General features: G+C 43.7%; 3 protein-coding genes and 2 long non-coding RNA genes across 10 annotated transcripts; 2 read left to right on the top strand and 3 right to left on the bottom strand.

Annotated features, from left to right (window-relative positions):
* Positions 1-2696: 2696 nt before the first annotated feature.
* Ddx24 (DEAD-box helicase 24) lies at positions 2697-23288 on the bottom strand. Of its 2 annotated transcripts, XM_013144389.3 has the most exons (10): positions 23149-23288; positions 21035-21754; positions 12390-12512; positions 12033-12293; positions 10725-10878; positions 9936-10451; positions 8584-8659; positions 5779-5967; positions 4578-4707; positions 2697-3175 (listed from the first exon to the last, which is right to left on the bottom strand). In XM_013144389.3, exons 2-10 carry the CDS (start codon positions 21747-21749, stop codon positions 2910-2912), a joined length of 2430 nt encoding a protein of 809 aa, XP_012999843.1. In that variant the 5' UTR covers positions 21750-21754; positions 23149-23288; the 3' UTR covers positions 2697-2909. The 2 variants fall into 2 exon arrangements, with proteins under 2 accessions (XP_012999843.1, XP_003462678.1); XM_003462630.5 differs by having other exon boundaries at positions 12033-12512.
* A 5646-nt stretch (positions 23289-28934) lies between these two features.
* LOC134474242 (uncharacterized) lies at positions 28935-68389 on the bottom strand. The gene is made up of 4 exons (XR_010044967.1): positions 68058-68389; positions 32982-33190; positions 30026-30324; positions 28935-29222 (listed from the first exon to the last, which is right to left on the bottom strand). It is a non-coding gene; the product is annotated as an uncharacterized LOC134474242 (long non-coding RNA).
* A 1-nt stretch (position 68390) lies between these two features.
* On the top strand, positions 68391-74580 carry LOC100716037 (interferon alpha-inducible protein 27, mitochondrial-like). The gene is made up of 5 exons (XM_003462643.5): positions 68391-68543; positions 69341-69553; positions 72857-72886; positions 73733-73894; positions 74329-74580. Exons 1-5 carry the CDS (start codon positions 68420-68422, stop codon positions 74418-74420), a joined length of 621 nt encoding a protein of 206 aa, XP_003462691.1. The 5' UTR covers positions 68391-68419; the 3' UTR covers positions 74421-74580.
* A 16633-nt stretch (positions 74581-91213) lies between these two features.
* Positions 91214-95027, bottom strand: LOC134474228 (uncharacterized). Its single transcript, XR_010044942.1, has 2 exons — positions 94886-95027; positions 91214-91360 (listed from the first exon to the last, which is right to left on the bottom strand). It is a non-coding gene; the product is annotated as an uncharacterized LOC134474228 (long non-coding RNA).
* Positions 94905-108431, top strand: LOC100734680 (interferon alpha-inducible protein 27-like protein 2B). 5 transcript variants are annotated; one of them, XR_010044941.1, is made up of 7 exons: positions 94905-95045; positions 95791-95942; positions 99408-99539; positions 100025-100054; positions 100845-101006; positions 102142-107939; positions 108184-108431. XR_010044941.1 is itself a non-coding variant. In XM_063241297.1 (7 exons), exons 1-6 carry the CDS (start codon positions 94915-94917, stop codon positions 102297-102299), a joined length of 765 nt encoding a protein of 254 aa, XP_063097367.1. In that variant the 5' UTR covers positions 94905-94914; the 3' UTR covers positions 102300-102317; positions 107627-108431. The 5 variants fall into 5 exon arrangements, 4 of the variants coding, with proteins under 4 accessions (XP_063097367.1, XP_063097368.1, XP_063097366.1 ...); XM_063241297.1 differs by having other exon boundaries at positions 102142-102317; positions 107627-108431; XM_063241298.1 differs by having other exon boundaries at positions 102142-102317.
* Positions 108432-109624: the final 1193 nt, after the last annotated feature.

A 109624-nucleotide genomic window follows, 5' to 3' on the forward strand; every position in this document is an offset into this window, starting at 1 on the left:
AGAGGCCCATGCCGCTGTGACTCCGCTGAGCAGAGTGGATCTTGTGCAAGGTTCTCTCGCCTCTTTCCTCCTTTTCCCTCTGATCTTTACAGCCTGGCGAGGGGAGAGTTGGCAAAGAGCAGGGACAAGCCATGCACAGTGGCAGTGTGTCACTGCCTGGCCAGCAGCTTCCTTGTTCATCCCTCTGCAGATTCCCTTCAGGTGTTCTCACCTACCCCGCCTGCCTACTTTCAGGCGAGCTGGCCCTGGTGGGGAACCAGACACTGCCCAGGCTGCAGCTCTGCTAGCTGCCTGCCACCCCTGCAGGAGCACATGGAGAAAGCGAGGTGCCCTCGGGTGCCTCCCTAACCAAGGCTGACTTCTCAGCAGGCTCATTCTGCACACTTGTTAGACTCAGTTGGTGCTACAACTAACTCCAGGTCTTCAAGACATAAATCTAACCTGGGTGAAAGCCAGTAGCGGGCAGGGTGATTTACTTCCAGGCAGGGACCCTGGTTCCCACACTGCCCTCAGTTGCATTCAGATCCAAGGGCTCGAGGTTTTCTACAGGAATGTAAACCTGACCCTCACCTCAGAATGTGTTCCACGTCCCGTCCTGCCCCGGGCAGCAATGTCAGGGCCTGGACGTGTCTCCAGGGATCTACTTCCAATGCGATGTGTGTGAACCCCAGGCCCTCTTGACGGGTACCAAGGTGTGCCCTGGGCCCACCCTTGGGCTCTGAAGCACCACAGAAGCCAGACTAGCTGCCCCTCTGAGCGTCCGTGGCCCTGTGGGGTTCCCTGGGAGTTGCTGGAGGCGCTGTCTCTGGCACCCAAACAGGCCTACCTTCTGGCAGTGTTCAATCATCTGAGCACCCGTACCTGGGTAGGGGTGTGTCATGCTGGTTTCGTCCTCCGCCTGCTGCTTTTCTCCTTTTTTCACAAAACCAAACCCAAGCCCTGCCTTTACCCCCAGTGTGCCTTCAGACCACATCCCTAAGGCAGGCTCTGTGGAGGGGACAAGTCGGGCTGCTGAAATCCAGGCACTGAGTCACCTGTGTCCAGCAGCCAGTCATGCCAGAGCTGCCACTTCCTGGGCAGCTGCCTCACACGAGAGACTCGACTCTTTTTCAGGCCAAAGGCTGTGAGGGCTCATCTTTACACCAGCTGGTGTTACTTTCTTTCCAAAGGAAACAAGCACTGGAAAACAGCAACACAGCAGTGTTCTCACTCTGGTCTGGGTTCCTATCTTAAGCACAAAGAAAAAGGGCTTAGAGCCAAATACCCGTGTTCAGATCTCAGCTTTGACATCAGCTGTGTGACCCTGGCTAAGTTACTCTGCTTATCTGAGCTCTAATCTCCACTGTGTGGAACGGACACACAATAGGCTAATGGCTTCAAAAGGAGCGAGACCGTGAAGGCAGCTGTAATACTGGCTATATGGTCAGTGCTCTGCACAGCCTGGGCCCCATCAGCCACTCCTGGCAGGTTGCACTGCCGTCTCGGTACCGTGAGCCTGCTTCCCTGGGCAGCAGCTGAGGCTTCCTGGCATTAAAATGTTTCCAAGTACAACTTGTCCTGCTTCCTAATGTTGGGTATCAGGCATGCATCCAAGAGCACCACCCATCCTGGGGTCCTCGTATGTGCGATTACGTGGGGAGGGACAGTCGTCACCTAGTGGCAGATCGGGACTCAGGAAGGGCCCTGCTGCAGCCTCCATTTGGTGTGCAGTCCAATGGGTGGCCGGAGACCAGGGCTCGGCCACTGCTCAGGGCCGTATGTCCACTTTTACTGTCTCCACTGCACCATTTGGGAAATGCCAGCCCGCTGCTGTCCTGGCCTCCAGATGGAAGGTGTGCTCTTGTTTTCTCTTGGCAGGACTCTAGCAGACACTGGAGGGTGGTGGGGTAGGGGTGGCTGGGGACATTCCCCAGCTACAAGGCTGCCTCCCAAGACCAAAGTACTTGTCTGAAGTTGCCATGGGCCTCGGAGGATGCACTGAGTTCTCATTCTGCTTGCCTGCTGTGTGACTGAGCCAGCTTTAACCAGTCAGTATTTTCTCAACTACAAAAATGGGTATAAAGGGAAGCCAGGTGCTTGGATCTTGGGGTACCTTGGTCCACGTGTGTACCCTCTTCACACCCTTAGGACCTCCTGAACCATGCCAGCCGTCCCATGTTCCAAATGAATGCCTCAAAAGCCCAGCCTGACCTGGCAGAAATCCGGGAGCCCAAGGAAAGCTGGGCAGCAGTGAGCCATGCACCGCCCACCCCCCTCAGCACAGCCCCACACAAGGCTCCAGGCCCAGGCCTCAGGGTCTGCACCCCACAGAGCTCAGCCAAGAGAACAGCATGGCCAATGTGACAAGGAAGGGAAGCGTGGGCACTGGAAGAACAGCATTGTCACCCTTACCCCACAGTGTTCCTCCAAGGTGGGGACAGCAAGGGCATCCCGGGCACACGGCAAAGCCTGTGCTGCAAACCATGCTGAATCCTTGGGGCTGCATGAGCACAGGCAACCCATCCTGCCACAGGCAGAGGTAGAGCTGGGCCAGGCCAGACCCAGCTGCTGCGGAGCACACACCGGGGACCCGGCAGCAGTGCATTACATGACCTGCAGCCAGCGCCTGTGACCCTCTTCCTGCCCCATCGTTAATGAGGAAACAAACTGCTCTTGCATTCCCATGTTTGGGCTGCACATACTAGGATGACACTGGCTCTGACCAGGGTTTTTAATTCAAGAAAACAAGCTGAATACACGAGGAGCCTGTGAGCACTGGAATGCAGGAGGTGGCACTGCTGCACACAACGCTCCTTCACAACGCAGGTCTGCACAGGCCTCTCCTGCTCCAGAGTGGAAGAGCAGATTTCCATACCGAGGGGTGGTGGGCTGACAGCACTGTGCAGGCCACTGCAGCCTGACGGCAGTGGTCACAGTGCGCTTGTGCTTAGCCGCGGCAGCCCCTGCTGCTGCTGCTGCCTGGGAGGCTTCTTCCTCTGTCTGGAGAGGCAGCTCAGCGCAGACTCGCCCTGCCCCGGGGCAGCCGCCAGCAGTGGCGGCCTGCCAGCTTGGGTGGGGTACTTGGTTTTCAGGTCCCCCTTGAACAACGGCTGGGAAAGCAGATGGCGCAGCTCCTTCTTCAGGACCTTCATCTGCTTCTGTCGTTGACGCTCTTCTTGCTGGTCTGCTTTTCCTCCTAGAGCCATAATAAAAACAAGATCGAACTGTGTATGCAGAAACATTCTGCTTCATTTAATGGCTACAACAAAGAAAAGCGTTTGGGAACTACTACTGGGAGGCAAGGTGCAGAAGCTGTCTGCAGAAGCTAGTGTCGGCTCGAGGGGAACTGTAAACTCAGGAGGTGTAGGCAGGACCGCTCTGTCCTTTACTCTACATGGAATACAAAGGCAGGAATTGTCATCATTTTACAGACAGGCAGCTTGGGCTTGGAGGAGGCACCTGATAAGGTCCCAGAGCCAGTTGTCAGACACAGCAGCATCCAAGCTTCCTGACTGGTAAGGTTTCCTCCTCCACCCACTTGCTGCCTGTTCCCCAAGGCTTCCTCAAACTGACAGCTAAGACTCCTGGAGGAGACAGTGAAAGCTGTGTAAGCTCAGCTCTCCTGCACCTCACCAGCATGCTGTGACTGCACGTGCACAGAAGGCCTAGTCAAGGGGTTCCCCCACTCCTGTCCCCAGCACCCCACCTTCACCCAATTCCCAGGCCTGAGCTGCTCGCTGACATCAAGCCATGTTTTGGCTCTGGGCTCCCACTTTGAGCAGACAATATGCATCAACCCTGCCTCGGACTCTGCGGACGGGCCCTGACATGCGGTGAGTGCCAGGGCATGCGTGATGGGGTAGAAGGAGCACTGGCCATACCTCTGGTATCACAGTGGTAGAAGTTGTTATCCCTGTCCTATGCAGGGACCATGCACACACATCCCTGAAATGCTGTCCCTGCAGAGTAAGGCTTAGGCAGTGCCTGGTGGGGCCCTGCTTCTCTGCACAAACCCCCTCTCTGTGAGCTCACACACAAAGCACAGTAGCTCCCGCTCTGTATGTGTCAGGGCACTGGAGATCCCGTGAGATGACGACATGGAAGTGCTCCGTCGGCTGAGAAGGTGGACACAGCAGGAATGGGGACACATGGCTTTCTGCCAGGCACTGCTGCACACCCTTGATATTCTTCAGTCATCTTCACAACCCCAGGAGGGAGGGAAGTAGTTTGGTATGGAAACTGAGGTACAGCCGAGTGGTTACATGATCTGATGTCGTCACACAGGAGTTAAGGAAATGAGCTACCAATAAATGCAGTCTGACCAGGGCACCTGCTCTCTGCATTGGACTCTGCGGCCCATGCTTGGGAAACAGAAGCAGCCAAGGGCTCCAGACAGGACAGGTGAGATAGAGGGAATAAAGGTGGAAGGCATTAGGCTCACCAGGGATTAGGGACCATTAGCAGCAAATGAAAGGGCAGTTAGCTGGTTCTGAAAGGTCCCATAGTGTGGAAAGTTCCAATGTAAAACACAAAAGTTAAAGGGAAAAAGAAAACACGTCCAATGTCCCTCCTCACTCTGATCCAGCCCAGAGGCTTACCTTTATACATCTCTTCATCCAGGTCAACCTCCAGGGCAGCCGCTGCCTGCTCAATCCAAGAGTTATGCAGACAAGCCTGGAAGTTCCGGTACTCAGCTTTCTCAATCTGTCGAGCTAGGCGGATTCGCTCCTGGGGGAAAGGAACACAAAGTAGTCACCATGTAGAGGATTCAGGCCTCTGCGAAGTGAAGCTGTACTGTAAAACGGCTCCTGAGATCAGTGGTCAGGATGCACTTAGCTCCCACTGACACGTTTGATTAAGGCCCAGACGACAACCATCACATGGATGTGCACACACAAGCACAAGACCGCTTTCCCAATGGACTGCTCCCGCAGCCCCGCTAAGAGCTGTCCTACAAGCGAACAGCATGGCACGGCTAGCTGCAGTAACTTTCCTCACTGGCTTTAGGTCAGAGAGCAGTGACAACGTCTCCCCCAGAAGGGGGGCTGCAACCATGGAAAGCCATGGGGCTCCCGTCCTCCTTCCTAACAGGAATTCCATTCCATCTTCCCACTCCAGTCATCTCCCACCATCTTTTTTTCATTTTTCTTTTTTTTTTTTTTTTGGTACTAGAAATCAAACTCAGGACCTTGCACTTGCCAGGCCGGCACTGCTGTGCCACCAGGCTATGTCCCCGGCCCTCCTGCCATCTTTCCGCTAATATGCGCTTTGAACAAAACAGCCACAAGTGCTTCACTGCGCCATGCTTTTGCTGTCTGTTTCTGGAACTCTGTTCCTCTTCACCTCTCCACTCACTGCTGCAGAAATAAATGCTTTCTCCTCCCAACGTAACTGTATAGTCCCTAACCCACATTTTCAACCTGGACCCCATGTGGTTGGCCTGCTCAAAAACTGCTGCGCCCCTGGGGAAAAGTGTCCTGCTCTGCTCCCTGACACCTGACACCCATATGGGGAACACCCGCTAGGCTACAGTGAACTCACCAGGCAGGATTTATCGGTTTCTGCTTCAAGAATGCAGCCAAACCTTTAGGATCTGTCTTTCTTCACAGCCCTCAGACAGAAAGCCCATGTGGCCACACTCACTGCCCTGTACACTGAGGAGGGCAGAGACTCGGGGCTGGACAGCAAACACATGGCTGAAGGAGAAAACACCTCCATTTCTGAGCCTGTTTTCAGTTTCCAAGCACGAGGCTGCCAGAATCACAGGGCATGGGAGTTTGCACAAAACTTCCTTTTTACCTTGACTACATCCATGTACTTTGTCTGCACAGGAAAGAGTGGGATGTCCTCAGCTTTCTTGAGAGTCTTGTAGATCTTCTTAAAGTTGACTATGTCCTCAGGCCCAATCAGCATCAGGCTGAGGCCTTCACTGGTGGCACGAGCAGTTCGACCACTTCGGTGGACGTAAATCTCTGAGGTACGAGGGACCTGCCAAAACAAGAACCAGGGTCAGACAGGAACCAGGGTCAGATGCAGCTGCTCCCTACTAGCCAGGCAGGCAGGCACCTCTGCAGCACTGAGGACCAATCTGACATGGACCCCCTCCCCCATTCAAACTGTCCCAGGTTCCACCTGGTCACTGTGTGCGCCTCTGCCCTCCCATGCCTCACTCGGAAGCATTCAAGTGGACCATGGTGGTCAACTTTTATTTGGTGTCTACTCCTCCCACTCCTGTCCACCATGCCCTAGACCCATGCTGCTACTGTCACCTTCCTGAGTCCAGGTCTGACCATAATCGCCCATTCTATCTGAAGAAATGCGCAGAGCAATGGCACTGTACCCACTACGCATACATTATACCATTTAACCCTCCGTATGAAAGAGTCACTTCCTGGTTATCCACATTTCATTGACCAGGAAACTAACACACCAAGAGGTCAAACTTCCCCCCAGGTTACCCAGCTAAAGAGATGAGCCAGGACTCAAGCTGAAGCAGTCCAGTTCCAGATATCATGCCAACCCTGAGCTACACCGCCTCTCTCTGACACACTGGACACAGTACCACAGACCACGTGGCCCAGGCCCTGACAGCCCTTTCTCCTCCTCCCATTGCACATCCCACTGATCAGGCACACAAGTCTTTTCCACTGAGCCCAGAAAACATCTCGGTATCTTTTTCATCAATCCAGTGTTCCAGGCAGCTACTGGGAACTGGTCATAATGGTTCTAGAAATGAGATCTACTCACCGTTCTTTTTTTTTTTTTCTTTTTCCTTTTTATCCGTACCAGGGATCAAACTCACTACTGCCTGCTTACAAGGCAGGCGCTTATGCTGCTGAGCTAAACCCCCAGCCCATTTTTAAAGGTATTCTTTTTTTTTTTTGTCTTTTTTTCCTTTTTATCAGTACCAGGGATCGAACTCATGACTGCCCGCTTGCAAGGCAGGTGCTTATGTAGCTGAGCTAAATCCCCAGCCTACTCACGGTTCTTCAATTCCAGGATAAAGGCTCATCACTCTAACACTCAGGGATTTCACTGGCCTGACCCCAAGTCACCTGCCAGTTTCAGCAGTTACCTACCCCTCCCCCAATACAGCCCTCTTCCCACTCTGGGCCACGTCTCCCCAACACTGCCCAGTCCCATATGTTCCCCACTTTTCCCTTTCCTCCTCCTGCATATCCACATCCTCTCAAGTACAATACTTTCCTATTTCCTGAATACGTTCTGTAGCTTTCTAGTATCTTCTGCGTGCTCACCCCTCCCTGCCCCAAGCTGGATATGGCACTGCTTAGGGGTGTCACAGAAATTCTCAGGGCCTGCACCTTGCTCTCTCCCCCAAGGACTGACCCAACCCCTCCCCAAATGGAAGTAGGGACTGCTCCTCTGAAATTCCATACCCCAAGAGACTTCTAAACTGCAAGGAAGGATTACAGAGAAAGACAATAAAAATGTCCTAACTAGCATTTAGGGAGTACTCACACCGAGCTGGGCGCTTCACCATGAGCTTACTACAGCTCTCATGACAACCCTATGGGGTAGGCAGCACCATTACAATGACACTGAATAGGAGGTACCCAATAACTCATTCAGCCAGCCATGAAGCATCGGATGAGCGTCATAGCCTGGCACTCTAGCTACCGAGCCCATATTCCTAGCAACTACTCTTATAAGCTGTGCGCACTAATGATACTGTACTATCATCATGCACTAACATAGCAAGTGCTTACAGTGAGCCAGGTAACTTCTTAAGCTTTTTGTAAATAGTAAATTATTTTACTTCTTCGTTAGAACCTAAGAAGTAGGTGGTATAACTGCTAGTTAACCTGTAAGAAAACAAAGGTGTAGGGAGATCAAATAACTTGACCAAGGTTACACTACTGGGATCTAAGCTAAGAGAAGTTTTTGCTACCATATTCTTCTACCTCTTGATGCCAAATAACCATTCGCATGCTGCTCTAGTCTGCCTAAGATCTGTCCCTTCTATGACTCATGCTGAGGCTCCTCAGCGCAGCAGTGTTGGGACATGGGGCCCTAATGTGAAGTATCAGATCATGGGGCAGAGTGCCCTGAATAGGTTAATGGCACCTCAAGGGAAGATTTTCTTGCTATGACAGGGCTGGGTTAGTTACTGTGTGAATATGTTGTTACAAATCAAGGTTATTTCTGTTTGTCTTTCTACCTTGCAGCTCTAACCAGAAGCTGAGCCAGTGCTGGGGCCATGCTCTTAGACTTCCCAACCTCCAGAAGCATGAGCCAAAACAAATCTCGCTCTCTGTAAATTATCCTCTAGTCTTAGACATTCTAGTATAGCAACAGAAAAGTAAGACACGTGCGTAACTGATGATCCACTTCATGGGAGAAACTAAGACTCCACCCTGACAATCCCAAGTCTGTAGGGAAGGCTACTTGCCATTAGAGTACAAACTATACCAAGGACTTCCCGAGACTGACTCTCACGGTGTTCCAAAAGCGGCAGCAGTAAGCACTAGATGCTGGGGGTGGACCTACTGCCCTGGCCTCAGACCAGTGGCTCCTCTTCTCCCTTCAACCTTTGACTTAAAAATCCCTCATTCAGTGCGAGATGACAAACCCCCAGAGCCCTACCTGGTAATGGATGACATGCTGGACTTTAGGAATATCCAGGCCTCGAGCTGCCACATCTGTTGCCAAGAGAACACAACTATGGAGACAGAAAGCATACGCATAATTATAACTAGGTATAACTAAGAGCAATCACTGAACTCCTACCACGTGCTGAGCACTTCAAACACACACACAGTATTTACAATCATCTTACAAGATGCTACCTAAAGAGGCAGGCGCCAGGTGTGGTGGTGCACACCTGTAATCCCAGCACTCAGGAGGCTGAGGTAGGACAATTGTAAGTTCAAGGCCAGCCTCGGCTACATAAGTGAGTTCAAAGCCAGCCAAAACCACACAGCAAGACCCAGTCTCCAAAAAAACCAAGAAAAAAAGAGAAGGGGTCCCAGAGGTTTGTTTCCAAGATGTATGTAGGTAGCATCAGGATCCAAACCTGTCTCATGACCCAATCGACAGGTCACACTGACCAAGGCGCCTTCCAGGGAATTAAACGAGGCCCTGCATACTCTGGATCAGTGACTTCGCCTAGCACCATCACAAACTTCCTCACTCTTCCCCAGGTTATTTGTACTCTGCTCCTTGAAAACAGTGGTCTGATGCAAAGACAGAAGGACAAACAGCTCAGTGAGAGGGATCACAGGCTCTGGGGTCTGACAGATTTGGCTGAGGCCCAGCTCTGCCAGTTCTAGGATGAGAAACCTTGGGTGAGTTGATCTCAGACCTTATTTTTTTTCATTTCTGAAATGAGAATAGTGGGAGTCAAGCCACTAGTCATTAAAGCTAACATTTAGCATACATACTGTGTGCCAAAGACTATTCCAAGCACTTGACATACACAAATTCTCAATTACTTTAGCTTTCTAACAATACCATGCAGTAGCTTCTATAACTGTCCCAATTATGAGAAAATGCAACACAGAGACGTAAAATAACTGGATTGGCTAGCAAGTAAAGGAGCCAGGATTTGATTGACAGTACTTTTTCAGTCTGCGCTCTCAACCAGAATGAATATATTTTGCTGCTTCTCCAGAATATTAGAAGTGACTGAAGGTGATAATGCACCTAAAGGGTCAGCACAGGTCTTTATCTGTTGTCTAAATGCTCAGTAATAGTAAGGATGGTCACTGTTATGTCACTATTATAGGAATTTCTAGAGGGCTTTAATAATAGCAAGCAAATACACTAAATGAGGGTGACTTGGCCAGATAATAAACAAACTTACAAATGAAACAATGGCTCCCTTCTGCTGTTAAGGACCCTGTGACAGAAGGTGACTTCCTGTCATTTCCCTACCATCGTGAGTTCTCCATGGCCCAGTGGCTACAGGCTCAGTATCTGCAGAAGGCCTGACTTACTCTTTCAGCCGGGCAAACTGCTCCAGGTTTCTGAGCCTCTGCTTCTGGTGCATGCAGGCATGGAGGGTCAGTGGCATGATATCCAGGACTTTGAGGAGTCCCGACAGACGTTTGATGCAGGAGATGCTGTTGGCAAACACTAGGCTGCGGCCTGGGTACTGCATCAGGAAGTAGTACAGGTAGAAGTCCTTCTCCTCCGTCTCACAATGGATTTTGGTCTCTGTCAGGGTCTCCACTGTACCCTCATTCCTTGTGAGATCAATGACTTTAGGCTTGCCCCTCATGCCAATCTTCTGCATGAGGAGGTCAAGTTTGGCAGTTTTGTCTATTTTTTTAACATGCTTCTTATGAAGAAGTCGAGCAGGAACTTGATGTACCAGGGTCAGTGTAGCAGAAAAAACAAGTGTCTGTCTCTTTGGGTTGTACTGGGAGTCATTGAGCATCTCTAGCAGCTGTGATAGCTCAGCAAAATGGCCTTTCTCAACCATCCGGTCTGCCTCATCCACTACCAGGCACCTGCGGATCCAGACAGAGTGCCATCACTGGTGAGTGGCAGGTAAGAGGGATCATCTGCATACTCTACTCCCTTCTCAGCCACACACTTTCACATGCAGGTACCCTCCCATCACCAGGAGGGCCTCCACTTAACTCCCTCATGCACACCTAGCTTTCTAAGGACAGGGCCAGGATGGCCACACAATGGCACTCTAGGACAAGGAGAAGGCACAGCACACACCATCATGTCGCTTAAAGCTTTACAGTGGGTAAGGGAGAGGTACCATCTCTCACCTGAGCTGCCGAAGGTTGCTTAAATGAGAGTGCTTTTCTTTAACAAGCTCCCACAGCCGTCCTGGTGTGGCGATCACAATCTCAGGATGGCGATTCAACATCCTCTGCTGCTTCTGTGTGGACATCCCACCAACCAAAATAGCAGTTTTAATTCCTATGGGACAGAAAACATTAAGGACACTCACTCAGCTTGGTTACTATTTTCTCACATGTCTAAATAGCACCCCAGATTAGCAAATGGTCAGCAGCCCAACCTCCTGCTCCAGGGTGGTGTTAATTAAGCTGGCCTGGCCTGGCCAACTTCTAGAGCACTTGAGTATTCTGTCATGTGGGTACTGTCTACCTCTTCATTTCTTTCTACATCCTCCCTTCCAACTACAACAGATGGCAATCAGTCATGCTTACCCCCAAAGCTGGGAAGCACGAACATTAGTTCACTAAGATGCTGGGAAGGATATGTAGCTCAGTGGCATAAGCACCTGCCTGGCAAGTGCAAGGTCATGAGTTCGATCCCCGGTACCAAAAAAAAAAAACAACAACAAAAAAAAAAAACAAAAAACAGTGTTGGGCTGGGGATTTAGCTCAGCGGCATAAGCACCTGCCTTGCAAGCAGGCGGTCCGGAGTTCGATCTCCGGTACCAATAAAAAAAAGAAGCCCTTCCCACTGCCCTCAAGGCTCCCTTGATGCTTGTTATTTTTCTCTCTAGTGAAGGACTTTGCCCAGTACCAGCATAGGAATGAACAGAGGATCATGAGGATAAAATGTTTAGCAAAATGTTGGCACACTGTAAGAACCTGGCAATTAAAATGTTGCTTTTATTGTAATACTAAAATTCCCATTGTACAACCCTTCCACAAAAGAATTCCTCTATAGAAATTCTTACCCTAGGCAGGGTCAGTAAACTTTTTCTCAAAAGATCACTAGCAAACATTACTAGGCCTCATGGACCACACAGTCTCTCACAATTAACTTTATGCCACTTTGCCACTGTGGTAGAGAAGTAGCCACAGACAGTATATACCACAGGTGCAACTATGTTCCAATAAAGCTTTATGTACAAGAACAGGCAGGTTGCATGCCCCTGTCCGAAGCATCTATAGCCAATAAATTAACTAATTTCCTTTGTCTAGAATGGACTCAGCTATGCGGCATCATTGGGAAAATTGGGAAAATGCTACTTAGTCAGTTTTCTCCAGCAGATGATCAAAGGTTTTTCCTAGAGCGCAAAGGTCACAGTTCACTTACCTTTACCACTGAACAGTTAGGATTTACTGAGGAAACACTTACTAAGCAGAATTAAACCTCACCTGTAAACTTGGCCACAGCATCAATATGCTGTTTGACCTGGACGGCCAGCTCTCGTGTGGGAGTCAGAACCAGTCCAAGCAGAGGGCGCTTTGGATGCGTTCCACAGGTAGCAGTTTTGCCATCCAACTCCTTTTTTAACTCGCCAGTCTGTTCTCCATCAAGCATTTTTTCTTCATCCTCAGTCTGTTCAGGGACAGACTTCTCTTTGATCAGAGAAGAAGGCCCTTCCCCCGCATCGTCATCGCAGAGCAGGGCCTGGTCTGAGACGGGGGCGCTGATGTTGGCTCTGGCTGGGAGCACTACAGCCTCAGCTCCGGCCTCATCAGGCAACACCCCAGACTCAGGTCCAGCCTCACCTGATGGCCCAGTCTCTCCAGGGGACACTCCAGTATGGCCTGCGGTGGGTGAAGTCTTCCTCTTCTGCCATTGCAACACTGCATGGATCATCGGGATGGCAAAGGCAAGAGTTTTCCCACTTCCTTAGGAAATAAAACAAAATGGTCTGAATCCACAGGTGCATATAGATTTTCTTTTTCTTTTACACAGAATAAAACACCTTAAAATAGCTAAGAGCTACCCCAACCAACACAAAAAGCTCGTCCTCTCCGCACAGGTTCCTTCAGAACAAGACAGCAGAGGAATCTGTAATTTGGAGCCAAGGAAAAGTTTGACAGACAGATACTGAGAACTGAGCTTGCCAGTGATGAACTACAAACATACAAGCAATGAAACTATAAAGAAAAAAACAAGTTTGTTGTTTTAATGGAACAAGATACTTGTAGAAGGGGAAGACAAGCTTATAGGATACTTTCCTAGGATCTTTCTTTGGTGGGAAGAAAGGAAATTTTCTAAGCTTTTCAGTGAATTTAAATATAACACTTTTGTCCTTACTTGAAGATTTTTCAAACTGACCTGTTAATATACAGTACATGGAACCTAATTCACATCATCTGGGCAGGCAAAGCAACACCTCAAGCTGAGAATTACAGCAGTCTCTCCTTAACTGACGGTTTACTTTCCATGCGTTCAGTTACTTGTGGTCAACCATGTACAAAAATATTAAGTGAAAAAATTCCAGAAATAAACAATTTATAAATTCTAAATCAGACAGTATCCCAAGTGCCATGATGAATTCCTTCCCTTTGTCTTGAGTATTCACACTGTGTACGCGCTCCTGCTTAGTCACTCTCTAGCCACTTCAGTTCACAGAGCTAATGTCACTGCCTGGGTTTATGGAATCACATTTTGCTCAATAATGGCCCCAGAGGACAAGAGCAGCGAGGCTGAAAGTTCTCAAGGAAGGAAAAAAAAATCATATGTGACTGCTAAGAACTAGGAATGAATCTTCTTTCCTTGAAATAGTGAAGGAAAAAAGAGATTCAAGCTAGTTTTGCTGCTGTACCTCAAACTGCAAGGCCACTGGTTGTTAAGTGCTTACTTAAGATGTAAAAGGCTTGTGTGTGTATGGTGGTGGTGGGGGGGGGAGTGTTTCAGGACTATCTGCAGCTCCATTATCCACTGGGGAAGCCTGGAAGGCACTCTCCTCAGATTGGAGTTACTCTTGTAGTTTCAAAGTAAAAATGCCCTGGGTAGAAGCAAATGAATGATCTCTGGAGGAAAAAGATCGTGATAAGCATCAAAGAAGTTTCACAAACAATTCTGAAAATGTGCAGCTTTAACAGTAGTCACACCAGAAAACCAGGTATTATAAGAGGAAGAGGAGGAAGAGGAAAATGACCATAACAGTGGTAAAACAGACCCAGGAAACTTCAGTTAAGAAAAATAAATTTTCCATCAGAAACAAAAAAAGCAGGAGGGAGGAAATATAAAACATTTTTATTTGAAAACTTGAAAAAAAAATCTGAGAATTTTAAGAAAAAACTCTAAAAATCAATGTGAAATAAAAGATTTTTAGTTTACTAGCAAATAACTGGACTAAAAGAAATGCTAAAGTCTTTCACACAGAAGAAAAGATGGTATCAGATCAAAATCTTGATCTACACAAGGAAATCAAGAGTATCAGAAATGGAAACTATACAGATATAAAAAAATTTCTTTTGGGACTTCACCCACATAGAGAAGCATACAACAAAAAGCGCAAAGGAGTGGAGAAATGGAAATGTACTCTTGTAAGGTTCTTATATTTCATGTGAAGAAGTTTATCACTTGGAGGTAAACAATGAATATATGTAAATTGCAGAATACAAGGTTAATATATATTTACATAGAAATTTCAAACACACATACACTTTATACATAAATGTATTTTCATGTGTTTGTAAATATCTGTATTTTATGTTTATGTATTTATAAATCTGTATTTCTATCAGCAACGGTCAAATAGAAAGTTTTTTATCACTTGGAACAGAAATAAACATGCAAAATGTACACACTAAAAACCATTAAAACACTGCTGAGAAAATTTAAAGACCCAAAAAAAATGAATACAACACATTCACAGGTTGAAGGATTTAGTATTTTTAAGACGATATTTGTCCTCAATTTGTTCTATAATCAATGCAATCTCACTCAAATATTAGGTTGCTTTTGGAGAAAAAGTTGATTCTAAATTTTACATGGGAGTGTGAAGGCCTAAAATAACCAAAATGATTTTTATAAAGCTATTATCTCTAGGGTGGCAAGGTAGTAATGTATAGATAGGTAAATAGATCAAAACAGTTGAACAAAAACGCAAAGCTAATTCAGTGGAAAGTATACTTTCTCAATGAATGTGGTGAAATAATTAGCTATTCATATGCAAAAACATTTTGAATTATTCAGTAACACAAATGAAGATTAACTCAGCATCATACACTGAAATGTAAGACTTAAGGTAAAAATCTTGGGAGTTCAGGAAGATGGAGGGTCAGTAAGCAGCAAAATAGGGAGCCTCTCTGAGAGAAACAGCTCAGATGCCAGAATAAAACATCCTGGAGAAGACCAGATGGAGGGAGATGCCTCCTCTTGACCCAGGAAGAAACTAAAGGGGAAAAAAAAAGAAAAGAAAATCATGGACAGAAAGGGGGGAGGGGGGGATCATGGAAGAAGGCTATAGCCAGACGCGCTCTCACCGGAGAGTCAGTTCCACTGTGTACCAAATGCCACTGCAATCTGAAGCTGCAGTGAAGTTGGTGAACCTGAGGGCCTGGGCAGAATGAAGTGGCCACGGAGGGGAGCAGCAGAGCAGGAGAGTAACACTCAGCTCGGAGTTAGGGCTCAGAGATCTATACGGGATCACAGTGAGTGTGCAGAAATCAGTCCTCCCGCAGGAGTGGGCGAGGGCCAGGTGTCATTTTGGAGTCACGCAGCATTTTGGAGCTGGGCAGGATAAGTCTGGAACCAGAACTGCAGCGGTTTCAGTCAGCTACTCCTAGCGCAGAGCAGATTGGTGAGAATTGCTCAGACTGAGTCCCACCTCTATGTGTGATCCGATAGCAAAGGACAAGGTCTCCCTGAAACTATACCTAATTGGCCCAGTCCAAGGCACACATTACATGGTGAAGACTCCCAGAGCTTGACCAGCTCAGAAGAGAGGGCTAGCCTGCTGCCCCTGCTTGTACTTCAGTGGTCATCAGCAGACTGGGGAGGACAGCAATCCCTAGCCAGCATGCTTCAGAGTAATCATAGCCAATATAGGAAGTGGCAGGGATCCCCACTATCCACTTGTCTAGAGGAAACCAGAATCACAAGAGGAAGAAACAAAAGGAAATCTCCAGCCCCCAACACAAACACTACTGGCCCCAAGCAGGTAAACGCAGAGGAGATCAAGAGTTGCACACCTGTGGTGTATGAAAAAGCAGCATCTGAAATAAACAATTACCTTCGAGACATTATGAAAGAACTAAAAACACAAATTCTAATACAAGTAAAGGATGGTATAATATAAATAATAAGAGAAATGCTAAAGTACCTCTCAAGAAGACACAGATGGAAGAATGGAGGGACATAGAAAAAAGGAGAGAAATCGTAGATGAAGAATATAAAAAAAATCTAGAATACATGAAACAGATTCAAAAAGATTACCAGGAAATTAAAAAACTCCATTGAAAGCTGGCAAAATAGCTTGAGAGAAGCTAAAGATAGACTATCAAACCTTGAAGACAGGTTTGCAACATATGATTGTGAATGGAAAAATCTGTTAAAAATAATAAGGAATCAAGAAGTAACAATACAAAGGCTAGAAGATGACAAGAGAAGCTATAGCTTAAGAATTAAAATTTTGAGTGAAGAAGCAGAGGTAAACACAAAAGAAATACAAAGGCTATTTACAGAAATAATTAAAGGAAACTTCCCAAGCATAGGAAAAGGAAATGTTATCCAGATATATGAGGCATACAGAACTCCAGCCAGCTATAGCCAAAGTAGATCTACACCCAGACATATAATAATCAAGATCCCAGAAATTCAACACAAGAATAGAATACTAAAAGCTGTCAGAGAAAAGAAACAGATCATCTATAAAGGAAAACCCACAGAATCACGACAGACTTCTCAACACAAACCATCAAATCAAGAAGAAGAGCTTGGAGCAAAGTATTCGAAGCCCTGAAAAAAATTACCTCCAATCCAGATTGATGTACCCTGCAAAACTATCTCTCAAAATTAATGAGAAACAAGATGCCTCCATAACAAAGGGAACTGGGGGAGTTCATGATCACCAATCTAACCCTATAAAAAATATTGAAGGACATTCTAGGGACAGAGAAAAAAAGACCATGGTTTCAAGAACAGTGACAGAGGAGGCTCACTGAAGGGGGCAGACAGTGAAATGAAGGAGAAAAGTAGACAACCAACAGCAGAAAAATAGCAAGGCAGAGATGAGACAGAGAAGATTGGCCATAATCACTCACATGGATGACCTCGATACACTAATAAGAAATACAGGCAGAGTGGGTCAGGAGATAGGGTCCATCAAGATGCTCTATATAAGAAATATATTTAACCTGGAAGGAGGTTTATGGACTGAAAGTCAAAGATGAGAAAATAATGCTCTATGTGACAGGGAACCAGAAACAAGTGGGGGTAGCTCACCCATCAGCCGCAGATTGGTTGGAAAGACATAACACTTTTATACAATGGAGAACTACTCAGCTATAAGGAAAGAAAACCTTGAGGCTCTGGTAGGTAAATGGATACAACTTGAGACCAAGCTCAAGGATAAAAAAGGTTCAGAACCACTTAAATAAATATCAGGATGCCTCGCCAATCTAAAAACTAAAGGAGTTAGTGGGACACAAAATGTACAATGCACCCTAGGAAAGTGAAAGGGGAGGAACTGTCTAAATAGGCAGAGGACACTGGTAATCTTGTATCATGATTTGAAACCCATATGCTGTTTAGTTTGGTTATATTCCTTCCAGTTTGTCTACTTGTACTAGATTTGAGGGCATAGACAGCTATTCCAAAGACAGCAGGATATACTATGGTAACCATTTTTAATTTCCTATTAACTTAATCTGAAGCCCTGTATTGCTTTCACTGCCTAGTTTTGACTGATTCTATCTGAATCTGTCTTGTTCGATCCTCGTCTTGTCTTGACTGATTTTATTCAAATCTGGTATGTTTGATAGTATCAAGTCTGAGAGTAAAGGCAACTACTCTGAAGACAATAAGATTCACTATCATATCCATTCTGGTTTGACTATTACCTTCTTTTGAAGTTCTATAATGTCTCCAATGTTTTGTTTTAATTGATTTTGTTCTGTACTGCTATGTTCAATTTTATTGTACCTGATGATATGGTCAATTCTATTGAAGGTAACAAGACACATCGTGGTAACCATTGTAGATCACCTTGTATTGTGTATTTAAATTATGTATTAGGTATAAATTATGTATTTATGTACATCCTTTTGTTTTGAATGACCCCATGTTTTTGTTTTGTTTTGTTTTCTCATTTGGTTTTTTTTCTTTTCAAAATAAAAATTAAAAAAAAAAATCTTTGTGACCTTGAGTTATGCGGAACTCTTAAAAAGCCATCCATCAAAGAAAAAGTTGATAATTTAAATATCAAAATAAAGAAGTTATTTCCTTCCTTCTTCCCACCTCCCTCCATCCTCCTCTTCTGTGCTGGGCATGGAATCCAGGGCCCTTAGCAAGAACTACCACCGATTCCCAGCCTTCGCGACTCTATCAGTGAGCACCACCTCCAGCTCTTAGAACATCTGCTCTTTGTAGGACACTGTTGAAAGAATGAAAAGAGAAGCCAAACACTGGAAGAAAAATTTGCAAGTTACGTATTTGACAAAGGATGCATCTAGAATATATAAAAAGCTCTCAGCCCAGTAGGGTGGTGCACACCTGTAGTCTCAGCATTCGGGAGGCTGAGACAAGAGGATCACCATGAGTTTGAGGCCAGCATGGGCTCTGTAATAGATTTAAGGCCAACCTGAACTGCATAGCAAGCCGCTGTCTCAAACAAACAAACTCAACAACAAAAAAAGCTCTCAAACTCAATAATCAACAATAAGAGAACTCAATTAAAAATGGGCAAAAGAACTGAACAAATGCTAACAAAGTAAATAACCAGGATGATTCACAAGTAAACATGAAAAGATGCCTGACACCTTGGTCACTAGGGAAATGCGAAGTAAAACTACAGGAAATAATACTAAAACTTAAAAAGATTAATAAAATTAAAGATTGACCATACCAAGTTAAGAAAAACAGGGACCAACCTGAACTTGTAACACCTAGTAGTTACGTAATACAGTAAAATCACTTTGGAAAATTCCTAAAAAGTTACATTTCCTAGAAAAATCTAGCCATTCCACACTCAGCTATCTATATCTATATCTATCTATCTATTTATATATATATATATATATATATACACGCATATATATACATATATTGTACGACTATTTTAATTTTTTTTAACTCAGGCATCAGTTCTGTGTATGGAATATGAACCTGTAGGTCTCATATTGCCATCACATAAAACCTTCCCTCCACCCCTCAATAGTGACATCACGCTTTTTAATGTCAATATATAAGGTTTGGTGTATTTTAATTTTGCTCTCATCTAGCCATACAGTATATTGCAATTAAGTTTCTTGACTTTTGCATTTTCTTAATAACTGCTTTACTTTTGGTTTGCTTCATTTGTTAGGGATCCCTTCTTCTCACACCCAGATATTTATCCAACAAAAATTAAAGAATATACTCATACAAAGACTGATTTATCTATGTAATTTCTAAAATACCCCATCAACAGATGGATGAGCCAGGTGTGGTGGTACATACCTATAATCCCAGGTACGTACGGGACTTGGGAGGCTGAGACAGGAGTTTCGCTGAGCATTCAAGGCCAGTCTGGGACACAAAGTGAATTTAATGCCAGCCTGAACTGCATAGCGGAAACCCGGCCTCAAACAGACAGACAGAAAGACAGACAGACACATACACAAAACCAGATGGATGACTAAATTGTACTCTATGTCAGAACCTCACTCATTAACAAAAAGGAGTAACTACTGGTATTTTCAAATAACATGGCTTAAACTCAAATTATGCTAAATAAAAAATAACCCGATACCCTCCTTCCAAAGATACATATTGTATGACTCTATTATATAAAATTCTAGAAAATGGAAGCTCATTAATGGTGATTTATTAATAGCTTATCAGTGTTTGCCTACCCAGGAATATAGAGAGGGGGAGGAGAAAGGGGAGAGATTACAAAGAAACCTGAGGCATCTTTTTCAGAGCAATTTTTATGTTCACTGTTGCATGGGCAGCCATTTATCTACAGTCCCCAGTGTCCCATGCCTTTTCCAGTGCTGAACCTGCGGGTACACACCATTCTGCAGAGGAACAGAGCAGTTTAGGTTAGGCCTCCAGTCAGGCTCTAGTCACAGTGGGTCACAAAGACACTGACTTTGCATTCCAAAGATCTGCTTCCAGGCCTCTGCACATGCCAAAGCAGTCTAGTACAATGCTTAAGGATACGCAGACCTACTCTAGAGAATGAGACTACCTTTTCAGTTTGAGAAAATCTAGTCTCTGTGAGGCAGTTTCTTTATAAAATGGGGATAACGAACTGCTGTGGTGAATACCTGCAGGGCTGAGGCAGGAGGATTTCAAGCTCAACCCCAGCCTGAACAACTTATAAAATAAATAAATACAAAAGGGCTGGGGATGTAGTCAGTGGTCCTGGGTTTAACCCGCAGTATGGCAAATAAAGGTAAATGAAAGAATTACCACAAGGAAGTTTTGAACACTGAGTTCACCAATACGCAGCACGTAACACAGTTCACTGCACATTTAGAAGTCCAGTATGTGCTGTGAGTAACTGTCATCTCCATCTCCCCTTCCTGATTTTTCCTCGCTCACCCATCTACAAGATTTTTACACAGGACCTTATCTCAAGCTGGCTGTTTGCAGAAGTGTCTGGGTTTATATAACACACAGAGACTAAAACTCTGGCTACTGAACACTTCAAACGTAATTACTCTAAACTGACATGTACTGTAAATTCAAACATACCAGATTTTGAAAATTAGTGCAAAAGTATAAACACGAAATATTTCACTGATAATCTTATATGAATTACATTTTGAAATATTTTGATATAACTGGTTAAATGTTTGTTAAAATTAATTTCTGCTTTTAAACTTACATTTGAGCAACTCTTGAGAATTACAATTCTCCCCTAAACCCAGGAAGCCACATCTACTTCTCTAACAGGCTGATCCTGGCCCTACCTTATTCCTTTGAGCCACTTAGAAAGGCTTAAAAAGAAAATTATCATTTGCAGATCACTTACAATGTACTGTGTAAACTTTACTGTAGCTTTTATCTGTATTTTACAACAGGACTCAGAGACATACAGCTAGGGTACCAAACTCAGGAAGGGTTGGGTTTCGACCCAGAGCTGGCTGACATCTCAACACCTTCATTCAACACTGTCTTTGAGGTTATGGTCTCAATCATTCTCTCCCAGTTCTCCAGCCTACTAACAGCTACAGATTCAATCCTGGCCTATCAAGGCTATCCTTACCTGTCTCAGCAGCCCCGAGGATGTCCAGCCTATCACGAATGGCAGGCACCAAGGTCAGGGCTTGAATTGGGGTGGGTGCAGAGAAGCCTAGAAAGCTGAGTGCTCGAAGAACTGGCTTGGGCACAAACAAGTCCTTCCAGGCTGACACATCTGCTTTCTGGTCATGCACTTCAGGCATCCATGTCTTAGCTTTTTTGGGCACCACTGGGGCAGTGCTTTGGGAAGGCTCTAACTTTTTTTTCCCCTTGTTTTTCTTCTTTTTTGGAACAGTCTGTACCAGGGTTTCTGATGCTATCTTTCCTTCCTCTGGACCAGGGCAGATGGCGCTGTCTCCCTGGGGGTCTGGCTCAGCATCTTCAACCTCAAGCTCTTTCTGGGTAAAGGTGTCTTCACACATCAGCACCACACTTTTATTCTTCTTCAATTTGATCTGCTTCTTTGGGGAGCTAGACTCTCCTTCTTCCTCTTCTTCTGAAACTGTTTGTGCCTTTCTCTTCCTGGAGTCCTCTGAGAAGAGACTGGAGGGATTCTTGGCAGAGACCAACCGGTAATCTGTCAGTTCCTCAAAGCACACTAAGTCGTCCATCTGTCCATCTGCGAACACATTTGGGTCAATCTGCACCTGCTTCCATTTTCCCACAACTTTAATGCCTTTTGTTGGAAATCTGCCACGACGTGGTAGCTTTTGCTTCAATTTTGTCTCCTTCAACTTCATGGTTGCTGATAAGGAGAGAAATGTTTCTTTAGGTTGGTGACTGAGAAGTACAGGGTTCTAAGGCAACAAATATTTTCTAAGCAACCTATCAATTACTGTGCCTTGCAAAGAACTGATCACACAAAGATTGCTGTAACACAGCTGCACCAGCTGGGCATCCTAGTACATGCTTGTAATCTCAGCACTCAGGAGGTTGGGGCAGGAGGATCCCTGCAAATTCCAGCCTGCCTGACCTACATAATGAGTTCAAGGCCAGCCTGGACTACATAGTGAAGTCTTCTCAAAAACACAAAAACAAAAGCAACGAAAACAGGAATAAAAAAACCCTGCTCCTATCTGGAAGAGATGCTGCCAACTGAAAAAGACATACACCCAAGAATAGGAAGGTTGGCACAGAACAGAGAGAACATAGGAGATAGTGTAAAGACATGAGATAAACCTGCCTTGGATTCCAGATTTAACACTTTATGAGTGTGTGACCTTTTAACAAAGAAGTTTACTTCTCTCTGAACCTCAGTGTTTTTACCTATAAAGAGGGGAGGAGCCATAGTATGTAAGGAAAAGGTGGCTGGGTTCGCTATTGCAAGAATGCGAAGTAGTATTGTTTGAGAGTGCAAATACCTGAACCATCATTCTGAACTTTGCCACTTGGGTTAAAACCCACCCAGTTTTTTTTTTCATTGCATTTTAAATAGTTTAAAGAACACTTAGGCACAACTCTTTGAGTGGAACTCGAATCACATTCTGTTTAGAAAAGCGAAGACAACGAATTACGCGGAGAACACAAAACCTCGCTAAATGAAAAGCATAAGGTTCTGAGGCTCAAACACTTTAGAAGTTAAAACTCGCTTCGAACTCGGAACCACCACTTGCCAGTTCTTGCTAGCCTGCAGCGGTGAGATCAGTTTCTGTGCAGTTTCCAATTGGGGAAACACCTGAATCGTTACACACAAAAAAAAGGTGGCGCACGGCAAAAATACGCTGGGCTTGGCTTCAGGTGAGGGCGGCAGACAGACACGCAACTTAGGTTCATCACCTGCCCAAGCCAAGTCACGCCACAACCACAAACCAATACGATGAGGGAGGGGAGATGTCACTAGAATGGGGACGACGACGCGGAGAGCGCGGCCCTGCAGAGTAAGCTAGGCAAGGCCCTTCTTCGACGCCGGCCCAGCATCTTAACACTAACCCGCGCACGCAGCCGCGAAGCCGAAGCCGCCGGGTCTGGAGACCCAAGGGCCCCGAGCCTGGGGACCCGCGTGCAGCCTGGTACGCCCACCCAGGACGGCGGCCTCCTTCTCTCGACCCAAGAACCCCAAATCCGGCAAAGCCCCCCAGAAGTGTCGCCCCGCGTCCCAACGCGGTGCTGGCCTCAGCCCACTACGGCTCTAGTATTCACCTCGTGGAGACGTCGCACTGGCTCTCTCGGACACCCACCAGCCGCCTCGGAGTCTTCCGACACTGCCTCTCACCTGCAGCCTCCACTGCAGTTCCGGGGCGGGACTTGTACGCACGCGTGCGCGCTTCAGAAGGAAGTCCCGCCCTCACACCAAAATTTGCTGCCTGATTGGCTGCTCTACGTGATTTCTACGGGCAAGTGCAGAGAGCAGGTTCCGCGTGTGTCCTACGCTCGTTTGTAGTCTCCCTCATCAAGTGAGTGTAAACTGGGCTGATAGCGCAAGTCCTCCGTCCGAACGGTTGTGCACAAGTCTTGTAGTCGCTGTCCACGGACTGTGTGGCTACTGTGTTTCTTTGTTTAACTTACAGCCCAACCAGTCAGTATAGGACGTGCTGTGTTCTCCAGATTTGGTTTGGTTTTAAACGTCTCGCCTGTTGTATATGGATGGTTAAGGTAAAATGCATGCTTTAACGACCAAGCTAAACAGGCTCCTTTGTAATAGAACAAGAGAAATCAGCTTCACAGCATATACTGACCTTTTAAAGTGGCTGTCACCGGGTCACCTGGAAAACCTTTCTCCTACGTCGTATCTGATGATGTGGGGAGATGACAGGAAATTGTTTTCCTCAGGGCCAGTCACACATCTTGGAGCGAGGTGAGGTTTGCTTCCTAACAGAGTTGTTTTCTGGGAAAATGGAACTCAGCAGAGAGAGGCTGGGAGTAGCCCCCTGAGGTGGGAATTGGAGGCATCATGCAATCTCAGAATGGTACATGCTGGAGAGGCACAGTGAGGACTTCTGAAAAAGATGGTCATCTGTGTTATCAGAGTTCTTAAGAGAAACTGAACTAACAATACATATCAGTGTGTAAATTGGAAATAAATTGTTTTCAATTTTTTTAGATGGGAGAGGGGATGGTTCTGGCCAAGAGCAAAAGGAAGACATTACAGTAGTGGGAACACAGTAATTTCCCCCTCAATAATCTATTAATAAAAAGTTACTTTCTAAAGAAATACAATATATAGCTATTTTAATAGAGTCGTTGCTTCCTCCCACCCAACCTGGAGAAATTTTACTAAAGATCAAGACACCTAGTAAGGAATGGAACTAGTTGCCAGGGGATCCATGCAGCAGCATTCAGGTGTACTTACAAATGTGAAGGCCTATTTCCAAAAAATATAGAAGAAGGGCTGGGATGGAACTCAGAGGTAGAGTGCAAGTAGCATGTGCAAAATCCTGGCTTTTTAGGGAAACTTCCCTCAAAACGTACAGAAGAGAAAAAAAAATACGTAAGAGTGGATATGGGCCCAAAATTGTTGGAGCAACTGGCACATTTGTGCTCATAAAACTACCCCATAGAAATGTAACAAAGCTAGCCAGGGAGGCCTCCCAGGGCAAGTTGTGAGTCTGAAATCAGAGTACCTGGACCGAAATGTGAGTTCAGTAATATTCATTGCATGATTTTGGAAAATTATACACTCTTCCTGCATCTGTTTCTTGATCTATAAAGTCAGAACAATGGTAATCCTTAAAGAGTTATTAAATGCAGTAATGTAAGGAGATGACTATGGTTCCAGGTGAGCCCAGGGTGATCTTAAAGTTCCTTATCACACTATAGCTACCAAACATACCTGTGCTTTTGATGTACATATCAAAAACCAAATAGTTGGGGAAAACACATTTCATCCAAATGCCTCCACAAGTTTCGCAAGCCTTTACTGTTCCCAGTGACACCACAGAAATCATTCATGTGCAGATATTTTTGTGCAGTCTCTCGATTCCTTCATTACAATGGTTGTTAAGAAACAAAATTTCTGTGTCAAATGGGCTTCTGATGTGTACTGACAAATGACTGACCAGAAAAGTACATACCAGAGCATAACCTACCAAGTACGGAATGAAGAAGAGTCCCTTTTCTACTTTTATGCAGACACTAGATCCTTTCAGATATTTGACTTTTAAAATAATAAGATAAAGTAATGAATGGATAATAAAGATATAGTCGGCATCATTCCATCCCCTGCCATGAACAGCCATCATAAAAACCTAAAGACCACATATTCTGCAAGTGACCTGAATGTGCTCACCTGAGTGTTTTGTGCAAGAATGGGAGGGTGGAAGGCATGTGGGGAATGTGCTTGTGCTGCCACACATATCAGGAAGGTCCTGGTTTCCTGCAGCAGAAGCAGAACTGTAAGATCCAGTTCTTACTTTACTAGGCAAGATGCAGCTATCAAGGCATCCATTTACAAACACAGATGGACAATACCTTAGGTAGCTTGGCCCCAGAGTCAACAGATGGGGCAGTACTTTTCCCACGTCCCAGCTTCTTGACTGTGGCATCCTCAAGTGATCCAGTTCTACAGTGTTATCCTAGAGGCAGAGGACATTTCTATAATCTCAGCTGAGACCCTCCTTCCCCGGAGCTGGAACACTCTCCTAGTCAGTTGATTCCCTCTGTTAAAACCCATTCTGCTTAATTTAGTTGAGTGATTGCTGTTATCTTCACTATCACCGCCATTCTTTTTTACTACTTGAGACATCGAATGTCTTTTTGAACATTTATTAGTATGTATATTTCTTTCTCAGAGAACTGTCTCTCCTGGGAGTTTTTGTTTGTTTTTTTATGTTTCGTACCAGGGATTGAACTAATGACTGCATGCTTACAAGGCAGGCGCTTATGCCACTGACCTAAATCCCCGACCCGTGGGAGTTCATTTTTTAACACAACTCTTTAAAAATCATTTCATAAGAATTCTCTTTACTTTGAGGATACTAATAGTACAAAAATACTTGTTTTCTTTTTCCCACTTGTTTCTTAACTTTGTTCATAATACTTTTAACGACACATGCAGCTTGATGCTGAGACAGTGAGGGGCCACCCTGGTGGAACAGTGAGGGGACAGAAGGCTAAGATGACAATATAAACCCCTGAACGTGATGAACTATTACCCCTTGTAGTATGGAAAGTTTCAGAAGACTAATCCTAAAACCTTGATAAAACTACCAAAGCAGAATGTTTGCATGAGATGAGACATCATTGACAACCTAAATAAATCTCTAATATCTGCTATCAATTGGCTTATAATCACTACTTTTGGCCATCACACTGCTGGATAATGTACAATTGGTTCCCATGGGCTTTGCTGTAGGATAATACCTCTGTTTTGTGTGTAACACTAACAGTTGCCTGGGTTCCTTTCCAGGAACCCGAGGGCCACTTCTGGTGAAAACACTGAGATTATAGTGTTTTCTCACTGAAAACTGTTATTATACTGTTTTTTTCACTGAAAACAATGAAATTATAGAAATGTGATAGATGTGTAAAATGGAATAAAATCTGTCTTCTTATTGTCTGTTCTTATTGCTGGGTGGACACTTGGGTCAAATTCTACTCAGCTCTGCATGGAGGCTGATCATTTTCTAATGTTTGGTCCAAGATTATATAGGATTAACTCTGTATTGCCCATTGAAGCAGCTATGTGTCTTTTCTTTCTCTTGTCTCATTTCCTGCCCCCACTGTTTGTGTCCTTCAGAAGCCATAAAAACCCAGACACCCAAAGTCCTTCAGTCCTATCATAGGACTCAGACCTATAAGTCTCCGAGGTTTTAGGCGGATGATGGTGCCAGCTGCTCCAAAATTCCAAGGCCTCTAGATGAATTGACTATGACTACCTGCTGGCGCAAGTCCATCACAAAAATAAACATCTCTGAACCCTGAAATTTCCCTGAATAATGAGAATTACCAGAATTTAGTCCATGTCAACAAATCAGTAAAGCCCTGCTTGCTCCCCTTATTCTGGGAGGAGCTGTTTGGGCATTCACTTGAATGCCCAAGCCTTCAACTGAAGCTTCAGTTTGACCAAAACCCCTTCCCCAAAATTTTGTCTGTGCAGAAGTGTGTGTGCTTGCAATGTCCCAATCTTGTTTATTTCTCCCAGTCTCCTTTCTATCATCTCTGGATCAAAAGATCCCATCATCAGTGTCATCATGAAACAGAGAGTTGTCCTTTTGTCTTGAGTCACTGATCAAGAGCTCTGTAAACATGTTTTAAATGAAAAAATAGAAAGAAGAACAATGAAAGAGGGTCTCATTGTTCAGTTGGGAAACAGGAAGGCAGGAAATGAAAGAAATGGCCAAATTAGGGTGGAAGAGGCCTTCTGCTTAAGATAGCTTCAGATATCGAGTTTGGCCCTTGTTCAAGACAAAGAAATGAGGTCAACAGTTTTAGTGCCTGATCCTCCGCCCAACAATCTTTATCTTTAAATATCCTAAAGTTTTCAACAAGTATTGCTTAAATTTTCAGGCATCCTGTGATTTTTCACAGCCGGGTTGCAGAGTTACCCTTGACCCCCAGGAGGCAGCATTGATTCCAGTGTCATGGCCTTAAAGACATCCCTCGCTTGGAGACAGATACACGGGTTTCTTGAAATTTCCTATTGCTAGGGTAGCTAGGGAAACAATCTGTGTATGGAAAGAACGGTAGCATTTATCCCAAACAATAAGATCTTTTGAGCCAAAGGTGATACAAATATTGCAAGCACACACACTCTGGTACAGTAAAGGTTTGGGGTAAGGCCCTTTAGCTAAGAGCTCCAACCGAAGGGAGTCAGCAGTTGGTCAAGAATGACCAAACTGCTTCCCGAATAAAGAGAGCAACTGGTTTTTAATGATTTGCTTATATGGACTAAAGCCATTGGTCCGGGGCATAGTTTCAGAGGTGTTTATTTTTGTGATGGATTTGGACCACCAATCACCACCTCACAGTCACGGTATCAGTCACAGTCAACTCATCCTAGAGGCTGTGCATAGAATTTAAAAGTAGTTGGTGCCACTATCCCATGCAAAACATCACAGCCTTGGTCCTATGATAGGGCTGAGGGACCTCAGGTGCTTGAGTTTCTATGGCTTCTAAAGAAGTGCAAGGGTAGGGGCAAGAGTGGAGGGGGTCATATAGCAGCTCCAATGGCAACATGCCCAGTTAACCGTGTACAGCAGCTTTGGACAAAACATTTGAAAATGACCAATGTGTGTATATGCACAACTGAGGAGAATCTGACCAGAGGTTCAGACAGCAAAGGGATATACACAGTATGAAGACAGAGATGTCAAGGGTATTTTTTGTTGTTGTTGTTGTTTGGGTTTTTTTGTTTTGGTCTTTTTGAGACAGGGTCTCACTATGCAGTTCAGCCTAGTCTCAAGCTCACTTTGTAGCCTAGGCTGGTCTGGCACCCGCAATGATCCCCCTACCTCAGCCTCCCGAGTTGCTGGGATGACAGGCATAAGCCACCATGCCCAGCATGATGTTAAGATTTTTAACCCATTTCAGTCACCTACCAGATTTCTGTAAGTTCAGATGAAAGCTCAGTGTTCTCAGCAAAAGTGGCAATCAGGTCTCTGGAAAGCAACCCAAGCAACTGTTGTCATACCCAGAGGACTGTGTTTCCATACAGCAAAGCTAGCAGGAAATAAATAGCATATTTCCCAACAGTGTGACCTCCAAAATGAATGATTTTAGGCTGAGAGCCAAAAAACTAGAGGGCTTATTTCAGTTCCCCCTTATTAATGATTTCTCATCTTGTTTAAACATTTTGCTTTTATGGTTTTGTCAGCATCTCATGACTGATCTGCTGAAGCCTGCCATCCTTTGATGGGTAGCAGTTTATAATGCCCACAGGTTTATTTTATTATTCCTGTTATACCACGATGGCCCCTACCTGTCTCATTCCCTCCTGATGTTGCAGAAAAACTAGTATCAAACCAGATTGAAGACTCTGCACCAAGAAATCTAGAAGGCAACTTTATTGAGCTTAACGCCAGTGGGCTGGGGACTATAACAGAGTCCACATCACCAGCAACGAGTCAGCTTTGAGTTCAGTTTACAGACAGTTTGCGAGCAGAATGTACAAAGCAGATGGCAGGTTATTACATGATTGGTTACATGAAGTAAGTCACATCCTGGAGGCAAGGAGATCGAGCTGAGTTGTGGAGAGGCCACACTGACTCCACATTGTGCCAGACACATCCTGTTGACAGTATTTTGGTAGAAAGTGCTGGCCTTGAAACATTTCCCCTCTGTAAGGTAAAAACATGAGGTCCTATAAGGACAAGAAGCAAAAAAGTTATATAATCTAAATATGCACAATGAGTTTCTTTGCTCTTAATCTCAATAAAAGCTGCTTGGTTATGCTGGTCAGACAGCAGCCATTTTGCTGACCCTTAGTGTGTATGTCCCTTTGTTTTCCCTTTGCTTGCAAAACCCCTACGCTGAGCAAGTAAAGATAAAGTGCCCTTGAATGGGCCACTCCCAACCAAGGAGTTACATATTCTTTTAACTAAGAGAAACAAGCTGGGAATAGTCAAATTTTCCCAGCACATTATCAGAAGAAAAGCAGCTGGACTCAGACAGTCAGGGTTAGTTGAATTTAGCAGGATGCTTATGTGACAGGCAGCAGGAGGATAGGCCAAGCCCACTGCTTGATTTTTAACTTGCTATAATATGTGTATAAATACACTACTCTATAACTGTGTCTTTACTAAGGTTACAACTGTACCCTTGTACTGAGAATCTTTATCCTCCTTATTCATAAAGAGTCAGGGCTGAAAACCTTTTCCTCCGTAACATCTTTTACTAGACAGAACTAAAAAGTATAAACAAAGTGAGAAGACAAAATGTATCTGTCAGCCTGTATAAAAGGGAATAAAAGCATTTTAAGATTTAGGACTGGGACCTGTACAAAACAGGCCCTGTTTGTAAATGGCATAGGTTGATCTTTAATACCCCATCAGAGATTGAGGATTTATTATAGTAGCCTGAAAACTCAATAAGAACTCTGTATATATGGCCTCTATGTCCACAAATAAAGAGAATGTCTTACCTTGAGAATTTTAATGTGACTTGGACTCTGAGACGGACACCCACAAAGCAGGTTGTTGTTGGCCCTTAGCCCCTCTTAGTCTTCAGCAGCAATTTTTGTTGGCGATGAATCTGGCAGTGTCTTGTGAGGGCTAGAAGTTAGGATGGGCCACCCACTCTCTGGTGGCTAGGACAGCCCAGCAGCCCTGGAGTAAGGTCTCAAAGAACGCCAGGATGAGGCACTTTTTTGCCTGATGTCTTCTGCTGCATTGGAGGGGGGGGGCAGGTAGCTCTACCTTGTGTAGGTTGTCTGTCTCAGAACTGCAAGTGTTATAAGTGTTAAAATATGAAAAACCATATTAAGATCTCTGTGGAGCTTGAAGGTCAAGTTTTGCCTTGTTGGTTGAGATCTGGACTACAGTAAAAGGTATCTGTAGAATTAAGTAAGTATGTAGGAGTATAATATCAGACAGCAGGCTTTATCTGGATGGCATATCGCTTTTTTTTTTATAAGGTGCCACGTGGAATTAACAAAAAGGTTTTAGTCTGTCTAAAAAGGCTTTAATGGAAACATTTTGCAGTAAAGGTTTACCAATCTTATGAATAAATGTATTAACTTAGTATATACTCTCAAGTTACCAGCTTTTTAAGCTTTTAAAAATTATATCTTTTTGAGCCTCATATAACTTTTTATATACCCACAAGTCTTAACCAAGACAAATATATCTTCAAGTTATTATAACTTAGTATATACTCTCAAGTTATTATAACCTTAGTTGTTGGAGATTGGCAACAACACAGTATAGTAGAAGCAATAAATTTAACAGAGAACATTACTGGTGGTGGACAACATTAGAATTTTTAACAAAACCCTTGTCTTGGAACAGAACTAGTGGTTTCCAGCAAAAAAGGAATTTATAACCTTAGTTGTTAAACAGGAGATTGGTGACAACACAGTATAGTAGAAGCAATAAATTTAACAGAGAACATTACTGGTGGTCCACAGCCAAAAGGAATTGATAAATATCTCTTAATTTTAGTGGTTAAAACAGATTAGTGTAGGCTTTAACTGATAAACAAGGCTGGTAAAATTATCAGGTGGCCACTAACCTTGAATAAATGGTTCGAAAATTGTAATAAAAATAGCCTCTCTTGAGTGGCTGAATTGTAAAAAAGAAACTGTTTGAGCGGAGCCGCGAGATGTTGTATGCGTCTGTGTTGAAAGAAGCACTTGTATTTGGGAGGAGCCTGTCTAGGAAACGCGCAGTGTCTAAGGCAGTTTGGAACTCTGAGACAGACAGAGCGCGCCTGTAGAGAGAGCATAGTTGCGCTTGGGGCAGGGCGGAGATTATCTGGCATGTAGCACGTAGGTAGAACATGAAGAGTGAGCGGGGTGAGTGTCATGACACAGTGTGCAGGGGCGGGCTGAGATGGAACATGCAGAGTGGGCAGGGTGAGTGCTGGGACACAGCATGTAGGGGCGGGCTGAGATCGCACCCGGAAACAGCAAAGATGGCACTGGGATGGCGCAGGGAAATAACGCATCTTAGCTGCGACAGCGGGAGGGGGGGTTGGTGGCAGCCACAATGGCAGGCGGGCTCATGGTGGCGGGGGGGGCGGTGGCAGCAGGGTGGCGGCAGTGGTGGCGGCGGAGGCAGGGTTGGCAGTAGTGGCCATGGCAGCAGTCGTGGCAGCAGCGTCGGTGGTGGGGCTGGGAGACGCGTCACAGCTTGTAGCCAAGTGTCAATCTGCTCCCAGAGGCGCGTGGCCAGCAGCTGGCGAACAGTCACCCTCAGGAGCCGCCTGCAGGGCGTGTGGCCCAGGGCGCGGCGCCAAAAGCTGAACCCGTGGTGCGGACCAGGGCACGGGACCTGGCCTCGTGAGATCCGAAACACGCTGTGTGGAGCTGGGGACTGCGGCATGCAAGAGCCAAAAGCTGTTTGAAAAAAAACAGTCCTGCGAGTATCTCTCAACGGCGGAATGGGGTGGCAACAATGGTGGAATGGGGTGGCACCAATGGGCCGGCGCAGTGGGGAATAGGTTGGATGTGGAGCTGAGTTGTCACATGGAGCTAAAACTGTTTGTGGGGTGCACAGAAACGCCAACCCCACGTGGACCTGAAGCGCTGTATGAGAGTCGAGATACTGTACAGAATTGGAGCACGGTGTGAGAGCCAAAAAGCTGTTTAAAATCTTATATGTATCTCAACCTTGTTTGGTCTCATTTTTAATCTCAGCAGTGGGGGATGGGTTGGCGCACATGGGAAACAAAGGGACGCTGTGAGGCAGGAGGGGAGCCCAGAGGAAAGGAGGCACTGAGAAAACTCCGAAAGGCTGTTATCTCTTTAAGTGCGGGGAAGGGGAGGGATCCTGGAGGATGCTGGCAGGAAAGGGGCACATTCCCAAAACAAAGATAGAGAGTTTTGTAAGCTTGTCGGCAGTGTGATAAGCCATAGATAGGTATGGTTTCTGTGGCGGGGGACAGGAAGTGGTCCCCGAGATAAAATCTAGTGTGGGGTCTAGCCCATGGGGCTACAATGAGGTGAGACAACGGACCGTGGTCTGTCAGGATTAGAGTCGTCACACTGCACCCCAGACCGATGGGTTGGCTATATGGCTCCAAACTCCTAATTGTCCGTCACCAATATTATGAGTGGACTTTGTGTGGGCCGAGTAACCACTCTGCCGTGAGAACTTAAAAAGCTTTAAATGTGAGGGTCTCTCAGTGTGGGCGGTCCAAGAATGGACACAGGCTTGCCCAGAAAGCCCCTAGTTTGGGCTGTCTGCCCATGAGAACTTAAAAAGCTCTGGAAAAACATGAGGGCCTCTCAGTGTGGGCAGTCCAGAGTGGACACTGGCTTGCCCAAAAAGTCCTTGGTTTGGGCTGTCTAAAAGACATGAAAGTGTCACGAACCCACACAAAGTGGGAGAAAATCCACCTGAGCCTGGCCCAGTGGCTGTCTCCGAGTAGTTGCTCACCTGTGGTAAATTGGTGGATGTTGTTTGCAAACCAGCAGCCAAACTTACAGTTCCTGAGTGTAGAAGTGGGGAATTAATGCAGGATGCAGTCCAGTCGGTCCTGAACAGCAGGGGACTCAAAACTGGGAACCAGCCCCAGGAGTCTCTCTCCTGCTGTTCCTGGTCAGGGAACCATCTGATAGAATTGTGGGAGGAGGACTGGCGGGCGGCTGAAAAGAAGTATAAAATATAAATAACCTTTATTTTGGGAATGCGGGGAGAGACAACCCCGACCCCCTGGGGCATGGCATCTCCACCCCAGGGCCGGCCATCTCTCCATGGAACACGAGGAGTGAGGCACATAAGTAGCCTCGGCTTGGGGTGGAACTCAAAGGGGCATTAGGGATGCACAGGTAGCCCATTGGTCTTAGTTTGGCGCCAGAGGCAATTCCTAAGGGTGGGGGAGATAGGAGCTTCCTGGCTTTACCGGCTACAGTATCCAGCCTGGGCCAAAACCCTTTCAGGCTGGGGATTTAGCTCAGTGGGAAAGCGCCTGCCTGGCGAGCACAAGGTCATGAGTTTCTCGGTACCAAAATATGTGCACCTATGTTTATAGCAGCACAATTTGTAATCGCCAGATCTTGGAAACAACCCAAGTGCCCATCAACTGAGGAATGGATAAAAAAGTTGTAGTATTTCTATACAATGGAGTATTATTCAGCTATAAAGAAGGATCACATTGAGATATTTATCAATAAATGGGCGCAGCTTGAGACCATACTCATTAGTGAAATAAATCAATCTCGCATGTGTGAATACCGAATAGTTTCCCTAATGTAAATAATGATTCAAATATATAAAAATATGTGGTAATCATGATTCCCCATTAGGTGGCCTTGAAGCCTTATAAAGTTTTCACTCATTAATTAGAAAGGCTTTATTCTGGGCTTCTTGATATGAAAATATTTGAAGCTAGAGTATATGAAGTTTTATCCAAATATTTCAAGGAAAAAGACACTATGGTAACTACTATTAAGTCAGGTTATAAGGTGGTGAAGTACTAGGTTGTTGAAACAGTCATGCTGTGACCTCTATTGTTATATTGTTATGTCCTGTTTTATCTCAATCTCCCCCTTATTGTTTCAAAAAAAAATTATTTAGTCATTTCTTATGTTTGTCTTAATTAAAGAAAAAATTCAAAAAAATTAGGATATATAAATAGTAACTCTTTTCGATTTCCTATTAACTTGTTTTGAAGTCCTGTAGTACTCCCACGATCTTGTTTTGACTGATTAGACTCTGTTCCATTCTATATGATAGTATCAAGTTTGAAGAAATAGGCAACTACTTTGAAGACAATAAGATTCACTAAGATACCCATTCTGGTTTGACTATTGTCTTCTTTGGAAGTCCTGTAATGTTTACAATGCCTAAGTTTTATTGGTCTTGTTCTCTACTGTTTTGTCCAACTTTATAATATCTAATAAGATAGACAATTCTTTTTAAGGAAACAAGGGACAACGTTGATAACCATGGTTGATAAACTTGTACTCTGTTCTACACCATGTGCTATGTCTATCCTTGGTATTGACTGACAGCTTTGTTTTGCCATATTTGACTGTATTCTTCCCCCCCCAAAGAAAGTAATAAGCACTAAGGAGTAATAAAATCCAAGATGTGTAAATTTTGTTGTAAAAAAGAGAGGGAAAAAAAAAAAAGAAAAAGAGCTCTAACGGATATAACAGCAAGTGTGTTTGGGGGTGTTAAATAGCTGACTTTATCAATGTTTTTGGAACATTGAACACAGCTGTTTGCAGTCTCCCTGTTTGAATGTCCACCTTGTGTTCTTTGATACTGTGATTTGAGGAATTATTTTCAAGAAGATAGCGTGTAATCTACTAGCAGGTGATTTCTTACTGTTATGTTTTTTTGTTTTGTTTTGTTTTGTTTTGTAGTTCTGTATTGCGTGTACCCTTACGCCGCTTTGGTTTGTTTTGTGTTTTTCTCTTTTTCCTCTTAAAAAAAAAATAAATAAAAATTAAAAAAAAAAAGCAAAAACAACAGCAAATAGATGATTTTAAAACTTCAATTGCTTAAGACTCAATTTTTCTTTTTTATCAGTACCTGGGATCGAACTCACAACTGCCTGCTTGCAAGGCAGGTGCTTATGCCGCTGAGCTAAATCCCCAGCCCCAAGTCTCAATTTTTCTAAGTAATCAAAGTCTAATGGAGATAGCAGGAAACATAAAAATGATCTCGATAAAACATGAAATCTTTGCTAGTTCTTGCAAATTTTACCAAGGGCAGATCAATGTTTTAAGAAAACCTTGTTTTAGACAGAGAAATAGAACTGGATTTCATATCAATACATTCACATTTGATTTTATCAAGGAATAACATTAAAAGTTAAATTGCTGTACCTGAAACAGGCATCAACTAAATTTATATAGCTTTATGTGAAATTTCAATAATAAGAATAATCTAAGCACACTTACTGATTTCTAAATAAGAGAATTGAATCTAAGTTATGACAAAATGAAACAAGTTAAGGCCGTTTGTCTACACAGCCAAACTCTAAGGTTCTTTTCTGCTGTTAGTCTTATGTAAACTCTATTGCAGAATAAATTTTAAAATCTCCCTTCCATCCTGTTTTCTTTGGTCTAAGAATTAACATGTTTTCGTTCTAATTAGGATTGGTTGAAGAACACATTTGCAAGTAACCTTGAGAAAGCAGCAGAAGAGAACAAAAACATTGACAGCAAAACGCAAAACAAACAAACAAAACTATATTGGTTGGTCCTGTAATTGCAGTTTGAGTGCTGTTTTAAAACTGTTCACAGGAAATTGGGGGGGGGCTCGCTAATGATCTACCCCGTGGTGGGTGACTGTAGGCTTCCCAGACTGATACTCATTTGGATTCCTGCAGCCACCTGGCCACTTGGACCCATTATTTTTATTCCATCACAGAACCATTTCCCAGTGGAGCCTTTTTTGGGTGGGTGTCAGGTTAGTCATCCCAGATGGGGATGTCGATGTCAAGGGCATTCCTGTGTGACTCTCCATGTGACAGAAGGCACATTAATTGGATCCCAGGGGTTGTGTCTGGCAGCTCCTAAACTTTCTATACTGTCATCTAAAGGAAGCTGGGTGAAGACAGCCAAAAAAAACTGGGTTCTTCTAGTTTTCTCATATCTAAGACCTCTGTGTATTTGATGTCCCACAATGAATGGTACTCAGGAGGAGTATAAAACCCAAGAGCAAGCATCCAGATGAATATTATAATGTACTCCTCCCATATACTCGATCAAGGACCTGACACAACAGGGTAAGGGCAGCCTGTGATGGGCCCCACCCAGGGAATCCATTCAAATTTTCTAACCTGGAAGAAATCTCACAAGTTGCTAGAATGCATCAGTTGGGGTCAGAAGAACGACAAACAAGGAGTTTCAAAAGGAGGAAGAGGAGACGATAGATAAGAGAGACTAAAATTACAGAGTGTATGTTCTATACTGTGTGGAGGACGATGCCAAGAGCAGAGTGTGGCCAGATTCCAAGGAAATGCATCACATCCTTGGACAAGGAAGTCAAAACTCTCTTCCCCAGGGGAAACAGCAATAGGCAGAGAAAATGAGGTCAGGCTTGTCAACAGGAATTGTGAACCAAAGAGAAGGAGGAAGACCTTTTGCAATATGCCAGGAAACAGTATAAATCACAATGGAAACATGGTACAGAAAACCAAAACAGAAATTTTAAACTTTTGTTGCAGCCAGTTGAGGGGAAGGGTGTGCCTGAACACTTTTCCACCTGGATCCTCTTAAGAGATTCATTCTCCTTCAAAACTGGATGTTTTCCTGGAAGGCCTGCCCTGTTTGGGACTTTTACTAGAGTGGAAGGGAAGAAAGACCTCTGACTTCTGCACAGTTAATGTCTGAAAACCACCAGCTCTCAAGGGCAGCATCGGTCACTGACCAAGGGCCACTTGATTCTGCATTACTAGGGGAATTCCCCAGTGACTCACAAAAGAGAAGATGAAATGCAGGGCATCTAGAGTTTGTGCCCTTTTGTCTTTGAAAACAAAAAGAGGTAGAGGGAAAGAGAGAAAGGAAAAGCAGGAATTGGAGGAGCATTGCCTGTGAGATGGGAAAATAAAACAGGTCAAAGGAAGTTGGAATTCACCTGCTGCACTGAATTTCCGGGGAAAAGAAATCTCGGGCGGCTGCATAGTTGCTTACATGGGGTCAGTGTCCAGGAGTCCTGTTCCTCCAGGATCACCAAAGATACGATACCAGACAGTGGGCTCTCTTGACGTAGCAAACAGTAGAAATGAGACTGGGCCAAATATTGCAAGCACATGCACTCTGGCACAGGCAAAGAGTTACTAAGGGGAGGAGGACTTCTGTCAAATTGGGGCTTCAGCTAAAAGAGTCAACAGTTTAATTGGGCAAGAGAGTGACTGAGCAGCTGCTCCCAGGACAAAGAGAGCAGCTGGTTTTTATTGTTTTGTTGACATGGGCTAAATTCCAATAATTACCATTGGGTAGGGAATGTTTTCAAAGATGTTTATTTTGGGGTCGTCATGATCAATTTTCCAAGAGGGTGTGGGATTTTGGAGTAGCTGGTGCTGTCATCCTGTGCAAAACATCCCAGCCTAGTGGGTCTGGATCCTATGATAGGGCCAAAGGATTTTGGGTGCTGAAGTTTTGGTGGCTTCTGAAGAAGCAAAAGGATTAAGGTTAAAAAAGAGAGGAGACAGAAAGAAAAAGCAAAAATACCAGTTCCAGTGGGCCAAGTTAGTCCTTTATAACAGTTTTGGACCAAACATTTGAAAATGATCAACATGTGTATGCAGAGCTGAGGAGAATGTGACCCAAAGCTTCAGATAGCAAATGGGACAGACATAATATGCAAATAGAGATGACAAGATTTTATCCCATTTTAGACACCTACCAGATTTCTGTAAGTTCAAAGATTAGTGTTTTCAGCAAAAAAAGGCCTTTATATCCCTGGAAAGTAATCCAGGCATTGTTATCACAATCCATATCTCAGAGATATAATTTAGAGCAAAGCTAGTGGGAAATCAGTTGTATATCACCCAATGGTGTGACTGCCAAAGTTAGTGATTTTAGGTTGACTAAATTGACTAAGAGCCAGTGAAGCTAAAAAGCTTATTTAGCATCCTCCTTAAAAATAATTTCTCATGTCATGCAAACATTTTGATGTTATGCTTTTATCAGCATCTCATGACTGACCTACTGAAAACTGTCATTCTACAAAGGGTAATAGTTTACTGAGCCCAGTCATTTATTTTCTTATCCTGGCCTTCTTTCCCTTCCCTGTCCCACTCTGGTTCCAACTGTGTCATCAAGATTTATTCCAGTAAGAGAAAGGGGGCAGAAACAGTTAAATGTAACATTGGCATATTTATTAAGTCTGTATGTGTCACTAAACTAAGGTACATCAAGGCTAAATTTATCTAAGGTCACATTTACAGTGATACTAACCCAGGCCACTGGTAGAGCTTAACAAAGTGCAGTGAGTTTGCCACTTGGTATATGCAAAATTGGTAAGCACAACCAATAGGAGATGAAAGATTGAACAAAGGTTTGTTACTTCCAGCAAGTAAGGAGTACACTAGAATTAATCCTTAAAGCAGTTCCTCCCCCAAAGAAAGCAAGGGACTTTTATTGGAGAAACTCATACGAACTCATATAGGAAAGACTCTCATCACTGCAGGCACCTCCCTGAGCATACTGCTTGAGGTCACACTGTGAATGTTCAAAAATGGTGGGTGGGAACACCTTGTGGGTAGAAAATTCAGTAAAGGTTGAGCACCTCGCCCATCACTGCCTCCAAGCCTAGGTGATTATCCCTAAAATTAGCTGCCTTGTGACTGACAAGATCATGGTTACTACACCAAAGCTTCATGTGGTCATGGAGGATGGACTTTTCAGGGGTGACTAAATCTAGGCTTTGTGAATGGTTCAATGGTTCATGGTCTGATGATGGGATTAAGGGTGTGAGTGATATACCACTTAAGGCAGGTAGCCTGTATAAAATAGAAAGGACAGAAACAGTTTCTCTCTCTCTCTCTCTCTCTCTCTCTCTCTCTCTCTCTCTCTCTCTGTCTCTCTGTCTCTCTCTCTCTCGTTGCTTTTGCTATTTTTGCTATCTTTTGCTGCCATAGACAGTTGCCCTTCTGCTATGTGTCATCCTGCCTTGGAGCCAGCCAATTATGGACTAAAACCGCTACAAACTGAGCTAAATAAACTCTTCCTTCCTTAACTTTGGATGTCTAGTACTTCAACAAAATATCCAGCACTCAAAATTAAGGAAGGAAAGGTTTGTTTAGCTCACAGTTTATGGAGGTTTCAATTCAAAATCAGCTGATGCGAAGGCAGAGTGGCATGGTAATCACAAAATCTCCATGCCCTGAGCTGGGCGTGGTGGCTCACACCTGTAATCCCAGCACTCAGGAGTCTGAGGTGGGAGGATCGATGCGGAGGTGACACCAGCCTGGGCTACAAAGTGAGCTGAAGGCCAGCTTGAACTGCATAGTGAGACCCTGTCTCAAAAAAGACAAAAAAAAAAAAATGTCTATGCCCTTAGTAAGAATCCTGGCTCCCTGCTGAATAGCTTAAACTTCTAAACTTCTCAAGTTGATACAATATATCAACCATAACAGTAACTAGGACAGGATTTAATACTGAGAGTGATGTTGTTGCTTTGAATATACCTGACCATGTGGTTCTAGAACTTTTGGGTCTGACTTGTAGAAAGAATGTAAAACTGATTCAGAGATACTGACTGAAAAAGTACAAGTGAAATACTTTAGGCTGCACTGTACAGAAGATTGTTCAGAATTCAGAAGACCCGAAGACTGATAGAAATCTTGGTGATAAAGAGCAGGCCCAGGAGGTTTCAGCTGGGAAGGAATGCGTTGGCTGTTGGGCAACAGATGATATGTATTATGTCTTTGCAGAAAATTTGTCTGCATTTTGCTTATGTCCAGAGACTTTGCCTGAGACTATGGTTAAGGGCTCCATCACAAGAAGCAGCAGGACTGCACCTTTTAGGGCCTCAAAATTGCAAAAGTAAAAGCCTTTGCTTCCAAAAAAATTTTTTTAAAAAGGGGGTCCCAATGTATCATGTTCTAGAAAGGCAGCAGCACAGAGAATTTTTTCCTTAGAATTGGATTCAGAGTGCTCAGTGGTTCAGGCACTCAGCCCCACCAACCAAGAGAGAAGGAAGCCTGGCTACTGCTGCAGCTGGCAGTAGACTCTGGCATTATCCACATCGTGCTGGGTTTAGGTTCATGCAAATTGAAAGAGTGTGGGGTCAGAAAGACTTCCAATCAGATTTGAGAAGGCCTGGGAGCCTCTGCGCTGCTGAGAGGGCAGTATGTGAAACTGTGAATGTGAAGCCAAAGGTACAGTGGAGCCCCCAAAGGTTTGGGAAAGCCAGAAACATGGATCATTTGAGAAAAGTTGCAAGGTGAAAGTAGAGTGAGCTAAAAATAAAAAATTTTTTTTAAAAAGCCACGGAAGCTCCGACCACTGGAAATGCCATAGGAGCAGAGCCACTCAAATCCTGTGACGTTCACATCTTGCCACAGATTGTCCTGTATGTTGCACATGGAGCTACAGGACTTAATGTTTGCTATACTAGATATTGGACTTGCTCTGGTCACGTTGCTTTATATCCCTGTTTGTAACCTTTGAAATGAAAATGTTTGTTTTATGCCATTGAGTGTTAGAAATGTTTGCCTTGTCATTTGTACAGAGGCACAGACTTAGGAGTGTGCCTTAAATCTCAGAGGAGACTTGGGACTTAAGACTTCTCAGCAATGCTGAGAAGTTAGGACTTTGGCAACTCTTAGAGATGAACTAAATGCTGTTTGTGTAAAGTAATGTACATGAGCCTTTGGAAGGTGTTGGGGCCTGTGCCTCGATCCTCAGTCCCCTAAATGTGTGCACAGTGAAGCCCAAAGGAATGAGGCAAGCAGCGTCTTTAGGGCTCCAGGAGGATTAAAATCCTCTGCAGAGTTCATAACTCTTATAGCTAGCCAACTGATTATCCCTGGGTGGTCCATATTTATTCAAAACAAGGAAAGAATTACATGGAAAAAGCAGGAAACCTGAGCAGGATCTTGGGAGGGGTTCAAGGACCCCCTCAGAGCAACAGATGATGCTAATTAAGGAAAACTATCCAGAAAGTCTCCAGGTGACCTGAGCTGTGGCCTATCTTGCCCCGGGCCATGCCACAGCCCTGCACATGTATTCAGCTTCCATGACTCCAGGGTGGGGGGAGGGTATGTGTGTACAAGGGCAAAAATGTTATGCTTTGTGTCTGGACGTTCCTCCAAATTTTCACGTGGTCTTGGGGGGCAGACTTTTTGGAGGTGACTGAATTTAGAGTTTGTGATTGATTCATGGTCCAATAATGGGATTAGGGGTATGAGTGCTGCACCCACCCTTTTGTCGGTAGCCTACGAAGAATGTGAGACAGAAAGAGCTCTCTGTCTCTATCTCTGTCTCTCTGTCTCTGTCTGTCTGTCTGTCTGTCTGTCTCTCTCTCTCTCTGGCTGGTTACTGACACTGTTTTCTACCACGATGAACAGTTGCCCCTCTACCATGTGCTACTGTGCTGATTCTGGACTAAAATCTCCACAAACTGTGAGCTAAATAAACCCTTCTTCCTTTTATTTTGGAGAAAATTTTGTCTGATACTTTGTCTCAGTAACAAAAAAATAACTAAGTCAAAACAGAGTTGTAGGAATTTAATTGAAAGATCTTAATTGGCTTTATTTGCAATTTTAGAATCAAACAACACTTTATTCCATAAAATAGAGTAAGTGTTCTAGTGAGCTGAGCTTTGGTTTTCTAATCAGAAAAGGGCTAAAGAAAGAAGCAGAAACAGAGAACAAAAAGTGTATTGTTCATTTAAAAGTTACTTTCCTAGGGCTGAGGATTTAGCTCGGCAGGCATAAGTGCCTGCCTTACAAGTGCATGGTTGTGAGTTTAGTCCCCAGTACTGGAAAAAAAAATCTGAAAAAAAAAAAAGTTACTTTCCTTGTAAGGTGAAACCAAGGAAACAAAGCAATAGAGAAGTAAATAGTTAATTTCAGGTTACTTTTTTGAGGTAAATATTAAAGGACAGAGAACTTTATCATCATGTTGACCAGAACTGGCTTAATTGAGAAACTGAATGTCAAATCTATTGGTTTCTCGGAAGGTCAGATAAAAACTGTTTCATTTTGGTAACCTGGAACTTACTTGTGAATCACTCCACTTTAAATTTAGTTTGAAAAAAATTTATTAGTTTGGTCTACTGAGGTCCAGTGTAGGAGCTTTCTCTAGAACAAGGACTTCAAATACTTTTTTTTTGTACTAGGAATTGTGCTTGCCAGGCAAACACTTATGTTATTGAGCTATCTCCCCGTCCCCTATACTTTTTATTTAATGCAGATATAGGATTTAATGCAGATATAGGATTAGGGCTCTGTGCCATTTGTCAGCAAATATAGAACGCTTTATTATAGAATACTATACATAAAGTACTATAAATTTGGGTCAGAGGAAAGAATGATCTCCATACAAAATGGAATTCATAAGAAATACTCTTCAGGTTTTGTGAATTAGAGGACTATGAGTTCCTTACATGTTCACGAAGTATTTTTTGTTTATTTGTTTTTGCTTTTGTGTGCTGGGAATCAAACCCAGAGCCTCACTCAAACTACGCAAGGGCTCTGCTGAAGCAGAAATCCTGACCCAACTGCAGCCATGTTGTGGCACAAGGTGGCGGTCGTGCTGTTCTCTGCCACTGAACTCAGTTAAATCATGACTTGTCATCCAACTGAAACTTCTGTGACTGTGCTAACCACCCCTTTACTATGTACAGCTATGCTCACTACAGGATACCTATTACCATAACCTTCAGCTGAAAGCTTATCTCTTTGTAACTTCTGTTTACCACCCTATAAATAAGACAAGCTCTTTGTGATCTGTACTTCAGACTTTGGAGATTACTCCTCTGGAGTCCACTAGCATATGTAAAATTTTCTTTCATCTCTTGAGCTCCTGGCTACTTGGATTCAATTTTTCTTGCAACCATATTACTGAACCAGGGCCCCAGTCCCAAAAAGTGGGTTTTAAAAGGACAAGCAATGGTCTTGACCTTGGGATATGTTGGAATGGAGTCTCTGTGTCACCTACAATCAGAAACAGGGTATGAGATGGGAGATACAAGGCTGCCACTCTGGTCTTGGGGCCTTGGTTTGTTCATTTCTAAATGCAGAGGCCACGCTAGTGCCTAGTGTCTCCCAGCATCAGGACCTAGCTCATTGGGTGGCACAACATCCTTCACACCGGCTTCACAGAGGTCTGCTGGCTTCTGGCTTTCAGTGGCACAGGCTGGGACTTGCTTTGTTCCAGTCAGGGTCCACTATTGGCCCAACCTGTAGGACCAGCCCCATGGCCTGGTCAGTTTCACTTCTCCAAGTGCCCCTTCTATTGTCCAGGGCGTAGTCCGTAATAGCAATCAATATCCTCCTCTTCCCCCGCACAACTGTGTAGACACACTTCCCACCTCCGAAGTGGGACCAGCAGAGAGAACACAGCAGAGGGTATGATCCTCTACTTTTTAAAAATAATGTAACCATAAAAAACCTTACCGTATTAGCAGTTACAAAATGTACAGTTCATGGGTGCTAAGTCCACACACTATGTTATGCAACCATCACATCATTCTTTCCAGAGCTTGTTTTGTCTTGCAAATCCAGAACTCTTCACCCATTACACAACAGCGGCTGGCTCCATCTTTTTCCAGCTTTGGCAGCCACCATTCTGCATCCCACCTCTATGAACTTGCCTACTCTAAGTGCCTCATGGAAGAGGAATCACACAGTATCTATCTGTTTGTGACTGCTTTACTTAACTTCATATGAAATCCTCAAAGTCCATCTATGTGATAGCATGGGTCAGAACTGCCTCCCTTGACTCATCCAGTGAAGCTCTTGAAATCACCAGGGTGAGGACAGTGGAGGATGAAGAAATGAAGACAAGAGTCAGACTGTAGAAAGCTCTTCAGACAGGCCCCACTTGCCAACACAAGTCAGAGGGGCAGAGCTAAAGATGGTGGATCAGTAAGCAGCAAAATAGAGCGTCCCTGAGAGAAACAACTCAGATGCCAGAATAAAACATCCTGGAAAGGACCAGACAGAGGGAGATGGAGAGGTCGACTCAGGAAGAAACTAAAGGGAAAAGAGCTGGTCAAACGAGCAGTGCCGGGCTACCTAACACAAGTCAGCTGGAATGCCCTCAAGATCCAGTCCCTTTCCACAGGTCTCACTTATGGCCCCTGGAGGCTTGAGTACAAACCCTAACAGTCAAGTGGCTTCCACCTCGTGCACATGCGTGCATAAACTTCTCTTCAAGATGCTTTCAGTGCTGCTGATGGTTTTGCATATATGCCCAGAAGTAGAATTTCTGGATCATGTAGTAATTCTACTTTTAATTTTTTGAGGAACTGCCATATCGTTTCCCATAGCAGCTGCGTCATATTTCCACCAACAGTGCATCAGCTTCCAATTTCTCCATGCTTGTCATTTTCAGTGTCTTGGATAGCAACCATACTAACAGGTTTGCGGTGGTTTTGATTTGCATTTCCCTAATGATTAATGATGGTAGGCACCCTTTCAAATGCCTTTTGGCTATTTGTAAATCTTTGAGAAATACTTATTCTATTTGAGTACAGTGCTTTTTTTTTTTTCATTATGAAAGTCAGTATGGAACATTGCTCATTTTAAAAATCCTTTTGTTTTCATTGTTCTTCAGTTGCAGGAGTTCTTCACACATATGATGTATAAATATATTTTTCCATATTGTAATTCGCATTTTCACTCTGATGACCACATCTTTTGATGCACAGAGGCGCATTTTTGACCCGGACATCTTTTTCCGAAATTCTTGGTGCCTTTATTTAAATATGTTGGGCTCTGAGGGAGGCAAAATGAGGGAAACTTGTTCCTTGACTTAGACAGGTTAAAATCTGGTAAAGAAGGCCCAAAGTGACACTGCTTTCTGGGAAATTCTGTGGCAGATGGCACACAGGAGATTCAAACTTGAATGAATGGAAGGACAGGCAGTTGGTAGAGATGAGGAAGGTGCTCAGGGCAGGACCTGAAAATTTGCCTGGTTTTAGCATACAAATGGTCAGAGGCCCCAAAGAGCACTGAATGGCTTCTACTGATACCCACTCCAGGCTCAGAGATGGATATTGATATCAGGAGCGCAGGGAGGGAGCGCTGAATTTTTAAACTGTAGACTTAATGTCGAGTTTAGGCTTTCTGGAGAGAACAAAAAAGTTTAAGCTATTCCACTGCAAATAAAAATAATATACTTCTGTTTCTGAGAAAGTTGTACCAACTACATTGGTTTTAAAGCTAAAAGGGTAGCATGAAGCCTTTGTAAGGAGACGCGCTTCCTTGTCTGGAGTGCTCCAGCTGAACTAGTCTCCGTCTACCTCTGAGTTCTTAGTAAACCTGGTCTCTCTGGACGCACAGAGGAGACATGAGGCCACCTTAGAAAATGGGCCCTACTAAGGGAAGGCAGTAGCAGGGAACACAGCAGGAGGCTGGCGGCAGATAGGTACACTCATAGCAGTGTTAACGTTTTCTAGCTGGGCACGCAGCAGCTGGGACCTGTGCTAGTGTTATAAGCAGCTGAGTTACTTAGAGATATTATAGGCAGTCACACAGGGCTAGGTCCTTGAAGGAGCCAGTGCAGGAGCCCAGCTATGCTGCAACTGTGGGGGAGACAGACACCTCATGCCGTGGGCCAGGCCTCAAGACAAGAAACCAAACAAATACACACACATCCTAAGGATTGATATTCGGAATGGGGATCTATCACCCTGAGGAAGCCGGAGTCACCATCTCCTGTAAGAATGCCTACTTGCTTTGCTCATTTCCGCATTTGTCCCCAATTTAATCAAATTTACCCAAGCAATTAATCTTACTGGTTAACCATAGTTTTGTCCTACCTCGCGGTCCTCTGCCTTTAAAATTCTCAGTTTTTGCCACTTTGAACCCATCTCATCCTATGATTTTACTCTATAAAAGTCCTTAAAGAAGACAGAATCTTTGGCAACCCACCCAGGACCCCTTCTGTCCCTCAGACAGAAGCTTTCTGTGTCTCAATACATATTTCTGCTCTTAACCTCTGTCATTCCTAAAATGCATTCTTCAATTTTAGAGAACAGGAACTCGTACCCAACATATAGCAGGTCACGAGTTTCGTTTCCGTGTATCAAAAAGAGGAAGTGTAAAGACTGCTGTTATTTCAGCCTGTTTATCTTACACAAGGGGAACTGAAGCAGGAGTACCTCAGGAAGGGGCAGGGAAGCCTCCCAGGGTGTCCCAGGAGCCCATCCACTCCCTCGCCATGTTCACCAGCTGGACTCCAGCCCTGTCCTGCTCCTCCAGGAATGCAGTGGCCCGCTCCTCACCTTCCCTTAGCAGGAAGACGCCAGGAGGAGGGGGCACAGGATGTCTGTGACATCTGTCCTTTCACTTAGTGGTGATCTTGATAGGGTTGTGGCTGTTCCTTGAGCTTCAGTTTGCTGCGCTTTTTGGATGGGAGGGTTGGACCTCATTGCTTGGAAAGTCTTAGAATCAGGAGCCTCAAGGACCTAAGGACTTCTCCCTAGGCCACACAGCTTAAAGGTCCACAGCGCTTCCCAGGACTGCTGCTCAGGGACCAACTCTTTATTTATGGAATTGAGGGCACTCCCCATCCAAACCACAGAAGTATGCTTTAGGCAAGGTTTGGTTCAACAGCTCAACACTGACGCCAAGGATTTGTTTGTTGGTCCTTTCTCTGTTCTCTGAGGTTATCAGTCTCATCTCAACTGCCAACTCCCAGGCTCTAGAGAAGGTTGCCTTCCTCATTCTGGTCGCCACCCAAGAGCATTTCTGCACACCAATTTCTTCCACCATTAAACTCACCTAAACATTGATGGTATTTTAAATGGACCCACTGATGCACTGTAAACCAGTGCTTTGACCCCAGGGGTGGGAGTGGTGATTGGTTTAAAACTATCTGGTCTCACCTTTGCGGCTGGAAGGTACAGGGTTCAGGGCAGGAATCCAGTACCGGAAAGAGGTTTTTATCTTTTTTCTTTTGATACCAGGAATTAAAATCAGGACGTTGGGCTTGCCAGGCAGTGCCGCTAAGCTATATGAGCAGCCTCCAAAGGTCTTGTTTCAAAGAGGAAAGGAGCGGGAGGAAAAAGGAAGGAGGAAGGAACTCTGAATGCCTGAAGCTAGTGAGTGTCCCCTACAGACAGCAGGAGGCTGTACAGAATGGGGCTGGGCCTTCCAGGCCCTAGTGGGAGTGCAGGGCATCTCTGCCCAGGTGTACGCCTTCCTCATTCTCCCCATATTCTTACTTCTTGTCTTTAGGAAGGAGCACACTGAATCTCCAAGCAGTAGCCGGGAAAGTGTAGTCTTTATATTTTTTAATTTATGGCATGGGATTTCTGATAAGCAGTTTTTCATTGCTGGGACAAAACCCCTAACACCTCCAATTTAAAGGACCAGGGGTACAGTTTGGCTCATGGTCTCAGGAGTCTTACTCCGTGGCCAGCTGGCTGCAAAGCAGATACATCATGGTACAAAGGGTAACAGGGAAAACCGCTCACCTCACAGCATCCAAGAAGCTGAGAGACAGGGGAAGAGCCACAGAAGAAGGGTCAGTGACCAGATATCGTCTCCAAGGTCAGGCCCACAGGACTGGTCTAGAAGTGTGCTTTACTTTCTCCTTAGCACCTCTAAAGCCAATCAAATTGGTCATCAAAGACTCTAGTATTTTTGTAATGAAAACCAACATTTATTGCACTCAAATTAACTAAGGAATCTTTAGATACACTTTTGAAATTCTAAATTTCTACAGATCAGGCTAAATTTCCTTTGTATCTGATAATCATCCTTCCCTTCCTCATAGTGATCTGAAGCAGTCAGAATAGCAGGAACCAGCAGATGCCTTGGCTTCAGATTGCTTTGGAGATAGCCTTAAGGGAAAGAAGAAAGAAGGAGTGATAGATTGGTTGGGGGGGGGGGACTCAAGAGCTCAAAGCTTTCCAGAGAGAGCTTGACTCCCTTCCCAGGTCTCACCAGCACATATGACATATGGGGGTTGGGAGACCAGCAGAGACCACCAGGCTTTGAAAAGCACATGACATGGAATTTATTGTGCATGGGTGCAGGCAGGCAGAGAGCGATAAGACCATCTGCAGTGAACAAAGAGAAGTGTGTCCTCTTTACAGGGATGGAAGGAAGGCAGGGGCCATAAGACAAAAGATTTTAATAAACATTTGTGGTCAAAGTTTTCTGGCAGTCTTGCACTGTATTGGGTAAAGTCCTTTTAGTGTCTGGTATAAATTTTGGGGTGTCTCCAGATGTCCTCAGGATCTGCAAAACTCCTTGTCCTATCTCATCTCCTGCATGTGCTTGCTGATGACAACTTCAGTACTGAGATGAGTTCCCACTGAGAGCAGTGTCTCTGTCTGCAGGCAGGTTGGGGGCTGAAGGAGATAGGTCTGATTTGAACTTTACAGAAGGAAACGCAGCTAAAATTTGATACATCCCATTCCATACTCCTCTTTTTTTACAGTGGCAAAAAAGACCCATTACCAAAAAATGTACTGTCTTTGTCTTAGCTGCTTTCTTGTCACTGAGACAAAATACCCAATGGCCACAATTTAAAGGAGGAGAAGTTTATTTAGGTGCATGGTCCCACTACATGCATGACTGGATTGAAGGCAGAGATGATGTAGTAGAGGAAAGTTCAACCTTGGCAGCAAGGAAGCAGAGAGAAGAGGAGGAACTAGTGACAAGATATGCTTTTCTAGGTCATGGCCCTCCCCGTGATCTATCTCCAACCAAGCTCTACCTCCTAATGGCTCATTCAGCTATGACCTCATCAGGGGATGAATGTACTGACGATCCAATCACCTTTCACACAAATGAGACTTGTGGGGGACATATTAGAGCTAAGCTGTGACACAACCATAACCATTTTTAAGTGTACAATTGAGTACTGCTAAATGTATTCACATTGTTATGGAAAGGATCTCCTGGAGTTTCTCCTTGTGAATCTGAAACTGTATACCCATTAATCAGCAAAATGCTTTTCCCCCATTCTTTGGCCTCTGGGGCACACCATTTATTTATTCTCTTTCACGTCTCTATGAATTTGACTGTTGTAGGTACATCATATAAATTAAATCCTACGGTATGTGTCTTTTCAGACTACTTTATTTCACTTATTATCATGTACTCAAGGCCTATTCATGTTAGAATTCTTCCAGAAAGCTAAGTAATATCCCATTATATGGAAAGACTGTGGTTTACTTAAGCTTGCTTCTACCTTTGAACACCTGAGTTGCTTTTATTTCTTGGCCATTATAAATAGTGCTACCATGCACATGGCAAAAAGGACTTTGAATATTTTTTATCGAGAACCAGGCTAAGAGTCCTGGTTGTCTGTCTCTAGAATGCCATGAGAAAAATAAACAACAGAGACAAGTATTCCTTCAATGTCTGAAAACCAATGTCTCTGGATCTGATCTCTCCACTCCCAAAGTAGCCCCTATTTATTAGCTGTGTACAGTGATAGGTGGGGCTAGCAAAGGATTACAGTTCATCTGAAGACTCCGACCCTGAGGGCATAGATAATCTTATGTATAGAAGCATTTTGACCCAGAGTATAATCCTGTGAGGACTCAAGAAGGTGTAGAGGATTCCTTGCATAGAAGAGTCAGTGGAAAATCCCGGATGAGTGGCACAATCCCAATCCTTTCTTTCATGCCACAGGGAAATATGCAAAACCAGTCACTGTGAATTTGTATTCTCCAACAATTTTTGCCATACAGTCATGAAAAATGTCAAGATGATGTATGCATTTAACTCAATTTAACCATTAAGTGAAGTATGCATGTATCAAAGTATTGGGAACCTGTGAGGAACCACCGAGATGACTCACCCTTAAAAGGTGAGCAACTCTCTCCATTTTGGATAAACTTGGCCCTATGTCCATGTATGGATATGTACAGAGCTGGCCAGACTATTTCTTAGTCCCTTCAGTTGTCTTTAAACAATGTAAATGGGGTTAGCTGGAGAGCTGATGTGTAATCTCTGAAACAAAGTGACAGCTCAGTGTTACCCCACCCCATGACTTCCCAAATACATGGTTGAGCTGGGCAAGATGGAAAGCCACGCTCCACACTGTCAGCTGGGACTGACTCTCAAGAAAGAGGCTGTGACTTCTCAGGACAAACAGGAGTATACATCAGAACTGAAGCACCAACCACAAATTATTAGAAACTACCTCAGCTGTGTTACACAGATTGCTCGCTCTGCATTTGACCTCTGCATACCGCAGAGGTGAGCTCAGACCTAGCCCCGCTCACGATAGTCATGGCAGTCACATATTTCCTTCCACTCTCACTGTCATTCATCCCTGAACCCTCCCCTTATGGAGAATTAATAAAACCTGGGAATGGCTCTGAGTCAAGGCCTTTGTACCAGTGAATCACTATCGTGGCTGGACCCTTTGGCTCCCCATGTGTTCATGTGTTAGTGTCTCTCTTCTCACCCTGGACTACACCAGAAATGGTAGATTAGAATTAACTCATTAGAATTCCAGTAACTTCTCCGTGGGATTACAAATATAAACTTTCCTGGGTCACAACAAGGATGGGAAAGGATTCTCTATAGGGACCCCTGCAATGACCCTGCAGTCTCCTGTGAGGTGTAACAGTGCATGGTGAGAGACAAAGAAACAGCACAAGGCAAAATGGCAGTACAGCAGGGAAGGCTCTGAGATGACCAGTTGTTCCTGAGGAACAAAAGGCCACGAGGCAGCCAGAGCCTCGGTGGTTATTGATTGAGGAGATGACTTGAGGAGGGGCTTATTGAATTACTTAGATGGTGGCATTGATTTTATGCTGAGAAGTGTTATTCACTAACAAAAAGAGCTTCGTTATGTTTGTGTTATGTTTGCCAGTGCCCAAGTTATATAACCAAATTACTTGTTAATTCCCTTTGCAAATGTAACTATTTTCTACACCTGGACACCCTGGGGCACCGACCACACTGTTATAAAATAGCTGTAGTGCTGTCATATTATTCTTTATGTGCCATCTTCCTGGGTGACCTGATTGATATGTTAACCATTGCTCCCCTCTGCAAAGGACTGTAAATTCCTGGGAATCTGACCTGATTGATATGTTAACCATTGTTCCCCCTCTGCAAAGGACAGATGTTATCTAAAATTAAGTGCTAAAATTAGCTGACAAAGGATTGTAAATTCCTGCTAAACCTCTCTGTCCTCAAGCAAAGGGAAAGAAATGTCTTCTTAATTGTACTTTCTATAAAAGTCTGTAAAAAGTTTTAAGCTAGTTACACAGCTCTGCAAACTCCAACTGCACTGTGTCCCTGGTGCCAGGATAAATAAACAGTGCTGCTTTTTCTTCAAAAAATATATCTTGCCCCATTTTTGGACACCATTTTGGGGGGCTCGTTTTTGGTGTACAACAAGAAGGGGTTTGCCTGGGATCCTCTTTAGTCTTAGTAGTTTTAGTCCACCTCAATAGGATAATGCGAAATCTCAAAAGGGTGATACCAAAACTCCCAAGTCTCCATTTATCCCTTAGGGAAACAGGTAAAACTAGCCATTGTGAATCTGTGGTTCCCTAACATCAAGGCATCATATGCTACCCTGTAAGTATGTACAATCCTTAGGTGTTTAGGTGTGTTAAAATAAATTTAAATTTTAATTAAAAAAAAGAAAAATTTGGATGTTATGGTACATGCCTACAATCCCAGCACTTGGAAGGATGAGACAGAAGGATCACCTCGAGTTCAGGCTACACAGTGAGTTCAAGACCAGTCAGAAAAACTTAGCAAGATTTTGTCTCAAAAACAAACAAACAAAAAATCAAAGTTTATTCAAAGTGGTAAATGTCTGCAAATGCCAAAGAAATGAAAGTTCTGGATTACAAGAGAACATGGTGGACAGACAACAGCAACTACCGAAGGCTCTCTGGAAGACTCGGCTCAGAGGCCAGGAATAATGCGGACTAAGGAGTCACGAACCAGTAGAGATATGCTCTGCTGACTCAGGAACGAACTGGGCTGAGAGAAACCAACTTAAAATATAGTCCTGGCGCTAAAATAGGAACAGAAAAGGCTCGGTGTGGAGGCTCGACTATGCGCCATTGGAAACCGCGATTTGGGTATCCCGCCGCGATTTGGGTTTCCCGCCGCCCGGCGGCTGGCTGCCTCCACAAGCGGCTCGGCAAGGAGAGACGCGCAGAAGCTCGGGAACGGGAGTCTGCGAACGGAGTCGAAAACAGGACGGACAAGAAGGCGTACACGAAAACTGACTGGTGGCAAGGTGAGCGAGAAAACTGAGCCCCTACCACAGTTTGACTCCAGCGGAGGTTTTTCTGGGCTTGGGCAGTCCTGTAGGAGCAGGGCGCCGTGGCAACTCCAGCCACACATTCCCCTCTCGGACGGGATTGGTGAAAAGTCCCTGGCCTGAGTGATGCTGCTGGCGGACTCCCTAGGCTGGCCTAACCCAGATCCCAGAGCCTGACGGTGGCCCGGAGGAGCGACTGACTCCCGCGTAGGCTGCCTCCTCCGCGACTCCCTGGTGCGCAGCGGTGGGCGGGAACAACTAGCCAGCGCAATTTGACCAGGCTGTGGCTGACAGGCAGGGAAGCCGGGCTTCCTTTGTAAGCTTGCATTTTATAAGGAAGAGAAAATATGGGGAAGGGAAGCAACAAAAAAGGCTCCTCGGCCCCCAATCCTGAGAAACAGGCAATAGTGGACACCGCACCAATATACATTAAGCGCCATCTAGAGAGCCTCATAGACCAATTCAGGAATGAAGTTGTCAACGACCTGAAGCTAGAAGTATGCAGAATAGTTAGAGAAATGCTAAGCACCACCCAGGAAAAAACAGATGGTGGAATGGAAGAACAGAAAAAGAGGGGAGAATTGTTTGATGGAGAAAATAGAGAAAACATTGAGTATGTGAAGCAGGTTCAAAGGGACTATCAAGAAATTAAGAAGTCTATCGAAGACTGGCATAACAGCTTGAAAGAAACTAAGGACAGACTATCTGAACTGGAGGGCAGACTTGTAATATGGGAGAATGAAATGAAAAACTTCTTAAAAATGACAAAGAAACAAACAGCAATAATACAAAGACAAGAAGATGATAAGAGGAGCCATAACTTAAGGATTAAGAACATAAAAGAAGAAGTAGGGACACAAACAAGTGAACTACAAAAGCTACTCACAGCAATAATCCAGGAGAATTTTCCTAATTTAGCAAAAGGTAAAGATACTCAGATGTATGAGGCATACAGGACCCCAGCTACCTACAACCCTAACAGAGAAACACCCAGGCATATAATAATAAAAATTCCAGAACAGAATATTAAAAGCTGTAAGAGACAAGAAACAGACTACTTACGAGGGAACACCCATCAGAATTACAGCAGATTTCTCTTCACAAACCATCAAATCACGAAGAGCGTGGGGGGAAATAATTCAAGCTTTGAAAGATAATAATCTCCAGCCAAGATTGAGATATCCTGCACAACTGTCCCTGGAAATTGATGGAAAAACGAGGTGCTTCCAAGATAAAGAGGAACTGGGGGAATTTGCAACCACCAATTCAACCCTACAGAAAGTATTGCAGGATATTCTAAAAAAAGAAAAATACAAAGAACCCAGAAATAGTGGCGGGGAGGCTACAACGAATGGAGCAGAGAACAAAATGAAGAAGACAAACTGACAGCTACTGACAGAAACAGAGCTCAACAGAAATGAGACAGAGACGATTGGATGATAGGAACAGCTATTTTGGAGAAAATGACATCTTAATAGGTAATACTGATTTAGTACCATCTCGTTTTGAAGTCTCATCTAGCTTTTGTTCTTCTGTCTCCAATGGTCTAAACAGGTTGTATCTTATTGGATTTTATTATGTACGATAGTATAAGCAAAAACCTTGTAAAGACAAGGAGACTATACAGAAACCATTGTTCATTTTCTGTTAGTCGATTCTAAATACTCTATAATGCTGTCATTCTCTTAAATGGTTTTACATTGTTATGATATACTTAATGCTACAGTATACGAAGTTGTACTCAAGGACTTCAAGGAAAGAGTCAATATGGTAACTACTTTTGGGTCGGAAATATCTGGTGGTGAAACACTATTCTGCTTAAATGGTTATGTTTTGATCTGCCCTGTTTCGCTGTTATGCCCTCTCTTTTTTTTCTCAATCTCCACTCCATTATTTACTTTTTTATTTTTATCCGTTTAATTAAAGGGAAAAAATAGCAGGATATAATATAGTAACCCACTATGACTTTCTATTATCTCGATTTGAAGCCCTGTATTACTCTCACCATCTTGTTTTTGACTCAGGTTCCTCTATTATGTTTTGCTGGATAGTATCAGGTTCGAAAGTTTAGGCATCAGCTGAGAAGATAATGAGATTCATTATAACGCCCATTCTCGTTGACGTTTAACTACTTTTGAAGACCTACAATATCTCCAATGTTTTGGTTTTGTCGGTTTTATTCTATACTGTTTTGTTCAATTGTATTACAACTAATGATATAGGCAATTCTATTAGAAATAGTGGGAGGCATTATGGTAACCATTGTTGATCACCTTGTATTATGTTTTTATGTTATCTATTATATCCACCCTTTAGACTTGACCGATTCGGTTCTGTTATGTCACATTTGGTTTTACTCTCTTCCAAAAAAGCAATAAGAACTGTGGGAGCAATGAAACCCAAAATGTGTAATAGTCACAGTACAAAAGAGAGGAAAAGAAAGTGCTCTAAACTATATAACTGCATGTATATTTAAATGTATGAGATAGAAAATGATATCACAGAGTTTTATTGGATCAGTGAACAGAACTGTTTGTAGTATCATTGTTGGAATGTCCACTCTACAAGCTTTAATTTTGTGACTTGAACAATTATTTCTAAGATGGCAATATGTAATCCATTAAAAAAAAAAAAGAAATGAAAGTTCTACTGATGAAAAAAACAATGTAAAGATTGATTGTAGAGACAAGGGGTGGCAAGCTTATTCTAATGTCATTTTGTAATTGATGGGTTCTGCCCCTGTGAAGCCACCAGACCCAGCATCACACCTGCCAAACATGGCACAGGACAGCACATCCCTTCAATACTGACTTTCGTGTACTTCTTCAAAACCTGAAACCTGAATGCCCCCCGCTTTAAGCGCCTGCCAACATTCCTCCAATCAGCTGTCAATACATCATTCTGCCCACCCCTCCAAGCCCACCCCTTGTCAAACCGAATGAAAGCCCTGTGCATTGTTGTCTGCCTCTGAGGAATTTTGCATTCTTCTGTAGCCCACCAGTGCCCACAATAAAGGCCTTTTTCTCTTTCTGCTCCTGCTTCTCTACCACGCCAAGGTAAAACTTAAGTAATCTTCCTTGAAATTTCTTAAAATTGAACATAAATTATATTGTATGGCACCATAGTGCTCAATGTGTGATCAATCCTTAGTAAGTATGGCTGGCAGATAATGTTATCTATGTTTGAGTTTATTATGTATACCTATCCAAAAATCTATGTAGAAATAACTCAAAGATTCAATAACAAAGAGCACCTTTCTCTGTTCAGTGTGCAGTTTAGTCTTACTAAGCACCCTTAGAATGCTTTGGATCTTTCTAATGCCCAGTGAGTTTTAACTTTTTTTAGAAGTAATATCATATGCAGAATTACAGAATCCATTTTCACATTTGAAAACTAATCATCTAAAGATATAGAAAGGGATTTTACAGGAAGTTAATTTTTTGACACCCATTCAAAAAAACATTAATATTATTTGGCAATAATCAGTTCTGTCTTCCTCCCTTCATCCTGCCACCCCTATACCGCAGTTATAAAACAATAGCTACTTACTTTATTTTGAACAGAAATTTTAAAAAAGACGGAAAAACTCTGAAATTCTGCTCTTTAGGAAAAATGAATGTAACAAAAAAATAAATTCTGGAAAATATGTAATATCTCTACAATATATTAAATACTGTAAGGATGCTTAAAAGTCATTAAATTCTGTCATTGGTGTAATAACTCGGACCCCGGTATAAAATCCAAGGAAGCAGGAGACTAAAATTTGGGAAGCAAAGGCTTTATTTCCAGGCCTGGTGACAAGTCTCCGGGAGCCAATTTGGAGACTGCATGCCAGAGACTGAAGGGAGGACTTTAAAAAGAGGCTGGAGGAAAAGGGGGGAAGAAACAAAGAAACCTGCAGAGCTATCAAACTTGTTGACCCGAATCTGGAAACTGTATAGCTGTCCACTTAGTTCTGACAACCTCAGGAGCCTTTGGCGCCTTTTGAATTACTCCCATCCTGCAGATAAGAATTATCTGCAGTGTGCAGAGGAGGAGCTGGGCGGATCTGGGGTGCCTGCATCAGCCTCTCCGTGTGTCTGGAGGACTGTGGATATCTCGGCCCAGACTGTTTGGGTCCCTCCAGGCTTCCAGGTGCAGTGAAGGGGAGAGGTGGGTTTGAGGCCTCTACATCCGCCTCCCCATCCCAGTTATACTTGGAGAACTGCTGAGCTCCCGACGGGTGGGCAGGCCCACACTATCCCCCGAGCCCAGCCTGTTTTGCTGCTGCGCCTGGCCATTGGTGTGCAGAGGAGGAGTTGGGTGGATCTGGGGTGCCTGCATCGGCCTCTCTGTGTGTCTGGAGGACTGTGGATATCTTGGCCCAGACTGTTTGGGTCCCTCCAGGCTTCCAGGTGCAGTGAAGGGGAGAGGTGGGTTTGAGGCCTCTACATCCACCTCCCCATCCCGGTTGCACTTGGGGAACTGCTGAGCTCCCGACGGGTGGGCGGGCCCACACTATCCCCGGAGCCCAGCGTGTTTTGCTGCTGTGCCTAGCCATCAGTGTGCAGAGGAGGAGCTGGGCAGATCTGGGGTGCCTGCATCAGCCTCTCCGTGTGTCTGGAGGACTGTGGATATCTCTGCAAGAGGGAGGGATCACAGGTTCCTGAGGCACTGCGGCCTGTGGTGAGTACCCTAAGCCAGCTGCGATTGGAGAGCTGTGGAGCTTCCAAGGGGCAGGTGGGCGCACAGTGTCCCTGAGGCCCAGCTTGTCTGGAACTGTGGAGTTCTGAGCAGGCAGAGAAGGGCCATTGGTTCTGCAGGCCCAATGGCTTGGGGTAGCATGGTGCCAGAGTCTCAGTAGCTGCAAACATAGAAGGGGATTTTCAACAGATCCTGAGGAAGCTTTCAAATAACACTTGAAACACAGAAATATAGGAAAATGACAAAACGAAAGACCAAATTACAACCTCAAACCTCCAGCCCATCTCAAGAAACCCTAGGAGCAATGTATATAGAAGAAAATATATCCCATCCACCTCATATATCGGACACAATAGTTACTGAAATTGACAAGCAACTCCAGGAAGCTTTAAAGAAATTCAAACTCGAAATAATCTCCCAGATAAAAGAAGAAATCATAAAAGAAATGAAAGAGATTCTAAATATATCTAAAGAAAACACAGATAAAAAATTGGAGGAACTAAACAAAAAGATAGAATCCCTAGACGAGCAATATAAGAAACAAACAGAATACATAATGCAGATGCACAGAGATATACAGGAAATAAAAAACTCCACTGAAAGCTGTAAAAACCGCCTTAAGGAAAGTGAAGATAGAATTTCAGACCTTGAAGACAGGATTGCAGCTAGTGAACAGGAAAGGAAAGATCTTTTAAAAACAACAAGGAATCAGGAAACAACAATTCAACAACTGCAAGACGATGCAAAGAAGAATAACATAAGAATGATAGGGATTAAGGAAAAAGAAGGAGACAACACAAAGGATGTCAAGAGGATATTTAGAGAAGTAATAGCTGAAAATTTCCCAAGCATGAGATCAGAAACTGACATCAGGATCAGTGAAGCATATAGAACTCCAAATAGTCATAATCAAAATAAAACTACACCCAGACATATAATAATCACCATCCCAGAAATCCAACACAAGAATAGATTATTAAAAGCTGTCAGAGAGAAAAGACAGATCACTTATAAAGGAAAACCTATCAGAATCACAGAAGACTTCTCAGCACAAACAATAAAGTCAAGAAGAGCATGGAGTGAAGTATTCCACATCCTAAAGCAAAATGATTTCCAACCTAGACTGATATATCCTGCAAAACTATCATTCAAAATTGATGGTGAAATACGATACTTCCATGACAAAGAACAGCTGAAGAACTTCATGAACACCAAACCAACCCTGCAAAAAATATTGAAAGACAGTTTAGATACACAAAGGAAAAAACCACTAAGCAAAGCAAATAATTAAACAGAACAGAAAGATAAAGATGCAACAGCAGAGAGATAACATTCCTACAATTAACCAGCATTTAACAGTAATAACCATTAATGCAAATGGTCTCAATGCACCAATCAAAAGAAACAGACTAGCAGAATGGATCAAGAAACAAAATCCAACCATATGCTGTTTACAGGAAACCCATCTAACCCAGAAGGATACTCACAGACTGAAAGTCAAAGGATGGAAAACAATTCTTCATGCAGCAGGAATCCAAAAAAAGGCAGGAGTAGCCATTCTGTTTGTAGACAATGTGAATGTTAAACCAACAATGACCATAAAGGACAAAGAAGGTCACTACATACTCGTAAGGGGAAAACTCCAAGAGGAAGAGATAACTATCTTAAATATATACGCACCAAACTCCAGAGCACCCAGTTATATAAAACAATTATTAACAGAAATGAAAACTCAAATTATCAGTAACACAATTGTAACAGGAGACCTTAATATGCCATTGACACCAAGGGACAGATCAACCAGACAGAAAATGAGCAAAGAAATAACAGAAATGAATCACACCTGTGAACAAATGGGTTTGATAGACATATGCAGAATGTTCCACCCAACAACATCAGAATACACATTCTTCTCAGCAGTACATGGATCATTTTCTAAAATAGACCATATATTAGCTCACAGAACATATTTAAACAAGTGCAAAAGAGTTGAAATCATCCCTTGCATGTTATCGGATCATAGCGCTCTGAAATTAGAAATTAATGATAAAAGATACTGCAAAAATCCCGCAAACACATGGAAACTGAATAACACACTCTTGAGTAATCAGTGGGTCACAGAAGAAATTAAAGAAGAAATTAAAAGAAAATGAAAATGCAGATAAAACTTACCGGAATCTGTGGGATGCAATGAAAGCCATCCTGAGAGGAAAATTTATTGCACTGAGTTCCCACATCAGGAAAACAGAACGAATACAAATAAATAACTTGATGCTACACCTCAAACAGCTAGAAAAAGAAGAGCAAGTCAAGCCCAAAGCCAAAAGAAGAGAGGAAATTATAAAAATCAGAGCAGAAATCAATGCAATAGAGACTAAGAAAACAATCCAAAGAATCAACGAATCAAAGAGTTGGTTCTTTGAAAGAATAAATAAAATTGATAAGCCCCTAGCCAACCTTATTTAAAAAGGGAAGAAAAAGCTCAAATCCATGCAATAAGAAATGAAAAAGGAGCAATCACTACAGACCCAAAGAAATACAGAAGATCATCAACACCTATTTCGAAAACCTCTACTCTCAAAAGTTTGATAACACAGAAGAAATAGACAGATTCTTAGAAGCATATGAAGTACCAAAGCTAGATCAAGAGGATGTAAAACTGTTGAATAACCCAATCTCTGTTAATGAAATTGAAAATGTAATTAAGTCCTTACCCACCAAGAAGAGCCCAGGCCCAGATGGATTCACTGCAGAATTCTACAAGAAATACAAAGAAGACCTAATGCCGACACTCCTCAAACTATTCAATGAAATTGAAAGGGAAGCAATCCTTCCTAAGTCATTCCTGGAAGCAAATATTACTCTAGTACCAAAACCTGAGAAAATCCCAACTAAAAAAATAGAACTATAGACCGATCTCCCTAATGAACACAGATGCAAAAATCCTCAATAAAATATTGGCAAATAGGATCCAGCAAATCATCAAGAAGATTATACACCATGACCAAGTGGGATTCATCCCAGTAATGCAAGGATGGTTCAACATACACAAATCAATAAATGTGATCCACCATATCAATAAAGCCAAAAATAAGAATCACATGATCATTTCTATAGATGCAGAAAAAGCCTTCGATAAGGTCCAACATTTATTCATGATAAGAACTTTACAGAAAATTGGAATAGATGGTCTTTACCTCAATATAATAAAGGCCATTTATGACAAACCAACAGCCAGCATCATACTAAATGGCCAAAAATTGAAAGCCTTTACTTTAAAATCAGGCACAAGACAAGGATGTCCTTTATCACCACTCCTATTTAATATAGTACTGGAAGTACTAGCCAGAGAAATTAGGCAAGAAAGAGAAATAAAAGGGGTAAAGATAGGAAAAGAAGTTAAATTATCATTGTTTGCAAATGACATGATACTCTACATAGAAGACCCCCTAAACTCCATTGAAAGACTCTTAAATACAATAAATAAATTCAGTAATGTGGCTGGATACAAAATCAATACTCAGAAATCAATAGCATTCCTATATATGAACAACAAAATCACAGAGAGGGAAATAAGAGAAACTGGACTATTCACATTAGCAAGCAAAAAAATGAAATATTTAGGAATTACTCTTACGAAAGAAGTGAAAGACTTATACAGTGAAAACTATAATACACTGAAAAAGGAAATTGAAGATGATCTCAGAAAATGGAAAGACATCCCTTGCTCATGGATAGGAAGAACAAACATTGTGAAGATGGCCATTCTCCCAAAACTCTTATACAGATTCAATGCAATCCCAATAGAAATACCATCAACATACCTTATAGATCTAGAGAAATCACTCCTAAATTTCATCTGGAACCAGAAGAGACCTAGAATTGCAAAGGCAATTCTAAGCAGCAAAGACAAAGCAGGAGGCATCACAATCCCTGACTTGAAGTTATACTACAAAGCAACAGTAGTAAAATCAACATGGTATTGGAATCAAAACAGAGCTGAAGATCAATGGAATAGATTAGAAGATACAACCACAACTACAAACACACTCAACCACCTTATCTTTGATAAAGGAGCCAAGCAGGTTCATTGGAAGAACGACAGTCTCTTTAATAAATGGTGCTGGAAAAACTGGCTCTCCATTTGCCGAAAACTAAAGCTAGACCCATGTCTATCACCATGTACTAAATTAAAATCTAAATGGGTCAAAGATCTGAATATTAAAACAGAAACACTAAATCTATTGGAAGACAAATTGGGTAGAAACCTTGGAGACATAGGAGTAGGTAAAGAATTCATGAACAGGACTCAAACTGCACAGGAAATACTTCCCAGAATCAATAACTGGGACCACTTCTTATTAAAAAGTTTCTGCATGTCAAAAGAAATCTCCAGCATAGTGAAAAGAAAACCCACAAACTGGGAAAAGATTTTAGTGAACTCTCTCTCAGACAAGGGACTCTTGTATAAAACATATAAAGAATTTTAAAAAAACTCAGACCTCCAAAATTCAAAGATCCAATCCAAAAATGGGCATCTGAGATGAATACGCAATTCTCAGATGAAGAAATGCAAATGGCAAATAAATACATGAAAAAATGCTCATCATCATTGGTCATTAGAGAAATGCAAATTAAAACCACACTGAGATACCATCTCACTCCTGAAAGAATGTCCAGGATCAAGAAAATCAACAACAACAAATGCTGGAGAGGCTGTGGGGAAAAAGGAACTCTCCTGCACTGTTGGTGGGAGTGTCGACTGGTACAGCCTTTGTGGAGGTCAGTCTGGAGATTTCTCAAAAAGTTGGGATTGGAAATCCCATTTATTCCAGCTATTCCACTTCTAGGCATATTCCCAGAAGAACTGAAAGCATCATACCACAGTGATATATGTGCACCTATGTTTATAGCAGCACAATTTGTAATCGCCAGATCTTGGAAACAACCCAAGTGTCCATCAACTGAGGAATGGATAAAAAAGTTGTGGTATTTCTATACAATGGAGTATTATTCAGCTATAAAGAAGGATCACATTGAGATATTTATCAATAAATGGGTGCAGCTTGAGACCATACTCATAAGTGAAATAAATCAATCTCGCATGTGTGAATACCGAATAGTTTCCCTAATGTAAGTAATGATTCAAATATATAAAAATATGTGGTAATCATGATTCCCCATTATGTAGCCTTGAAGCCTTATAAAGTTTTCACTCATTAATTAGAAAGGCTTTATTCTGGGCTTCTTGATATGGAAATATTTGAAGCTATAGTATATGAAGTTTTATCCAAATATTTCAAGGAAAAAGACAGACACTATGGTAACTACTATTAAGTCGGGTTATTTGGTGGTGAAGCACTAGGTTGCTGAAACAGTCATGCTTTGACCTCTATTATTATATTGTTATGTCCTGTTTTATCTCAATCTCTCCCTTATTCTTTAAAAAATTATTTAGTTATTTCTTATGTTTGTTTTAATTAAGGGGAAAAATTTTAAAAATTAGGATATATAATAGTAACTCTTTTCGATTTCCTATTAACTTGCTTTGAAGTCCTGTAATACTCCCACGGTCTTGTTTTGACTGATTAGACTCTGTTCCATTCTGTATGATAGTATCAAGTTTGAGGGTATAGGCAACTACTTTGAAGGCAATAAGATTCACTAAGATGCCCATTCTGGTTTGACTATTGTCTCCTTTGGAAGTCCTGTAATGTTTACAATGCCTAAGTTTTATTGGTCTTGTTCTCTACTGTTTTGTCCAACTTTATAATATCTAATGAGACAGACAATTCTTTTTAAGGAAACAAGAGACAACGTTGATAACCATTGTTGATAACCTTGTACTCTGTTCTACATCATGTGCTATGTCTATCCTTGGTTTTGACTGACAGCTTTGTTTTGCCATATTTGACTTTATTCTCTCCCCCCCAAAAAAGTAATAAGAACTAAGGAGTAATAAAATCCAAAATGTGTAAATTTTGTTGTAAAAAAGAGAGGGGAAAAAAAAAGAGCTCTAACGGATATAACAGCAAGTGTGTTTAGGGGTGTTAAATAGCTGACTATATTAATGTTTTTGGATCATTGAACACAGCTGTTTGCAGTCTCTCTGTTTGAATGTCTACTTTGTATTCTTTGATACTGTGATTTGAGCAACCATTTCCAAGATGATAATATGTAATCTATTAACAGGTGATTTCTTACTGTTATGTTTTTTTTTTTGTAGTTCTGTATTAAGTGTACCCTTACACCGCTTTGTTTTGTTTTGTGTTTTTCTCTTTTTCCTCTTAAATAAAATTAAAAAAAAAAGAACTATCTGCAATAACATTTGGAGAAGAAAATAGAAAGCTAATTATCTCTCAGGACAGCTTGTTAACACTAACAGGTGGGAAGGGGTTGAAAGTTACAAGAAGCTGAAACTTAAGCCTTCACAAGGATTTGGAACTTAACCCTTTTGGTGCATTAGGGTTAAGCCACAACCTTTTCCTGTAATTTCTCTGAAGCTAAGGCACATTTTACGACAGACCACCACTGGGTCAGGAAGAGGCCACCAGAAACCCAAAATTTTTATGGTCTAGCCTAGATAGATAGGTAAGGGGAGAGGGAGGCAGTAAGGTGCAATACAGAACAGAAAACTGCCGTTATGTTTTTCTTTCTTTCTGGGGAGGGCATCAAGTCAGGTAAAGGGTTATGATAATAAGCAAATCTCCCTGCACACAAGCAAGTTACTTCAAACAAAGTGTAAATTAGAGGGCCATCCTAGTTTTCTTTAGCTCTTTAGCACAGAATAGAGGCGCCTAACAGTTACTAACAACCCTTATTAACTTGTTTTAGCACAACTTCTGTTATTTAGAGGGCAACAATTGTTAACATATCAATTAGGTAAGGTTTTACAATTCTTTACAGAGGAGAGCATTGCTTAATATATCAATTAGGTCATCAAAAGGGAAAAGGAAAACATACATAAGCCATGTTTCAGGTTTTGTTATAATACACATATAACGAAGCTATTTTCTTAGAGTACAACAATTGATAAAATATTTAAAATATGAAGAGGACAATGATTGAGTGGCCAAGTTCTGTTTCCACCATAATAGAATTTCTTCCTCAACAGGAAGAAAGGAGCAAGATATTCATCTCGACCACTGAGTAAAAAACAATACTGCTTTAAGTTTCAGTTTCCTGAGAAAATGAAACTTAATGTGATTGGTTTCAGCCTTGGGCACTTGCCTGCAGCCAGAGTAAAGGTATAAATAGCTGGCTGGAACCAAACTCTCCACTGAAAATTCAAAGGCAGTTGTCAGTGCTGCAACCTCAGAAAATTCCTCTTTGCTTGGTAAGACTGGGAGTTGTGACTAGGGCTCCCCTTCTTGTGGTCCCCAAACTCCAGGGGCAGTGCGCTCTGTGTGCAGTGCCTGCCGTACCTGTCTTTCTGTCCTCATCAGGGCAATTGTAAGAGAAGGTGAGTATTGGGAGGGATGAGCCTTGAGCTCCTGCACTTGGATTTGAGAATAATGCACATTGCACACATTGTTTCCCTCAAGTGTAAAGATGGCACAGGGGAGGTAAGTGTTAGGCGGAGCAAAATCACAGCTAGCACAAGCTTCTCATTTGGAGCACCTGCACCTGGCTGGGGTCTTGCATGCTGTGGAGCCTTTGGACTTGGAGCAAATCCTTTATCCTCTCCGAGCTGGACTATTTCCACACTTGGAAAATGAGGAGAGTTTTGTGAGCTGGGTCTTAATTAGGTTGTTGACTTTTTCTTTTTCCCGAGGACTGGGGTATGAAGGGAGTAAGAGTCTGTTTCAAGAGTCTTGGAGACCTCTAGGTAATTTATGCAGTAAAAGTTGGCCCATCATCTGATCGGATTGAAGTGGGGAGTCCAAATCGGGGGATAATAGTAGACAGGAGGCACTGTATGACTGCTTCAGCCTTTTCAGAGGTGGTAGAGAAAGCCTCAATCCAACCTGTAAAAAAGTCTAGTCTGACTAGGAAGTATCTGAATATTTTAACTCTTGGCATATGTGTAAATTCGATTTGCCAATTTTGGGTGAGGGTAAATCCATGGGCTTGGTGAGTTGGATAGGAGGGGGGACAGAGAAAGCCATGGGGGGCAATGGAGTGGCAGACTGGTGATCTGTCTTAGTGTAGCTTTCCAGGAAGGGGCTGAAATGAGAGGCTAGAGGAAGTGATGGAGGGATGTGTGGCCTATGTGGAAGCTATCATGGAAGAGGAAGAGAATTTGGTGAGTTTGGGCAGAGGAAGGATATATTTTCCTTGGTTGAGGAACCGTTCCTCTGAGGTGGGGAGAGTCTGGTATTGTGAGTGTTCTTCTGTGGAATAATTGGGGGTGATGCCTGTCAGGGACAGGCATTGGCCCTGGGGGTGCGGTGGAGTGCTGGTGAACGTAGCCATCTTTTTTGCTGTCTGGTCTGCAAACAAGTTCCCTCGTGTGATGGGGTCTGTGGGCTTTTGGTTTCTCTTGCAGTGGATTTCTTCTGCCTGGGCAGGTAGGAGGGCTGCCTTTAGGAGTCTTTATTAGATTCAAATTGATGATAGAGGATCTCCTGGTGGTAAGGAATCCTCTCCTTGCCCATATTGCTGCATGATTGTGAAGGATCTCGGAGGCATGTTTTGAGTTTGTGTAGATATTAATTGTGGTCCCCTTTTGCCAGGGTGAGGGCTTGGGTTAGGGCTATGAGTTTGGCCTGTTGCGAGGTGGTATTTGGGGGAAGAGCTTGGGCTTCAATTACCTTGTCAACTGTAACTATTGCAGAGCTTGTGAAACAGGTGTTGGGGGTTGTGTGTAGGAACATCTGTGATGTGGGGGAGGAGCCGGGTGTGTGATTGTATGGGGGAAGGCAGTTATGCTTCCAAGTGGGGCGCATGTTGTCTTTTGTCTCTATGAGTGGGATCAAGGGTGTTGCAGGGTTGAGGCTGGGGCCTGGGGCTAGTGTGATGGTGGGAGAAAAAGAGCATAGAGCTGGAGGAGTCTCGAGGTTGAGAGTAGGTGGGGGAGATATGAAGGGATGAGGAGGGCTTGGAAGCTGTGAGGAGCATAGGGTAATGGGGCTGGGGAGAGTGATTTTTTTGGCTTCTTAGAGCATAAGTGCAGCGGCTCCTGTTGCGGTGGGGTCTAATCGTCAGGATAGAAAGGTGACAGGGTGGCGTGTTAGACTTAGATTCAGGATGGCTGCGGCATCTCCCTTGTGTTCTGTTGTGCGTAGGGATAAGAGGGGTGTGGAATAGACAGAGTGGTAGTTAAGGTTAAGGTCTGCTTTAATTTCTGAAGGGAGCATGGGGGAAAGCCTTTTGGTCTAAGTGGCCTGGAGGTTGTCGTAGGTGGCTTCATAGGGAGATTTGGTGAGAATGAAGGAGCCTGGGGTCCAGAGGTGGAAGTAGCTGATGATTCCCAAGAAGGAGAGGAGCTGCTGGACAGTGGTGAGTGTCTGGATTTGGGTAATGCATTGTGTGTGTTGCGGGTAGGGGAGAATTCAGGTGTTTTTTGGTAGGAAGATGTCTACATATAGGATTGATGTCTTATAAACTGGGCCTTGGAGGGGGAGACTTGATATCTCAGTAAGTCTAAATGTTGGAGGAGCATGAAGGTATCTTTTTCTTTTCTTTGGGTAGGAGTGATACTGGGGATCACAACCTCATGCTTGTCAGTCAGGTGCTTGTGCCGCTGAGCTATATCCCCAGCCTGGGCGAGGGTATCTTGATGGCAGGATAAGACAGAGGGCTGCAGAGAAGGAGGTCAGCAGCACATTGGAGGAGACAGGAAGCTGTGGGGCACAAAGAAAAGAGGTCCTCGGTGAGGGCCTGGCTAACATAGCGAGGGCTATCACTGAACCCTTGGGGGAGGACCGTTCAGGGGAGTTGTTGTGAGGTGGGTTTCTGGGTCTGTCCAAGCAAAGGCAAAGAGTGGTTGTGATTTGGATGCAGGGGTATTGTAAAAAAATTAAAATTAAAAAGCATCTTTGAGATCTAGGACAAGGTAGTTTGTGGTGGATGGGGGAATGGAGGACAATGAGGTGTCGGGGTTAGAGACTATGGGGTGAATTGGAAGTACAATCCAGTTGCTAGGTTAGAGATCCTGTATCAGGAAATATGATAGATTAGAATTTTTGATGGTGAGGATGGGGTATTGAAAGGGAAGCTGACAGGCATGAGGAGGCTGTGTTGGAGGAGACAGGCAATGAAAGGTTGAAGTCCTCTGAGAACTGACTCAAGCAGAGGATATTGGTGCTGAGTGGTGTATGGGTGATTGTCTTTAAGAGGACTAAGTAGGGGAGTTCGGTGTGTGGCCATAGAAGGGGTAGAGATGTGGCTGGGCAGGGGTCTAGTTCAGAGACCTGACATTTAGGACCCTAGCTCTGAAATTAAAGAGAAGATGATGAAGAAGCAGAGACTTAGCACCTCGGCCAAGGGACTTGCCTTGACAATGTTATTGGTTCTGGTTTCCTTTAAATGGTTGCCTTTAAATTGCACCAGCAGATTTAAGGGAGTCCCAGAAGTGTCTAAGACATGAGCACTGGGACTTTTGTGAAAAAGGAAACAGTCATCTGAGGGGAATAAAATTCCCTGAGGCCCTGCACAACCCAATATTCACAGCCCTCCCTCCCTCACTCAAGCCCCATTCCAAACCCAGCACTCGGCCAGCAGAGCAGCCTTCCACCTAGCCTGAGGCCATGCAAAATTTTCAGAGTATTGCAGAAAAGGAATGGAAGACAGCACAGCACCAAGGAACCTGGAAGGCAAACAGCTTTATTTATACCAGTGGACTAGTGTAAAACGTCTGTTCCAAGTCACCAGCCTCATCTAGGGGTTAAACAGTCACGTATAAAAATTGCTAGGAGAATGTACAAACGGCTGATTACAGGATATTCTATAGCTGACTACATACTGTTTCAGGAGTTAATTGGAGGTTACTTACCATATAGAATGGGGGTCAGTGAGCAGGAAAAATCAATTGTTGTCTAAGACCAGGCTGGATCTTCCTCTAGATGACAAATCCTTGAAGAGCTGACATAGTAAGATGCACCATCCAGCTGAGGTACACTTGTGAGCTGCAGCTGGCATTGGAATGCCAAGGTTCACTGAGTTTTGTTACTTTCTAATTACTGGAACCAGGCTGGATTTGCTTGGCCAGCTCTTGAATCTAATGTCTGGCTGTAAGTTTTTAAATTCCCTTTACAAGAGGAGTGGATAAGAAGATGGTTCTGGGTCCCCTCCTCTCACCCAAGTAACACTCTTTTTGCAGACTTGGCTCAAGTTGGGAAGCTTCACATCTTTACCATGGAATTAGCTGGTGCGGGCGCTCTGGCTTCATCTCTGGGTGCTAAGATAGCATCAGCAGTGACCTTGGCTCAAGCTGCCGGGACGACCACTGGCACCTTCATAGCTGGCCTTTCATCGCAGGGTGAGTATTCCTGAGAAAGGAAGTGCTGAGGGCAAGAGGGCAATCGAATTGGGCAGTCTCACGTAATGCTGCCTGCAGTTGTCCAGTCTATGTTCCTATTGCAAAGGTCTTGGGGGAGGCAAGACCCTGCCTGTGGCCTGAGATCTGAGCCCCTAAAGACTCACACCTAGATGTCCCATACACACCCTCCTTTGAACCTGGCCCTCCTCTAGCCTAGACTGAGGAGACTGTGGGTGGGTCCTGCCCTCTCATGTGGTCCTTGACACCTTCCTTTAGATTTTCACTCAAGTATCCCTTTGTGTGTGTGGCCCTTCTCCTATCAGTGTGTCCTGTGAGTTACCCAATCCAAAGCTCTGGTTTTGAACAGAATTCTCTGTGTTAGTTTCTTTCTTTGTAGGATTTTGCAGACCTCTCTCTGGTTTTATCTACGTGTTCTGATCATGTATCTACCCTTATGTCCTCAATTTCCCTCTGTCATTGTCAGCATTTCCACACAGTTAATGTGTGTGTCTGACCTGCACTTTTGCAGAAGAGTGCTGTTTGCATTTGCATGTGTTTTAGTTTATACACAGGACAGACTGTTTTACAGCTTATTGTAAAGCTGTTTTTCACATTAATAACTCTGATTGTGGAAGCCCTCCATGGCCTTAGGGGAGCTTCTGACCTTCACCTCTCTATGCTGCCACATGTGTGGACACCCAGAGATTCTCCAACATTCACCAACACAAGCACATGACATTGACTGGAGGGACAAGTCTGTGACCCTTACCCAGTCCTTTGACTCTGCATCTCTCCAGGGCTCGCACTGGTACCTCAGGCTGCCCTGGCCCCTGCAGCGTCTGTCCTGGGCTCTGCAGTGTCTGCCCTGACTCCCGCAGCGTCTGCCCTGGGCTCTGCAGTGTCTGCCCTGACTCCCGCAGCGTCTGCCCTGGGCTCTGCAGGGACTGCTCTTGGCGCCATCCTGCCAGAGTCCTCTGCTGTTCTTGCTGTGGCATCTTCCTCAATTGGAGGTAAGTGGTCCTGGGTAACAGACATTCCTCCTTGGGAACACAATTCAGCAGGAACAGTGTGTTGAGGGCCAGGGTCACAGGAACATTCCCTTCTGCTTGTCAGAAACGTAAACAGAACCTCAGTGGAAGATAAAGAAATCCACATGATTCAGATAACAATAAGTGGGAGATGTGCCAAATTTCTGCTGAATTCAGTTGACCTTGACAGTGTCTAAAACCCAGCTGCATACCTCTGAAAAGCACTGTGTCAGAGTAACTTGGTTGAGTATTTTTGGCACTTAATCAGAGAGAGATGAATACAGAGGCCTTTAATGCAGGCATGGGAGAGTTTCCTAGGGGTGGAGTGGCTCTCAGTGAGAACAAAGAAGTGGGACTAGTTTTATCAGTTCTGACTCGGGGAGGAGTTTGGGAGGTGGGCAAAATGACATTAACAGCTGATTTGGAGGAGCATGCCTGTGGGAAACAGGAAGCAGAAAGATTTATGGGCGTGGGGGAGTGGAGTAGTTGGGTGGTTGCATAGTCTTGGGACTGGAGAGGGCTCGGTGCACACACAAAAAGGGAGTGGGAGGTTTATCTCTGGAATGAGAAGAAGAGCTTCTCTGGGTCCTGTAGCAAGCTGGGCAGGTGTCCTGTTACCAATAGCTAAGCCCAGGCTAGCAGAACCTGTCATATTTGTGTATACTTTAAGTTACCCTGGACGAGTGAAGGACCCCGTTAACTATGCTCATCCTGTAAGGACCTCCTCCCCTTCTTCCCAAAATGTTTCTAAACTAGCCTGCCTGTCAATATATGACTCAATGCATGTAGCCCATTATGGGTTTTTTTGTTTTTGTTTTTGGTACTGGGGATCGAACTCATGACCTTGCACTTGCCAGGCAGGCACTTGTGCTTCTGAGCTATAACCCTGGCCCTATGTAACATTATGTCACTTGCTTTTAAATTCTATATAAACTAAGCTATCTGTGAACTCAATGCTGTTGCCTTTGAGGAACTACCCTGCAACAGTCCACTAGTGTGAAGATTCAACGCTACCTTCTTATCTCCTTGGTACAAAGAGCCTTCCTTTCAGTTTGGTTTGGCTTGAGAATTTTCCCACAACAGAAATACAGAGCGAGACCCTGTCTCAAAAACAAAACAAAGCAAAACAAACTAAAAGATAACAGATCCATTATATTTTACCAAGTGCTTTTTGATTTTACTGGCTGTGGGTAGCACTTGACATTTATTAATTCCTTTAGTCCTCCTAACACTGCAGAGGAAAGTGATATTGTCCCTTTTTACCAAGGAAGATCATTTATCAAAGTCCAGGTGCCCTGAGCAGGAAAGTGAATGTATCCCTTTAGAGCATAGGACAGAAAATAAAACAAAAATGGAGACTTGTTCCAATCACAGAGTACAGGGTGGGGGGACCTGCCGGGCAGGTCATGCACAGCCCAAAAGAGCCAGCTATGCCTTCTGCCCATGACCACCAGTGAGTCCTGCAGGCCATCAGACAGCCCCCATTGCCTCTGGGTTTTGTGCATGCCACCCTCAGAGGGCAGCCAGCTAGCGTCTCCTGTCCTGCCTGTCAAGAGAACCCAGCAGTAAATACCTTTTGATACAGAGGAGTGAAACTCCCGACCTACTATATGTCCAGTACAAGTTTGTGTTCTCCAAAATTGAAGAATGAATTTTAGGAACAATGCAGGTTAAGAGTAGGAATATTTATTGAGAGAAAGAAAGCTTCTGTCTGAAGAGAGACAGAAGGGGTTCCAAGTGGATTGCCAAAGATTCTGTATTTTCTCGGGATTTTTATAGCGTAAAATCATAAGGTGAGGCAGGTCTAAAGTTGGGGAAAACTGGGAACTTGCTATGTTTACCCATTAATTGTTCAGGTAAAATTGATTAAATTGGGAACAAATGGGAAAGCAAGTCACGTAGAAAGCGGGCATTCTTAGAGAGTAGTGATTCTTCCCTAGGGATTGGAATGATGACTCCAGATTTCTCAAAATGATCCAGACTTAATCCCTAAGGATTATACTTGAGGGTGTGGTTGTATTTGTTTTGCTTTCTCTCCTGAGATCTGCCCCACAGCAAGAGATGTGTGTCCCCTCCAAGGTCATCAGACATCTGGTCCTCTGTGCTGGCTTCTTCCAGGGCCTAGCCCTGTCTGACTGCCTGTAGTATGTCTAACTAGCTCAGCTGCCTGTAACATTTTGAAATAGGTTCCTGTGTCTTGAGTTCAACATCCATGCTGTATCCCTTCTGGCCACTCAGGATTGGTCCACAGGCACTAGTGTCTACTTCCTCCATTGTGGAGGCCAGGCCTCTCCCTAAGAGTTGGCTAAGCCCACTGCACTTGACATTGTTTTCAGAACTTCTGGTCCTGGTAGGGTCAAAGAGTGTAGCCCACACCCTTATAGCTGCAGGAGACCAGGATCTTGGCACCCAACACACCACAGGCTCCTGATGCTGAGGACTTAGTCCCATATAAACGCAAAATTGTTTGAAGTTGGGTACTCCAGTCACAAAAACGTAAGAATGAATTCTGGTTGGGAGTGTCAAGAAGCTTCTGGAGGAGGCGATGTGCTGTGCTCCTTGAGCATGGTGCCCTTTCCTCCAAGTATGGCTCTCAGGTAGCACTGGAATCTGCGGTGCTCACCCTGCCTCCTGTGGGCACAAGTACAAAATGCGGTGCGACTCTGCCCTTTGCTGTGCTGTTCTTCCAGAAGCTCCTGGACTATAGGGCAGTGTCCTGTAACCTCACTGACAAACACTGAGCCTGGGTCACATGCTCCCAGCCTTATGGCCTCTCCCTGGCCCAGATAAACTACTGGGCTCCCAATTACAGTGCCCAGTATCCTGTGCTCATTAAGAAGGGACATCATAGTGACAATCTCATTATGTGTTTGAACCAGTCGTGGCTTGGGAAGGAGAGAAAGGGCAAAAGGTGACTTCTGATTTCCCCACAAAATCCCCAGTCAACCAGCCAAGCAGCCCACAGGCCAATGAACAAAGAACAAGCAAAACCTGGAATAGGTGTTGGGTCTTCTGGAACCAACACTCCAAACCCCATCTTTAGATCTCTGGGCCAAAGCACGTAATTTACTCAGAACAGGTCTCCAGGGTCCAAATGGAGTTAGACAGGATTGACTCCTCCCCTTCTGCAATCTCCTTCTTAGGATGGCTCAGGGAAGACAGGCAGGGTCATTCCTTCTTGGGAGTTATCCCTGGGGCAGTCCTCATTCTTGGTGGGTGGTTGGCTTGGAGAGGGAGGACAGGGCAGTGTGGATCTCCCCTCACAGAATGTTCTTTTGGTTTCAGCCAAGATTGTCATAGCTGCAGCTGGAGGAGGTAAGTGTCTGCAGGGAAGCAGGTCTAGTCCTTCCCTGGCTGGCACATGGGGACCAGGGAAGCAGCCGTGCTGTCCTTACCCGGGGTTTTCTGGAGCCTCAGGAGATGATGGAGGAGTTGGGAGGAGGGAAAGGGCAGGAGAGAAGAGACTGGAAACCACTGGAGATTAGAAATGGACACAAGGAACAGGTGTAGTGTGCAAGCGGAGTGGCAGTGTCCTCCACAGGGGCCATGTCCCACTGCAGGGCATCCCTGTGACCTTGGCATGTCTTTGAACTTCCTTGGGCTCCTGTTTCATTTCCTGCAGAGCAGGCCAGTGATGTCCATGCAGGGGCCTCTCAGAGGTGCAGAGCTTGAGTTAGAACAGCAGAGGTGAATCACAGGGATGCTTTGGTCCCACCACCATGGGTCTGGTGGCCTCCCATTAACTCAGGGAACCCAAACCACTACCATGGGTCTGGTGGCTTCTCACGTGCTTCTGGAAATTCAGGGAACCCAAGCCGCCATCTTGAGTGGTCCCCAATTGCTCTTCACTCACACTGACTCAGACCAGAGTTGCTTCTGTGAAAGCAAAGCTTAGGAACCATCCCTTGTCCCATCATTGCACTGAGGCTTGGCTGAGTGACTTCTCCAAAGAAGCTCTTGCAGGCCATCAGAGCCTAGATCAGGACCCTGACACCAGGGACCCCCACCCTTCCTTCCACTTCCCCCTGGCCCTGCTGTGTGGCTGGTTACTGCTGACCATGCTCAGAGCCCATCTCCTGTACACCTGGGAAAGACCCCAGGCTTGACCCATGTTGGGATCACTTGCCGTGAGCCCAGCCTCACCAGCTCCTCTCCCCACAGGGCTGGCCGTGGTGTCTGTGCCCCTGGTGCTGAGTGCTGTGGGCTTCACGGGGGCAGGAATCACTGCCTCCTCCCTGGCGGCCAAGATGATGTCAGTTACTGCCATTGCCAATGGTGGTGGGGTGCCCGCAGGAAGCCTGGTATCCATTCTGCAGTCCGTGGGTGAGTGTCCAGCTGGGGCTTGCTTCGGGAGGGATGAGAGGGGGATAAAAATCACAGAGAATCCACCCAGATCTCATGCCTAGGATTCTGTGCATGTGTCACCTTCCAGGTTCTTGAGGTATTTTCAAGGAAAGGCAGGGAACCTGGCTTGACGTGCCAGGTTCCAGCTGGGTTATGTGAGGCCTCTCCTCCATCCCAGCAGATGGAGCAGATTCAGCCTTCTTCCCTGCAGAGGAAGGCAGCTTCCAACTAAATCCACCACTGGAGATCATTGCTATCTCATTCTCTAGGATTTCAGAAACCAAAGGGTGTTTTGTGGCGTCTTTGGGTCTGGGCCCCCCCGTGCCCATCCTAGGGGCTCTCATGGCCCTGCAGTTCTGTCCACTGAAGCTCTCTAGGCTGTACCATTCTGCTTACCCTCTGTTTTTTCTCAGGGGCAACTGGTCTCACTGCATCTTCTAAAACTTTGCTGGGCACCGTTGTGTCAACTGGGACAGCCATTGTGGCATCAGCGGTGGGCCTCTAATAGCTCCAGGCCCTTGCTTGAGAAGGAAAGGACCACAGGAGCAGAGACTGGTGTTCCACAGCTGGGCTGACCCAGGAAGAGACCAGTCCTGAGGTGACAAGTCACCAAATGGTATATCCTTAGGGAAAAGAAAGAATAAAATGAGTTACTGTCCACCTTATCTGTGCAGTGCAGTTCCTTTGCTGTTGTGATTCGCCTGGGAAAGGCCAGGGCTGGGCGGTGGCTTCTCGGATAAGCAAGGGCATGTTAGGCTCAGTTCTTTCTCCCACCACATAACCACAGGGTGACATTTCATTAGAATGTGCTGATCTGAAATGAATCTACAGTGAAGACAAACTGAACCCTGCCCTGTGTAACTCTGGGCAGGTCACCTCTTCCCTTAATTAATCTCCCTGTACATTGGAAATGGAAACAAATGCACCTGTAAGGTTGGGTGTGGTGGTGGAGGGCATCCTATTTGCAGTCATTTACGTCCAAGCCAGAGTGTTGAATCCTTGCACACTTGCACCTCAGCTATATACCCAGTGCTGCTTTCTCTTATGGCTCAAAAGTGTCACTGGTTTGTCCCAAACTCAAAGTTCAAATGTTTTTTTCCCCCCACAGCAATGGGTTGAGGAAACTCTGACTCTTGTGCTCCATAGCCCTACTTCTTAAAGGTTTTCCCTTCCCATAATAAGGATGTATCAGTTAACTTTTTTGTTGCTGGAGTCAAATATCTGACACTCACAGGTGATGGTGTTTGTGTGACTCATGTTTCACGGAGTTCAGGTCATGGTTTGCTGCATCAAAGGAGGAACATCGTGGTGCAAGAGCATGGGTGTAATGGGAAAAGCTGCTTACCTCATGGTACCCAGGAAGCAGAAAGACCAGGAAAGAGCCAGAGATAAAGGGTACAGGGATCAAGTAGAACACTCAAGGTCACACCTCCATGACCCATCCTTTGTGAGTTGAAACTCTGAAACCTTGAATCTTTGAGCCAAATAATCACTCCTTCAAGTTGTGGTTGTCTAATATTTTGTCTTGACAACAGGGAAACTAATACAGTATCACAACATTACAGAACATTTTAATGAAATCAACATTTTATTGCACTTACATTATCTCAGATCTTCAAATCCACTCTGCTTTTAGAAGTCTGCGTTTCTATGATGCTCAAGCTCCTTTGGCTCTGATCGTCACCCTTGTCTTCCTCACAGTGGCTCTGTCCATTTGCAGAAGGCATCACTGCTAAAACTGGATATGTCCCTTTCTCTATCCCTCCTTTCTATTGTATCAGGAAGAACCTATAAGCAGAAGTTTCCTGCCTTGATCACTGATAAGCATACAAGTCAGCACTGTCAAGGTTATTCACACCATTATGAAAAAGATCTCCCCAATATTTTCATCTTGCAAATATGAAGTGCAATATGCATTAAAAACAGCACCTCTAAGAAACACACAAACAAAAAACCAGCACCTCTTCCCCTTTTCTTCCTGCCTCTGGTGCTTACCTCGCTCTTTTCTAGCTCTATGAATCTGATGACTCCAAATATCTCCTAGAAGTGAAATCCTGTAGAATTTATCTTTTGCGTTTGGTTTATTTCACTGCATGTCATGTTCACAAAGCCCATTCTGTAAGAGCATATGTCAGAATTTCCTTCCTTTTTAAGGCTGAGCACTAGTCTATCGTGTGGCTAGGCGACATCTGGTTCATGCATTCATTCACTGGTGGACACTCGGGTTATCTACATCTCGTGGCAGTTGTGAACAGTTTTGCCTTGCACAAAGGTGAGACAAAAATGTCTCTTTGACTCAGTGTATTTGTCTACTGAGGCCACTTTAACATATCCCACGGATGGAGAAGTTAGAAAGGGCAGAAATATATTTTTCACAGTTCTGGAGATGGTAAGTCCACGATTGAGGTGCTGGCTGATTTGGTTTCCGGTGAGGGCCCACTTTCTGGTTCAGATGGAGTTTCTCTCCTCACACAGAGAAAATGAAGTTCTCTGGGGCTTCTTTTACAAGGGGCACTTCCCACTTATTAGGGCTACGTGCTCATGATGTCATAATCTCTCTAATCTCACCCCCTCATGCCACATACCAATTAGGATTTAGCAACCGACCTTGAAGCAACGTAAAAATTTAGACTAAGAACTCTGCTTGCAATTCTTCTGGGTATACACCGAGAGGCTGCGTCATGGGGTAGTTTTATTTTTAGTGTTTTAGAAACTTCAATGCTGTTTTTATAGTGGTTATTCCATCGTATAATCCCAGTAACAATGGTCATGGGCCACAATTTCTTTCTATGGAGCTCAAAAAAATTTTTTTTACATTGGCCTTCCTAATGTGTGTGAGGTTCTATCTCGTCGTGGTTTTGATGTGCATTTTCCTAATTAGTGATCTTAAGCATCTTCTGATGTGTTTGTTGGTCACTTGTATACTTCTTTGAAAATAATGTATATTTATGTGTTTTCCTCTTTTTAAATTAAGATATTTGTTTTGTTTTTTGTTGTGGACTTCTAGCAGTCCTTTATATATTCTGGATAGTAATACTTTGTTGGATGTATCTTCTTCCACTCTGTACGTTGCTTTTCATTCTGTTAGTTGTGTCCTTTGACCCCCAAATGTTTTAAGCATGCTGTGGGGCCATGCTTAATTTATTAAGTGAAAATTTATCTATTTTTGGTTTTGATGCCTGTACTTTTGGTGTCATTGCCAAGAAATTATTACCAAGTCAAATGTCATGAACCTCTTCCCCTATGGTCTTCAGTTTTCTAGTTTGGTGTCTATGTTTAGATCTTTAGCATTCGATGCCTTTTTAAAGTTGCTGCTGTCAGTAGATGTGTAGAAGACATAGACATAATAAGTACCTCCACAGACAAGGTTTTATGTTGTGCTGCTTTATGCATTTCTGTTTCAGTACTGGAATCCAAATCTGGGGTGCTCTACCACTGAAAACACCTGCAGCCCCTGTTTTTATCTGGAGTCAGGGGTCTTGCTAAGTTGCCCAGTATGACTCTGGAATGTGATCTTCCCATCTCAAGATCCCCAGTAGCTGGGACGACAGGTATGCAGCACTGTGCCTGGGTTTTTATATGCATTTTAATTGATGCACTTTTGTTTTGGCTACTCCATACTGTGGCACAGCTGTTCTTTTTCTGTTCTTCGGGTCCATTTCATTACTGTAGTGCTGCTCTACATTCCATTGTAAGAATATACCACATTTTAATCTTTCCTCTATTTTACTAGTATGTACGTATTTGGATGCTAAACAAACATTTTCTGACTTGGAGAAAATTCTACATAAATCTCAAAGCTGAAAATGGGGATAAGGATTCCCACTTTCAAAGGCAGTTGTGGAACATGTCAGCTTGGGATCTGTTATCAGAGAACATAGCAAGTCTGAGACTATCAGCCTGTCAGTTACATGCAACCTGTAGGGATGACTTGAGAATCACTGGGAAAGATGCTGGGGAAAGGGACTCAATAAACAAATATTTGTCTGGTGTAAAAAACAATGTTTAATGATCTAAATAAGGATTTTTCACAGGCAAACTATAAATGGCCAACATATATAACAGTTCCTCAACACTAATCATCAGCAAATATAAATCAAAATTACAGTAAGTATCATCTCTAGTATGAATACCCATTACCATAGAGACAAAAAATAACTGCTGGTGAAGACATGGAACAGAAGGGGTTCCTGATGCTGATGGGAATGTCAACTGGTAGAACCAACGTGAGAACAACATGGAGGTTCCTCACATACTTAATAGAACAAGCGCATGATCCAGCCATTCCACTACTAGTTAACTATCTAAAGGAAACGCAATCCATCTGTCACAGAGTGATTTTCACTCCTGTGTTTATTGCACCATTATCACACTAGGCAAGAAGCAAAAAGTAATTCTCCATCAACCGATGAGTGGATAAAGAAATTGTTGTATGTGTACACACTGGCACACACTGTTCAGCCATAAAAATGAATAAAATCCTGTCATTTGCCACAATTTGGATGAAAGGAGATAAACCAGGTAGAAAAGGCAAGGTTGTACAGTCTCATACATAAGTGGAACGGAAGAAGGCTGCTTTATAGAAGTCAAGGTGAGTGGTTGCTCACAGAGGCTGGGGGAGTAGGGAGGAGGAGAGAGATTGATTAATGGGGACCAAGTTATAGTTAGACAGAAATAACAAGTCGTTGAGTGTTACTGCTCAGTAAGGTGACCAGAGCCAACAGTAATATCCTGTGTATTTCAAAGGCTAGAAGAAGATTTTCAGTACTTTGTCATAAAGCAATGACAAATAAGGCAATAGATAGGTGTAACTTGATTTAAATATTATGCTATGTATATACAAATCAAAACATCTTATACCCCATAGCTATGTACAATCTTTATGTTTTTAGGTATCAGTTAAAATAAATTTAATTTCAGTTGTGAACAAAGATAGAGCAGAAAAATTTAAGTCATTTAAACAGATAGATGCCTGAAAATGCCAAAGAAATGAAGGCTATAGACAGTGAAAGAAGAAGAAAAAACCAAAAAAAAAAAAAAAAAAAAAAAACCAACGGAAAGACTTAATTGCAAAAGCAAAGATAGGTGCTTTGTTTTAATATACTTTTGTGATCTGTCTGGGAGTTTCTTTCTTTTTTTTTTGTCTTTTTCCTTTTTATTGGTACCAGGGATCAAACTCATGACTGCCTGCTTGCAAGGCAGGCACTTATGCCACTGAGCTAAATCCCCAGCCCCTGTCTTGGAGTTTCTTAAAATTGAACATAACAAATTGTACCCTATGGCGCTTCAGTGCTCCACATGCTATCAATCCTTATTAAGTATGATTGGCAAATAATGGGCTGGAACAATTTACCTCGGTGCCCTCCTTGGTTATTTAGCGGCCGATCCTAGAGAGAAGCACAGCTCTGCTGTTAGCTGTGCTCCCCTCTCCACTCTCACCGCGGTAAAAGCAGCTGTCTCTTAAAAGACTGAGGAAGAACAAACCAGTTTAACATGGGCAAGGTCACAGAGGGAGGAATCTGGGCTATTATTAATATTTTCAACCTCCTCACACCCCAGGAGCTATGATAAACACAGCAGTGCTCCTGAATATTCCCCAACTTCAGCCCCATCGTTTTTACAGTGATGTAACATCTGCCAATCAAATATCTCTCACTCTGCCCTGATAGCTGTGCTAACCTGGATGTGCCACAACCCCATGAACCAATAATAGACCTACACATGGACAAGTAAATCATCAGGCCCAATTTTGAACCAGTCACAGGCTTTCCCTTGCTATCTAAGGCAGCACTGTCTTAGCACTTCTTGAATTAATCTGTGAGGGTCCTTCTAGGGTAAGGTTAGAACAAAGCCTTGTTCTGGTGGTCCTGTAAATCTGTGTGCTAGGGTTATTTCCAAAAGATGAAAAATATTAACAAAAGATGAGAAGTATAAAATGAAAAGCGGCCTTTATTCTGAGAACATGGAGAGAGATGACCGGCAGCCCCACCGCTGGCGCCCGGCAATCTCTCCGGTGGACACGTGGTGTGGGGGCCTGTAAATAGCCTCGGTTTGGGGTGGAACCTAAGGCGGGCATTAGGGATACACAGGTAGCCCATTGGTTCTAGGTTTGGCACCATATGTAAATTTCCAGGGGCGGGAAGATGGCGTCACAGGTAACTTCCTAGGGCAAGATGGGGCTTCCTGCTTCCGGTTGTGGCTTTCCTGGCTACAGTGTCCTGTCTGGGCCAAAACCCTTTCACTGTGCACAGTATTTTAGTTTGGGTAGTGTAAATTTGGAAGGGCCTGCAACTCTATTCAGGATTTTTATCTTGAGAGAGCAGCTGCTTTAAAAGAAAAAAGCTGCAGCCCTGAAAATCTTCAGAGACCAGCAGCCTCCTTTAGAGACAGTAGCAACTGGCAGAATCCAGCACAAGCCAGCATCACATGGGGGTGATCCACAGCACCCAACAGAACCACCTGTGTCTGGAACCACCTACTGTCACCCATTGGCATCAAGGCACTATCAGAGCTGTACTTTGCTGATTCATGATTTCTGTCTCAGCTGAGCAAAAGAACCCCAGGTGACTGGCAACATTTTGTCTTTTTTTTTTTTAATTACCTCATGCCTGTGTTTTTCCTCCTCCCATTTCTGAGTGCCTGCAGATCCTGCGAGCAATCTCTGAGCTACTTGTGAGTGCTGCCCGCTCAAATCTGCCACCTTGCAACCTTTAGGATGCTTTGAATCCTTCACTGTTTGAGCACTCTGTGAGTTTGAACTTCTTGAAGCAGTATCAGCCGCAAAGTTGTTTCATTTGCTCTGACATTTGAACACATGTTCTCAGGATATAGAAAATGATTTTTATAAAAAGTAAATTTATAGCAGGGCATGTTAACACATGGCCATAATCCCAGCACTCTAAGAGGCCAAACCAGGAGGATTATAAATTTAAGCACAACCTGAGTAATTTAAGAGAGTTAGACTCTATGTATGTAGCTTTTGTCTCATTGCTGAAACAAAATATCTGACACCCAAGATGAAGGGAGGAAAGGTTTATTTAGCTCACAGTTTGTGGAGGTTTCAGTCTATAATCGGCTGGCTCCAAGGCAGGGTGGCATGGCACTGGGGCAATGATTCCAGGTAGCAGAAGACACCAAAGCGACAAGAGCAAAAAGAGGAAAGGACAAGCCTCTTCTCTTGCTTGATATTGTAAACAGGCTAACCCTTCCCCAGAACAGGTGTAGCACTCACACCACCTCTGTGCCCTCCTTTTGCACAAACTGAGGATATTTACAATGTAAAGATCCTGGTTCCCTGAAGGTCTCCTAGTTAAATTTCTAATCTTCTCAAGTTGATACAACGTATCTGTTATACACTAACAAAAAGAGCTTCCTTATGTTTGTGTTATGTTTATCAATGCCCAAGTTATACATACAGTGCAGTCATACTGTTCTGTATGCGCCATTTTTCTGGCTGACCTAATTGATATGTTAACCATTGCTGCCCTCTGCAAACCACAGATGTTATCTAAAATTGAGTGCTAAAATTAGTTGACAAAGGATTGTAAATTCCTGAGAGACTTCTCTGTCCTCTGCAAAGGGAAACAAAGGTCTTCCTCATTCCTTAGCAGATCAAGGATTTTCTCATTTCCTGATCCACACCCATAACCCCTTACTTTGTAAATTGTGCTTTCTACAAAAAGTCTGAAAAGTTTTGAGCGACACACACAGCTTTTGCAAACTCCAACTGCACTGTGTCACTGGGCCCGGGATAAAATAAATCAGTGCTGCTCTTTTTAAAACATGTCTTGCCCCATTTTTGGATACCAAGTTTGTGGGATCTGGGGCGCTTGTTTTTGAGCTACAAGAGTATCGACCATAACGGACTCAAAAAATAAAATGGTGGGGGCTGGCAATGCAGCTCAGTGCAAAGGCCCTGAGCTATAATCCTGAGCTTCAATCCTCAGTACCATAAAAAACAAACATAATGTCATTCTGTCATCGTCCATAAATTCTCTAGTTTTTTACTTTTTCACCTCAGACTGAATAATTAATGTAATTACTTGGCAACAATCAATAAATCTCTCTCCTCTCCACTCTCCTTCCACTTTTCAGTTATAAAATAGTGCCCACACATCTTAACCTTGAAAAAGAATTACAAGGCTCTCCCGGTAACCTTGATGCCCAGAGTTGACTGAAAATATTCAATCTGCATGATTGTGTTGACTTTGCAGAAAGTGCCAGAAGCTTCATGGAAAACAGTAACAAGGATGATGATGTAGGCGTGTTTGAAGGGAGTGGAAGTATTCTGAGCGGGATCACTGGGATGTGTTTTTAATGTAACACGTTTTTACATTTCACCATTCACAACGTGTTTCAGTGGCACCTCATAGAAGGTCCCTGGCTCCTTTCTCTCCAACCAGGCTCTGCTCTGCTTCCTGGCCTCCGGAAGCTCAGCACTTTGGTTCACTGCCCAGTCCCACTACACCACTTCTTACTCACTGGGAGCCCGCCAGAGTCTGTCACCTCTGAAACTTTGAGCCATTTAATGCTTAATGCTTTGGTTGTTGGATATTTAGTCCCAGGGATAGGAAATCTGATTAATACACCAAACTCTATTATAGTTTTTTTTTTTTTACTGCAAATCAATATTTTATTGCCCTTAAATTACACCAGAGATCTTCTCTTAAAAGACAGAGTTATTCCAGACAAGATTAATGTCCCTCTGGATCTGATACTCATCCTTGGCTTTGGCATAGTGGCTGGGTCCCAGGTGCAGAAAGAAGCCAGCTATAGTCGATCTGTCCTTTTCCACGTGCCTTCTTTTCATTGTGGCAAAAAATCCCATAATCCAAAACTTACAACCTTGGTCATTTTTACTTAGACAACCCAGCACTGTTAAGTATACTCATTGTTGTGAAAAAGATCTCCATAATTTTTTTTGAAAATTGAAATTCTGTGGTCATTAAATGACAATACCCGTCTCCCTTTGTCCACCGCACTTTCTGACTTGTGAATTTGACTACTCTAGATACTCGGTATGTTACGGTTTATACCTGGATGTCTCCTGAAGCCTCATGCCCTCCTAAGTGGGGCTCTTGGGAAGTGGTTCGACGATGGGTGTGTGATACTCAGTGGTGGATTAGCTAAATGCGATCCTGGGAGGTGAAATCTGACAGGAGGTGGGCACTGGGGGCGTGGCCTGGAAAGGTCCAGCTCCCTCTTCTTGGCTTGGTCTCTCTTTGCTTCCTGCCACTATGCCATGAACAGTTTCCTCTCTGCTGTGCCACACTGCCTTGAAGCCAGCCTACTATGGATTGACTCTTCCAGACTGTGAGGCAAAATAAGCCTGTCCTTCTTCAATTTGAGGGAGCTGGGTATTTTGTCCCAGCAATGAAGAAGTCGCTGAGACATCATACAAGTGCAATCCTATAGTGTTTATCTTTATGTGACCACTTTTAGTCCATTTTATATCATGTCCACAAAGTCCATTCATGTTAGAACGTATGTCAGGTTTCCCTCCTTTTTAAAGGTGAGTACTATTCCACAGTGTAGATAGGACCCCAGTTTGCAGATGCACTCACCTATCAGTGGACAGTTGGGTCACCGCCGTCTTTTGGCAACTGAGAATAGCACTGCCATGCACACACGTGCTAAAATATCTCTTCCCACTTCTATGTCATTGTCCTCTGAAGCTCCTGCATCAAAATACCACAGACTGGGTAGTTTATAAAAAGCAAAAATGTATTAAGACACTAGTGAGGGCAGTTTCTTAGTTCCTAGATGGTGCTCAATCCCCACTGTCATGTCTTAAGAACCTCTTCGAGACTCCACCACCTCGTACCATCCCCTGCAGGATGGACACTTTAACAAATGAATTTGAGGGGACATAAACATTTACATGAAGCACTGTGCCTCCAGGTCTTTTAGGCATATGCCCAGATGTGGAAGGCTGGATCATGCGGCTGTTCCATTTTTGATGTTTTCAGAAACTTCCATACTGTTTTCGGTGGTGGCTAGGCCATTTAATAATGCCACTAACAGTGCACAAGGTTTTAATTTTCTCTGAGGCCTGACACTTGTCACTTCTGGTTTCTGGACAGCCCTTCTCCTAGTGGGTGTGAGGCACATCTCACCAGCTTCAATTACATTTCCACAGTTAACTTAAGCATCTTTTTATATGCGCCCTCACTATTTGCATATCCCTTTTGGAGAAATGTCCATTTCATCCTTTCCTCGTTTTGTTTTGAATGATTTGCTATAGAGCTGTAGCAGTTCTGGTATTTTTTTAGATATCAATTCCTTGACTGGTGTGTGCCTTGCGGATATTTTATCCTGCCCTGCACATTGCTTTTCATTCTGTTGATTGTGTCTTTTTTTGCACAAAAATAATGGATGTGTTGCAAACCCACTTGTCTACTTTTGCTTTTGATGCCTGTACCTGGAGTATCATATCCAAGAACAATCAGGGCCAATGTCATCCCCGTGCCTTTGAGTTTTAGACCTTCAGTCTTCCATTTTCTTTTATTTTGTGATGTCAGGGCTCGAACTCATGACCTTGCACTTGCCAGGCAGGGGCTTATGCCCCTGAGCTAAATCCCCCTCCTCCATTTTCTTGTATAGTTGTTTCTTTTAGATAGAAGAGATAGAGATTTCTGGATAATACCCAAGAAAACACTTTATGCAGGGCTGTTGTAAACATAGTTTTTCAGAAAAGGAGTTTGAAGCTGGGATGCTCTGCCATGGAGCAACACCCAACACTTCCTGTTTTTTATTTTGAGGCAAAGTCTTGCTAAGTTGCCTAGGCTGACCTGTAACCGTGGTCTTCCTGCCTCAGCCTCCTGAGTAGCGGAGATTACGGGGCTGTCCACTGTGTCTGGTTTCTCATATCCATTTTTATTGGTAAGGTTTTCTTTTACCTGATACATATCATTCTGTGTGTATCCTTAGTTCTCCTTTGGGTCTGTTACATTATTTGTAATAGCTGCCTTATAGTCCACATTGTGTATCACATAATACATTGTGTATTTGGCTATTTCACTGTGTTACTAGTATGCATGTAACTGGATAGTAAATGAGCATTTCCTGTTTGGGGGAACTTTCAACATAAAACTCAAAGCTGAGGACACTGGGGTCAAGGACCCTACTCTCAAAGAAAGCTACTGGACATGCCAATTTGGGGCTTAATGTCAGAGAGCATCACAAGTCTGTGACTCAGCTCATCAGCTACATGTGCCCTGGGTAAAGAAGGGCTTGCAAAGGGACTCAGTCAAGTAGGGCGCCCACTTGTGCCCTAAGTGTAGTGCCATTGCTCTCATGGACCTTTCACAGCTGGGCTGGAGGATGAGTTTTTGACTTGTGTTTGTTCCTCTCATGGTTCCTCAGGGAGCTAAGATGTGTGTGAAACCATCAGGGCTCCGTGCTACACTCTTCTGGCCAGAGACCGTCTCAGGCTGCCCATTCCCAGCTGAGCAGGGGAAAGCGGGAAGATGGGGGTATTTGCACTTTCTAGGGTGGAGCGCTCATTGGTGACCTGGAGAACATGGAAATGGTGTGCTAATTAAAAGTCTTAAAGGCCCCTTCCAGGCCTGGTGCCTCTTTAGGTGTGAGGACGCCTTCAAACGAGGTTGTATTGATGGGTAAGTGGAAGGGAATGAAAAACCATCTAGAACTCTCAGGAAAAGAGAGGTTGAACACCCAGCAAAATGGAACAATGGAAGAGCCCCGTGGGTAACTGTCAAAGAACCCTGTCTGTCCCTCGGCCCCTGCCTGTGAAGTGGGGATAATGGTACATCTTCAGGTGGTGGCTGTGAGGAGGAAAAGCTCTTAGGGCTGTGCTTGTTAATTAGCAAGAACAGGATGTGAAGATGTTGCACGCTGTCTTTGGCGCCCTCTGGTGGGGAACAGTCACACTGCCCGTTCTTCAGCAGGGATCACCCACCTTCAGGGTCCTTGGCCAGCAGGAGCTTGCCCTTGGCTGGACACTTCCCGTTCTGACCCTGACCACTGCTCCCCATCAGTCCAACAGTCCACCACTTCTTGAATTCCTCTTGAGCCTCACCTTTGGACACCGTTTACAGTCAAGTCTTCTTCAGCTCCTCTGGGTCGGCTGAGCAGGCGCCAACTCCTGCTGGAAGGATGGTGCCAGTTCTTGGCATCCCGCCCTGCAGTAGCTTCCCAGGGCACGTAGCTCGAGTCTTAGAGTGCCGGTGAGGCCTCACGGAGCCCTGTTTCCTGTGAACCCCTGACCAATGAAGGGCAAAAGTATTCAAAGAAATTGTGTCTGTACTGACCATGTACAGATATTTTTCTTGTATTCACTGAACATTAAGGTACTGTACCGCTGTTCATATTTCCATTGTACTAGGTTCTAAAAGTAATCTAGCGGTTACTTCTGAATTTTTATTCAAGAGGATGTGGGTAGGTTTCATGCAATTGTGGGTAGGTTTTTTTTTTTAAGTTTTTTTTTTAAAAAATTATTTAAAGAAAGACAAAACAAAACAGAAAACGGGTAGAAATAATACATGTTTTCAAAGAAAAAAATAAACAGTAATAAATCACTTGTTGATGTTTACATATTGTCCTCTTACAAATAGTTGTTCAAGATATAAAAGTGGAACATATAAATGGGAATTCAGACAGTAAGACTGCAAATAATTCTGTTCAACTATCTTATAAAAAATATGATTATCAATCCTATACTTTTAAACATACACACATTTATCCATACCTTTGTTTATGTTAAGATTAAACAAACCAAAGCAGACTAAAATCACTCTGAACAAAGAATAATAATATTGCTGAATTTCACATCATGACACTCCAGAATCGCCTTTGGTCCTATAGTGTCTTTTTTTCCTTCAAAGTATTTGTTCATTTCATCATGTGTCATAAAATCAGTTCTTGTAAACTGTTTATAGGTTTTATGCCAGCATGAGTCTTAACATGTATTTCTATCCTTTCTATATTAGAGGGAGAAATAGAACAAAGCAGGACAGAACAAGACATATTCCTATAGACACCTAAAACTAAAAAGATATATAAAACTGCTGTACAAGGAGTTCTACCATGGTTCCTGTGTTGTCTCTTGTTATCATCAATAGAATTGGCTATATCATCAGATACAGTATTATTGAATATATCAGTACGTAATAGTATTAATAGAAATATAACTTTGTAGATAGTGTAGAACTACAAAAACAGGTAGTAATCAAACGAGCATGGGTATCATAGTGAATCATTGTCATTTTCAGTATAGTTGTCTATACTCTCAGCCTTGATACTATCAACCTTAATGGTTTTGAGTAAAATCTGTCAATAACAAACAGCAATCAAACAAACCAGGTTTAACTGAGATCAGTCATGATATAACAGTATAAGTTATACAGGGATCCAGATTAAGTTAATAGGAAATTGAAGATGATTACTGTGCTATATCCTGATATTTTTGGGATAGCTGTCTGTGCCCTCAGAGCTAGTGCTTGTGTACAAACTAGAACAGAATAAGTTCTACCTAAGCAGAGTGGTGCTAGTAATATGGGTTTTAATTCCTGATACACTGTTAGCAATATCTTCTGCAGTCTTTTTAAAGACTATTCCTCCCTTTTCACTCCCTCAGGGTATACTGTGCATTTTTGGGTCTCCCCAACACCCTCGGTATTATATTGGGGGGCAACCTGCTATTTACCTAAGTGGTTCTGAACCTTCTCACTCCTGAACTTGATCTCTAGTTGTATTTCTTTACCTATAAAAGCCTGTCTCTCCAACCTATCCATAAATACTGGTCCAGTTGCCCCTATTACTCTCTGGTTCCCTATCACATCGAATACTGTTTTCTCACGTTTGGTTTTTGGTCCATATATTCTTCTTCAGGTTAATTATATTTCCTATAAAGAGCACCTCGGTGGACCTTACCTTTTGATCTACTCTGCCTGTGATTCTCTATTTTTTCCCCCTTAATTTAGTGTATCTAGGCCATCTATATTAGAAATTATATCCAACCTTCTCTGCCTCATTTCTGTTGTGCTCTTTTTCCATCATTAGTTGTCTGTTTGTCTTCTTTTTGCTTTCTGCTCCATTCATTGAGGCCTCTCTGTCACTGTTCCTGAAATCCTGGTACTTTTCTCTCTCTTTAGAATGTCCTGAAGTATTCTCTGTAGAGCTGGATTGGTGGTTGTGAATTTCCCCAGTTCCTCTTTATCTTGGAAGCATCTTGTTTCTCCATAAATTTCTAGAGACAGTTTTTCAGGATACATCAATCTGGGCTGGAGGTTATTTTCTCTCAGGGCTTGGAATACTTTGCTCCATGCTCTTCTCGATTTGATGATTTGTGCCGAGAAGTCTGCGGTAATTCTAATAGGCTTTCCCTTGTAGGTAATCTGTTTCTTGTCTCTGATAGCTTTTAATGTTCTGTTCTTATATTGGATGTCTGAGATCTTGATTATTATATGCCTGGGTATAGTTCTGTTTCGGTTGTAGGTGGCTGGAGTTCTGTATGCCTCATACATCTGAATATCATTTCCTTTTCCTTTGTTTGGGAAGTTTTCCTTAATTATTTCTGTGAATAGCCTTTGTAGTTCCTTGGTTTGTACCCCTGCTTCTTCATTCACATTTTTTATTCTCAAGTGATAGATCCTCTTGTCGTTTTCTAGCTTTTGTATTGTTACTGCTTGTTTCCTTGTTATTTTTAAGAAATTTTTCCTTTCATGATCCCACATTGCAAACCTGTCCTTCAGTTTGGATAATCTATCCTTAGTTTCTTTTAAGCAGTTTTGCTAGCTTCCAATGGGGTTTTTAATTGGTAATCTCTTTGAACCTGCTTCATGTATTCTATGTTTTCTCTATATTGTCCATCAAACGGTTCTCTCCTTTTTTTTTTTCTTGTTTCTCCATTCTTCCTTCTGCATCTTCTTGAGAGGTCCTTACCATTTCTTTTATTATTCTATTTATATCTTGCTTTACTTGGTTAAATATTTCACTCGTCTATGAGGTCCCGAAGATATTGCTCTATGTTCACTGGTGCCGTGTCTGATATTGCATGTTTGCTGTCCTCAATCTCTTTTGCATTTACATTTCCTGGGTCAGTGTTCTTAGGGTTGGGGGTTGGGGGCCCTTTCTTGTTGCTTCCTCTTCTCATATTTTTTGTTCCTTTCATATAGGTGTATATAGGAGGCCCCAGTTTCTTTCTTTGTTGGTTACATTCTGTCTGAAATGTGCTGACTAGGTGCTCTTGCCCACTGCAGTGTACTATAGAGGTACAAACAGGGGCAGCATATGCTGAGCCCTCCCCTCCTGGTCAGTCAACCTGCCGAGGGCTTCACTGCATTATGGTGCGCTGCCAGGCATAGGGACTTGGTTTCAGCTAACCTACTGGGTCTCAGCCCGGGGCATGACCCAGGCCAAGCACAGCCCACCTATCCTGCTTGAGAAGGGAGCAGCTGACTGAAGTCGCCACTGTTCCTTGTTCTCTCCAGTCTGCCCAGTCCCAGAATGTCATCTGTTGGAGGCCCTTTTCCTATGGAATGGTTTTATTCCCGTCACTCACCACAGGTCGATGCAGGTTACCTGCAAGCTCAGTTCTCCATTCGGCTCACTGACCCCCGACCTCAGTGTGAGTGCATCTCCAGTGAGGTGAAGCGGCGGGCTTTTGGTAGCTCGGTAAGTCTTGGCTGCGTGAGTTCAAGTGCTACAGGGGGAGCACCGAGCCTTCCAGTAGTAGCACTGGGACTGTATATTTAATTGGTTTCTCTCAGCTTAGTTTGTTCCTGGGTTGGGAGTATCCCCTCCCTCTGTTCGGCACTCCCCACACTGTATTATTTTTGGAGTCTAAGTTGACTATCTCAGGGAGTCTCGGTAGCCTGCTGTTAGCTATCCGCCATCTTTACTGGAATCCCCAGGTAGGTTTTTTTTAATAAGTGACCCAGCATCTAGATTTTGGTTTGAGAGTAGAAACCTGGAACTAATTTCCTTCAATATAAAAGGAATTACTTTAGTTATGTATCTTGTTTAATTTCCCCATATTTATTTATGAGCAACAGTATTATTTTTTATGTGTTTTCTCCTTGCTGTATTCCAGTACCTAGTGTATCTCTAGCATATTGGACACCCCAGTGGGGAGTTTTTAAAAACTGAAAATTTTTGAAAGAACTAATGTTAATTTGCAAATCACCTTCTTGCTCCCTTTAGATATTAAAATTTATCTTGTATTGTATAAGCTTAGTCATATTTCTCATGAACTTTACTATGCATGCCCTTCCCCAATTAAATGACAAAGCATTGGTGTGTCAAGGATTTTGGTTTTTTGAAACAGGGTCTTGCTCTGTAATTCAGGCTGGTCTTGAACTCTATTCAGTCCAGGCTGGTCTCAAACTCACAGCAGTCCTCCTGCCTCAGCCTCTGAAGTGCTGGGAATTATAAGCATGTGCTGCATGCCTGGCTTGGCAAGGATTCTCTGGACATAATCCCAAGAACACAGAATACAGAAGCTAAAGCAGAGAAATGGATGACACTAATCCAATAAGCTACTGGCTGGACAACCAAGGAAACAATCAACGAAGTGAAGAGACAGGCCAAAGAATGAAAGAAAATATTTGCAAAGTATTTATTTATCTGGCAAGGGTTAATATGCAGAATATAAAAGAAATTTTTAAAAATTTACTAGGAATTGGTGGTATGCATCTGTAATCCCAGCACTCAGGAGGCAGAGGGAGGAGGACTACAGTGAGACTGGACTCTGTAGCCAGACCTTGTCTCAAAAAGTATTTTTAAAGCTATGGGGAAGAACTTAAATGGACATTTCTCTAAAAAAGACATACAAATGGCCAACATATGTAAAAAAAAATGCTCAACTTTGCCAATCAGTAGGAAACCATAAATCAGTACTACAATAAGTTATCATGTTACTGCAATAGAAATGGCTACTATTTAGCCAGGTGTGGAGGCACACACCTGTAATCCCAGCACTTGGGAAGCTGAGGTGGGAGGATTGTTGCAAGTTCCAGAGCAACCTGGGCTAGAAAGTGAGTTCAAGGCCAATCTGTACTGCATAGTGAAACTCTTGTCTCAAAAAAGACAAAATATATGGCTACTATCAAAAAGACAAATACTGTTTGGAATATAAACTAATACAAAGAGCACAAAAAAGTATGGCAGTTCTTGAATGATTTAAAAATTAGTCCTATTACTAGGTAATTATTTCAAGGAAATTTCACTCTGCTGAAGAGTCAGCCACACTCCTGCCTTTATTGCAGCATTATTCAAAATGGCCAATGCCTTAGTTATCTTCTTGTTGCTGGGACAAAATAACTGAAACCCACAAGGTGAAGGTTAAAGGAGGAAAGGTTTATTTTGGCTCACAGTTTGTAGAGGTTTCAGTCCACAGTCAGCTGCTTCCAGAGCAGGGCAGTATGGCAGAGCGGCATCACAGAGGAGGAACAGTCCACAGCAGGGTAGGCAGGAAGCAGAGAGCTATAAAGGAGCACAGTCTTCTTTCAGCCCACATCCACAGTGACTCATCTCTTTCCACCAGACTTTACCTCCCAGCATCACACCAAGCTGTAAACCCATCATGGGCAATCAAGTGTGACACACATGAGCTATTGTCACATGTCCATGTTGCAATTATTTCCAAAAACCTCATCTGTGAGTGTGTGGGTCTTTGAGGGGACATCTAGATATAACTTATAACAGCACATAAAACAAAAACAAATGTATCATCTATCAATTGATGAATGGATAAAGAAACTGTTGGACATGTTCATACTGGTTCACTGTTCAGTCATCAAAATGAATGAAATTCTATTATTTGCTGCAATTTGGATGGAACCAGAGGTTCTAATGTGAAGTGAAACAAACCAGGTGGAGAAAGGTGAGGATGTATGGTCTCATTCATGTGTGGAATAGAAAAGAGATGATCTGACAGAAGTTGAGGGTGAGTGGTGGTCTGAAGGGGCTGGGAGAGTGAGAGGATGAGATTGGTCAGTGGACACTGAGTTATAGTCAGACAGAAGTGACACGTTCTGATGTGCTATTGAGCAGTAAGGTGACGATGGTTAACAACCATGTATGTATAACTCAAAAATCTGGATGCAAAGATTTTGAATATTTTTGCCATAAAGCAATGAAATATATTTGAGGTGATGGTCATATGTAACCTGATTTAAATTTATACAATGGATATAAATCAAAACATCAAGTGATATCCCATAACTATGTACATATGTATTTAGGTATCAGTTAAAATGTAATTTCAATTATAACAAAAGAAAGAGAAGAGAAATTTAAAAGTTGTTTTAAGAGGTAGCTATCTGCAAATGCCAAAGAAATTAAGATTTTTAATCCTGGAACAAAAACGGTAACAACAAAGGAAAGATTTATAGCAGAAGCAAAGATATGTTCTTTGTTTTGAATTTATAATCTGCCTGGAAATTTCTTAAATTGAGCATTAAAATTTCATTTTATGGGGCTGGGGATTTAGCTCAGCGGCATAAGCGCCTGCCTTGCAAGCAGGCAGTCGTGAGTTCAATCCCTGGTACAGATAAAAAAGGAAAAAGACAAAAAAAAATTCATTTTATGACACGTTAGTGCTCTATGTGTAGTCAATTCTTAATAAGTAAGGCTGCTAGATATTGCTCTCTATACTTTATACTAATTCATTATGTACACTTATCCCATACCCATACAGAAACAATTCAGAATTTCAGAACCCTTAGGGAATGACTGCTTTTCAGGGGTGTCTTCCGGGTGTAGCTGGTTTTTAAGTTTTGAATCTGCTGCAAGATCCTAGCTTTCCAATACATTGGGAATGAGAATTTGCTGCCTGCTGCCCCCGCTCCTGGTTATTTGGCACTGGCTCACAGCCTTTTCTATGACTCTTAGGCCATGTAAATTTCAGTCTTGGTGTATAATAAAGAACAGCTGATTGGAACAGTTCCATCACTTCAGCTAAAGTGAGGAGCTTTTTATGTATAACAAAATCTAAAACAAACCAGAAAATTACATGTAATATGTAAGTCCTCAATTTGCCAATTTTACCCCAAGGGAAGAAAATTTAAAAGGGGCTAGGAAAAAATAGAAATATAGAAGAAGCTGAAGAGTTTAGAAGCAAGGCTGGTGTACAAAGCAGAGTGTCACACAAACTTTGAGAAAATGGTGCAGGAGGTAAGAGGGAAAGAGAAGGGAGAAATAAAAAAGAACAGAATAGAACACCACCATAAAAAAATATAGAATCACATTCACACTCATAAAAAAGATCAAACGATGCAGAAAAAAAAAAAAAAAAAAAGAAAGTCCATTTACGGATTTGCCTTTGCTGTCACTGGTAGACAACATGGGGAGACAGAGTCTAGATCCATGCTGATTTATCTGAGCAAGCCAGCAGTAGCCTTATGGCGGGGTGGTGGGTGATCTCTGTGAGTCTGAAGATGGGCAGTGGATTCATAGTAAGTGAACCTCTATGAATCACTGGTCCTGGCTGAGGCCTGGAGAGGCCTGTGATGCCATGACACCTCAAAGGACAGGATAAGGCCACAGCTGAGGATGCTGGCCCAACCCCAATTGATGAAGATGGTAGCTGCAGGTGTCACACTCCTGCAGTGAATGTCAGCTTGGAGATTAAATAGTCCTCCTAATTCGCATGATTTACTGCTTTGGGGAAGTCTTTGAACTGACTCCCAAGGTCAGTTCCCATGCTTTTCTCAGTATCCCCTCCCTTTGTTTGAAAACCAAATAAATATGGGCTGCCCTGAGATATTCTTTGTCTCAGCTGCCAAAGATTCCCAAATTCTGCTAGGGCAAAAATCATACCACTTGCATTTGTCTTGTATTTAGCTCTTTTCCGTCCACTTGTATGGGACGGAAAAGTCCCTTCAAGGGTCCTGATCAGTCCGTGATACTGCAGGACATCCGATCCTGCAGACTCACTACCAGCTAGTGTAGTCCTCTGTGTCCACGTTCCCTTCCACGGCTGCATGTCTCCGTGGAGGCCTCTGGAGTCACCATCGGTCACCATATGTCTGGGTTTGAACCGTTCCTCCCACACAGTGGGTCCCCACAGAGGGAAGGCTCTCGCGGCCACCTCCTTCTTCTGTATTGAGGCTTCTCTCCTAGCTCTCACTGTGAAATTCAATTCATGCTTCAGATTCTTCCCGGGCCCAGGGACCCACTTTCCTCCTTGTCTTGCTCACATTGCTATATTCCAGCATCCAGACAACCACCCTCAGAGAGGCTCTTCCTCTGTTCCTTACCACTCTAACATCTTTTCAAAATTTCAGTATTGGAATTTTGTGGTTGTTCACTGTGCAATTTAATCTTAACGAACACCTTTAGGATATTTGGGACCCTTTATTGATGTAGTACTATGTCAGTTTCAGTTATCATGAAGTAACATCATTAGTAAATTTATTTCACCTCTTATACTAAAAAAAGATGTCATAATAATGTGGAGCATGATTTTACAAAAATTAATTTGCTCTATCAACGAACACAACTCCTCTAGTTTTTTTAAACACTCCTCCCCCTGAAAATTTAATGTAATTTACATGGCAAGAATCAATCTCTTTCCGTCTTCCCACCTTTCAATGACAAAGGGATGGATACCCATTTTTAACCTTGAATAGGAATTGTAAAAACAAACTAAAGAAAGAAAGACCAGAAAAGAAAAGAAAAAGAAAACAAAGAGAAAGGCTTGAAAAAACTGACGTTTTAGCCCTTCATAAAGATGATCATTTATGCCAGTTTAAAAAAGCCAAACTCTGAATAAAACCTGGATAAGAATAACTATTTCTATAATGTATTTCAAATACAATAATGATCCTTTTAAAAGGCGTTATCAAATAATACTGATTAAACCAGTTATATAAAGATGACAAAGCATTTTATATCAATGGAAAATAACTGATACAGTAGCCAAATCCTGTCTCCACAATAACCAGATTTTCCTGTCAACCAGAAAGGGAGGCTGGGATTGGTTTCCGGATCCTGGGAAAAACTTACCTCATTGGTCAACCTGGGCAACGCCCTGCATGATACAGCTGTGTATACATCCTTGCTGTGAGTGGGGAGCTGTGCTGCTGGTGCCACAGAGTGAGGAATCCCTTCTGGAGGAGGCAGGAGGAGAGGGCCAACCTCCCCTCAGCACAGCCTGCAGAGTCAGGTGGGTGGGCAGTAGCCTTCTGTGTACCCGCTCTGGGATTTGTTTCGCGGCTCTCATTGGGCAGCTGCGAGGGAAGGTGGGGGTTGGGCCTTGAGTCGCCGAGTCTGGGATTTGGGAACAGCTGCCTCCTCTGCACTGGGTTTCCCTGTCTGCGGAGTAGGTGAGTGTGAAGGGAGACTGGGAGAGGCGCAGTAAGTGTGAAGAGAAACTAAATCAGAGCCCATTGCAAGTTCACCTTATTTGGAAGCAGCTGGACCTGGCTGGGATCTTGCTTTGCTCAGGAGACTTCCAACCTGGAGCAAACCCCGCGTCCACTCTGAGCTGGACTGTTTCCTCATCTGTAAAAAGGGAGTAGGACCCCACTTTCTGCCATTACAGGGGAAGTGATGGATAAACAGGCACCTTGCTGCAATGTGTGCTTCTACGGTATCATCGATTCTGGTTTCCTCATTTTGGGGCTTTCAGTTGTGCCTTGCAGGGTTTAGGGAGTCCCAGAGGCATCCAAGATGTGGACCCTGGGTTCAGGAGGAAGGAAGCCACCAACAGAGAGAAATACACCCCAACCCTTAATATGGCTTCTTTGGTAACCCCAGCATACCACATCCGTCCTTCCCTCACCCCAGATCCCATTTGAGGCCCAGTACCCCGAGCACAGAGCAGTCTCCAATCCTCTCCAGCCCCCTAAGGCTTTTTAGAACAGTAGGCAGGAAGCCGGTTCTGGACCTCATGTTCCCATTTTTCACAGGTTTGCCTGGACTTGGGAAACTTCACTCTGCACCATGCCTTTAGGTACAGCTGGCCAGTTGGCCTTTTCCCTGGCCTCCAAGGTAGCATCAGCAGTGGCCAAAGTCGGTGGAGAGGCCACTGGTTCTTCCCTGTATGACCTCTCAGCACAAGGTGAGTGTTCCTGAGAGGGGCAGTCTGGGAGCGTGCAGGTGCTGCCCTTGTGCCAGCCCTGGTCTCCCGGCAGCCTCCAGGTGTCCTTCCTGCATTCCCATTGCAAGGACCCCAGGGCCTTTGTCTGTGAGCCTGAGGCTGGGACCCCAAGTTCTCTCAGATTCAAGTGATCAGTAAATCCCCTCCCTTCTAAACCTGGGCCTCTGCAGCCGGGTCCCATGGAGACAGGAGAGGCCGCTTTCCCTGTCACAGCTAGAAGAGGGAGTGGTTTGGCCCTCAGCTGTCTTACTCCTTGCCTGGCTTCTCTTTGCTCCTCTTTGATACCTGAGTGGACTGAGACAATTTGCCTTAGCATCCAGCTCTCCCCCCGTTAGGTTACCTCTGAGCTGCTCCTCTGGCCACTCTGAGTGGAGGTGGGTTTGGCCGTCAGCCTTTGCATCCCTCCCGTTTCTTCTGTTACTTTTGGTTATGAAAGAGATTTCTTTCCAGGTTCTTGGTGTCCTAAACGAAAAACAATATGAAACAGGTTGTGAAGGTAGAAAGGAAATACACTCTGACAAATGAAGGAAGGTCAAAGAACAGACTCAAAGTGCCTGCAGGGAATAATGGCAGGGCTCTTCAGTCTAAGGGAATGCTAGGTTGCTTCTCTCCCAACGCATTGCAAGGGCTGTCCTACCAGAAACTCCACTGGCCTAATGTCAAATTTAAGCTGTCTGGTCGAGGGCCCACCAGACGTAAATAAGGCTGGAAAAGGGCCACCCCATATATGAATTTTGAGGCTGCATGGTCGTTAGGGATGCTGCTCTGTGTGTGTGCTCTGGGCCTCTGTGACTGACTGGTTCTTCTGAGTTGTTTAAGCAATTTCCCTTCACCCTAATCTACCACACTCCAACTCCAGACCCTGCAGCCTCTTTGAAGAATGAAAGGAGAAACCACCTCTAAGGTGCAGACATCAGCAGGGAATCTGGGCCCATTATCCCTAAAGTAACTCAGGTAGTGTTATGGTTTGTGTTCAGATACTCCTCATAAGCCTCATGCTGTCATGCATGTGGCTGAATCCAGTGTTCGTGATTGGTTTGTTATCTGGTGCTAGGATTGGTGCTGTGAGTGCTGCTCTCACCCAGGGGCAGAGCTGAATACAGTGTAGGGGCAGGAAGAAAGCGTGTGGTCGGTTAGCTTGCTGTTCTGCAGTGGCCATGGACAGAGGCCCCACCATGCCACCTTGCCTTGGAGACAGCTGAGTATGGACTGAAACCTCCAAAACTATAAGATATAAGAATTTTTCCTAATTTTGAGTGTCAGGTAGTTTGTCTCAACAACAAGAGAAAAATAACTAAGACAGTTCATCTTCCTGGAAATCCCCCAGCTTTAGCCCCACGATTTTTATGGAGACACCATAACTTTCAAGCAAGCAGCCATATCTCTGCTGTTCAGCAGAACTGCCACCATGACAGTAATGGCTCCCCGCACCCACTGGGAGTAGGTGAGTGTCTTCCCTGACTGCAGTGGGCTTGAGTTTTAAATATGCAGTAGATTATCTATAAAATGTACCAATAAAATTCAAACAAACAAAATTTACCCGACTGAAGTAAATTAAATTACAAAATAAAAAAGAAAAAGTGGAAAAAGTCATCTCATACAAAAACTCTTTATTTTGAATAAAGATTCCAGTTTGGAAATGTTACACATTTTTAAAAGATTAATTAAGTGTTTTACCATCTTGAAATTTCATGCAGAGAGAAAACTTCAAAATTAGAATTTTTATAAGTTATAAAAAGTCTTTTCATAGCCATTTTATAGTTTATTTTATTGTAAAGAGAGTAAAACCCAACAGTCCAAAACAGAATAAAGCCACTCAAAACAAAGCAGTGAAAGTGGAACATAACTTCAAAACACCACGATAGGTCATCAGCGAGGGCTACCATCATAGATCTTGTTTTCTTCTCAATAGTTGTCCATACCATCAGACAGAGTAAAAGCAAATAAAATAAAACAGAACAAAACCAATCAAAACAGAGCATTGAATAAAACAAAACAACAAATCAGAGCAAAACAAAACAGTGAGAACAATATTGGATTTCAAAACAAGACAGAAGGAAACCCCCCATGTTTGCCATATTGCATAGTTATCCTCCTAATATCTGCTCAGACTACCAGCTTTAGTTCTGTAAAATCAGTCAAACAACACAAGCATTTAGTCGGTTTTGTACCTCACTTGCTGTCAACTCAGCCTGTCCTCCGACCCTGCCAGTTGCTTGTGGAGAGTGGGAGTGATATTTCCTGATTCTCAGCCTGTGCACCCGTCAGCTCAAGGGAAAGGAGACCTGGGTTCTCTTCTGGGCTCGGCCTGGTTTGTGCAGCCTGTGGGAAGTTAGCGCTGGCTTCTTGATGTGCTCCTTCCAGACCCAGCATGGCATCTGCTGACTCAGGGGAAAAGCCAATCGGCTTCTCTCTTTCTGAGCCCCACATGGTCTGCCTCAAACAATTTTGATAAAGTATTTTCAATTCTGACATGGAAAATGGAATTTATTGTTAAGAACAAATTAAGAATTTAAAACATATTTTCATCTCCTTAATTAGATTTCAAAATGTTATTACCAATTAAAATTATTATAATACCTTTTTAAAAAAATATGCAGCAGAATTTAACTTGCACCAATCAGTAGGCTCCAGTCAGAAGGCTGGAGTTTAGACCCACTTGGATCAATCATGGGCTGGAATCTGGGCTGATCACAGGGCTGCTGTTGCTGTATCAGCAGCTCTGTCACATTTCAGCCCTCACTCTTGAAAGAGCTGTAAGCAGAGACCGACTGTAGAGGGCACAGTTGGCCTACAGTGTGTGGCCTTAAATGACAGGTGCCTGACAATGGCAGAGACCACAACCAGCAGGGAGAAGCAGCAGCTTCGGGGCTCAGAGGTAGGGCTGGGGCCACTGGTACGCAAAGCTGGGAGTCACCTGCAGGACTGCACTTTGCTGGTTCGTGATTTCTAACGGGATGGACAAAAGAACCTTCAGGGGAATGGCAGCCGTGCGCTCTAGCTTGTCCTGCTTGATCTCCAAGCCAGGCCTTGGGTTTTAACAACATTCCGCCCTCCTGGACTCTGTCTTCATCTGTTTTTGCAGGCACTCTCGCTATGCTTGTTTATCTCTTCTCATCACACCTTCCTTCCCATATCCATTTCCCTCCACCAAGGCCAGCACTCCCCTCACACTTAATGTCTATTTCTCGGGCATTTTGGCAGAATGAGTGCCGTGTGCAGTTGCATGTGTTTTAGGTTACACTCAAGATAGAATGCTGTACATTTCATCCTTCTGCTGATTTCCTCCTGACTACTCTGACTCTTACCTTCCTGTCTTCTGGGGTGGACACCCACAAGTTCTCCATCCTGCTCTACTGTGAACTGAGGAAGGGGGGCGCAAGTCTGTGACCCCTGTCCTGACCTCTGGCCCTCTGTGCTTCCTAGGGCTCACTCTGGTATCCCAGACTGCCAGTCCTGCTGTGACTGCCCTTGGGCAATGGCTGGAGACACTGAATGTTGGTGGCATCCTGCAGGGGTCCTCTGATGCTACTTCTATGGCTGCTTCCTCAGTTGGAGGTAAGTGGACCTGAGTGACAGACACCCCACCTCAGGCTCATTGAGAAGGGACATCACAGTGACAGTCTCACTGTGTGTTTGAACCAGTCCTGGCTTGGCAAGGAGAGACAGGGCAAAAGGTAACTTCTAATTTCCCCACAAAATCCCCAGTCAACCAGCCGAGCAGCCCACAGGCCAATGAACAAAGAACAAGCAAAACCTGGAATAGGTGTTGGATCTTCTGGAACCAGGACCCCAACTCTGTCTTTAGATCCTTCTGGCTTGGGTAGGCACTTCACTCAGGACTGATCTGAGTCTCCACCAGGTCTTAAGTGTGGCTGAACTGAGGATCCCTTCTGTTTGTCATATTCTCAAGAGGGCAGGCAGGGTCATTCCTTCCTGGGAGCTCTCCCCGGGGCCGCCCCCGTTCTTGGTGGGTGGTTGGCTTGGGGAGGGAGGACAGGGCAGTGTGGATCTCCCCTCACAGAATGTTCTTTTGATTTCAGCCAAGGTTGCCATAGCTGCAGCTGGAGGAGGTAAGTCTCTACAGGGAAGCGGGTCTAGTCCTTCCCTGGCTGGCACACGGGGACCAGGGAAGCAGCCATGCTATCCTTACCTGGGTTTCTCTGGAGCCTCAGGAGATGATGGAGGAGTTGGGAGGAGGGAAAGGGCAGGAAAGAAGAGACTGGAAACCACTAGAGATCAGAAATGGACTCAAGGAACAGGTGTAGTGTGCAAGCGGGGTGGCAGTGTCCTCCACAGGGGCTATGTCCCACTGCAGGGCATCCCTGTGACCTTGGCATGTCTTTGAACTGCCTTGGACTCCTGTTTCATCTTAGGCCAGTGATGTCCATGCAGGGGCCTCTCAGAGGCGCAGAGCTTGAGTTAGAACAGCAGACGTGAATCACAGGGATGCTCTGGTCCCAACACCATGGGTCTGGTGGCTTCTCACATGCTTCTGGAAATTCAGGGAACCCAAGCCGCCATCCTGAGTGGTCTCCAATTGCTCTTCACTCACACTGACTCAGACCAGAGTTGCTTCTGTGAAAGCAAAGCTTAGGAACCATCCCTTGTCCCATCATTGCACTGAGGCTTGGCTGAGTGACTTCTCCAAAGAAGCTCTTGCAGGCCATCAGAGCCTAGATCAGGACCCTGACACCAGGGACCCCCACCCTTCCTTCCACTTCCCCCTGGCCCTGCTGTGTGGCTGGTTACTGCTGACCATGCTCAGAGCCCATCTCCTGTACACCTGGGAAAGACCCCAGGCTTGACCCATGTTGGGATCACTTGCCGTGAGCCCAGCCTCACCAGCTCCTCTCCCCACAGGGCTGGCCGTGGTGTCTGTGCCCCTGGTGCTGAGTGCTGTGGGTTTTACCGGGGCAGGAATAACTGCCTCCTCCCTGGCGGCCAAGATGATGTCAGTTACTGCCATTGCCAATGGTGGCGGGGTGCCTGCAGGAAGCCTGGTAGCCACTCTGCAGTCCGTGGGTGAGTGTCCAGCTGGGATTTGCTGTGGAGGAGAAGAGCAAACATGAGCCATGGAACCCTGGGGCCAGAATTCAGCGCTGTCGTAGGGCCGTGTGCCTGTGTCACCTTCCAGGTTGTCTGGGTTTTTCCAGGGGCCTGAAGAGGGCAGGGAGGAGCCCAGCCAACCATGCCAGATTCCAGCTGGGTTACTTGGGTCATCTCCTCCCTACCAGTGGATGGTGCTGATTCAGCCTCCTCCTCTGCATGACAAAGTAGCTTCCAGTTGCATTCAGTGCTTGAGTTTGCCTACCTCTGCCCTGTCTGAGACAGAGACCTTCGGGGTACAGGAACAGAGGGGACGCTGCAGGGTCCTTGGGATTTGGGCCTTCCTGAGGGGTCCTGGGGCCTCCGAACTATCAGCTCTGTCCCTTGGAGCACTCCTGGTCTGTCCAACTCTGCTCACCCTCTGTGTTTTTCCCCAGGGGCGGCTGGACTCTCCATGTCCTCTAACGTCATCCTGGGCTCCATGGGCTCTGCTGCTTCCCTCCTTATGTCTCATGCAACGGGCCCCTAACAGCTCCTCGTTCCCTACAGAGACTGGGACCATGTGAGCAGAGCTGGTGCCACCCTGCGTCACTCGGGGAGTGACCAGTCCCGAGGGGACAAGGCACCGCATCCCTAGGGAAAATAAGGAATAAAAATGAGTTACTGCAACTCTGCCTGGAGCTGTTGGAACCCGAGTGTGGTTTGTTTGGGAAAGGCCAAGGCTAGGCAAGAAGCTGTCTGATAACCGAGGTGAACAGGATGCTCGGTTGCTTCTCCTGACTTCTTATGATGAGGGACGTGGCATGGGTGTGCACTGAGCTGGAATGTTCTAAAAGTAAAGACAGAGCTCACCCTGGCCTGCCACTGACTCTGTGTGTCTCTGCCCAGATCACCTCTTCCCTGGCCCGAGCTTTCATAGCTATTGCTGAAAATGTAAACAAAGCTGCTTCAGAGAAGGAGCAGAAGTGATGGAGTAACCTGTTCAAACCTTAAGGGGAAGGTAAAATACTTCAGACAGTGGCAGGTGTGATGATAAATCTGTCCTAAAGCAGCAGGAGCATTTTAAGGCGGACTAATGGCAACAAGATTTTAAAAATTTCAACATTCCCAGTGTGTTTCAGTTGGGCCCCACTCCTGCTGCCTGGCCGCTCTGTCTGGCAAGGCCCTTCTGCTCCTGCCCGGCCCCTGAACTGGCAGCTCTGCTCCATCACCCGCCCTGAGCGGTCATGCCTCTGCTGGAGCCAGCCCATCCGAAACCTTGACCAATGAAGCCTTCACTGCTCTGAAGTAGGTGCATTAACAACACAGGGATCCAGGCAGCCAGACTGATAAATTTGGAATTTTACTAACTGAGCACAGCAACCACCCATAGAACCCTGTTTCAGAGTCCAAAGAGTGGCCCTGAACTGAAGGGTCACAGGGCATTTAAAGTGAAAAACCACAAAGCAAGACATCCTGATGGAAATAATGTAGCTAGAATGTTACATTAATTTTGGTTGACACCTGTATCCTGCTTCTTTGTTGAGAAGGTTGATTTTTCTCTCTTATGGGTGCAGCTCATTCTGCTTTTCTCATGGGACTTGTATCCTGAGTAATTTTTCACTCTTCAGAGTCAAACACAGGGCACGAGTTAATTACAGGGCACAAGATGGCATCACTTATGCTACGCTACAACTTTTTGAGTTGTGATTGTTAGATATTTGGTCCCAACAGCAAGAAATATGACTAATACCCCACACCACCATAGTATTAGATTATATTTCACTGAAAAGCAACATTTTGTTGTGTCTAAGTCATGTCAGGAATCTTCAGATCCTCTTTCTTTCTTTCTTTCTTTCTTTCTTTCTTTCTTTCTTTCCTTCTTTCTTTCTTTCTTTCTTGTATATCAGGAATCGAACTCAGGACCTTGCCTTTACCAGGCAATCACCAGGTAGGGACTTATGCTGCTGAGCTCGATCCCCAGCCCCACTCTTCTGGATGTTGACAGGAAATGCTGCCGTGGCTTTGGATTTGATCATCATCCTCGCCCTCTTCAGTGGCTCAGCCCCACTCACAGAAGGCTGAGCCGCTCAGATGAAAGCATCTTTCCACACCCCTCCTTTGATTGTAGCAAAAGCAGCCCATAACCCAAAACTTCTTATCTTCTCTACTTTGAAGTATACAAATCATCACTGCTGAGCATGTTCACATTTTTATGAAAAGTAGCCCTATAATCTTTCCTTGCAAATCTGAAACACCTCACTCATTAAGCAACACTGCCTTCCCCCTTCCTCCCAGCCGCTGGTGTCTGCCACCCTCTTTTCCTCCTCTATTGACTGGACTACTCCAGACACCTTCAACAGGTGAAACCCTAAACTGTTTGTCTTATTGTGACTAATTTAGTTTGCATCATATTTTGTAAAATTTTATTTTGAAAGTAGTAAAAACACAACAGCACAAGACAGAACAAAGCCAATCGAGACAATGCAGTGAAAGTGGTACAGGACTTCACAGTAGGATACTGGGATAGTAGTAATAGGTACTATGGTATATCTCTTTAACTTCACAATAGTTGTCCAATCAATTAGGTATAGCAAAATCAAACCAAAAATAGAACATTGTAAAACCAATTGAGAATACTGAATAGAGCAAAAGAAACATAACAAAACAGTGAAAACAACCTTTGCCTTCAAACAGAAGATAGAAGGAAATCCCCCATATTTGCTCTATTACATATGGTCCTCCTCCCAAGAGATGCTGAGACATCTGTGCCCAGTAGCCATGGGTGGGGAGGGGGGAGGAGGGCAGGGGTGCTCGATTTTCAGCCCGCGTGGCAGTAGGCCACAGGTAATGGTTCTCTTCTAGGCACATGCTTCAGGCACTTACAAGGGGCGGGTGAATAAGCTGCCTGAGTCCTACCATGGCCAGATCTCGGGAATTTGCATCATATTATGTTCTCAAGATCATTGATGTTACCGATGTGTGAGGATTTCTTCCTCTTTCAGGCCGGGTACTAGTCCATTGTGTGGACAGACCACATTTCACAAGTGCATTCACCAATCAGTGGATCCTTGCATCTACCTTCTGACAATAGTGAATTTTGCTACTGTGCCCATGTGTATGTAAATATCTCTCCAAAACCCTGTGTCTTTGTCCGCTGAGGCTGCTGTGACAAAATCCCACAGGCTGGGTATCTTATAACCAGCAGAAATGTATTTTTCACAGTTCTGGAGGTGACAGTCCTGATGAAGATGCAGGCAGATTTGCTGTGTAGCGGGGGCCCACTTCTTGGTTCACAGATGGTGCTTTATCTCCTCAAAGAAAGAAGGCGGCTTTCTGGCGCCTCCTTTAGGGGAGACTCTTTCCATTCTTTAGGGCTTGTACTTTCATTTCATAAACCTCTGAAATCTCACCACCTCATTCTGGCACCTAAGGATTAGGACTTTAGAAACTGACTTCACGAGAACATAAACATTCAGACCAACCTCTCTGCTGTCAGTTCTCTGTATATACACCCAGAGGTGGCACAGCTGTATCATGCGTACTTCTATTTGTAATGTTCTGGAAGTTTGCATACTGCTTTGCCTAGTGGGATGACACCGTAGAATCCACTAACAACATGGTTACAATTTCTCCATGAGAAGCCTAGTACTGGTTAGTTTCTGGTTTTCAACAGTGGACATCCTAAAGGATGTGAGGTGTAGATCAGTGTGGCTTGATTAAAGTTTCCCCAGTTAGTGATCTCCAACAGCTTTCTTTGTACTTTCTCTGTCATTTGCGCACCTTCTTTGGAGAAATGGTTATTGAAATCCTTTTTCCATTGTTAACGTACATGATTTGGGTTTGCTGTGACTGAGTTCTTCGCATGACCTGGGTAGGTGCATGCTCTTTGTTAGGTACATGCTTTGCTGCTCTTCATTCTGTTGATCATGTGCCAGGATGCATGAATGCAGTAAGCTTCTTAAAGACACATTTATGCATTTTTCTTTTGAGGCCTCTAGTTTTGGTGTCATAGCCAAGAAAATTTTGCAAGTCTAATGCCAACGCTTTTCTCTATTTCTTTGTTGTTTTAGTTTTATGTCTCCCCTAGAAATCTTTATTCTTTCATGCCTTCTGAGGTTATTTTTGTCAGTAGAAGACAAAAGATAGACATATAGTTATCTCCAAAGAAAACACTTTATGTAGTTTTTTTTGTTTTGTTTTGTTTTGCATTTCTTTTAAATTCTGGAGGTTGAACCCAGGGAACTTGTGCATGGACCCACAACTCTGCACTTTTATTTTTTATTTTGAGACAAGGTCTTGCTAAGTTGCCTAAGCTAACCTGTAACTGTGATCCTCCTGTTTTGGGATTTTGAGTAGCTGAGTGTGCAGGGCTGTATCATTGTGTCCGAATTTGTATTTGCATTTATATTCATAAAGTTTTCTTTTACCCAATACCTATTCTGCAGTGGACTTTTTCCTAGTCCAGGTCCATGTTTTGTTTTTTTTTAAACTTCTATTTTCTTTTATTTTGAGACAGGGTGTCACCAGGTAGTTTAGGCTGGCCTTCAACTCGGCATGTAGCGCATAACCCAGCTGGTCTGGAACTCACAGCAATCCTCCTTCCTCAGCCTCCCTGTTCGGGGCATGCACCACCATGCCCAATGCATTTCATTAACTTTTAATTTGTGCCTCACTTCCCACAGTAATAATGTTCCACATTTTATAGAGTCCTTTCTCTATTTTCCTAGAACCTAGGAAGCTGGATGGTGAGGAAATATTTTCTATCCTGCAGGAATTTCAGTGTGAACCACAAATCTGAAAATAGCAGCAGACAGGGACCCTCACTTTCAAAGAAAATTGCTGGGCTTTGGGGTCTGCCATCAGAGTGTAACACATCTATGACTCTGAGCCATCAGCTCCAGTAGTTTGTGTAGGGAGGTCTTGGGAGCCATCAGAAAAGATACTTGCAAAGGAAGCCAATCAACAGCTCTTCCCGCCCAGGGCTGGACCTGCACTTAGTTGTCTGTCTTGGTCAACTTCACCCCATTTCCCTGTGAACTCTGCGAGACGGGTGTTTTTGTGATGTGATTTGTACCTGCTGTATGCCAGTACCTAAGGCATCTCCAGAATAACAGGCCTCTGGTGGGAACTTTCAAAAACTATACATCATTGCAAAGATGAAAACACCGAAACTCACTTTTTTGTTTCCATGAAAAAATTAAAGTTTATCCTTTATTACATAATCTTAGTCCTATTTCTTGGGCACAGCACCCCCTACCCACTTTGCCAATTAAATGACAAAGTGCTGCGCAAGGGATTTTTGAACAAGACCCAGAATGTACAGAAAACAAAAACAAAAATGGACCAATGAGCAACACTGAGTAAACTAACAAGCTTCTGCACAGCCATGGAATCAACAGTGAAGAGACAGACCACCCTATAGGAGAAAATATGTGTAAGCAGACATCTGACAAGGGTTAATACCTAGAATATATAAGAAGAACTAAAACCTCAATAGCAAAAAAAGCAAAGCCCTGGGTAATAGCCCAAATAGACATTTCTCCAAAGACAACACACAAATAGAAGACATACAAATGGCCAACTTACATTTAAAAATGCTCAACTTCAGAATCATTAGTGAAGTGTCACACATTATTGCAATAAATATGTCACTCAAGTAAGATTGTTCTCTAAAAGACAAATAGAAGAAAGAACTGGTGAATATGCGGGAGAACGGGGGCCCTGGAGCGCCTTGGGAATGGAAGCTAGTTCACCACCAGGAAAGCAGCTTTCCAATGTTTAAAATAGACTAAAGGTGATAGAGGGGAAAGAAATTCCTAATCTGCTAGATGTCCAGCGCATGTTCCTGTTCTCTTATATCAAAGAATGAATTTAGGAACTACAGAGGTTAAGAACGGAATATATTTATTGAGAGAAAGAAAGCTTCTGTCTGAGAGAGACAGAAGGGATCCTCAGTGGATTGCCAAGGACTTTGCTGTTTCTAGGGGTTTTTATGGAGCAAAAACGACAAGATGAGGCCAGTCCAAGGTGGGGAAAAGTGGGAAATCACAAGATGGGTATGGGGTGGCACAGAACTATGGCCAACCAATAAAATTATGAGCATACTGTAATCCCAGCACTCCAGAGGCTGAGGCAGGAGGATCCTTGCAAGTTCGAGATCAACCTGGGCTACAAAGTAATTTCAAGGCCAGCCTGAACTACATAGCAAGACCTTGTCTCAAAAAGACCAAGCAATAATAATAAATAAAAATTATGAGTATAATTGCTCAACTAATATTGATTAATCGGGATCAAAATGGGAAGCAAATCACTCAGCAAGTGGGCATGAAACAGAACAGGGGCTTCTCTGGAGGGGCTGGGTCAGTGGCAGGTCCTGGCTTTCCCAAGGTGCTAGTGCTTACTTAGAATATCAGTCACTGTCATTTATCCTTGGGGGAAGTATGTGGGTGCTTTCCTTTCATCTTTTGTCTTGGGCCCTGGCTCTCAGCAGAGGTGCCTATCTCCCCCTCAGTTGCAAGGCTCCTTTGAGGGCCTAGCCCTGTCTGACTGCTATAATATTTCTACCTAATTTAGCTGCCTAATTTGCTGGCAATGTGACCCAGCAATTCTATTAGTAGGTAATGATCCAAAAGGAGTGAAGCCAGTCTATTGAAGAGACGTCTGCACGGTCATGTTTATTGTGGAACTATTCACAATAACCGAGAAACAAGCCAAGCATCCACCAATTGATGAATCCATAAAGAAACTGTGGTTCATGTACACAGCGGCACACTGTTCAGCTGTAAGAGTGGGATCCTGTGATTTGCTGCAACTTGGGTGGAGCCAGAGATTCTTACATGAAGTGAAAAGAACCAGGTACAGACAGCCGAGGATACATGGTCTCGCTCATACGTAGAAGGAAGAAAGTTGATCTTACAGAAGTTGAGGGTGAGTGGTAATTCCTAGGACCACTAAGTTATAGTGAGGGAGAAACAATTTCTGGGGTGCTGTTGCACAGCATGGAAATGTGGCTACAGATAGCAATAATGTAATATATAATATATATATATATATATAAATATCTGAAAAAGCTAATAGAAAAAATTGTAGCTTGTTATAAACCTATGAGTAAATGAGACAATGGAAACATTTATCCTGACTTTAACTTTTATTTTTTTGTCTTTTGAGACAGGCTCTCGCTATGCAGTTCTGGCTGGCCTTGTAGGCCACGCTGGTCTCGAATTTGCAACAATCCGCCTGCCTCAGCATCCCAAGTGCTGGGATTACAGGCGTGTGCCACCACACTCAGCTTCTGATTTTGACTTTATAAAACGTATACCTGTATCAAAACATCACGTGCTACCCCAGAAGTATGTAAATTGCTTATGCTTTTATGCATCAATTAAAATAAATGCAATTTTAATGAAAAAAGAAGAAAAAGCTGGTAGTTATTAAAAAATATAGATGTCAGCAAATGACAAAGAAATGAAGATTTTTAATGGTGAGAGAAGATAAACAACAATGGAAAGATCCATACCAGAAGGCAAAGATCATTCTTTGTTCTAACGTTATTCTTTTTAGTCTTATCTGGAAATTTCTTAAAATTGAACATAAAAATTGTACTTCATGACACTTTTATGCTCTTTGTGTGATCAATCCTTAATAAGTAAGGCTAGTAAGAAACTAGGCGTGGTGGTGTACTTCTGTAATCCTAGCACTTGAGAGGCTGAGGCAGGTGGATCCTTGCAAGCTTGACTTTTTCCTTTTTATCGGTACTGGGGATCGAACTCATGACTGCCTGCTTGCAAGGCAGGTGTTTATGCTGCTGAGCTAAATCCCCAGCCCCCCTTGCAAGCTTGAGACCAGCTTGGGTTACAAAGTGAGTCCAAGACCAGCCTCAACCACACAGTGTGACCCCGTCTCAAAAATAAAAAAAACGCTAGTAAACAACACCTTCTATATTTGATGATACTTCATTATGTATATTTATCCCAAGTCTATGTAGAAACAACTCAAAGTTATTTCTTTAGAAGAATTATGTTTTTTGTTCAATGTGTAAATTAATCTGAATGAGCATTTTGAGGATGTTTTGGATCCTTCATGGCTCTGTGAGTTTTAGAAAGTCATTAAAACAGTATCATTAGTAAAATTACTCCATCTGCTTTCACATTTCAAAAAGGCTTCCTAAGGAAATGGAGATGAGTTTACAAAAGGTGAATTTATTCTACCAACTTCAACAACTTCTCTAGTATTCTTACACCACCCTAGGAGAAAGAATATTTAATATAATTTACATGGTATCCCTCTCTCTTGTCTCTGTGTCTGTCTCTCTCTTTGTTATAAAATGATGCCTACTCATTTTAACCTTGAACAAGGATTGTTAAAAAGAAAAAGAAGATTTAAAAGTCTGCAGTGTTACCCCTTTTTCAAAACTGTGATTGATGTCAATAAAAAAGAAACCCTAAATAAACTCCGGAAAAAAAAAAATGTTCCTATGATGTATTCCAAATACAGCAAAAATCCTTATAAGATGTCACTGGTAAATAATTATGTAAAGACAACACAGCGTCTGATAGTAACTGGCAAGGATTAACACAGTGGTCAAATTCTGTCTCTGAAATCATGATGCTTTG

The sequence above is a fragment of the Cavia porcellus genome, unplaced genomic scaffold (assembly GCF_034190915.1).
Source record: "Cavia porcellus strain 051 isolate PalLab524CR breed Dunkin Hartley unplaced genomic scaffold, mCavPor4.1 scaffold_31, whole genome shotgun sequence".
Lineage (NCBI taxonomy): Eukaryota > Metazoa > Chordata > Mammalia > Rodentia > Caviidae > Cavia > Cavia porcellus.

What these genes read in the sequence shown, in the direction of transcription:
- Ddx24 (XM_003462630.5), bottom strand. Translation starts at nt 21,749, where the DNA reads ATGAAGTTGAAGGAGACAAAATTGAAGCAAAAGCTACCACGTCGTGGC. An exon ending in CAGTTTGCCCGGCTGAAAGA is followed by an intron (nt 8,660 to 9,935) that starts GTAAGTCAGGCC and finishes CTGTCTCCATAG; the next exon opens with TTGTGTTCTCTTGGCAACAG. An exon ending in AGTACATGGATGTAGTCAAG is followed by an intron (nt 4,708 to 5,778) that starts GTAAAAAGGAAG and finishes CCTTTCCCCCAG; the next exon opens with GAGCGAATCCGCCTAGCTCG.
- LOC100716037 (XM_003462643.5), top strand. Translation starts at nt 68,420, where the DNA reads ATGGAATTAGCTGGTGCGGGCGCTCTGGCTTCATCTCTGGGTGCTAAG. An exon ending in GGCATCTTCCTCAATTGGAG is followed by an intron (nt 69,554 to 72,856) that starts GTAAGTGGTCCT and finishes TTTTGGTTTCAG; the next exon opens with CCAAGATTGTCATAGCTGCA. An exon ending in CATAGCTGCAGCTGGAGGAG is followed by an intron (nt 72,887 to 73,732) that starts GTAAGTGTCTGC and finishes CTCTCCCCACAG; the next exon opens with GGCTGGCCGTGGTGTCTGTG.
- LOC100734680 (XM_063241296.1), top strand. Translation starts at nt 94,915, where the DNA reads ATGATACAGCTGTGTATACATCCTTGCTGTGAGTGGGGAGCTGTGCTG. An exon ending in CATAGCTGCAGCTGGAGGAG is followed by an intron (nt 100,055 to 100,844) that starts GTAAGTCTCTAC and finishes CTCTCCCCACAG; the next exon opens with GGCTGGCCGTGGTGTCTGTG. An exon ending in AGCCACTCTGCAGTCCGTGG is followed by an intron (nt 101,007 to 102,141) that starts GTGAGTGTCCAG and finishes CAACATTCCCAG; the next exon opens with TGTGTTTCAGTTGGGCCCCA.